Raw genomic sequence first — 140,843 nt, 5'->3', positions numbered from 1 at the left:
TAGTAAGAGAAATCTTTCAGGATTCAACAAAAGTTAAGGGCACAATATAAACGATGATAGATATGAATCATAGGTCGAGTATAAGTAAAGTTAATAAATTATAAAAAATAAAAAAAAAAATTTATGTCAGGAAGGATAATGGTACGGTAAAGTGTTCATGCAGATGATATCTTATAGGTAGAGCACAATTGTGCTAGGAGATAATGAAATTTGGAGAGAAAAACCAAGAAACATAGGTTAAACATTATTATATGGACAATCGAGCGTAGTTGAATATAAGAGGGTTATATAAGGAACGGAGACTGAGTCAAGGAGACCGAGTTATTTGAGATTTTGATAGGCACCAATTCATATACAATTTCCTGATATGAGAATGACAGTAAGTGCATACCTAGTGTTAAGTATGAAAGGACGATCAGAGTAATGACAGGAGTTAAATTGAGTTAGCTACTAAGGCTTGCGACTGTTTTAAACTATGAGCTAGATGAAGTACTATTTATGGATGAGTTTCAATAGATGAAATTGTTGCTGATGGGTAATTTGAGGTTGAAGTTTAGAAAGCTATGGGCAGTATATATGATTATATTAAGGAGAATGAACACGTGAAGTATCTTGTTTGGAATTAAGGCATGACACATTTCCTACAGCCGTGTTAGTTCAGATGGAACTTATAGTTAAGTTGGAAAAAAGGGGATACAAGAAAAATTTTCTATGGGTAATTATAAGTGTTACATAAGGTGAAGAATGTGCTGGTAGGAGTAAATCATAGGGTTAGAATTCTCGAAGTAATAGAACTAGTAATCAAGATAAGACTAAGAAATAAAATGAAAGTTAAAGTTGATGATGGGATGGACCTCCTTGAAGGAAAAAGGTGTAAGGGTGAAATAGGACTAAAATTAAGGAATAAGTACAGCAGGTTGAAAAGATATCAACAATACCAAAAAATAGGAAAAGGGAAGTAGATAAGATGGAAAGGACAGAAAAAGAGCTCGATAGAGCCAGTTATAATGATGAGGATAAGGAGGAATAGGTATGCTAGGAACACACTAAGAGACGTTTAAAACATGTTATTATGAGATGATAGATTAAAGGAGTAGTAGAGCCTCGATCTGAGTGCTAATGTGTCAGAAGTAGGCCACATACTAAGAAGCTATAGGAAGAAGTCTAGATATTTATATTCCAGAGAAGGAGTGAGAATTGATAAGTCGCATGGATTGAGTTGTCAGAGAATATAAACACTTTTGTTACCTAGAAGGAGAGACCCAGTTTACTTTCCAATATTGATAAATGACACACTTGGCCCTTGGAGGAGACTCTACCTGACTAGTTACATAAGATTGATAGAGGTTGGTCTAAGTACCTTAGTAATGACACAAAAGAGATTAAAAAATTTGAAGTATCATGGGAGGAGAAGATTTATAGGTATTGACCACTGAAGTCATAGAAAGAGTAAAGATCTCGAACAAGATGCCTAGATTAGGTGCTACAGGAAAGCTACTCATAGGATACCATGGAATAAGGAACATAAGTTATGTCATTGGGGAAAACAGAGATTATTAAAACAAAGGAATGATGACTGAAGTCACCAAGAGACACGTTAGGGCGTAATAAAAGAGAGTTAAGCGCCAAGGTTAATTAAAGTTATCAGCTATCAAGTCGAGAGTAATAGAGTTATAATGAATACCTGAAGTGTCAGAAGAATGGTCAATGAATAGCCAAGAGATAAGAGCATCTCTAGAAAGAGATGATGACAAATAGGACATTATAGTAGAATCAGAGAACAGTAGAATGTCATATATAATATACGAAGAGTTCGAAGAATAAATGTTTTACCAATATCTGCATGGCTGGAGGAGTAATGATTGCACTTATTTCGATAATATTCTTTTCCATATCTCTTGTTTATTCGAAAATTCGAGGACGAATTTTTCTTAAGGGGGGAAGAATGTAACAACCCAGAAAAATAAAAAAAATAAAAAAAAAAATTTCAAAAACGGGAGGAGGAAACCCCCCCCCCCCCCCCATTTCTCTTCTTTTCCTCTCCTTCCCTTTCTTCTTCTTCTTCCTTTCTCCGGTGACCGGCCGGCGACGTCCCAAGCAGCTCCCCACCGGCCGGCGATCCTCCGGCGACGTCCAGGACCACGGCAGCGGCAAGAGAGGAAGAGGAGAGAAAATGCGCGCCACGATGGGCAGCGGCTTTCCGGCGCGATTCCGGCTTCGTCCGACGTCCGATCGAGGCGATTCCGGTGGCGTTGGAAAGCTTGTTCCGAGAGCTTTCTTTTGATACCAATTTTGAAGCAAATGGAGGTCGGATGAGTGAGATATGGAGGAGAGAAGTTTCGGGTTTTTCAAGCTTTTTCATCAGATCTACAACGATCCAACCGTTGGATCGACGATCCGAGACCACATATGGACTGAGGAAGAGGAGAGGAACATGGTGGTATGATCAGATTCGGCAAATGTCGCCGGCGACCGGCGGCCGGCCACCGTGCGCGGTGGTGCCGGCGGTGGCCCGGTGAGCTATGGAGATGGTTCAACTTCCAGAGGCTTCCTCATAAATTTTTGGAATTTTTGAGACACAGATAAACTTCGGGTAAGACAATTTTTATTATTTCTCTGTCTGTGGAGCATAAATACAGTGTTTCTTAAACAGGAAAAATTGGAGAAAAATTCTAAGAAAAATATATGATGAAAGTAAAATTATTTGGAGATATTCTATGGTGTTAGTTGAATTTTTGGGTGATCGTAGAATATTTTTGAGAAATATGGATGGATTTTAGTTAGATTTTTAGCATATAGGCATATAAGATTGTTTGAAATTAAGATGTTTAAATTTTATATGATTGGTTGAAGCTTGAGGATGGACGTTTAAATATGTGAATATTAGATTGGGTTGAATTAATAATATGTTAGCTGTTGGAAACTTATGGAATTGAGTAAAATTCTTGAATAAAATATTCATGGGTGACTAGAAAATTACAATTCATTTTGCAATAGCCTTATAATATTATTAAGGACCGCGGGGCAAAATTTTAGAATTTTTAGAGCTTGTTTGAGTGGATTTTTGAAAAATGTCAATTATAGGGACTAAAACGTAATTTTTAAGATTTTGAGTATTATCTGATTTGGAGGGCCCAGGAGGGGCCATGTGACATTGATGAGATGTGATTGTGAAAATTGAGAATCTAGAAGTGTTATTTGAGCCTTTTTGCAGGTTGGGTAGGTCCCAGGTATAGGGGAGACTCTGCCGGATTTTCGGCATGAATTAGGCTGTCTATTGCCTCTTTAGAGTTTTATCTTAACTTAGTACTAATAAATTTATAATTTAATTATTAGGTGATCGAGGTCACTATTTTTACGCATCCAGACCACAATAGTCATCGATTGTCTTGTGAGTAGAATATTAATTTTAATTGTAATTTCGATATTATTATATGTTCAAGCATGCCCATGCATCACTTATATGCATATATTTATGTAGTTAAACTCTAGGCACGATTTATGTTGCATTCATAACTGTTGATGTGCCATGGATGTTGTTGTGGTAATTTGGAGCAGTGTGCGTGCGTTGGCGTGCGTGTGATGTGGTGTGGACTATGGATAGGACGGGGTAGTCACGGCTTGAGTAATTCGCTGGGACCCGATCCTTCGAGGGGTAGTCACGGCTTGAGTAATTCGCTGGGACCCTCGATTTGGTTATTAAGTGGAAGTCCGAGCTTGAGTAATTCACGGCACCAAAGTTGGATTTAAGAGAGTGTATAGGATCGGCTCCCATATGTTATGATTGATACTACAGGTGTGTGAGTGCTCCAAATTACCTTTTGATGTTATGATGTGAAAATATTGTTTATGTTGCATTTCACTCTCTGTGGTGCATTAGTTTGAGATAGTTATAGAGATTATGGTTAAAATTGATATTTTACTCTTTGAGTCGACGCTCACTCTGTTCAATATTTTCCAGCCACGGGAGGAGTTATTTTCTGAGAACAACCTGTTTTCTTCCTCGCAGGTTTAACATCAATTATTTAATTGTTTTACTATCTTTTTCTAAATTTAAAATCTAGAACTCCGCATGTGTTAGAAATAGTGTGGACCTTGGTAGAGGTTGTGTTAATTTAAATTTTTAAGATTAATAAATGAAGATTTATATGGTATTTAAACAGTTTGTAAGTGAGGTAACAGGGTTGAGCTGGGCTCCCCTGATTTTAGTTTCTGAAAATTTCTGGGCTAAGTTGGCCCGAAATGAAATTATAACAGTTTGATTTAAATTATTTTATATGCATATTGGGCCTAAATTGTGGGCCTGGTTATGGATTTGAGGAATAGTTATGTCACAACCCAACCTATGGGCCGGACCGGCACTAGGACCTGGGCCAGCCTAAAGCCCCCGAGGCCCGTAGTAAGCCTAACTATTCATTAATCCAACTCTAAGGCCCATTTGGGCCCAATATCAAGAAATCAACCGGACGAAGTCCGGCTATAAAGTGGACCTTTCAACGGGGAGTTTTTGGCTCACCCGACCTGTAAACAAAATATATCATCAATTGGGGAGCTCAGCTCACCCTCCACATACTCATCAGCATAAAGATAAATGGGAGCTCAGCTCCCTCATCCAATCCATCAAACAGGCATATCATTATTTTTACAGGTCCACATAACAATTATATTACAGACCCGAATCATTTAAATATTTCTAACACATGTGGAAAATCTAGGAGTAAATAAAATTACACAAATATTGAATAATAACCTGCGAAGAAGAAAAGCAGGTTAACCACAATAAAATCTTCCTGTAGCCTGAAAAAATATTGAACAGGAGTGAGCGTTCGACTTAGAGAGTAAAATATCAATTTTAACCATAATCTATATAACTATCTAAAACTAATGCACCCTGTAGAGTGAAATGCAACATCAACAACATTTTCACATTATAACATCAAAAAGGTAATTTGGAGCACTCACGCACCCTGTAGCATCAATCATAACATATGGAGCCGATCCCTATACGACTCTCTTAAATCCAACTCGTGCCACAAGAACTCAAGCCGACTTTCGCTAATAAACCAAATCGAGGGTCCCATAAGAACTCAAGCCGTGACTACCCCTCGAAGGATCGGGTCCCAGCGAAGAACTCAAGCCGTGACTACCCGTCCTATCCATAGTCCACACCACATCACACGCACGCCAACGCACGCACACTGCTCCAAATTACCACAACAACATCATGGCACTTTAACAGTTATCAATGCATCATAAATCGTGCCTAGAGTTTAACTACATAAATATATGCATATAAGTGATGCATGGGCAGGCTGAACATATAATAATATCGAAATTACAATTAAAATTAATATTTTACTCACAGACTTGACGGTGATCACTGAGGCGGCTGGGCGGAGGAAGAAGGCTGTCCCGGCTCACCTGACAATTTTTATTACAATCATTTAATAAATTTGACTCAATACAAACAAAGAAAAGACCAAATACGTCCTAAGTCGTGCCGAAAATCCGGCAGAGTCTCCCCTATACCTAGGACCTACCCAACCTGCAAAAGGGCTCAAAACACACTTCTATATTCACAATCCATATGTCCACAACTCAATCCCATCACACAGCCCCTCCTGGGCCCATCAAATCAATCATCCATCACAATATGTAAAATTTCAATTTAGTCCTTATAATTGACCATATTTGCAAAAATTGCCCAAATCAGCTCTAAAAATTCTAAAATTTTGCCCCGCGGTCCTTAGCAATATTACTAAGCTATTGCAAAAAGAATCATAATTTTCTAAGCTACCACGAATATTTTATGGATTTTTAATCCTATTTAAGCATTAGAAAATTACGAAAAAGCAAGGTTCGGGTTTACCTTTGCCGATTCCGACTTCGGGAACGCGCTCGGGACGTCTGACAATGGTGGGGTAGCCAAAACCTCGATCCAATTCGGAGACTTTTCCAGAGTCGGTCCATGCGACGGAAATTCACAGATCCGGACAACTGTCGAATTTTCGCGAATTGAAGATACCTACACGAAGCCCAATAATAATATATAAAAAATCAGGGGTGTTACATTCTTCCCCCCTTACAGAAAATTCGTCCTCGAATTTTACACAAGGCAGAATAAAGTACATGATCACACATTGAACAGATAAGAGTACTTGCTACGCATGTCCCGTTCTGACTCCCAGGTGCACTCTTCCACTGACTGACTCCTCCACAAAACCTTAACCATAGGGATCTGTTTTGATCTTAGCTGTCTCACTCGGTAGTCCACTATGGCTACAGGTTGCTCCTTAAAGGTCAAGTTCTCTTTTAGCTCTATTACATCCTGCCGTAGTACATGGAGAGGATCTAGGATGTACTTCCTGAGCAGGGAGATGTGAAATACGGGATGAACGTGAGAAAGGTTGGGTGGTAGTTCCAACCGGTAGGCAACTGCTCCAACTCTATCAGTAACCTCAAAAGGTCCAATATACCGAGGTGCCAACTTGCCCTTCTTTCCAAATATCATGACTCCCTTCATTGGAGAAACCTTCAGGAATACATAGTCGCCCACTGCAAACTCCACATCCCTCCGTCTGGGGTCTGCATAACTCTTTTGCCTACTGAAAGCTGTTTTCAATCGTTCCCTGATTAAAGGAACTATCTCTGAAGTGTACTACACTAGGTCTACATCATGCACCCTCGCTTCTCCCATTTCTGTCCAACACAGAGGAGACCTACACTTTCTTCCATATAGTGCCTCATAGGGTGCTACTCCTATGCTGGAATGGTAACTGTTGTTGTAGGCAAACTCCACCAAAGTTAGTTGATCATCCCATTGACCTCCAAAACCCAAGACACTCGTGCGAAGCATGTCTTCCAGTGTTTGGATTGTCCTTTCACCGTCCGTCTGCGAGGTGGAAAGCCGTCGAAGTTCAATCAGATGCCAAGTGCCTCTGCAACTTTCTCCAAAAGCAGAAGTGAAGGGCCCTCTGCCGGATATTATGGAAGCTGGAACTCCATGCAATCTGACGATTTCTCGAATGTAGAGACGGGAGTACTGTTCAAGAGAATATGTAGTCTTTACAGGCAAGAAGTGAGCTGATTTGGTTAAGCGGTCTACAATTACCCATATCGAATCATACCCTCGCGTGGTACGAGGCAACCCAGTCACAAAATCCATAGTGATCATTTCCCACTTCCATTCTGGGATAGGGAGCTCTTGCAGCTTCCCTGACGGTCTCTGATGTTCAAACTTCACCTTCTGACAAGTCAAGCACTTGGACACAAAGTCTGCTATGTCTCTCTTCATGCCATTCCACCAGTAGCTATCTTTTACATCATGATACATCTTGGTGGAACTTGGGTGGACATTGTACAGTGTATAGTGTGCCTCTCGCATGATTTCATCTCTGAGATTGTCCACATCGGGCACACATATCCTAGAACCTTGCACTAGGGCACCATCATTGGCAAATCCAAACTCACCACCTTCATCTTGCAGTACTCTTTCTATGATCTTCATTAATTGTTTGTCTTTTTGTTGTGAAACTCTAACTCTATCTCTCAAGTCCGCCTCACCAAAAATGAGCCAACAAGACCCCCTCATCTGAAAGATCTAGGATTAAACCTTGATCCATCAACTCATGTACTTCCTGAATCAACAGTCTCTTCTCTGCTGAAATATGCGCCAAACTGCCAGAAGATTTTCTGCTTAAAGCATCTGCTACTACATTGGTCTTCCCAGGGTAGTACTGGATGGTGCAATCATAGTCTTCCAGAAGCTCCATCCATCTCCTCTGTCTCAAGTTTAAATCCCTCTGTTGGAAGATGTACTTCAAACTCTTATGGTTGGTGTATATCTGGCACACTTCACCATACAGGTAGTGTCTCCAGATTTTTAGTGCAAAGACTACAGCCGCCATTTCCAAATCATGGGTGGGATAGTTCTGCTCATGCCTCTTCAGCTGCCTTGAAGCATAAGCCACTACTTTTCTATTCCGCATCAAAACACACCCTAGGCCAACTCTGGAGGCGTCACAGTACACGGTGTATCCTTCACCGCTCATAGGTAGTGTTAACACAGGGGCAGTGGTTAGACACTCCTTATCCTCATCATTATAACTGACTCTATCGAGCTCTCTTCCTGTCCTTTGCATCTTTTCCACTTCCCTTTTCCTATTTTTGGTATTGTTGGTATCTTTTCAACCTGCTGTACTTATTCCTTAATTTTAGTCCTATCTCATCCTTACACCTTTTCCTTCAAAGATGTCTATCCCATCATCAACTTTAACTTTCTTTTTATTTCTTAGTCTTATCTTGAATACTAGTTTCATTACTTCAAGAATTCTAACCCTATGATTTACTCCTACCAGCACATTCTTCACCTTATGTAACACTTATAATTACCCATAGAAAATTTTTCTTGTATCCCCTTTTTTTCCACTTAACTATCGTAACATTATCATTCCCTATCACCTTAGTAGGAAATTGCTTATCCTGGATGAATATGAGCCCCATAAACTATAAGTTCCATATAAACTAACACGACTGTAGGAAATATGTGTCATGCCTTAATTCCAAACAAGATACTTCACGTGTTCATTCTCCTTAATATAATCATATATACTGCCCATAGCTTTCTAAACTTCAACCTCAAATTACCCATCAGCAACAATTTCATCTATTGAATCTCATCCATAAATAGTACTTCCTCCAGCTCATAGTTTAAAACAGTTGCAAGCCTTAGTAGCTAACTCAATTTAACTCCTATCATTACTCTGTTCGTCCTTTCATACTTAATACTAGGTATGCACTTACTGTCATTCTCATATCAGGAAATTATGTATGAATTTGTGCCTACTAAACTCTCAATAACTAGGTCTCCTTGACTCAGTTTCTGTTCCTTATATAACCTTCTAGAACCAAAAGCACAAGCTAAACTTGAAAAGAAAGAAAATATCCTTTTATATTCAACTACACCCGATTGTCATATTATAACATTTCACCTAAGTTTCTTGGTCTTTCTCTCCAAATTTCATCATCTCCTAGCACAATTATGCTCTACCTATAAGGTATCATCTGCATGAACCCTTTACCGTACCATTTTCCTTCTTGACATAATATTTTATAATGTATTAACTTTACTTATACTCGACCTATGATTCATATCTATCATCGTTTTTATTGTGCCCTTAACTTTTGTTGATTCCTGAAAGATTTCTCTCACTAATAAATTCTTCCAACACTAATTCCACCCTTATCTAGGGTCATTAATTTGATCCTTGAACTTTCTAGTGATTTATAACAATCCAGACTTGTCACTTTTCGTTCTACCCCTACTATTGTCCTGTCGTTATTGCTTCACTACAAAGTGATTCTGTTGATCACACTAAAAATGTTTGAATGACATTCATAACGAACCTCTAACTACCTTCTCACTATCTCAAAAGTCTAACCTAAAACCTATGTGTCATTATCTATCATTCTTTTCCTCTCATCATACCTATTTGATCCCTTAGACTGACTTTTATTCAACTTACTGCTTACTAACTTCTCTTTCTCTACCTATTTAGGTAGTCCGCAATACCATCGCACACCTTCTAACATTTACTCATTATTATTGTATTCCATACCTCCATCAGTTTTCTCACTAATGTGGTCCCATTTTGGGTTTTCCATCCTTGTCATTCTCCTTGCCAAGAATAACACTTAGCCTATCCTATATCTTAACTTTGTTCCTTTTATTATGCGCTCTTTAGGTTGTCATTTCATTTATTTCCTTTGTCTTACCCAAAATAGAACTTGACTATTCTATCCCTGGTTCCATTCTTCTTCCTAACATAATAGCTGTACTTGCTAACTATATCTTTCAGAGTCTCTATCGCGTTATCATATGTCTGTGCTACTCAGATTTGGTCCTTTGACCACTCTAGCTAGTACTTCCACTAGCATTTAGATTATATTGCATCTGCAATCAATTGCCCAAACTTTCATTCTGCACTTTCTTTATCCATTGGCCTTCATGATTTATCTTCGCTAATTTATTACTCTTAACACTATTATAATTAGATTATACTATTGTTTTGAATAATTTGAAATTAGAAAGGAACTCAAGAAATTACTGATCATACTTTTATTGTATTATCTCTATTCTTATACTTTAGCTTAAATAATACCCTTACTAACTCCAGAACTTATTCTTCAGTAATTTTATTTATTATTATTTTTATTAGTATTATTATTATTATTTTCCATGTTTACTCAATTCCAAAACTTAAGATTTGGGCACCCAAACCCGTCATCCAATTCAAAGGATTTACATCCATCGTGATCGATTATATATGATTCCTATAATGGAACTTGTATCCTCTCCAGGATACCCGAGCCAACTACTCTCTACCACACTCTACAGTCCCATCTGGGACACTATTCCATAAGTCATCATTATCAGTAATAACCTTCGATCCATTCTGAAAAGATAGCACTATATCCTAACTTGCTGCAACAAAGGTACTACATCTACCACCTTGCCAGAACCATGTCAAGTTAATGACTCTTTTATCATATCATAGCTCTATAAATCATCAATTCATAGTTTCGACCTTCTCTAGGTAGTAGAGTTGTACTTTATTCCATACTGATACACACAAGGTATACTATTCTCACTCTATAAGTGTCACCTTTACTTTGCAACTAGTCCGAAACCTCTGGTCTGATGACAACTCTTGATGTAACTCTAGCTCATGCTGGGGTAACTGAGTCACTGACTCTAGTTATCACCCAACTGTGACCTTTCAATATTCTAACTCTAGACTCTTAGCCAGGAGTTCCCAACTCCTCTGTAAATATATAACTCTATTCTGGCATAACTGTACCAAAACAGAAGCCATCTCAAACACCCTCATTATGGAGCACCTCGGGGATGCACGCAGCTCTACACAATAATCTCATGTCGGTAGTGTAATCTGCAGCTTACAGAGTAGACATCAAGAACATTGTATAGTTACTACGATACGTCCTGACAGACTAGGTCTCCTAATTTCTTATCTCTCCTGAATCTTCTATTATCACAAACTTATTCTGACTGGGTCATCTACTGATGACTGCCAGTAGTGGTATCCTCATCCTTATCTAGGGGAATTGTACTTTTAAGACTCACTTTTATGTACTCGTGCCTTATACGAAATGGGCACACCATTTAAACCCATACTGACAAAAATATAACATTTCTTGGAGTACGTATCCTCATGATAGACCTCACATGTCTACTAACTCTTTTTCACATTTCTGTGTACTCCACGAAAATCAAGACACTAACTGAGGTAATCTTATATTTACCGAGGTATAACGTAGAATCTACAAACAAAAAATTACAAGAAAAGACGAAACAGAATCCTATACTCCGCATGTGACTCCTAGTAGACTCTTCCCAACACTTAGATAATTTTTCCCTATGAATCTGGAGCCTAAGCTCTGATATCACATTTTTCACAACCCAACCTATGGGCCGGACCGGCAGTAGGACCTGGGCCAGCCTAAAGCCCCCGAGGCCCGTAGTAAGCCTAACTATTCATTAATCCAACTCTAAGGCCCATTTGGGCCCAATATCAAGAAATCAACCGGACGAAGTCCGGCTATAAAGTGGACCTTTCAACCAGGAGTTTTTGGCTCACCCGACCTGTAAACAAAATATATCATCAATTGGGGAGCTCAGCTCACCCTCCACATACTCATCAGCATAAAGATAAATGGGAGCTCAGCTCCCTCATCCAATCCATCAAACAGGCATATCATTATTTTTACAGGTCCACATAACAATTATATTACAGACCCGAATCATTTAAATATTTCTAACACATGCGGAAAATCTAGGAGTAAATAAAATTACACAAATATTGAATAACAACCTGCGAAGAAGAAAAGCAGGTTAACCACAATAAAATCTTCCTGTAGCCTGAAAAAATATTGAACAGGAGTGAGCGTTCGACTTAGAGAGTAAAATATCAATTTTAACCATAATCTCTATAACTATCTAAAACTAATGCACCCTGTAGAGTGAAATACAACATCAACAATATTTTCACATTATAACATCAAAAAGGTAATTTGGAGCACTCACGCACCCTGTAGCATCAATCATAACATATGGGAGCTGATCCCCTATACAGCTCTCTTAAATCCAACCTGGTGCCAGCGAAGAACTCAAGCCGGACTTTCGCTTAATAAACCAAATCGAGGGTCCCAGCGAAGAACTCAAGCCGTGACTACCCCTCGAAGGATCGGGTCCCAGCGAAGAACTCAAGCCGTGACTACCCGTCCTATCCATAGTCCACACCACATCACACGCACGCCAACGCACGCTGCTTGCTCCAAATTACCACAATAACATCATGGCACTTTAACAGTTATCAATGCATCATAAATCGTGCCTAGAGTTTAACTACATAAATATATGCATATAAGTGATGCATGGGCAGGCTGAACATATAATAATATCGAAATTACAATTAAAATTAATATTTTACTCACAGACTTGACGGTGATCACTGAGGCGGCTGGGCGGAGGAAGAAGGCTGTCCCGGCTCACCTGACAATTTTTATTACAATCATTTAATAAATTTGACTCAATACAAACAAAGAAAAGACCAAATACGTCCTAAGTCGTGCCGAAAATCCGGCAGAGTCTCCCCTATACCTAGGACCTACCCAACCTGCAAAAGGGCTCAAAACACACTTCTATATTCACAATCCATATGTCCACAACTCAATCCCATCACACAGCCCCTCCTGGGCCCATCAAATCAATCATCCATCACAATATGTAAAATTTCAATTTAGTCCTTATAATTGACCATATTTGCAAAAATTGCCCAAATCAGCTCTAAAAATTCTAAAATTTTGCCCCGCGGTCCTTAGCAATATTACTAAGCTATTGCAAAAAGAATCATAATTTTCTAAGCTACCACGAATATTTTATGGATTTTTAATCCTATTTAAGCACTAGAAAATTACGAAAAAGCAAGGTTCGGGTTTACCTTTGCCGATTCCGACTTCGGGAACGCGCTCGGGACGTCTGACAATGGTGGGGTAGCCAAAACCTCGATCCAATTCGGAGACTTTTCCGGTAGCTGGTCTGTCTGGACGGAAATTCACAGATCCGGACAACTGTCGAATTTTCGCGAATTGAAGATACCTACACGAAGCCCAATAATAATATATAAAAAATCAGGGGTGTTACAAGTTAGGCTTACTACGGGCCTCGGGGGCTTTAAGCTGGCCCAGGTCCTAGTGCTGGTCCGGCCCATAGGTTGGGTTGTGAAATTGACTGGTGATTTTGTGAGCAATATTACATTAAGGAACAAAATTTCATTAAAGATAATATATAAATGTCCTTTATATTCTTAATTATCAAATAAATTTATTCATGTGTATTTTATACGAAACAACTATTGCATTTCATTTATTCACAAAACTTAATCACTTTAAAGTAATATAATAAATCAAAATAATAATAATAATAGTAGCTAGCAGTAAGTTTGAAAAATAGAAAAGTTAGGTGTTACAAATATCTCACGTTTTTACTTGATTATATTGATAATTTAATTGTTTTACATTTTTAAATTTGCTCGATTGTTTTTTTTATTATTTATTACATTTTATTTTTTAAATTCATTTTGTTTATGTTTATAATAATAGGCTGTTTTTGAAATCTTTTCTGTTTTGTGCATAATTATAGACTAGTATAAAAGATACAATGTAAATTTATAATTATTGAGAAGTATAAAAAAAAATTTAATTTTAGAAAAATAAATTTAAGACCTCAAAAAAAAAAAAGAAGAATAAGATGCAGATCATACATTAGAAAATTATTTGACATTTTATTATTATATCATTATTATTATTTCTTGAATATTATCATAATATTTAAGATTTAATTTTTTAGCATAATTATTATCATAGATATTACAGGTAAAATATTTCTAATAATATATAGTGTTTTTTAAAAACAATTATAATACAAAAATATTATATTGTTACATTTTTAATGAAGGAATATTTAGAAGAAAATAACTAATAATTATTTAAGAAATAAAATTAAATTTATTTTAATAGGATATAATTATTCAAAATCTTAATAAAAAAATTAATATAATTACTTAAAATTTTATCATTAACAAAATTTTATAGTATGATTTTAAAATATAATTTTGAAATAAAAAATATTTTAAAAAAATATTAAATTATATTATTAAAATAAAAAAGAAATAAATAATATGCAGACATAATAACTGGTTAGTTTTTATTATTTTTCGCTTGCACTCATTCATTAACACAACACAACTCCTACGCCTATTTATAATAATGGATGTAACTCAACTAATTTCCACAATCTTAAGTCAGTTTTTTAAAGGCTTAATTAATGAAAACATTTTTTACGCAACTTCATAATTGTAATCAATTTTTTGAAATCTTGTTTAATATAAATCCAAAACTTTATAATTAAATTTAAGATGTGGCTTTATTATTACATGTACTGCAAGTTTGGATGGGCTACGTTGCCATTTTGATTCTTAAAAATAATTAAGGTTACCAAATCTGGATTTGAAAATCAAATCGGTGACCAACCCTATTGTATGCAATATAATTAAACCTAATTAGATTTGATTTTTATAGTAATTCATGATACTAATGCGAATTTAATTGAAACAAATGATTATACGATCTCTCAAATATGGACAGCAAAATAAAATTCAATTATATCTGGCTCAAGAGAATAAGAAGTTATTTTGTCCCCCGTAAACAAAGTACATGAACAGCTGCTAATATACTATAAATGGAAATAATTTCACCATTTCATTGCTGAAGTTATTTTATCCCCCATAAACAGAGTCTATGAACATGGTCCTATATCTTTTCCATGGTCATTCTTTTCACAGGCAAAGGACGAAATGGAGTGGGAATCAAGTTAAGGTCTAATTTTCTCTTAACTGCAAGACCAAAAGCCTCACCCATGTCAAGATCTTGTTGTTGAGCTTCACCAGGAAGTTTCCACTTAAAATGGTACAATAGTTGTGCAAGACTAAGCTCAATATTAGCCATAGCCATGCTTATACCAGGACACATTCTCTTTCCAGCACCAAATGGGATAAGTTCAAAATTGGTGCCCTTCATATCAACTGAGCTATTAAGAAATCTCTCTGGGTAAAATCTTTCTGGATCAGTCCATGAATTAGGATCTCTTCCAATCGCCCATGCATTGATAAGTACTCTACTTTTAGGATATATATCATACCCATTAAGCTTAGTTCTCTCACAACATTCCCTAGGAATCAATGCAAGCGGAGGATGTAATCTCAAGGTTTCTTTGATCACCAACTTCAGGTATTTTAATTCATGAAGCTTTGCTTCATCTACGTCTCCCTTATCACTGAAAATATCTCTCACTTCTACTTGTGCTCTTTTCATGACCAAAGGGTTCTTCATCATTTCTGATAATGCCCATTCTGTAGTTACTGAAGATGTGTCACTTGCAGCGCCAAACATTTCCTGCAACAGGATTTTCAACTTGAGTGTATTTTTATACAATTTCCATGCAAAATGATTAAAAGGGTATACCACACTAACCAGAATGATAGCTTTGATGTTGTCGTTGGTCAAGGGGAATTCAAGGCCCTGCATATCCAGAAGAACATCTAGTATATTCTCAGCTTCAATCTCTGACGCAGCTGCCTTGTTGGCTTTATGTTCATCTATGATTTCTTCAAGAATCTCGTCTACCTCTCGATGAATCCTGCGGAGTTTAGAGTTCATCCCACTGATCACATGAAGCAATTTATAGGAGGGAAACAGATCGACCACACTGAAACCTCCTGCTGCAGCAATGGCGTCCGTGATAAGTTCAATAATTTGTTCCTGTCTTTTGAATTTCTTTCCTATGGATGTTTTTGCAATGATGCTATTAGTTAAGGACAAGAGCGTCCTGCTAAGATTTATTGGGGATCCGGCTTTGGAATAGATAAATTTGATGAAATTCGAAACCTCCTCTTCCCTGACTGATTTGAATGATTGCACGCGCTTGGAACTGAGCAGCTCCAGAATGGCAATTTTTTTCATTTGTCTCCAGTAGTCTCCATAAGGAGCAAATATGATGTCTGTACGATTATAAAGCATGATATCCGCAGCAAGGAGAGAGGGTCTTTCAATGAATTGGAGTTCGTGGGTTTTCAAGACTAGTTTTGCTGTTTCTGCAGAGGAAATGACTACTGCGGGAACCTGGCCAAGCTGGAGACTCATAACAGGTCCATAAGTTTTGGCCAAGTCTGTAAGGCGGTGATGGGGTTGACCGCCAGCCAGCTGGTGAATGTTACCAATGAAAGGTAACCTCCAGGGTCCTGGAGCGTTGGTGATTATAGATTTCTTCCGTATCTTGAACACCATCAATACAAAGAGTAGGAAGGCTACAAGGACTGGAAAAGAGAGGATTTGCTGCTCCATGGTCGGGGCTCAGGATATTAAGCTTGGTGAAGGAGTGGAGGACCTAATTATTAGACACAGCAGCAATCATTCTCGCCACTTTAAAAATCATGCGGAAGGTAGATGCAATTCAGTTAGATTGTATCATTTCTGAAAACAATTTTGTTACTATAATATTTAGCTAGGGTGTTCGATTTCAGTTCAGCTCGGGATTTGTCTAGAAATTGAAATTTCAAAATTTCGGTATGATTTCGGTTCGGTTTTTTATTGTTTTGGTTTCAATTTAGCATAGTTCCCGGTTCTTCGATTTCGATTCAGTTGGATACGATTTCAGTTCAGTTCTCGATTTTTTAAATAATTTTATATAATTATTTCCTTTAAAAGTCATACTTGAATTAGCATTTAAGTTTTGAATTAAGTTATTAATGCATAATATATCATATAATATATCTTTTAACTATATCTAAATTATATAATTTTTAATTATAAGGTGCATATATAACTTAAGATTAAATATATAATATAATATAATAATATATTATATAATATATATTTTAACTATTTATTAATTATATAATATTTAATTATAAAATCAAATATAATTAAGAATTAATATATATATATATATATATATATATTAATATAAGATAATAGTATATTTATAATTAAGAATGATAAGAAAAGTTAATGTATTTATAATTAAAGTTATTAAAAAAATATAAAAAATAAAATAAAATATTAAATTATATTTAGTTCATAATTATATATATATACATAAATATATATAATTATATTAAAAATATATAATATATATAAAAAATAAATATATATATATATATATATAAATTATATTTTTAATTTAATTTGGATACAATTTAAACTGAATTCTTAATAAAAAATTAAAGCGTCCTGCTAAGATTTATTGGGGATCCGGCTTTGGAATAGATAAATTTGATGAAATTCGAAACCTCCTCTTCCCTGACTGATTTGAATGATTGCACGCGCTTGGAACTGAGCAGCTCCAGAATGGCAATTTTTTTCATTTGTCTCCAGTATCCTCCATAAGGAGCAAATATGATGTCTGTACGATTATAAAGCATGATATCCGCAGCAAGGAGAGAGGGTCTTTCAATGAATTGGAGTTCGTGGGTTTTCAAGACTAGTTTTGCTGTTTCTGCAGAGGAAATGACTACTGCGGGAACCTGGCCAAGCTGGAGACTCATAACAGGTCCATAAGTTTTGGCCAAGTCTGTAAGGCGGTGATGGGGTTGACCGCCAGCCAGCTGGTGAATGTTACCAATGAAAGGTAACCTCCAGGGTCCTGGAGCGTTGGTGATTATAGATTTCTTCCGTATCTTGAACACCATCAATACAAAGAGTAGGAAGGCTACAAGGACTGGAAAAGAGAGGATTTGCTGCTCCATGGTCGGGGCTCAGGATATTAAGCTTGGTGAAGGAGTGGAGGACCTAATTATTAGACACAGCAGCAATCATTCTCGCCACTTTAAAAATCATGCGGAAGGTAGATGCAATTCAGTTAGATTGTATCATTTCTGAAAACAATTTTGTTACTATAATATTTAGCTAGGGTGTTCGATTTTAGTTCAGCTCGGAGTTTGTCTAGAAATTGAAATTTTAAAATTTCAGTATGATTTCGGTTCGATTTTTTATTGTTTTGGTTTCAATTTAGCATAGTTCCCGGTTCTTCGATTTCGATTCAGTTGGATACCATTTCAGTTCAGTTCTCGATTTTTAAAATAATTTTATATAATTATTTCCTTTAAAAGTCATATTTGAATTAGCATTTAAGTTTTGAATTAAGTTATTAATACATAATATATCATATAATATATCTTTTAATTATATTTAAATTATATAATTTTTAATTATAAGGTGCATATATAACTTAAGATTAAATATATAATATAATATAATAATATATTATATAATATATATTTTAACTATTTATTAATCATATAATATTTAATTATAAAATTAAATATAATTAAAAATTAATATATATATATATATTAATATAAGATAATAGTATATTTATAATTAAGAATGACAAGAAAAGTTAATATATTTATAATTAAAATTATAAAAAAAATATAAAAAATAAAATATAATATTAAATTATATTTAGTTCATAATTATATATATATACATAAATATATATAATTATATTAAAAATATATAATATATATAAAAAATAAATATATATATATATATAAATTATATTTTTAATTTAATTTTGATACAATTTGATTAAAATTGAATTAAAATATTAAAATAAATTTAATTAAATATAATTTTTATCAATTATTCTTGAATTTGATTCGATTTTCTAGAAATCGTGCACAGCCGGACATTTAGCTTATGTTTATGTTGAAAACATAGTTATAATAATCTATTTAATGAGTTTAGGTGTTAGGTTGCAGTTATGCTGTCTAATCCTGTCAATCAATATGACATTAGAAATTATTTTTTTTTCCTTTCTCTCTTATAATATTTAGAAAAACAAATTATAAAGTCAAAATATTATATTTTATAAAATCTTATTTTTAATAGGATGCCACATAAGTCAATTAATCAATTATTTCTCATATCACCATCTTAACTTTTCCTTCACGGGAAAAGTTTGGTTGAGATGGATCGATTCATTGTCAGTGTCAAGATTCATGCCATCCATCTTCACGAGTCCAACTAAAGACGAAATTAAACAGCAAGGTTTATATAATTTAATATTAAAATTAATAAGCTTCTCTATCTCTCACTTTTGATGGTAAACTCTAAAATAGGATAATTTGGTGATTATGTAACAAGAGAGATTCTAGAATTATCAACAACTATTAATGTGACATTCACCTAGTTTGATTTGATATAATAACTGAAAATATTTTACTTATCTAGCTCTTGCCAAATTCAAATTACATAATGTTCTTCCAATTACGGATATTCAAATTACTATGGCCTGCTATGGCCTTTGGCTTCTCCACAACCCATAATAGATGAAGGACAAGAGCGTCCTGCTAAGATTTATTGGGGATCCGGCTTTGGAATGGATAAATTTGATGAAATTCGAAACCTCCTCTTCCCTGACTGATTTGAATGATTGCACACGCTTGGAACTGAGCAGCTCCAGAATAGCAATTTTTTTCATTTGTCTCCAGTAGTCTCCATAAGGAGCAAATATGATGTTTGTACGATTATAAAGCAGGATATCCGCAGCAAGGAGAGAGGGCCTTTCTATGAATTGGAGTTCGTGGGTTTTCAAGACTAGTTTTGTTGTTTCTGCAGAGGAAATGACTACTGCGGGAACCTGGCCAAGCTGGAGACTCATAACAGGTCCATAAGTTTTGGCCAAGTCCGTAAGGCGGTGATGGGGATGACCGCCAGCCAGCTAGTGAATGTTACTGTTAGAATTATGACTCAAAATCTTAATGGGATTTGGAGAAAGATCTTCTCCTAATTTGAGTGGGAGAACTCTTATTATTATTCATAAATTGGGTAGGACTCATAATCAGATAAGATTTGAGGAAATTAGCACTATAAATAGGAGAATGATGAAAAAAATTATTTGGCTTTTGTCCATTGAAGAGAATGATTTTCAGTCCATGGACTGAGGCTGTCACCCATTGTAGAGAGGGGCTTTGTCAACTGCTGAGGATTTAGCTCTGCCAATTGATGAGAGACATTTGCCCATTGCAGTGGAGAGAGCTTTTGGTCTAAGGTGGAGTAAGGACATAGAATTCAAGAGGAAGGGATTCTTGTCCATTGGTGAGAGGGCTCTTGCCCATATAGTTGAAGGCACCCTTTGTGGTGTAGTGTTATAATAGTAAATATATTAGGTTATGTCTAGAGGAGACTGAAAGTGATAACTAATATTTTTACTATGAGCAGTTTGATATTATATGGGTTCTCTTGGGTGTAATTGGGTGGATGGGTAATATAGCTATGAATGATGATTTATTTATTTATTGATAGTGGAAGATGGCATGCCCTTGGATGTAGCCTTATGTTGAGAGGGTGAACCACATAAATATTGATGTTTTGTGTGTTTACTTTATTTATTTACAGTTTACATGCTTTCGCAGTGCATAACAAATTAGTATTAGAGCATGAGAATGATCTTGGTGAGTTTGGTTAAAGGTGAAGCTATTGTGATATGTGGAAAGTTGCACATGCAACAATGATGATGCAAGTTCAAGGTGATGGAGAGATAAAATTTAGGTGAAGCTCTTGATGCAAAATCAAGATGGTTGATGACATGAAGATTTTTTGAAGAATAAAGCAAGTTACACCCAAGATGAAGATTAAAGAATTGATGATTTGAAGGGTTCAAGTTCAAGTATGGAGATTTGATGTTTTGGTGAAACCCAAGAATTTGAGGTATGCAATGGTTAATAAATTTTGAGTCAAAGTATATATTGTTAGAATTATGACTCAAAATTCTAATGGGATTTTGTAACGCCTTCACTTTAGGTAGTTCATACATTCTACTGTTCTGATGACTAACGTCTGTTCGGACAGTTAGGATGTCTGGAACTATACTCAAACTAGAATGAGGAGGTATAAATTGACTGAATAAAGGTCAAGAAAAATTAAGAAAAAATAAAAGAAATGAATTGCAAATGAGTTAAACGAGCCAAGGTCACAGCGATGAGTGACTGTACAGGGAAGCGACTGTGAAGACAGTTGCTGACCCAGACCCACGAGGAACCCTAGAGATATAATTTTTGGGACTCTAATGAATAGTTATTGAGGTCTAAATGACATTAGAAATGCCAAAGAAAATTCAGAAAAATTTATTTATCGGTAAAAACAAAAAATAATCCGGTGAGGGGTGGCCACGGTCCGGTTTTGAACCGGAACCGAACCGAAACCAGTTCGGTCAAAATCGGACCAAAACTGGTCAAAACCGGAACCGGCTTCGAACCGGACCAAAACCGTCTTTCTACGGTTTGGTTCAGGTTCATATTTTTTAAGAACCGTGAACCGGCGGTTTCGAATCGGATTGAACCGATGATTTCAAATCGGATTCAACCGGCGATTTAAATATAAAAAAATTTAATAAATATGTTAACTCACTCCTAATTCATTTATATATATCATTAATTCTCTACACAATTATTCTCTGCATTTTCTTCAATTCTTAATATTTTTTCAATTTTTCTCAAATTCTCTAAATAATTATTTTCTACATTCATTTTAATTTCCAATACTCTCTCAATTTTCCTACTTTATTATTTTATATACTTACTGAAATTTTCAATACTATCTCAATTACTTTGTTATTACTTTAAATCCTCAATAAAATTTCCAATACCCTCTATTTTAATTTTTTTTTCTCTTTTATACTTTTTAATTATCAATTATTATATAATTTAAAAAAAAAGGCAAGTAATAGAACTAGAAATTTTTATTCCTCTAAATCCCAAAGGGATATTTAGGCAAAATTAAGTTCATACACTTTTTGCTAATTTCTTTAAAAAAAAATTAATTCCATCTCTAATTTTTTAATCAGGTTCAAGTCTTTATTTATTAAATTTTTCTTAAAGATAAATTATTTTCTTTCTTTTTTTTTCTTATTTTATTTTGATTGAAAGATTTCTAAGAAAAATTAAAATATTTTTACAAATATAACTTAAATTTTAAATCAATAAAATTTTTCTCTAATTTTTTTTGTCTAAGCTACCCTTAAACCATCTCTAAACCACTTCCAAACCGTCCTCCAAACTGTCTTGAACCGTTCTTTTTCAAACCGCCCTTCAAACCGTTTTAAACCGGGGCTCAAACTGGAATCTGCGGTTTGGGAACCGTCTTCTAAACCATCCCCTAGCGGTTTGATTCAGGTTCATGATTTCATTAAACCTAAACCGGCGGTTCAGGAACCGTAACCGGCGGTTCCTGAACCATGGCCATCTCTCACCTAATGAAGGACATTTTGGTCATTTCAACTCCACAGTTGAATTTTGACCTAAATGTCAATTAAAATGAGAGAGATTAAAATACATAAAATAAATTTGAAAGAATTTTTAATGAAAATTTAAAATGAAATAAGTGATTGAAAGAAGAAAAATAAAAGAAATAAGAAATTAAGTTTAATTATGATATAAACATGATGTCATGATGATCAAATTAAAAATTATGATCAATAATAATTAGACAAGCTATTAAATATGGGGACAAATTTATTTAAAAGACCAAAAGTGGTCTTCTTCCTCCTTTGTTCTTCTTGGCCGATTCTCTTGCCTCATCCCTTTCTACCATTAACAACTTCCTTTTAGCTCAATTTCTCTTGAATTCTCACCCCAAAATTCCTAAGTCCCAACATTAAACCTTGATTATTTACCTTGGTAAAGAATTTGGGAGCAAAAAGGGGAGGAAAATTTGAAGTTTGAGAAGCTTGGAATTAGTCACAAGTGAGGTTAGTGCAAGATTTATCTTCCCTCTCTTCTTTAATCATGCTAAACATGTTAGAAGGAGTTGGAATTGTATGAAATTGAAAGAAAATGATGAGTAATTGAAAGACCAATTTTCGGCCAGCCATGGTTGAAGGAGAGATTTAAAGGTATAATTGTATGAGAACATGAATTATAACTTAGACAAGATGAATTGCATGAGTTATATGTTGATTGGCATAAGGTAATGTGAGATTATGATTTTGAGGTTAAGGTTTTGACCCAAAAATTAGAGTTTTGTGAATTGATGCCTAATTAACTTTTTTGAGACCAATTGTTGACTATTTAAAGTGCCATGAATGTGAATTAAAGTTTGAAAGTTGGGTGGAGTTAAGAAATTTGGAGTGTTGTTTTCATGCAGGAATTCTGGACCTTGAGTCTAGTGTACTTTTATGGCCATAAGTAGAGCTATATTGCTCCAATTGGTGTAAGGCTAATTGGACATGAAACCTATGACAATTTGCCACATTTTTTCCTGAAGAAACCATGTCCAAAAATAGTACCTAACCTAGCCTAAATTTGACTTGAATCCGGGTAACCCTAATCTGGACTTGGAAAAATGACCAAATGAACAGTAAATGTTCAAATGGCCATAACTCACACTAGGAAGGTCAGAATGACCTGATTCTTGAACCATTAGAAAGTTTAGACATAGGAACCCAGATCTGCCTCTAACCAAGTCAAATTGTTAGCATAAGTTAGATCAACAAAACTGTCCAGAACCAATTTGCTCAGAATTTGTTAAACTTAGGCTCATCCGACCAGTTTGGCAAAAATGCCATAACTTGGTCTACAAAATTGAAAAAGCAATGAAATCAGTGCCAAAAGTTTTATAAGACATAGATCTACAATATTGATGTTTTGACCAGAACCCAGAACCTAAGGGAACTAAGTCAAATTGTTAGCACAATTTAGTACACCAAATCCTGGAATTTGCCGTAACTACCACCTGACCCCAGAACAGAATTTATACCATAACTTTCACTAGGAAATCCCAAATGGGATGAGCCAAACTGTTCTGGAAACCTAAGAGATAGGGCTTCAACTTTGATTCAGAAAATTTTCTCAAAATTTGAGTGTAAGAACCCTAAAATGAGAGTCAAAGCCATTAATCTGAACTTGGAATCCTGTAGACACAGGGCACCTGAGTCTAGGCCAGTTAATTTGCTATAATTAATTCTACAAGACCTGAAAAATTGAAATTTAAAATTTTGAGTAATCATAAGACATAGGGTAACAACTTCTATGAAGAACATTAGGCTTAAAAGTGGATATAACATGTCCAAATAATTAGGAAAAAATTGATTATAGAATCTGCCTGGTTCTGGAACTTGAGTGAGTTAAGGAACCAATTTTGGTTATTTGACCATAACTTGAGTTCTAAAACTCCAAATGACATGATTTAAAAAAGAAAACAAAGACAAGAAATAGAGAGACAACTTCCATGAAGGAAGTGTAGTTAAACAGTTGCCACATCTTGGCCAATTTGCTAGGAGAAAATAAGACACCAAATCTGGACCTAAAGAAAGGTTCAATATATTATTTGATACATGACATGTAAATTACCTAAATAAATTGCTAAATGTATAAGCTACATGAAAATGAAGGGGGAACCTATTTTTCCACTATAAATTAACATGAAACTACTATAAAGCACAAATAGTGCATGACATGAAATGATAAGATCATAAGTAATTAATAATACTAATTTACCCAAAGTATATCTAGACTTATTTATATAGCATGGATCAATTGGTATACCAATTAGGGACTACAGATTGCAGTACTGCCCTCAGAAATAATCATTGATAGACAATATATGTCCGATATGATTGTTCTACAGGCTTTATGCCTGCCCGCTGGCTTTGTGCCTGACATGATAGATGTATACACGTTAGACATATGAATATTTAACTAGTATACTCCAGTATATCCAGTCTTTATAGTTTGTTATAGGTTAATTGGGAACAGATATCAGTAATAAACCTTAAATTTTAAATAATTATATGAAGAGATCACAAATATGAGTAATAAGACTTAATATGAAATAAATGAACAGAAAAGATCTTAATTAACTTAATTGCTTCCAAAAGACTGTAAATTCATATAATTGTATATTTCTTTATAATGTTATATGCAGGATAATTATTTCAATTATTTCGATATTTTTATTTCAATTTATACACCACTAAACAATATGCTTAGAGCGTTGATTCTTATCACGTGTAGGTACTGGAGAGCAGTAGCAGCAATAGTAGCGCTTATGTCACAACCCAAACTATGGGCTGGATCGGCACTAAGACCTGAGCCAGCCTAAAGCCCTCGAGGCCTGTAGTAAGCCTAAGTATTCCTCAACCCAACTTTAAGGCCCATTTGGGCCCAATTTCAAGAATTCAACCGGACAGAGTCCGACCATAAAATGGACCATTCAACGGGGAGTTTTTGACCCGCCCGACCTGTAAACACAATATATAATAAATTGGGGAGCTCAACTCACCCTCCACATAATCAAAATATCATAACTCAAATGGGAGCTCAGCTTTCTCATCCAATCCCATCATGCATACAGTTAATAATTTAGAAGGTCCAACATAACTTTTATAATACAGGTCCAAAATAAAAATAAGTGCTTCTAACACATGCGGAGTCTAAAATTTAACTCAATTGTACAAAATACATTAAATACTATTAATGGACCTGTGAAGAAGAAGAGTAGGTTAGCCACAATAAATAATCCTCCTGTAGCCTGAAAAAATAGATGAACAGGAGTGAGCATTCAACTCAGAGAGTAAAATACCAATTTTAACCATAATCTCTATAGTTATCTAAAGCTAATGCACCCTGTGGAGTGAAAATGCAACATAGTCATAATTTTCATATCATAACAGCAAAAAGGCAATTTGGAGCACTCACACACCCAACACTGTCAAGCAATACATAAATGGGAGCTGATCCCCTATACAGCCCTCTTAATCTAACCTATACACAAATGGGTCATTGCATATGCTTCTCGTCAGTTGAAAAGGCACGAGCAGAATTATCCAACTCATGATTTGGAAATGGCTGCAGTAATTTTTGCTTTAAAAATCTGGAGGCACTATCTGTATGGTGAGACTTGTGAAATCTTCACTGACCACAAAAGTCTCAAATACATTTTTGACCAACGTGATCTTAATCTTAGGCAAAGGAGATGGGTAGAATTGCTGAAAGATTATGATTGCACCATACAGTATCACCCTGGAAAAGCTAATGTAGTGGCTGATGCTCTAAGCAGGAAGTCTTATGGTAGTTTAGTCCATATATCTACCAAGATGAGGCCTCTGATTGGTGAATTACATGGGTTGCTAGATCAGGGAGTAGAGTTTGAAATCATAGCTAGATCATTCTTAGCACATTTTCAAGTTAGGCCTATATTGATTGATAGAATTAAGGCTGTTCAAAAGAGGGACTCTCAGCTATGTGTGATTATAGATAGTATTCATCAAGGCCAAGCTCAAAGGTTCATGTTAAATGATGATGGAGTTCTTCATTATGGCACTAGACTTTGTGTCCCCAATGTTGATGAGTTGAGAAGAGAAATCATGGAGGAGGCACACCATTCTGCTTACACAGTACACCCAGGTTCAACTAAGATGTGCCGTGATTTAAGGGAGCATTATTGGTGGGGTGGCATGAAGAGGGATATTGCAGACTTTATTGCTAAATGTTTGACTTGTCAGCAGGTTAAAGCAGAACATCAGAGACCATCTGGGTTACTTCAGCCATTGCCTATTCCCGAGTGGAAGTGGGAGCATATTGCCATGGACTTTATTGTGGGTTTACCTAGTACACGAGGTGGTTACAATGCAATCTGGGTGATAGTGGACAGATTGACAAAATCTGCTCATTTCTTTCCTGTGAAGACTACATATGACTTTGCTAAACTTGCACAGTTGTATATAAACAAGATTGTTAGTCTTCATGGAGTTCCAGTTTCCATTGTCTCTGATCGTGGTACTCAGTTTACTTCTCGATTTTGGAAGAAATTCCAAGAAGCTTTAGGAACACGAGTAGACTTTAGTATTGCTTTTCACCCTCAGACGGATGGACAGTCAGAAAGGACCATACAGTCATTAGAGGACATGCTTCGTGCATGCGTTATGGATTTTGGTGGCTGTTGGGATCATCATTTGCCTTTAGTGGAGTTTGCTTATAATAACAGTTATCAGGCAAGTATAGAGATGGCTCCATATGAGGCATTATATGGTCAAAAGTGTAGGTCACCGGTTTATTAGGATGAAGTTGGAGAACGAAGGCTTACTAGACCAGAGTTGATACAATTAACTTTAGAGAAGGTTCGACTAATTCGTGATCGACTTTTGACTGCTCAAAGTCGACAGAGAAGTTATGCCGACCCTAAGCGTAAAGATATAAAATTTATGATTGGTGATCATGTATTTCTGAGAGTTTCCCCTATGAAAGGAATCATGAGGTTTGGGAAGAAAGGGAAGCTTAGCCCTCGTTTTGTTGGTCCATTTGAAATTTTGGAGAGAATTGGAGCAGTTGCTTACCGTTTAGCCCTTCCACCTGGTTTTGCACATGTACATCCAGTTTTCCATATTTCTATGCTTAGGAAGTATGTACCAGATCCATCTCATGTTTTACAACCTCAAACCATGCAATTTAGGGATGATATGTCATATGAGGAGCAACCAGTAAAGATTTTAGATCGACAAATTAGGAAACTCCGATCTAAGGAAGTGGCTTTGATCAAAGTCTTGTGGCATAATCACTCAAGTAGTGAGGCCACATGGGAGGCAGAATCTGAAATGCGAGCCAAATATCCTCACTTATTTGATTCTTCAGGTTAGAATTTTGTCTATTCAAATTCGGGGACCGAATTTTTTTAAGGGGGGAAGTATGTGGAAACCCATATATATTTATTATTTATTATTATTTTATTTTAATTAGCTAACAATAATTTAATATATTTATAAAAATATATATATATATATATATATTATTTTTGAAATTAAATATATATCTGCAATATGAACAACCCAGTTCAATAATAACTCTTATCCCATTATACACCTAATAGAACTCTTGAAATATATATATCTTCTACTAAACTTTGCTCTCAAAACCTGTTTGCCACCTCCTTTTTCTATCAAATACTTTCAACAGGTATTTTCATTATCTTTTAAATTATTATTATATATGTACATGTATATAAATATAAATATAAATATAAAAATTTACTATTTATAATCTGATGTGCACAGAGAATCCTTAAATTTTTAATTTCTCTATTCATCATCTTCGATTCTATTTTCAAGGTAAAAATTCTTATTCCTTATTCAATAATGGGTGAATCTAATTTTATTTTCTTTTCTTGATCTGTTACAACTACTCTATAAATTTATTTTTTTTATAATTGATATTGAATTGGGTTGATCATAATTATTATTAGACAATAATTGATTGTTATATATATATATATATATATTATATTTTATTATTATTTAATATATTTTTTTTCTCTTTTTCTTTCTTATATTTTGGGTGTGTAGGAGATTTGAATATTCAATCAATCAGTTGAAATTGTCTCTCTTCCATTGAAAATAACTATTGTCTTGAAAGTTCCAGGTGAGTGATAATTATAGTACATGACACCGTTTTAGTCCCTTTTAAAATTTCTTAGCATTAAGTTTGTTATTAAATGAAATTTTAAATCAATATTTTAACAATTATTTTATATGTGATTTTCTACAGTTTTATTTTATTATTGAATTTTATTTCGATTTTGATTAAATAATTGATTTTGTCAACTATCTTTGCATTAGACCCATTAGGATTCCTGGAACAGGCCTTTAATGTATTTATATTGATTGATATTTGACTATAAAATTTATCGATGTGTTACTAAATTGATTTGAGATTGATTTGATTTTATTGACTCTCTAAAAACTATTGAAATACACTATTGGAATTGCACTATCAGTTATTATTTGCTATCTGAAATTTTTTATTGATTTTGATTGATTTGTACAAATTGATTTTCTATTTTGAATTGGTACCTGTGCCCGATCTGTTTTACATTATCCGCCCCGCCGTGTGGACTATCACGGTATTAGGTTGCATTGTCGAGTCATGCATCATTGCAGTTTATAGTTTGCATTAGTATCATATGCATTGATATCTGTGAAGGAGGAGGAAGGTATCTAATATCTGGTAGCGCGTTTACCATCTGACCTTTGGTGATGTGGGGTATCATCACCCTGGTGCACTGTACCATAAAATTTTTATTGAATGAATTTATTTTATATATATGTTTTATGAAATTATTTTATTAATGATTTTGACAGCATGAGCATGATTTTATTGAATAAAAAATTTATTATGAAATTAATCAAGTGTCTGCCTATTTCTATTCCGTTGTGTGCTATAATTATTATTCACTGAGCGTCTAGCTCAAACCACGTTTTCTCTGTCTGTTATCTGTTTCAAATCAGTAGAATTCTGCAGCTGATCCAAATATTCAGTCCATTTTCTGGAGAGGGACAACTTTGATTTGTTCTCATGGTATGCCTGAATTCGTATTTTCTCGGGCTAATAATTAGTTTGGTTTATTGAACAGTTTAAGTTTTTATTGAAATCTGTAGAAACTCCGCAGTTTACTTATGGGATATTTATGATGTTTATTCAGCATTTTGTTTATTTGGATTTTATCTATTTTTGGGATTAGTAAGTGACAATATATTCATTCAAGATACTCTGATAAGGCTTGCATGATTTAAGAATACTTAAATTATGCGCCGGTCAAGATTCATAATTTTGGGTCGTGACAGGCCCTCTGTCAGATATTATGGAAGCAGAAACTCCGTGCAATCTGACTATTTCTCGAACATAGAGCCGGGCATACTATGCAACAGAATATGTGATTTTCACAGGCAAGAAATGAGCTGATTTGGTCAGACGATCTACAATTACCCATATCGAATCATATCCCCACGTAGTACGAGGTAACCTAGTTACAAAATCCATAGTAATCATTTCCCACTTCCATTCGGGGATAGGGAGCTCTTACAGCTTCCCTGATAGCCTTTGGTGTTCAAACTTCACCTTCTAATAAGTCAAGCACTTGGACACAAAGTCTGCTTTGTCTCTCTTCATACCATTCCACCAGTAGCTATCTTTCACATCATGGTACATCTTGATGGAGCCTGGGTGGACATTGTACAGTGTATAGTGTGCCTCTCGCATGATTTCTTTTCTGAGATTGTCCACGTTGGGCACACATATCCTGGAACCTTGCATAAGGGCGCCATCATTGGCAAACCCAAACTCACAATTTCGCCCTGCTGTACTCTTTCTATGATTTTCATCAATTGTTGGTCTCTGTGTTGGGAAACTCTGACTCTGTCTCGCAGGTCTAGTCTCACTGAAAAATGGGCCAACAATACCCCCTCATCTGAAAGATCTAAGATAAGACCTTAATCCATTAGCTCATATACTTCCTGAATCAACGGTCTCTTTTCTGCTGATATGTGCGCCAAGCTGCCAGAAGATTTTCTACTCAAAGCATCTACTACTACATTGGCCTTCCCAGGATGGTACTGAATGGTACAATCATAGTCATTTAGAAGCTTCATCCATCTCCTCTGTCTTAAATTTAAATCCCTCTGTTGAAAGATATACTTCAAACTCTTGTGGTCAGTGTATATCTCGCACACTTCACCATACAGGTAGTGTCTCTAGATCTTTGGTGCAAAGACTACAGCCACCATTTCCACATCATGTGTGGGGTAGTTCTGCTCATGCCTCTTTAGCTGCCTTGAAGCATAAGCCACTACTTTTCCATTCTGTATCAAAACACACCCTAAGCCAACTCTGGAGGCATCACAGTGCACGGTATATCCTTCACCACTCATCGGTAATGTCAACACAGGGGCGGTAGTTAGACATTCCTTAAGCTTCTGGAAGCTCTACTCACAATCATGTATCCAAATGAATGGAACATTCTTCTGAGTTAACTTAGTTAGGGGAGCTGCTATCCTGGAGAAATCCTGCACAAAATGCCTATAGTAGCCGGCTAGGCCCAGAAAACTTCGCACCTCAGTGACTGTGTAGGCCTAAGCCAATCAGTTACAGCCTTAATTTTCTTAGGATCCACTTGAATGCCTTCACTAGAAATCACGTGTCCCAAGAATGAGATGCTTCCTAGCCAAAATTCACATTTTGAAAATTTGGCATATAGCTGGTGCTCCCTCAAAGTTTGCAACACCATTCTCAGATGCCACACATGTTCTTCCTCTGTCCGAGAGTATACCAAAATGTCATCTATGAATACGATGATAGAACGGTCTGGGAACAGCCTGAACACCCTATTCATCAAGTCCATGAAGGCCGCTGGTGCATTAGTGACTCCAAAAGACATCACTAGGAACTCATAATGACCATATCTAGTCCTGAACGCTGTCTTTGATATGTCCCCCTCCCTGATCCTCAACTGATGGTAGCCTGATCATAGGTCTATTTTAGAAAAGAATCTAGCCCCTTAGAGCTGATCAAACAGATCATCGATCCGAGGAAGTGGATACTTGTTCTTCATAGTCACTTTGTTCAGCTGTCTATAATCAATACACAACCTCAAGGACCCATATTTCTTTCTCACAAATAGAATAAGAGCGCCTCAGGGTGAAGTGCTCGGACGTATAAAACCCTTGTCCAAAAGCTCCTGTAGTTGCTCCTTTAGCTCTTTCAATTCTGTTGGTGCCATCCTGTAAGGCGGCATTGATATGGGGTTTGTACCCAGCACAATATCAATGCAGAACTCTATTTCCCTCCCTGATGGCAACCTTGGAAGCTCCTCAGGGAAGATATCCATGAATTCTCTGATAATAGGAACATTTTCCTTGTTAACACCTTCTACAGATGTATCTCTCACCAATGTCAAATACCCTTGACATCCACGCCTCAACATTTTTCTAGCACTAATTGCTTACACCAAATTATATGGAGCCACGCTCCTGTCACCATAAAAGCTAAACTCTTCCACACCAGGTATGTAGAAATACACATTTTTGTTCCTGCAGTCTAAAGTGGCATAATGAGTTGCCAACAAATTCATTCACAAAATTACATCGAAATTCATTACTGGTATAGGAACCAAGTCTACTGGGAGGATCCTTCTATCCACTACTACTGGGCTACCTGGAAAAACCACGTCCATACTTATGTTGTCACTAAGCAGGGTAGCTATGGACAAAGAGCATTCTAAAGTTGTAGGATTCCTACTCAATCTCATGGCAAAAACTAGAGAGACAAATGAGTGCTTAGCGCCCGGATCTATCAAAACACGAGCCTCATAGGAACAGACTAGAAGAATACCTACCACAACTGCATTGGAAGCCTGAGTATCCTGGTGGATCAAGGTAAAAACCTGAGCTTGACCCCTACCCTGCATTGCAGAACCCTGAAATTGACTTCTACCTACTGACCTACCTCCAAATCCATGTACTCCTTGTCCTCAGTCTTGTTGGCCACTGAACTGACTGCCTGCCATGCTGGAAGCAGCAGGATACAACTAACGAGAAACATTTGCAACAGAACCCTATGACCCCATCTGTTGCTCGCTAAACACTGGACATTCTCTAGCAAAGTGAGCCTACTGGTCACACCGGAAACATACTCCTGAACCCATCATACAAGGTCCTAAATGTCCTCTTCCACACTGTGTGCAAGGTGCTAAGGAGGATCCTAAACCAGACCCAGAACTGCTGTAACCTAAACTGTGACCACTGCTGGATCCATACCCTGGTCTGAATCCTCGATATTTGTGTTTAAAACCACCTTTCTTGTTGCTTCTACCTCTTCCTCTGTAATGACTTTGGCCGCTACTATCCGTGGTACCCGTGTAGGGAACACCTGAATAACCCTCTGCTTTATTCTTCTTTGCTCTTCCACTGTCATCTCTTGTATAGCTAATCTCAATCTGTCGGGCTCGATCAACTACCATATCAAAAGACTGATCATACATCATGGCCAGGTTTGCATATCTCTTGTCCAGCCCTTTTAGGAACCTCTTTACCTTCATACTTTCTATAGCCACTGCTGTAGGGGCATACCTGCTCAGTTCCAGAAATTCTGTAGCATATTCATCTACAGATCTGCCATTCTGCCTTAAGGCCTCAAAGGCCCACTGCTTTTGATCTCTAAAATTTTCTGGCACAAACCTGTTGATACACAGTTCCACAAATTGAGTCCAAGACAAACCTTCAATCCGAGGTAATATGTAGCCATTCATCCATTGCCTAGGCACAGGCCCCATGACATGCTGCACACACTTTATAAGCCTCCTATTAGTCAACTGCAACCCCATCCCTGCCTGTTTGCAGGAATCCAAAAACCGATAAACATCATCTGACACATTATAAGTACCAGGCACCAACTTCTTAAAATTAATTATTTGTTTGTAAGGTTCCCTTCTTGGTGCGGTGGATTGCTGCTATTGGGGAAGGTGGACCATATACTATGCCATTATATCAATGGTTCTCTGCAATCTGGCTAAGGTAGCTACCATTGGGTCCATGGGACCCTGGGCCATAAAAGACTGTTCCTGAACTGGTGGCGACTGCTCTTCTACTTGAGCAGCTTTAGGCCTCCTACCCGCCTCTTTGGGGCAAGCTCCTCATCCTATGCCGACACCTCATCAGGCATATCCGGTTCTGATGCAGTGGTAGCTCTTATGCTTCTATGCATTTTCCTAAAATTCAACAGCATTAGCCACAAAAATTGAAAACGGCATATTACACAGCTCTATATACTCATATTTACACACAATTATACAAAGCATAAACTAGAAGCAAAGATGACAATGCAAGGATGAATATGGACCCTATTATCCGCATCTGACTCCTATTAGACTCTTATCAATATTTTAGACATATATTCCCTATGAATCTGGAGCCTAAGCTCTGATATCACATTTGTCATGACCCAACCTATGGGCCGGACCGGCACTAGGACCTGGGCCAGCTTAAAGCCCCTGAGGCCTATAGTAAGCCTAACTATTCCTCAACCCAACTTTAAGGCCCATTTGGGCCCAATTTGAAAAATTCAACTATACAAAATCCGACCATAAAATGGACCATTCAACGGGGAGTTTTTAACTCGCCAAACCTATAAACACAATACATAATAAATTAGGGAGCTCAGCTTACCCTCCACATAATCAAAATGTCATAACTCAAATGGGAGCTCAGCTCTCTCATCCAATCCCATCATGCATACAGTTAATAATTTTACAGGTCTAACATAACTTTTATAATACAGGCCCAAAATAAAAATAAGTGCTTCTAACACATGCGGAGTCTAAAATTTAACTCAATTGTACAAAATACATTAAATTCTATTAACGGACCTGTGAAGAAGAAGAGCAGGTTAGCCACAATAAATAATCCTCCTGTAGCCTAGAAAAATAGATGAACAGGAGTGAGTGTTCGACTCAGAGAGTAAAATACCAATTTTAACCATAATCTCTATAGCTATTTAAAGCTGATTTCCCCTGTGGAGTGAAATGCAACATCATTATAATTTTCATATCATAATAGCAAAAAAGGCAATTTGGAGCACTCACACACCCAACACTGTCAAGCAATACATATATGGGAGCTGATCCCCTATACAGCCCTCTTAATCTAACCTCTGCCAGCGAGTGTCTATTAAACCGGACTTTTACTTAATAAATAAAATGTGGGGTCCCAGCGAGTGTCTCTCAAGCTGTGTCTACCTCGAAGGACCGGGTCCCAGCGAGTGTCTCTTAAGCTGTGTCTACCCATCCTGTCCATATCCAATACCATACCACACGCACGCCACGCACACACACTGCTCCAAATTACCACAAACAACATTCATGGCACTTCAACAATTATGAATGCAATATAAAATGTACCTAGTATTTAACTACATAGATACATATTTATAAGTGATGCATGGGTACGCTTGAACATATAATAATATCAAAATTACAATTAAAATTAATATTTTACTCACAGACTTAAATTGAGGTCATTGTGGCAGTTGGGCGGAGGAGGAAGGTTGTCCCGGCTCATCTGATAATTTTATTACAATTATTTAATACATTTGACTCAATATAAACTAAGAAAAGACCAAAGATGTCCTAAGTCGTGCCGAAAATCTTGCAGAGTCTCCCCTGTACCTAGGACCTACCCAACCTGCAAAAGAGCTCAAAATGCACTTCTATATCCACAAATCACACATCCACAACTCAATCACATCACATAGCCCCTCCTGGGCCCATCCAAACAGTCAACAATCACAATGTGAAAAATTACAATTTAGTCCTTATAATTAACCCTTTTTGCAAAAACTATCCAAATGAACTCTAAAAATTCTAAAACTTTGCCCCGTGGTCCATAGCATTATTATTAAGCTAATGCAAAAGGAATTATAATTTTCTAAGCTACCACGAATATTTTATAGATTTTAATCGAATTCAAGCACTAGATAATTAAGAAAAAGTAAGGTTCGGGTTTACCTATACAGATTCTGACCCCAGGAACGCTCTCGGGACGTCTGACATCGGTGGGGTAGCCAAAATTTTGACCCAATTTCGAGACTTTTTCGGTAGTTTGTCTGCCGGGCCCGAAATTTACAGACCCGGGCAACCGTTGAATTTTCGTGAATTGAAGGTATCTACACGAAGGCCACAACATAGGGGTTAGGAAAAAATTTTACGAAATTTTCTAAGCTCATTTAGTGCTCTGAAAAATACTACGAAGTTTCGCAGGACCCACCGAAAAACTATATCGGAAATGAAATTGGTATTGCCGCGAAACTCTCGATGAGTGGAGCACTCCAGTGCTCTCGGTTTTCTCGTCTAAAACTTTTTGGACAAAAATTGGATAAACCGCTCGATGGATTTTGGTATTCTTGGTGTTTATGAAAAGCTTTTGAGGTGTAAATGGGTTTTGACACAAGACCCGATTCGATCGGTGGCCGAATCGGCCGAATTTTGGTCGGGAAGGCGAAACAGCATGCGCGCACTGGGTGGGCTTTGCGCCACATTTCCTGCGGCCTGGAGGCTTTTCGGCGGCAGGAGAGAGGCAGGGGAGGTGCGCCGGAGTGTGGGGGAGGGCTGGGTGGCGGCTACCCGACGAGGGGCGGAGGGAGGAGAGAGAAAATGGAAGAGAGAGAGGAGAGAGTTGCGCGACGCAGGAGGAGAAAAGAAAAAGGGAAGGCCCGGTTTGATTCGACAGGTCCGATCCGATCCGGTTCGATTTAGCCGGTTTGATTCAAGATATCCGAAATTGAATTTTTACTCTGCTTTGGGACCGAAAACGAGGCCCAAAAATTTTGAAAAAATTTTTAGAAAACTCAGAAAAATTTATAGAATCCAAATATATTTTTAGTTTTGCCACGTGATCTTTAAATTAATTTTTAAAAATCATCAAAGTTTTATATTTTCAAAAAATCGAACCCGATTTCTAGAATCTGAAAAATTTCAAATAATTTTCTAAAATTTAAATATAAATAATTATCTATAAAATAATAAATTTAAAAATTATGGGTGTTACAGCTTAGACCGGACTTGGACCTGATCTGCTACAGTGGGTTGTCACCTCATCAGTTATTTTTTGTAGGGCTCATGTACATACTAGATTTTACATTTTGGTATTGTATATAATTAAATGATGTAAATAATTTTTGAATTGTATATAAATTGTAAATATTGTACTTGACTCTATATGAATGAAATGAGTTATTTTATTTTCTTAAAAATTTATATGAGCATGATAAATGATATGATGACTGAATAGATGAAAAGAATATAAATTATTTTAACAGGTAACAAGAAACTCGCCATGCACTGATAGAACAGAGGGGACTCTGTCTGGGTCTCCGTAAAAATGAAATGAAATAAAAAAAAATTTTACACGTAAGATAATATAATTGAATTAATATTGTACACGATAAGATAGGATAGGGTGCTCCGGCACCGAATGTAGCACACCTTGCTCGGCTATACTGTAGACGGGTGAGGAGTGTCATAGATTTGGAAAAAGATCTTTTCCTAATTTGAGTGGGAAAAATACTCCTCAATAGGATTGAGGAATATTTATTATAATGAGTAGAACTCTTATTTTAATGTTATTCCTAAATTGAGTAGTACTCCTAATCAGATAAAGATTGAGGGAATTAACACTATAAATAGGAGAATGATGAAAAAGGTTATTTGGCTTTTGCCTATTAAAGAGAATAGTTTTCAGCCTATGGACTGAGGCTGTAACCCGTTGTAGAGAAGGGCTTTACCAACTGCTGAAGATTTGGCTCTGCCCATTGATGAGGGGCACTTGCCCATTGCAGTGGAGAGAGCCTTCGGCCTAAGGTGGAGTAAGGACATAGAATTCAAGAAGAAGGGATTCTTGTCCAATGAGAGGGCTCTTGCCCATATAGTTGAAAGCACCCTTTGTGGTGTAGTGTTGTAATAGTAAATATATTAGGTTATGTCTAGAGGAGACTGAGAGGGACTAACTAATATATTTACTATGAGTAGTTTGATATTATATGGGTTTTCTTTGGTGTAATTGGGTGGATATATAATATAACTTTGAGCTTGTAATGATGATTTATTTATTTATTGATAGTGAAAGATGGCATGCCCGTGGATGTAGCCCTATATTGAGAGGGTGAACCACGTAAATATTGATATTTTGTGTGTTTGCTTTGTTTCTTTACCGTTTATACACTTCCACGGTGCACAACAGTTACCGTAACCTCCAGGGTCCTGGAACGTTGGTGATTATAGATTTCTTCCATATCTTGAACACAATCGATACAAAGAGTAGGAAGGCTATAAGGACTGGAAAAGAGGGGATTTGCTGCTCCATGGATGGGACTCAGGATATTAAGCTTGGTGAAGGAGTGGAGGACCTAATTATTAGACACAGCAGCAATCATTCTCACTACTTTAAAAATCATGCGGAAGGTAGATGCAATTCAGTTAGATTGTATTATTTCTGAAAACAATTTTATTACTATAGTATTTAGCTTATGTTTATCTCTGAAAACAATTTTATAATAATATATTCAATCATTTTAGGTATTAGGTTGCAGTTGTGCTGTCTAATCCTGTAAGTCAATATGACATTAGAAATAATATTTCTTTTTTTTTCTCTTTTTTCTTTCTCCCCTATAATATTTAGAAAACAAATTATATATGTTCAAGTTGAAATATTATATTTTATAAAATCTTATTTGTAATAGGATGCCACGTAAGTCAATTAATTAATTATTTCTCATATCACCATCTCAACTTTTCCTTCACGGGAAAATTTTGGTTGAAATGGATCGATTCATTGTAAGTGTCAAGATTCATGCCATCCATCTTCACAAGTCCAACAAAAGACGAAATTAAACAGCAAGGTTTATATAATTTAATATTAAGATTGATAAGCTTCTCTATCTCTCACTTTTGATGGTAAACTCTAAGATAGGATAATTTGGTAATTATGTAACAAGAGAGATTCTAGAATTATTAATAGAGAGATTCTAGAATTATTAATAACTATTAAGTATAGCATTCATCTAGTCTGATTTGATCTAATAGCTTAAAATATATTACTTATCTAGCTCTTGCCAGATTCAAGTTTCACTCCCTCAATCGTGAATTAAATTGTTAAAACACAGCCAATGTAATAAATTACATAATGTTCTTCCAATTACGGATATTCAAATTACTATGGCCTGGGCCTGTTATAGCTTTTGGTTTCTCCACAACCCATAATAGATGAAGGCAAGTTCCCCACCTTTTCTATCCCTTCTTCAAATACTACTGCCATACCCATATAAAAATGAGACTCGACATGGCAATGAAAAGCCCAAACGCCTGGATTATTAGCTTGAAACCTTAAAGCAGTCCATCCATAAGGATGAAGAGGCACTGTGTTCTTCATGATTGGATTTACAAGATTGTACTTTTTCCCATCGCTGGACATATTATATTTACCCATCCCATATCCCAGCACCCAAAACTCATGCCCATGAAGATGCCAAGGATGTGTCTCGCTATTGTTCACAGTCATGGTATTAGCATTTTGTAGTATAATGTCTACTGTTGAATTGAACCGTAGCCTGTATATGCGGTTGCTGGAAGTAGCATTAACATTTTTGGCAACTCTGTATATATCATAACTTGCAAAATCATATCCATCAGGAGGTGGGTTTTGATCGAACGCATCGGTTAAATTCTCTTTTAGAGCAATAAGATATGGGGTAGTTGGGAAAGTGAGAGAGAGATTGTTTAAAGCCCATTTATAGTAACCATCAATCTTGTTTTGTGTGTTGAGAAGAACAATCGCTCTGTCTGAAGTGAGGGGAGGGGTGTCAATAAAACCTTGGCGAGCCTTTAAGGCAATACTCTGAGCCAACCTTGAAGTGGTATCATTCCAAAGAGGCCCTGTGGTTGGAACTGTTGGAGGTGGCTTTTGAGGATGGTTTGGGTAGTAATTGAAAATGGCTAAACCAGTTGGTGTTGCAGGTTTGCGACTGACCACATTTATAGTGATCCAATAGTTTCTTGAAGGGTCTTGATTGGCTTTGACTAACACAGAGTACGTCTCACCAGAATAGATGTAGAGGTTTCGTACCACAAATGGTTCCACATAGCTTCCATCTGCTTCTACAACAGTTATATCATGGCCCTGTATAAGAATATTAATAATCAAAATCATGATTGATAATGGATGAATTAACATATAATACAAGTTACCTCAATTTCAAAACTAAGAGCAGATAGGGCAGTTAAACTACCAATCCTTAATCGATACGTTTTTCCTGGAACAACAGTAAGCACATGAGGAGAACATTGAGGATTTGTTGCATTGCAGGCTCCGGGAGTAGTCAATAGAGAGCAGTTGTATTTTCCTTTTCCATTTATAAGAAGTGACTGGAGTGCATATACAGCAGAAGAAAGAGGTATATAATTTGCCATAAAACCAGCATCATTTACAACAAAAACAGAATAATTTTTACCTGTGGCTCGCCAACGAAAACAAAGGGAATGGAAGATAGGCCAGTGGCTTGTTCATCACTGCTCTTGTGATACCAATCATTCAAGATTATGTTTCGATCATAATCATAGGAGAACGGTTCGGAAACCCCATTAGGAAGCAATACGATGATGGTTCCATATAACCCAGCTTCTCTTTGCATTCCATAATGTCCATGGTATGTGTATGTTCCTGCCTGCAAAATTAGTAAAAACAAAGTCTATAAAATGAATCCTGAAGGGTGAAAAGGAACAAGAAGAAGATCTTGACTTGTTTCACATGTTCAAAACTACAGGAACTTACTCTATCCACAACAAATTTATAAATCAATTTTTCTCCTGGTTGAATGGGACATTGAGTGAACCCTCCTGTACCATCACTCCATGGAGTTCCAATCTATGGTCACAACTCATATTTAAAATGCATTAGTTTTCACGAATATGGAAAAAGAAAAAAGAAAGAAAGATATCATAAATATAGTATACCTGACGGATCCCATGCCAGTGAATTGCAACATTCTCAGTTAACAGATTATTTTGAAGCTTAACTATAATCGTATCACCTTGCTGTGCCAAGATTGTTGGTCCTGGTGTTCTTCCATTAATGGTAATAGCCAGTTTCTTGTAGCAATCAGGAGACTTGTACTCGTAGTTAACCTCCCAATCGTAGTGGCGAGTTCTAGCTTCAACCGTTGAGAAGCTGATAAAAGAAATCAAGTGACAGAAAGCAAGAAACCTCACCAAATATCCTATGCATTGCATAGGCTCAATCATTTTCAAGATATTCAAGAACTTGAGAATGCTCACTTATTCTTCCGTAACTTCAGCAGGCAGGCAAACCCAATTACAATTTTTGTACTGTTAGCGAATGAAGTTATGAGGTGAACTTGTCCTGGATCAAGAAAGGCACAGGTCAATAGGAATACATGCTGATCACGTTGGTTCATGCTCTAAAGTCCAGTATATTTGAAGTTTCTTTAAAGGAATATTACCCTCCAAATAATCCAAAGTTGCCTGCAGAAAGCAGGAAGTCCACAACCTGAAAATGGGTTGCGAAGATGACATTAACAGCTTAAATAATCAGCAGGCATAAGAAGGTTCTTTTAGGCTATAAAATAGTAAAAGCAGACAAAGGCCTGGTCTTCAATTGTCAATTTTTCTTCACACATCTTGAAAGTTAAAGCTCTTTGAAAATACCACCAAATTTTCTAACCTATCTACACCCTATTATGTATTAAAATTTTTTAATGGCCTCAACCTTGAATTTATCAAATTGTCCTATGGTAAAAAAGTGTATCATTTATATTTAAAAGATGGCATCTTTAATTAGATTACAATTGAAATATTGAATTTTTTTTTAATAAGTGAGAAAATGGGATTTTTTAAAAAAGAAATTGCATTTCTTTAATATTTTCAAAGAGCATTGAGTCGACTTATTTAAATGAATGCTTATTACTTCTTTACATATATATAAAAGTAGCATTGACTCTAACTTAGGCTTAAGTTGTTCATTAGAAAGGTGCGTGCTAGTCCTTCCTGTTGCGCATATAACCAATCTTCTCTTTTCTTTGGTCTTGCGAAGCAATCTTTTCAGTCTCAACTTCAAGTGAAAGTGAGATTAATCCCACGGCAGTTAAGATTAGGAGTAGCAACTTCATTATCCAACTGCAAAACAAAACAATGGTTAAATATATGTTTTGAGTCCAAACAGAAAGACATTGAATAAGATAAATTAAAGGCGAAGATTCTTGCCAAATGGCATTGATATTATCTTCAATATTATATGAGGCTCTGTCTGAAGTTCAAATCTCTAAAATTAAAAAAAAAATAAAAATTACAAGAGATTCTGAAACACCGGTTACAGCAATTAAAAGTAGCAATTGTGCGAATGAAAGCCAAGAGCTTTACAACTTGGTACAAATTAATGCAGAGCCAATACCAAACCAACAAACGAGAAGCAGAAAGAGTTTATTAGATGAAATGCTTGAAATCACAGAAATGCTTGAACTCTCATTAATGACTGAATATCAATATAAAAAGTTGAACTTTGATAATCTTTTTTTTGAAATACAAAAAAATCATTATAATATTATTATTACGTATTAAAACAAATTTTTTCAGTTCCAAAATGAAATGTTGAATAATTCACAATGAAGCTTCATAAAATAAAAATTATGAGGCATATGCTTTATGTCAATTTATCATGCAACTTCCAAATAGGAAACGACAGTATGAACAAATGGGATCAATATTGAATTTCCGTCAGGTTCCCATTCAATGCCTTGTATTTTATTTAACGCGTCAGCAATAAACATCACCGCTCCAATTCACTGTTCAATGAGATGACTTCTATAGAATAGTGATACTTGCCAGAAAGGCACCTAGGAAAGAAAAAGGAGGTTTTAACTCCTAACCATCAAAAGGCTCTGAAGGCAAAAGGCTTGAGGCTTAATTCAATTCATCGTGAACACTTCAGAAAGTGAAAACGGCTAGAAAAACAAACCCATACAACTGGATTACTAAGCAACAACATTCCAATATCAATTCATTCAACTCGAGCAATTCATCCTCGAAGATGCTCAAGAGAAAACATTTATTTACTCAAATCTACAGCCTAAGATCAGAGGAGCTCTGTACTATAATTCTAGTCCACTGTCCGCTCTGGCTGTGAAACCAGCCATATACCAAACCTAAAGTTGCGCAAAAAGGGGAAATGAGAAACTCAGCTCATGCATCATCAAGAGCAAGGACTCCAGGAAGAGTTTTCCCCTCGAGAAGCTCTAAGCTGGCACCACCTCCAGTCGATATGTGACTCATCTTATCAGCAAGCCCAACCTTCTCCACGGCAGCAACTGAGTCACCACCTCCAATGATGGTTGTCACACCCTTGCCACTGAGCTCTGCAAGCTTCTTGGCAATTGCCTGCAAAAAGAAAAGATAATTTCAAGTTCATTGCTAAAAACAGCGCTATAATCTCATGTTCAACAGTTCAAAATAAAATGGATACCTCAGTTCCCACAGCGAACTTATCAAACTCAAAGACACCCATTGGTCCATTCCAAATAATTGTTTTGGTAGTATCTAACGCTTCACAGAAAGTCTTGATAGCATCAGGTCCAACATCCAAACCCATCCAACCATCTGGTATTGCGGATGCTGGCACCACCTGCAAAAACATCACACTGAACTTTCTGAACATATTGCGTACTTGAACTAGATGAGAAATCACTCAAACGGCCAGGCAAAAGCATACCTTGCTGTTGGCATCAGCTGCAAACTTGTCAGCAATCACCACATCAGTGGGCAGCAGTAAAGATACTCCCTTACCCTTGGCCTTTTCAATAAGGGAAGTAGCAAGATCAAGCTTGTCTTCCTCCACAAGGGATGACCCAACTGAATGCCCTTGTGCCTTGTAAAAAGTAAATATCATTCCTCCACCCAATATGAGGATGTCAACCTTCTCCAAGAGTGATTCTATCACTCCAATCTTGGTCGATACCTTTGAGCCACCAACAATTGCAGCAAATGGCTTCTTTGGATTTGCCACAGCTCCAACAAGATAGTCAAGTTCCTAATAGCAAAAAGCACATCAGCATTCGTTCACTAAAGCACACTTCAAATAAAATAAATTAATGAACAGGCATCTAACATACCTTCTGCATAAGAAAACCAGCAACAGAAGGTTTCAAGTATTTGGCCACACCTTCTGTCGATGCATGGGCTCTATGAGCAGTGCCAAATGCATCATTCACGTATACATCTGCCAGAGAAGCTAGTTTCTTGGAAAATTCAGGATCATTCTTTTCCTCCTCCTTGTGGAACCTCACATTCTCAAGGAGCAAGACACCTCCTTCTGAGAGCTCAGCCACCAGTTTCTCAACTTCCTCACCAATACAGTCATTAGCTATCTTAACCTATTATAGAGGAATAAGAAAAACTAAGCAACTAAAACAGTCCAAAAAAAGACGGGAATAGAGAGAGAAGAAGAGGAGATGAGGGGGGAAGATATATATATATATATATATATATATATATATATACAAACCTGTACTCCAAGAAGTTCAGATAGCCTGGATACAAGAGGCTTCAAGCTGTACTTAGGTGTAACACCCTTTGGACGTCCCTGGAAACCACAATGAGAGAAAATAATTACACAAGTGCTCGTTTTCAAAAATTGGCACGGAGAAAAAAATCACACCATATCATATGCAACAAACATATGATTGAAAGGCATGCACATACTTTCATGCTAGTAAGCAAACCATCACACCATATCATGGGTCATGTTCATATTAAAAAGCTATCAACTTACTCATCCACTCAGATAAACAACAGTAAATGTTTCTTTGGCCTGTCACACTTCAGTATTTTTACCCATCCTTGACTCTTAATCCTTGTACAACAGTCTTGGCTTTTTTATATCAAACATGCACATTTTTGCCAAAGAAAAATTAATGCTCAATTTTCAAAATGATGATGAATATTCCATAAAAGTAGATTGCAGAGGTGATGTATGATCTTTTCTTTTTACGATATCTATCACAAACATATATCTATAAGGCGTAACATCAAGAGAAAACAAGAATCCCATAACCTAGTAGACAGAAAATTCACTCATGGCAGAAAAAGACAAAATGATGATGCACATTATAACCAAACAAAGAGACTGATAACTCTGCGATTCCAAGTTCCAAGACAAGCTCTCAATGGGAAGGTCAAGACAGTTGAGCACTATCCCATCCACATTAATTTTGTGATGCTCTCGTCTCTTCAACCCTAAAAACACAGGATTGGTAATGTGGTAATGCCATCCCAATTACTATCACAATTTACACCAAAGAAAAAAAAATTATGCGTGTCTAAGAATGTACGTAGCATCTCCCAGTAATCAAATATGATATAAAACATGCCTCAAATCCATTTTCGAAGCCACATTATTCTAATTCACAAATAATAGCACGAAGAAAAAACTATTGCCAAAAAAATTAAAGCTCAACAAGTAACCAACCACGGTAGATCTAAAAGCTAATTACATAAACAAGCAGAGAGCTGATCAAATGGGCAAATAGGTAATGCCGAAAAATAAAGCCGAGAACTTGACAATAATACGTGAAAAATGTCAAATTCACAGTAAAAGTAATCACAAGCACCACATCCAGTTAAAATTTTTATGTATATCCAAACAAGCTACCAAAAAGTAAATCAAAACAGTATCAAATATGAGAACAAAATGCAAATCTGTTTACATGCGCATGATTCAGGCAAATCCTGTAAGCTACATCAAAAAAATCGAACAGCCTGTTTGTAAGATATCAGAATAAAAAAAGCAGACGCAACTAACAGAAGCATTGAAACAACACAAAAATGAAGGATCGGGCAAATGAGCAATAACCAATAAACATCGCTAGAATCTGCTGGGTAGGAATAAGTGATTTAAAGGAAGAGATCAATCCACAAAATATTCCAATCAGAAACCAGAAACATAAGGGGTAAAAAGCTGTAAATCAGGGCATTGCAAGTATATACCAAGTGGGTGCAAAGAATAACTTTGGAGCCATGATCAATCAAGTACTTAATGGTGGGGACAGCAGCTCGGATCCTGGTATCATCAGTAATATTGAAGTTATCATCCAAAGGGACGTTGAGATCCACCCTCACAAACACCCTCTTCCCCTTCAAATCTGCTTCCTTTAGACTGCTAACGCTCTTCTTTGTAGCCATATCTCAACGCCACAACAATCTCTGCAGATTAAAAAAAAAAAAAAAAAAAAGCAGAAAAATAAATGAGTAAAGCAAATTTACAAACAAATCAGTGTATTTAGTAGTGCGAGAAAGGAGCATACAACGAGAAACAAGTTAAGATTAAGGACAGTTTCTAGGTAAAATGAAGAGAAGACAATGGATAAAAAGGAGGTTGTTTTAGAAAGGATATATAGAGAGTGAAGAGGGTGGGTTTGTTGGGTCTGGATCGCAAAAGCATCGGATTAGTGGTTTTTCTTGGGGTACACACTGAATGGGTTGGTTTTGTCTCTGTGGTCCAAACTAAACCCTTGGGCTAGCAGTTGACGGTTTTTCATTCTCAGAAACAGATACTACAACACATTCCCTCCGTCCACTCAAGCAATTTTTTTTTTTTATGCATAAAAAGTATTAAATAAATAAATATATTTTTTAATTTATGTAAAAATAGAATTAAGTTTATTTTTTAGGGCTGATGGAGTAAAATTTTGTGTATATATATAAATATATAAGAGAAAGTAAGAAGAATTCTTCTAGAAACCACCAACGAGCATAAGCTTCAAACTTAGCCTTCCGATTTAGAATCTTCAATTGCGTCCAGTTTCATCATTACGAACTTGGTTTGTGACTTTTTTTTTTTTGGCCTTTATCAGTTTAATTTTCAATAGTTTTATAAATTTATAGGAAAAACAAAAGATTTGAAATTTAAAATATTACAATTAGTTATGCGATTATGATTGAGTTAATTGGAAAATATAATTTATAAATCATGTGATATTAAATTTTATATTTTAATAAAAATAAAATTATAAATAAAAATATTCTTATGGCACTAAAAAATAAAAACATTTTGATAAAAGCATCAAATACTATTAATAAATTATAATTAATATTATTATTTAATTTTTTTTATTATTTTTAAAATAATCAAATTGACCATATAAATTTAAAAAAAAATATTTTGTTTCGATTATAATTGAATATTGCTTACTCTTAATATGGACAGCCCTTACAAGAAATTATATTTTATCAATGTGTTTTCATGTGGGTAATTTTAAGCAATTATAATAAATATTACAAATGACAAATAAAAAGAGGATAATGAAAAATCTACTTTTGAAATCCATGCTTTATTTTTTTTTTCTTTTGTTTTTTTTTTTAAAAAAAATAAATCCATGCTTTGGTATTCTTTATCAAGGCATAAGTTGACTGGTAATAAAAAGGAAAAGGCTAGTTCTGTATCCTGCTTATTATCAATGACCCGAAGGATGCTTTAATAAACAATATTTTAATCTCTCTCTCTCTCTCTCTCTCTCTCTCTCTCTCTCTCTCTCTCTCTCTCTCTCTCTCTCTCTCTCTCTCTCTCTATATATATATATATATATATATATATATATATATATATATATATATATACACCTAGAAAAAGTTGTGAAGGATTAAGAAGGAACACTCAAAGCCTCACATAAATTCTGTGGCTTAGAAACCAGGGTGATTCTATGATAAATTTTGTTTGCATCTCCCTTGAGAGGAGGGGGGAGCTGATATTATATATATATATATATATATATATATGTGTGTGTGTGTGTGTGTGTGTGTCTGTGTACTGTGTACTGTACATTTCAATTGCATAAAAATATACCCATTGTACATTTCAATTGCATAATCAAACATTTTAAGCATAACTGGCATTCTGTATTTCTGTTTATTGAAATTGCTTCAAACAGCAGACTCGCAATCAAATTTCAGAAAACAAGATATTCTTGTATTCTCAATCTGTGGATATTCAAACCTGCGCCAAAATAAAACCCATGCTGCCCTGGCTGCCATGTGTTGGATATTTCAAACAAGAAACCAAAGTACTAACTGAGAACAATTGGATGGGAAGCACCATGTATTTCAGCAGCACAATTAGAATTTATTTCGCACAGCCAGAAGCCAATATAAGGGAAAAAAAAAAAAAAAAAAACATACGAGTTTTTTCCCCTTTCATATTTACCAATTGTTAGTTCTCAATTTGATATGATATTAATCCATCGAAAATATCAAAGTAAACCTTATATTCTGGAAGTTATCAATAAAACAATGGTGAACAATTAATAAAATGAAACTTTATTTAAAACTAGGGTGGCACTCTTTGCTCATCCTTGCTGTTTGTTTCGGCAATTTTAGCATGAAGAAACAAAGGGAAAGATGGAATGTGACCTCTAGCATTGATGACAAAGAGAAAAATTTACAACATGAACTCGTATCTAGTTCTACAACAATTCTTTCTCGTTTATGAAGCACAACAAGAGCACCAAGACAGGAATGGGGAAAAAATCAGATTTAATCTTACACAGCAACTGGTGTGGCTTCGTCAAGAGCAAGAACACCAGGAAGCTCTTTGCCTTCCAACAACTCCAAACTAGCACCACCACCGGTTGATATGTGGCTCATAACATCAGCAACTCCTACTTTTTCCACAGCTGCAACAGAATCTCCACCTCCAATAATTGTTGTGACTCCCTTGCCACTAAGCTCTGCTAGCTTCTTTGCAATAGCCTGAAAGCAAAGGTGCAAATATTCATCAGCAAATGCAGGAAGTAATCCATAAATTGCACATGTTTTGACATGTACTTGAACATGGAGTCGAATTGGTTTTAGTCAGCGATTCAAAAAGTTGAAACTCACACCATCTTTTCCATTGTACGGTTACTATAAGCAAAAGAGCTAATAAGCAATTGCAGAAGTTTCAAACAGGGAAGAAATATATGTTGAAACTAATGGCCTAGGTAATTCTCCGAAGGTTAAGCCTTTAACAGACACAACACAATTATGCAGAGCAGAGACAGAAATGGCATCCAAGCTTTGGCCAATTGGAGTCCAAAAATAAGATCAGGGCAAGCGCTTTTGGCATACCTCTGTTCCAACTGCGAACTTGTCAAATTCAAACACTCCCATTGGTCCATTCCAGATGACAGTTTTGGTAGTTTCCAAAGCATCGTTGAATGTCTTCACAGATTCTGGTCCAATATCCAATCCCATCCAGCCATCAGGAATTGCTGAGGCTGGCACCAGCTGCACTGAGCAAAACAGTATTTTACTCCTACTTGCCAAGTAAATGTAGTGAATAGATTTCAGCATAGCGATAGTTGGATTTCAGTGCCTCAATTAAAATTAATCAGGATCAATCTAAGAAAAAAGCATAAAAAATAATGTCAAGGTGGGAACAATCTCTGAGGAACTTTCAAGTATGAGTTTAGACTACAAACCTTACTGTTTGCATCAGGAGCAAACTTGTCTGCAATTACCACATCAGTGGGTAACAAAAGAGACACTCCTTTTGACTTGGCCTTCTCAAGGAGTGACGTTGCCAAATCAAGCTTATCCTCCTCAACCAGAGAAGCGCCCACTGAGAGGCCTTGTGCCTTGTAAAATGTGAAAATCATTCCTCCACCCAAAAGAAGGATATCACACTTCTCAAGAAGTGATTCAATAACTCCAATCTTAGATGAGACCTTTGAACCACCTACAATGGCAGCAAATGGCCTCTTTGGATTTGAAACTGCTCCAACAAGGTAGTCCAGCTCCTAAAACAAGATAGGAAGAAAATAAATTAAAATGTGATCAGAAGTTTACAAGTAAACAAGGTAAACAAATTAAACTTAGTTTCTTAATGTGACACATGTATGTCTTGTTTACAAGTTGAACCTCAGATGCACAAAACATTGGGTGAATGGATTGGTTCTCTTCAATACAAGCCAAACTTGAATATTTCACTCACATGTTTGAATTCTGATGAGTCATCAACATTAATAATTTGGGCTTCTAAAGTATGGAAAGTGGCAATGTAAGTGTCAAAAGAAAAAAAAAAAGTATCAAGAATGAGTGTACTTGAAAGATAAGATCAATATTGACAAGTGCACCATCTGACAGACTAAAACTGTGACTAAGTCAGCACTTTAGATCATATGTCCAAAATAAGACAAGGACTGGCTCATATGCAAATCACACTCATACATAGATCACTCAAAATTTTGGTAGATTTCGAGTAAGATACAGCAAAGACCAATTAAAACACACCTTCTGCAAGAGGAACCCAGCAACTGATGGTTTTAAGAATTTCGTTACTCCTTCAGTTGAGGCATGTGCTCTGTGTGCAGTCCCAAATGCATCATTAACATAGAGATCTGCTAGGGAAGCAAGCTTCTTTGCAAATTCAGGTTCATTCTTTTCTTCCTCCTTGTAAAACCTCACATTCTCAAGAAGAAGAACGCCACCTTCAGGAAGTGAAGCCACCAATTTTTCTACTTCTGGGCCTACGCAATCATCAGCCTTCACAACCTGCTCAATTAACATAAATTGGTACTGATTTCCATTATTGCTTTATTCTTAGTGTAATTTTTTTAGAAGATATACCTGAATGCCAAGGAGTTCTGATAAACGGGGTACAAGAGGAGCCAAGCTGAATTTTGGAGTAACACCTTTTGGCCGTCCCTGGAAATCCATTAAAATTACATGTCAGATCATAAGTAAATTCCACAAGCACTTTAAAGATCACAGGCTGCCCTTTTCTTTTCCAATGTACAGCATTTGAGACACATCAGATATGCAATAATGCTGCAAACTGATATATATTGGAAATATTTCCAGAGTTCCAAATTCGTTGTAAATACAGTAGTAGTGGCAGTAGTTACTGGCACTAAATTTGAACTTGCTTTTCACACAGGACGAAGCCATTATATAACTTACTCATATATGCAGCTAAGCAGAAATGAACGAACTATAATATGAACAAAAAAACCAAAAAAGCTTTCACTGAGTTCTTACCTTTCCATCAATCAACAACCAATGATAACCAACTCATAACCTATATTGTTACAAAGCAAAAATTTTCCAAGGGTATCTAAAGAATTACTGCCAGACTTTTCAGACTCATTAAAGCAGATATGAAATTCTAATAAACCAGCACCCAAAACCAAAGAGAATTCTAGTGAATTATGAAGCTATATTTAAAATAGTATAAATCAAAGTACATAGCAACATGGATTCAATGAAAGAATGAAATCAACTAGAGAAAAAAAAGTCTAACAAGCAGTGGAAACTACCAAACTTCTCAAGGGACAAAATCACCAAAAGATGAAAAGGGGAAAACTCATAAAGCAAACCTGGAACCATGCAAAAAAAAGAGAAAATTTTCAAAACGAGACACCAAAAACCTGTGCACGTACCAAATGACTAGAAAGAATGACTTTAGCTCCATTTTGAATTAAATGTTTAATTGTGGGGACTGCAGCTCTAACTCTAGTGTCATCAGTGATTTTCTGGTTGTCATCCAAAGGCACATTCAAATCAGCCCTAACAAAGACCTTCTTCCCCTTCAAATCCGCAGCTGTCAGCTCTCCCACGCTCTTCTTCGCCATGGACACGACTGCCCTCGAGGCCTTACCGGACCCAAATGATTGAATTTTGGATGCAACATGGCGAGTGAAAAGAGGGTCAGCGGCAGCGAAGCCGAGGCGGCGAAGACTGATTGAGCGGAGGCCAGTGGAGGAAACTGGAAGAAGAGAAGCGCGGGTGGTGGAGGAGGAAGGAGTTGTGGTTTTGAGAAGGGAAAGGGTAGTGGGTGCTGTAGCAGAGGCCATTGTTAGTGGGTTATTTCGGAGGGAGAGAGAAAGAGAGAGAGAGTGAAGATGTGCGGACTTAAAAATGAAGAAGGTTACGAGGATGTGAAAATATAAAGAGGGATGATGTGGACGTGAAAAACGAAGAGAATGAATGGGCAATGTTAGCGGTGGATATCGGATTATCTCCTATCGTTGAGGAGCGGTTCAAGACAAGGGTGCAATGCTTTTGATATTTGCTACTCCTCTTGCTACGGGAAAATTATAGAGTGCACACAAAAATATAGTGTTGTTCACTCTCTTACATTTTGGTGAGCCTCCTGTAATATGTAATATGAAAAGGTAATTAAAAAAAGATAATACATTTAAGTGCACCTAATAATGTTTTGTAGCTCTACTATTTATTATTATTTTGAGGGAGAGGGAGTGCTTGCGACGATGAAATTACAATAAGTCCATTATCAACCACCCATCTGATGATGCCAGTTCAGTCCAAATCTTCAGAGCCCACTTGAAGAAGAAAGGCTTCTTGACTAATCCAAAACCTAATTTTTAACAATTGTGGTTAAAAAAAAAAAATGTAAGGATCATCCAAGCCTTGGCCCACAGAGAAACCCAAAATTAGATCAGGTCCAGCGGTTTTGGGTTTTGGCATACCTCTGTCACAACTGCAAACTTGTCAAATTCTGGTCCATTCCAGATGGCAGTTTTGGTAGTTTCGAAAACGTCGCTGAATGTCTTCATAGATTCTGGTCCAATATACAATTACAAACCCATCCAGTCATCGGGAATGGACGACGCTGGCACAAAATTGTATTTCACTCCTTACTTTCAAAGGAAATACACAGGGCATTGAATTTAAAAAATTAAAATTATTTTTTTAAATAAAAATATTATTAAAAATTAATTTAAAAAATTATTTTATTATTTTTATAATTAAAATTAATTAAATTTAATTTTTAATTATTTTTTAATTAATATATTTAAAAAAATAATTTTTTTAATAGTGATTTTAATATAATATCAAATAGGGCCTATAGTGAGTGGAGGATTTCAGCTTAGAGAAAAGCATAAAAAATTATGTTAATGCAGTAACAATCGCTAAGGAACTTTCAAGGAGGAGAAAGAGTACAAAGCCCTTGCCACATCAATTCGTACGCCCTTCACAGAAATTGTAAAACCAGATTCAGTTCTAAGAGGTCGCTTTGGGTGGGGGTCTTGAAACCTCACCATTTCCAATGGCATACCCATGGTTGAGTGTGATGGAAAATGACTCTACTAATGGTTGGGTGCTGCACTGTCATCCTTCTAAGGCTTGGTGCCGATGCCCTGATGACCAAAATGTCTAGCTTCAACTTTGTTTAAGGCCCCTGTTTGTTTACTTTCTAGATCTAATATACAGTACATAGTTCCTAATTCCTAATTTTTATGTATTTAAATATTATAATTTTAATAAAAATATATAAATATATATAATATATATTAGTAAAATTATATTTACAGTTAATATTTTTAATTTCTAATTTATTTATTAAAAATTAATTTATATTATATAATAATAAATTAAAATAAAAATAAAAAAGAAAAATCTACTGCAGGAAACTTTGTCCCACCCATTTTCTCAAAAGAAAGTTACCACCCGACGCGATCTCCATTAATTATGGCCCAAATTTATTCTATGGATAAAGCTCAAAAACCCCAGCAAGCAAAAACAGAGTCTGAAACCCTACTTTCACTTAAAAACCTTCTACGGCATGTTCTTGTTGTAGCGGGTGGGAGACTGTAGAACAAACACACCCGAAAATGAACCTTGCAGTCCCTCACAAACCGAATCCACTTCTCTATCCTTCAACACTACTGGTCCAAACTAGTCAAAATCCTATTTTTTTACAGTTTACCCCGAGGTGCAAACCCAGAGTTTCCCGACAAAAACCCATTTTTAGAATCTATTCCTCTGCTAATCCAAATGGCTCTGATGGGTTGTCTTGGCCTAGTCTGACTCGGGCTTTTCGGCTCGGCTCGGAGCGATTTTTGCTCAAACTTCGCGAGTCAGTGAACAGGGAAACTGGGTTTAATATGGACTGGGTTAATGTGAAGATGGGTGAATTTTTGGAGCTTGCTAAGGATCGGGCCAAGAAGGGTGAGGCAGAGTTGAATCGCTTTAGGACCGAGTTGTTGCCCGAGTTTGGTAATTGGAATAGGTGGGAGCGTTGGAAGGTAATCTGTCTTCTTCTTCTTCTTCTTCTTCTTCTTTTTTATCCCTTCTCTGTTGATTTTGATTTTCTTAATTCTCTGTCTGGTTTTTTGGACATAGTAGGAAAACAAAATGGCAAAAAATTTCATTCATTATGTTCTATTCTCATGCGTTATGTTCTATTCTCATGTGTTCGCACAATGGGAATTTGGCTTAATTCAGCTGAACTGTATTATCTTAGCTTACGTCAGCTATAAACTGTACGTTTCATGCAATGGATATTCTATCAGAAATGTTTCTTATTTGTGTACCTCTCAAATTGAACGGGAACAATTCTTGAATTATAAGTTGGTCTGTGGGTTTTTTTTTTTTTTTTTTTGGGCTCGTGTCTTTTATGCTTTCAAAGATATTGATTTTGAAGCGTAGCCTTAGTAAGAGTAGGTTGCTTCAAATGCAGTAACGTATACTTCTTGAGAATGGTTAAAATTTGTTCCGAGGTTGAGGCTTAAATGCTTTGTTTCTACCAATTTATGCCAAAATCACCAGAGGAGAGTGCTGCTAGATGAACTATGCAAACAAGTTTAAATAAAAAGAACAAAAAAAATTCACCTGGCAAGTTCTTAAAGGAAGTGATCATTGGTTTTGACCAAATTTCATAATCAATATATGACTATAAATACATAAACTTCGAACTAAAACTTTTTTGCCCTTTTTTTTAATTTTCTTTTATGAAACTCTGCTAATTTTGGGATTGTGTATAGGAAACCCTAAAAATAGGTGGAACATATTTTGATTTTTGTTTGTTGTCATTGCGTTGTAAACTTTGATTGGATAACTAAATCATAATGCAGTCATAGTTTGTTCTCAGGATATAAAGAATTGGGAGCCTAAACGAGTTGGTGTATTGGTTCTCTATGTTTTTTTTATGATTTTTTCTTGTCAAAGAATGTATATTGCTATTCGAGCTCCTTACTTGGATCGAGAAAGAAGAGAATTGACAGAGGCTTATATGGAGGCATTGATTCCTGAGCCATCTCCTATAAATATTAGAAGGTACGTGCATTTCTCAACTTTTTTTTTTTTAATGCATTCTTGACGAGTATGTGGGGCTCTATTTTTGATGCCAATTGAAATTTATTGTAAATTGGAGCAACTATGAGTAATTGGTATTTATTTTTTTTCCTTGACTGACTTTTGGCAAAATGATTTCCTTTTCTGGTATTAAGTAATTTTCTGAGTAAAATGTAAAAAGCTTAAGTTTGTTATACCCTAAGGTTATTCTGGTTTTTGTACAAAACTGCAAGGTTATTTAATTGGTGTCTATATGTTAGGTTGAGTAAACATAATTCTATACTTGATGTCATAGGTACTTGAATTCTTTGAAATAATTTATGCCTAAATATTCATATCCAGCTTCAAAACTCTGAAGTAATTGTGCAATTCTATCAAAGATTCTTAACACTATATTCCATTATAGAACACTGGAAAGAGTTGAAACTCAGATAATTAATTGTCTGAAGTCATTATTATTGATTAATTTGAAGAATCTGGGGTCCTGAGGACTCCCTGTAACTCTATCCATATCCACAACCGTTGAAATGTTGAGAACAAGATTAATAATACATAGGTGGGCTTAGGAGTGTCTGAAATGGGTGATTGATGGAGAATTAGACATCCAATGAAATTGATTTAGTGGGGCCATGCCATTCCATATTCCACAATGCAATTCATGTTAATCATATGACAAGATGACTTGAGTGAGAACATGAAGGCATATATAATCAACCAGAGTTTCAGACTTCTAGAACGGAGTATTAGCACATGGGTACATTGACTACTTAAACTATACCTTATGAATGCAGGTTTAAGAAGGGTATGTGGAGGAAGTTAACACCTAAAGGTTTGAAAGTGAAGAAGTTTGTTGAAGGGCCTGATGGAACACTGGTTCAAGATACTGCCTATGTTGGAGAAGATGCATGGGATGATGATCCACTGCCGCCTCAGGAGAGTGTGAAGCAGGTTATTGACGAGAATGTGAGATTAAATCCAGAAGAAAAGAAAGAATTGAAAGAAGATTTGGGCATTTCAGGTTAATATGCAATTATATGTTTGTACATGAATAATTATGATGTATACTTTGGACTATTTTCCATGCTTTTTGTTCTTTCTTTCTATACTTTTGAGTCAATTATCTGTGCAGATTGAACATAGAAGGTCCTTTCTTCACAAATCTTTAAAAACAAGTTATTGTTCTAACATTTTAGTTCAAAAGTCAAATTCATGATCACTGGTGCATAAGGGAAATGTTTATGTTGCCTCTTGGTGATGTGAATGAGAAAATGTCCACATTTTACCTTGCCTTTAATCTTTATAATTTGGGAATTAATGATAAATCTTTATAATTTGGGAATTAATGATACTGCATTAGTCAATTAACTTGGAAAATTTTTACCTATCCTTAACTTGATAGACTTTATGATATATAGGAATTGAAGCAACAATGAACTGCATGAGCTGTAAACATCTACAGATCAGCTTAGTCTTGGTATTTTGAAGTATGGCTGGATGATACTCATTAAATGAATCAAAATACCCTATTCAAGACCCCAGCATAAAATTGTCTGTGTTGAGCAACTATGAATCATGAGGAAGTTTTTGCACAAAGTTGTATTGTCAGTTTTAGCGTTTTGCTAAGCACTTCTCCCTCTGTAGCTTGGTTCAAGACCCTATTATGCTTCATATAATTTGGCAGTGTTCCATGTAGACCATAGATGGGTGGGGTTATTGCTTTTAAGTACAAAGGACAATAAAGGGTAATAAGAAGACTAAAGATAACACACTTGAAGTTGTGAAAGGATTTGATTTCTTTACATATTTATCGAGAATATGGCCCTAGATGGTATGTGGAATGGAGGGATGTGATTAACTCTTAGTTGAACCAATTTGCTGGGGGCTTTAGCTTGTATTGTTGCTGTTCACAGTGCTCTGATACTGTCTAGATATTGCCTTTTTTCACACTTGCTTGACAGGTGCAACTCAAGAAAGTAAAGGAACTTGGCGTGAAAGGCTTCAAACATGGAAAGAAATACTAAGAAATGATAAGTTAGCTGAGGAATTAGATGCTTCAAATGCCAAATATGTTGTTGAATTTGACATGAAAGAGGTTGAAAATAGTCTTCGTAAGGATTTGGTGGAAAAGGTCAGAGACACACAGGGAGCTAGGGCCTTGTGGATATCTAAGAGATGGTGGCGTTATCGTCCCAAACTTCCATATACTTATTTTCTTCAAAAGCTTGATTGCTCCGAGGTAAGTGCTTTTCTTCTTTGTTTTCTTCAGTTTTTATTGCTAGATTCATCTATTTCTTGTGTTGGAAGTTGCAGAACTTTCCATTTCTTGTGAATTACTGTAGTTTGATATGAATGCTTTTTGCAGATACACGTGTTCACATGGATGAAAAATTTTCCTTTTTATTTTTTTAAAATTTCAATCTCTACAAGATTTTGATTGAGACAGTAGAATTGAGTTAATTTTTCATAGACTGTATAGGTTAAAGATGAGACACGAGAAGGAGTCAATAGGAAGCTAGAACTTTGGAGAAGTACTCTAGAGTCAAAGGGTTTTAAGTTAAGTAGAACGAAGACAGAATACATGCATTGCAAGTTCAGTGAAGGCCAAACTGGTGATAGGGAAGGAGTTAGTTTGAATGGAGTGGCACTATCCCAAAGTAATCACTTTAAATATCTAGGCTCAGTCCTTCAAGTAGATGGGGGATGTGAGGAGGATGTTAGTCATAGGATTAAAGCCGGATGGTTGAAGTGGAGACGTGCCACGGGAGTTTTATGTGATCGTAAGATTCCCAATAAATTAAAAGGAAAATTTTAATGCTATATGGTAGTGAGTGTTAAGAGTCGTATGCATCTAAGATAAGAGTTGCAGAGATGAGAATGTTAAGATGGATGAGTGGCCATACTAGACTAGATAAAGTCCGTAATGAAAGTATTAGAGAAAAGGTAGGAGTGGTGCCAATTGAAGATAAGTTGAGAGAAGGGAGATTGAGGTGGTTTGGTCATGTGTAGACAAGTAGAGCACATTAGGCTAGAGGATAGAAAGAAAAAAAGGGGTAGACCTAAATTGACTTGGAGGAGAGTAGTACAGCATGACTTAGAAGCATTACACATTTCTGAGGATTTAACCCAAAATCGTTCAGAGTGGAAAAAGCGAATCCATATAGCCGACCCCAAATTTTTGGGATAAAGGCTTAGTTGAGTTGAGTTGAGTTGAGACTGTATAGGTTAAAATTTACTCTTTAGATGCTGGAAATTATATGGAGGCAGATGAAAATAGCCAATTGCAACAGAATTATTATTTGATATGATGAAAATGTTGTGAGGCGAGTACTGAATTTTAGCTGAATGCAAACAGAACTTTCATATTTGCAAGTTATTTAATCCTTAATAAATTGGCTGGTTCTGATGTTGTGGATATTTTCCAACAGGTTGCTGCTGTTGTTTTCACAGAGGACCTAAAAAGACTATATGTAACTATGAAAGAAGGTTTTCCATTAGAATATGTTGTAAGTCTAATGTTTGATTGTTGTTGTTGGTAGCTGATCTAGTTGTGGTCAAAGCTTATAATTGCTGCTTGCTTACATTGATAGGTTGACATTCCCCTTGATCCACACTTGTTCGAGATAATTTCAAGTTCTGGAGTTGAAGTAGATCTCCTTCAGAAGCGACAAATCCATTATTTTTTGAAAGTTGTGACTGCATTGTTGCCTGGATTACTTATACTGTGGCTTATAAGGGAGTCTGTTATGTTATTACACATCACTTCTAATCGTTTTCTTTACAAGAAGTATAATCAACTTTTTGACATGGCATATGCGGAAAATTTTATCCTGGTACTGCTATAATTCCTCTCCATGCCTCTGTTTTTTTCATGTCTTGACCAGTCTCTTATTGTCACTATGTGCTCATTTAGCCAGTTGGAGATTTTGGTGAAACAAAATCAATGTATAAGGAAGTGATACTTGGAGGCGATGTCTGGGATCTTCTTGATGAAATAATGATCTATATGGGCAATCCCATGCAATACTATGAAAAAGGGGTTAAGTTTGTTCGGGTAATTGTTAATAACTTTATTAAAGGAAAGCAGATCTCTTTTATCTATGCCTTGAATCTTTAGAGATGTAACAAAACATGAATCGGATCATGGTTATATGTGTGACAGGGTGTTCTTCTCTCGGGACCTCCTGGAACAGGGAAGACACTTTTTGCTCGGACACTTGCAAAGGAAAGTGGATTGCCTTTTGTTTTTGCTTCTGGTGCGGAGTTTACAGATAGTGAAAAAAGCGGTGCAGCAAGGATCAATGAGATGTTTTCCATTGCTAGAAGAAATGTAAGCATTCATCCATTCGTAATTTGCAGTACAAATTTTGGTGTTTTTAGTAACTATCTCTAACCTATCTATGTTTACTGACCATGATAAACAATTAGATAATTTATATCTGCCCTATTTGCAAGATATTGGATATTACGTACAACTTACTGAACTCTGGGAAGGTAAAGGTTTTAGTTGGTTACACACTCTCCATGCAGGCTCCTTCTTTTGTGTTTGTGGATGAAATTGATGCCATTGCTGGAAGACATGCAAGGAAGGACCCACGAAGAAGGGCAACATTTGAGGCTCTGATTGCGCAGCTTGATGGGGAGTGAGTAACTGTATATTATGCATCTGTTCATTTCCCTCTTGTTTTGTGGACCCTAAATTTGCTCAAAACCATGTTTCATATGAGGCTTTGATAAATTGTCATCTTGTAATTTTGGATATTCATATTGAGCTTTATTTCATATAGGAAGGAAAAAACAGGTGTAGATCGGTTTTCACTTAGACAAGCTGTGATATTCATTTGTGCCACCAATAGGCCGGATGAATTGGACCTGGAATTTGTTCGTCCTGGACGCATTGATCGTCGATTGTACATTGGCTTGCCTGATGCAAAGCAAAGAGTTCAAATTTTTGGTGTTCATAGTGCAGGAAAGCAACTTGCGGATGATGTAGATTTTGGAAAGGTAATTCTTTTTTTTTTTTTTACTGACATGTCATCAATGTTTGAAACTTCAATTAAAGTATCTTTGTCCAGATTTCTCAATTTGCCATAAAAAAAACTCTACTCATCTTGTCTTTCACATGCTGATGGCCTTGCAGGTTCATATGGCTTTGCTTGCTAATGAAAATGCACAACAAACAATATAAAGAAAATGAAAATAGCTACTAATAAAAAAGAATTTCCTTTTCATGTGTAAGAGAATTTATTCAAATGGCACCAAACTTACTGCTTTTTTTGGGCATTGGGTTCGTATTGTAATTAATTGACCACTAGGGTCTCTTCAATTCAAACCAGATTAGACTAGTTGTTCCATGTATATTTTGTCCCTGGACTGGATAAGTATATATAGATCATGCCAAGGAACTCGGATGACATTATAACAAGGAATTCTTTTGCTTACGAATTCTCCAAAAGATAGGAAGTTGATGGGCTATTCTGCGTTTTCTCTTTCCTCTCATATGGCTTATCTTTAAAAAATGTCAATTTAAAATACTGTCAGATACACTGAATACTTCCATTTGCATTTGGTATTTCTTATTTGGATTTCTATTATATGGATAATGTTCAAATGCAGCTTACTATCATCTCCTATGCTTTCTCTTGGCAGCTTGTCTTCCGTACTGTTGGCTTCTCTGGAGCAGATATTAGGAATCTTGTCAATGAAGCTGCAATCATGGCTGTAAGTTTTAGTCTTGTCACTATAATTACATCATGCCCATATGTTCAGTTCAGGGGGGAAAAACAGAAGAGATCTGCAGGTTGATATTTTATGCCCTTGACTTATCCAAATATGTCTTGAACTGCAAAGAAGTCGCAGGGGAGTCATTTTCTTCTAATCTTTCTTTCTCTTAAAGCTTAGATATGGAGTGGTGTTTTCTCTAGTCTTACCTTATTACTGTCTTTTATATTCCTTTTGTTCTTCCTCTCTCCCGTAATTCTAATTTGAAGACCCAAATTTGATGACCTAACTCTTTAGTTGCATGAATATCTATATCAGTGGCTAAAAAAGTATTTGGCATCGTACTACATCAATACCTAGCATGGTTTGGGTAGCATCCTCTTCGCTGCTACATATAACCAGCCTCAGTGTTCCCTCTGTTCTTTCTTTAAATCAAAAGAGGAGAGGATAAAATATGATAGTTGTCAATTGTCATACATTGGAGAGTTAGTGGGTATTGCACATTAAGTGTGGGACCACTGCTAGTTCTTATAGTAAGTTAGGTTCTGAATACTGCTATTAGTTTGAGGTTAAAGTGTCCTGTACTTGCTTTCTGATCACTACAGCTGTTAGACGTGTTTAAGTCATCTTGTTTCCATTGCAATTTGGAAAGATGTAGTTACTTCTTATTGCAGGTAAGGAAAGGACATTCCAGGATCTACCAGGAAGACATTGTTGATGTTTTAGATAAACAATTGCTCGAGGGCATGGGTGTACTTCTTACAGAAGAAGAACAGCAGAAATGTGAAGAAAGTGTAAGCCTGTTGTTCTTTAGTGGTTCTTATGATGCAATTTTGTCTTAAAAATTAATCATGTGCTGTTATGTTTACATATTAGGTGTCATTTGAAAAGAAGAGACTTCTGGCTGTACATGAAGCTGGTCACATATTATTATCTCACTTGTTTCCACACTTTGATTGGCATGCATTTTCTCAGCTCCTGCCTGGGGGCAAGGTGGATATTCTGATCAGGGAGCTGGATTTGTGAATTGTAATGAATATTAGATTGTAACAGTTTTATTAACAGCTTTTCCTTTCGTCACTTCCTTTTTTTCATGAGCAGGAAACTGCAATATCTGTTTTCTATCCCAGAGAAGATATGATAGACCAAGGCTATACAACCTTTGGCTACATGAAGATGCAAATGGTGGTAGCTCATGGTGGACGTTGTGCTGAACATCTTGTATTTGGTGATGACGTTACTGATGGAGGCAGTGACGACCTTGAAAAGATAACAAAGGTCAGGGTAGTACTTTGTGTAATTATTTGTACAAGATGGTTTTGGTCTATTCATGGGCCTGATAAGCTGCCCACTAATCAGAGAACCTTACTGTAGTTGATTGGCTAGGATGAAAGGAAGAAACATGAAAAGGAAAAGGATATTCAAGTAGAAGTTACATTTATATTGGATATTTTAAGTTGCCTTGAAAGATTGTTGAAGGGCATATTGGTTCAAAGTTGTGTTCCTTGTCTCACTTTAATTTGTCTTTTCAGATTGCTAGGGAGATGGTAATCAGCCCTCAAAATGCAAGTTTGGGCCTTACTGCTCTAACAAAAAGAGTTGGACTCAGAGATCGACCTGACAGCCCAGAAAGCGGGTTGATAAAGTATAAGGCATGCTCTTTATCTTTTACTGAGTTCGATGTATAATTTTGCCGTTAATTCTCATTATTTTTTATGTGACTTAATGCTCTTGCTCAACTGTTTTTGTTTTTTCTTCTCCATGATATTAGTGGGATGATCCTCATGTGATTCCTGCGAACATGACACTTGAAGTATCCGAGCTATTTACCCGAGAGTTGACAAGGGTAAAATTTTGCCTCCTGTATTACTTGTTTGAATGATATGTAGCCAGTTCACCAGGGTTTGAGAATCAAGGATCAGAAACTGGGCTGGGCCAATGTAGTCTCAGTTCATTTTCTTGCATTGTGATTAAATCTCTCCCTTGTGGCCTAAAGAAACCTGCTACATCATATATAATTAAGACAGTATCTAAGTTCCCAAGATAAATCCCTTACATGAGTTAGAGCAAAGATCATTTTGGTAGATCTTTCAAGCTTTCAGTAAATACCTTGTTAAGATAATATTTTTCATGAAGATATAATTAACTTACTAATAGTGCATTTATTAAGATTATTTACAGTTACAACTAAGTTCATATGATGCTAAGAAACACATAGAGGACTTGCTCTCACTCACACGTGCACGCTTATCTCCATATTGGTAATTACCTAATAATGTATTAATTACTTAAGATATTTAGGAGGTGAAAAGAGAATCTTTAAGAGGAATTGGTATGAACATCTATTTACAATGTCAATTTAACTTCTTGGGCAATATTTGCTCTTTCTTTGCTGAAATAGTGGGATTATATTTTTGGTCGCAGTATATCAAAGAGACAGAAGATCTTGCAATGAGAGGACTGAGGGACAATATACACATACTGGATGTGATTACAAAGGCGCTGTTGGAGAAGTCAAGAATAACTGGATTGGTATATCGATTTATATAATTCTTGTCATGGATTCTCAACAAATATTTGCTGTTTAATAAAATATAATTTTCATGACTCTTTGGTTTCTCCACCCATATTAAGTATTTTCAACATTACCTTCATCAAAATTGCCTTGTGGATGGTTTCGTTAGTTATGAAGTATTTTTTGTTCTTCTTAATTTTCTTTGGTAGTCAGCTGTCAGATTAATTTTCCTCTATAAATCTGCTGGTTTAGGCGTCAAAATGGTCATTGTCCTATCCCATAAATTATTATAATGGTCAGATGTAACTGCTAAATTTTATGTCATGATTTGATCTCAACTGCTTCCAGGAAGTTGAGGAGATAATGAAGGGGCTTTCTCCAATGATGTTTGAAGATTTTGTAAAGCCATTCCAGATAGACTTGAAAGAGGTACTTATCTTTTTATTCTGATAGCTACCATGCTTATCCTTTATTGATGGAAGGTGAAAAAGAACCTTCCCTTTGTTATCATTCATAATGACTTAAGAAGGCAGTGGCTCTTAAATGTAAACATAAAACAAAAATTTTCAACCAACTACGGAGTCCCTTTCCACTCAGACGTGCATGCGTGCCCATGTGCACTTGCACGTGGAACAATATTAAAAATTATTTTATTTAGTTAGCCTCAATCTGCTCAGGGCTGTGTCCCAACCCTAGATTTCTTCCTTCTCCCTCTAACTAGCCTGCTTGTAATCCTTAATTTGATGTTAATTATTATTTCTTTTTTTTCTTTGGGATTAAATTCTCAGGAGGGACCATTGTCTCATAATGACAAGTTGCGATATCAACCTTTAGATGTATATCCTGCCCCACTCCATCGATGTTGATGAATTTGTGATAAGAACCTTTGGATATATTTTCATCACCAGTCCATCAATGTTGAAGGTCCTAGGATTTGGACGCCATAATCTTAATCCTTTGCATGCAAATTTTGCACCAAGATTTCCGAAAAGATATTTAGGAACTGGAAAATAGGAAGCCATGCAACACAGTCTTCTTGCCAGAGTCCATTTGCCTTTCGAAAAATGATTTCCATGCAAGGAAGTTTGTAGCCAGGCTATACTCAGTTTGTTAAAGGCAACAGTGCTTCATTGGGGTTTGCCTCGAGTACTTCGACCTTGGGAAGGAAATCTCGCTTCAACAAGCATGGCTTTGAATCCTGATATGGAATCCAACAGCATGCCTTTTGCCAGTTTTGTCCCAACAATGACAATTTTGTTCTTTGTTGATTGATATTGCGGGAATATGGTAATGTTCTCAAATGTTTGCTGTCTATTGTAGCATGAATGTATAAAATCAAATCTGTACAACAGTTTCATGTGCTGAAATAGAAGGGATAGATTTCCTAAAAATATTAGAGGTTCTCTTTAAATTTTAACAGCTTGATTACAGTACTCGAACATGGTCCGTTGATCGAGTATCACCTTCAACAAAATGTAGGCCTGTGTTGATATTGTTGTTGAGAAAATCACTTTTTTAAATATATTAATTAGAGAGTGTTAAAAAATAATTAAAAATTAAATTCGGTTAATTTTAATCATAAGAATATTAAAATAATAAAATAATTTTTTTTCAACTATTTTTTTTAACAGTATTTTAAATGATATTTTTATTTAGAAAAGTAATTTCAGATTCAATGCTATACAGAGTTATAGTTGTCATAATTTATGGTGAAAAGTTTGGAGCAAGCGCCAATATGTCACATAACCCTATCTGATGATCTTCTAAGCATGTAGTCCAATGAAAATGCATATATGTGGCCACAAAACAATTTATGTTAAGAACATGAATACGCGAACCGTACATGAATAAGCGAACCATAGGATGCATTTGATAGATGTCCTGATTTTCTTGCTGATTTTAAGCTTGCTCGATGGAACCCCAACTGGTGCATCTCTGGATCTCTTTCCCACAGGCTCGAGAAAGCTTCCTGGCTGCATCTATTGGCGGTACCATTGACAAAATTACCTAGGAAAAAAAAATCATGTAAACATTTCTTTGGAAGGCTGCGTATATGTTCTCCTTGGGTACAAGTTTACTCATGCCAAGGATATCACCGTTCGCCAATGGGGCCTGAAGCAATCCCATTATGCTACTAATGCCCATCCTTTCTCTCTCTCTCTCTCTCTCTCTCTCTCTCTATTCCACTTGTTGACGACGGCTCGTTTAAACAAGTATACAACCATTATTTAAAAAAAAAAAAAGTATGCAAGTATAACCGTAATTTCATATGACAAATTAATAATACAATAATAAATTAATAGTAGTAGAAAATTAATTTTTTTAAAAAAATTAAAATTACATTTTTATCTATTTAATCACATTTTATTTAATTTATTATTTTATGTATTAATTCTACGTAAAATAATAGGATTTTAATATAATTTCTCCGGACCAACTGAAAATAGCTCCCAGGGTTGTACGAAGCAAAAGGGGGAACTCGTTCCAGGCGACTTTAACCTTCATTTTCCGTGAAAACAACGTCCAAACAAAGTTTTCTGGCGAAAACGAAAGAAAATTTTTAGTTGTGGTTGCAAAAGTTTTTCACTCTTCATCCGGCAAACAGAAATTAAATGGAACAAGAAGAAACCTTGGTTGACAAAAACTTTCCCCTCTTCTCCAATTCTTCCAAAACTCTTAAACCCCTTCAAACCACTAAAACCCTAAAACCTGACCAAAACTCCGAAACCCCCCAAATCGAGAAGGAAAAATCCACAAATCCTAATTCCAACTCTCCCAACACCACCACCACCACCACAACTTTATTTTCCGACTTGGGTCTCGCCGAATGGGCGGTCCAAACCTGCAAGGAATTGGGGATGAAAAGGCCTACACCAGTCCAAGCCCACTGCATCCCGAAGATTTTAGCGGGTCGCGACGTGCTGGGGCTGGCTCAGACTGGCAGTGGCAAGACGGCGGCGTTTGCGCTGCCGATCCTGCACCGTCTGGCGGAGGATCCATATGGGATTTTCGCGTTGGTGGTAACCCCTACTAGAGAATTGGCCTATCAGTTGGCGGAGCAATTCCGTGCTCTGGGGTCTTGCTTACACTTAAGGTGTGCGGTGGTTGTTGGGGGTATGGATATGCTGACCCAAGCCAAGACCTTAATGGGCAGGCCACATGTAGTTATCGCCACGCCTGGAAGGGTTAAGGTCTTATTGGAGGAGAATCCTGATATCCCTCCTGTCTTCTCTAGAACCAAGGTAATTAATTAACCCTTTCGTTTATTTTGTGACTCGGTATTTTATTGTTTATTGTAATTGTTTGTCATTCTGAAATGTTGTTGCAAGTTATTATTTTTGGCGACTTGAACATTAGAATAGGATAATTTTGCTAGCATACAGAGTTACTAATTTTTTTGGGCTGTGAAGGAGTTACGAATTTGATTTTATCTCATGCGTTGGTGTACGTCATCAAATTGTGCAACATAGGAAAAAAAAATTAAATGACTTTGATAACAAGGAGATTCTGCAAATATTCGCTATATAAGAAAGAACTAAGAAGCAACTTCAGCTTAGTGAACTCCCTATTTATATGAGTTCTGTTGATTTTTTCCCCCCTTTTTATCAGTTCCTCGTTTTGGATGAAGCTGATAGAGTTCTGGATGTTGGATTTCAAGAAGAATTAAGAGCAGTGTTTCATTGCTTACCAAAAAACCGGCAAACTCTATTGTTTTCTGCAACAATGACAAGTAACTTGGAAACGCTACTTGAGCTTTCTGCAAATAAGGCATATTTCTATGAGGCCTATGAAGGCTTCAAGACAGTTGACACTCTTAAACAGCAGTATGTTTTCATCCCTAAGAATGTGAAGGATGTTTATCTTGTTCACATTTTGTCTAAAATGGAAGATATGGGTATTCGATCTGCCATGATATTTGCGTCTACCTGCAGGTATATGTTTCTCAGATCTGAATTTCTTCTCATTGTTTATTCATTCTAATCCTATATTTGTAGTACTTGTTGCATTTGTGTTCTTTGCTTATTTCTTGTGTCAAAATTCATGCTAAAACATGGCATTTGTAGCTGGTACATTGGATGACAAATAACATGTTGATTTTTCTCATATGCAATCCTTTGTTTGCCATGGTAATCTCTCTAAAATGGCATCTGTTCTATAACTCAATTCAATTGGGTCTTCCATACTAGTTAAGACGCAGCTATATTATAGATCATTTATTAATCAACCTGGTTTAGGATTACATCTTCAAGAAGATATAGGCCTGCTAAATCATTTTCTAATTATTTTTTGGCTGTACATAGTAAAAAGCAAAATGGGGGAAAAAGGGGATTTCTACTACTGGGCATATAGTACTATAGAATTTTGATGGTCTGATTTGTGGTAGTAGATTGGCTTGCATTTGGAAGAAAAATTAGTTTCTGCAAACTCATTGCTTCAAGTTGTTGATATTTACTCTTTGCCCATTCATCTCTGTAATGTGGAAGCAGAACTTGTCACCTTTTGAGTTTATTACTGGAAGAGCTTGACCAGGAAGCAGCAGCATTGCATTCATACAAATCTCAGTCTCTGAGGCTTTCTGCTGTACATCGATTCAAATCTGGACAATCTTCTGTATTGATTGCGACTGATGTTGCCAGTCGTGGTTTGGACATTCCTACTGTTGATCTTGTTATCAATTATGATATTCCAAGGTGATCAGAATATCTTTGTGTTTACTTTAAAAATTTATATGAAATTGATTTTAACTGCAAGTTTTTTACAGGTATCCTAGAGATTATGTTCATCGTGTGGGCCGTACTGCTAGAGCAGGCAGAGGGGGTCTGGCTGTGAGTTTTGTTACTGAGGTAGATAGCGGAGGCTTTCAAGATAATTTTTTTTTAGACACTCAGTTGAATTTGCTTTCTGGACTGCTACTTTGGGCTTGTAGCAGAGGTGGCTATGTATCAATATCAAAGTATCTTTGAAATGATATTTTATATGACTAGATGTATGCATATCATTGTGTCTGACATTTGTTTGTCTGACTTTGCACCAGTAATAATGACAAAAGAGTAGTAAATGGATGAATAAATATTTCTATTATATTAATAATCCTCTAGAGATCTCCTTCTCTTTCTTCAGGTGCATGATTTTTCATTGGTCATTGTGTTAGTAATGCATCTTTCTTGACTGTCACGATTGTGTCTGGTGGAGCATAAAGATTGGTGTATATAGACATTTATCCAATTCTGAACTAGTGGAGAATGTTTTGTGTGCTTGTTTTTGGATGGTTATTGCTTAAATTTGTGATTTAAAATTTTCAGAATGATGTAGATCTCATTCATGAGATAGAAGCTGTTCTTGGGAAGCAACTGGTGGAATTTGAGTGTAAAGAGAAGGAAGTCCTCTCAGATATTACTAAGGTAAGATCCTTAAGGAAGCCTTGCTCTGTGTGTGTGTGTGTGTGTGTGTGTGTGTGTGTGTGTGTGCACACATTAATTCTTGGGAGTCCAAGGGTAGCGATGATGAAGTGAATGCAGCTTTTCATTCTTAGACATAACTCAGGAGTTGAGATCATGTTGTTATCTGTTTGTCTTAAATTATACTTTGCAGATATATAAAGCCAAACGGGTGGCAACAATGAAGATGATGGATGACGGCTTTGAGGAGAAAGCAAAGGAACGGAAAAGGCAAAAACTTAAAACACTAGCAGAGAAGGGATTGTTGAAGAAGAAGAGTAAAAAGAGAAAGAGAGAAAAGTCTGCAAAATAGGGAACAAGTGACATCTCTTTTGACAAACAGCCCACGATGCTTTTCCTCCAGCAGCTTTCTGAGGTTTGAAGTCGAATGAGGAAGTTTTGTTTGTCCCTCTGCTGACGAAGTGGTAGATGTCATGCCAGACTTTTCGTTCTTGGGTGGGTTTTTTTTTTTTTTCATTTTTTTAGAATATGCTACTCATCTATTTTATTAAGATATTTTTCATATCGAATTAAAAAAAAAAAAAAAAGATACAAAATGCCCAAAGTTTGGAATCTCAACGATCTATTTAGTCATTTATTACAAATTAAAATGGTGATTACTAAACTCGTTAAGTAGCAATTAACTTTTGAGCATCAAGAAATGGAATTTTGTAATGATATTGGGCCCGTCATTCATGCAGCCTATTGATTTTTAAAAATGGGATGATTCTTGTAACTTTGATTTCTATTCTCTTTGTTTATTCACAACTTTGGATTAGGAAAAAAAAAACCGAACAAACCTTTTCTGCTAGTAACAATAATTTACCAAAATAATTTATTTATTATTATTATTGTCAGGTATTAAAATATTTTATTTATTTTGAAAAAAATGAAAGAAGATAAAATTATTAATTTTTTGAGTAAATAATAAAAAATTTTAATTTCTCTTCAAACTTTTAAAAAAGTTTTTTATTAATTTGGAGTGAAAATGTGAGAGAATGAGGAAATTATAAAAATTGAAATTGCAAAAATGTTCTTGATATCATATAAATATAAAAATTACATTATAAGATATAACAATAAATTTTAATTTTAATTTTTTATTATTTTTGAATAGATAACCAACTAATATAATAAAAATATTTTTTTCTTTTATTTAATTAATTTATTTTTATTTCATAATTAGAAAGCAAAGTGCTAAGTAACAGCGGAAAACGTATCATTGATCCTACGTATTCACTGAAACCTTCGCTCCCCTCCGCCCCTTCAGTCTCAGGACTGCCGATGCCAAATGCTTTGTAGTCGTACGTGGAGTCACTGGCAATGGAATCCGCGACGTTGAAAACCTTCTTGGACGACAATACTGAGACGTCATGCATCAAGGTAATTCCGCTGCCGAACGTATCCTCCGAACTGCTTTCTCTCTTCATCCAGTATAATGCACAAATAACTTGAGGTTCGGCGCTGAATAGGCCCCGGAGGAAGCCAGGAAGGAGTACGATGCTGACTTCGTGAAGGAACTGAACAACAAGCAAACGAGAGAGTTGATATTGGCGGTTAATTATCTGGACATCAAAGAATTTGCTGGCTGTGTTTAATGAGGCCGTGGCTGATCGCATCAAAAACAAGAGTGGGAAGTACGTACGTGAGACAGTTTTTGGAGATCGAGAATGATTTCACGCCGGAAGAGGAGGCAATGCTTCTTGAGGAAAATGCTTGGGCTTTCGAGGGTGTTGATCAAGACTGAATCATTTTTCTCTTCATGTTAACTGGTTTGTCCATGGGATATGTTTAACTGCATTCCGTTATTAGTTTTGCTTAAAAAGTAATCATCAAGTAAAGGATCGAATGGTGATGGAAAATGGTTTTCTTTTGGCGTATCAATGGAGTTAAGTAATAGTTTGTTTGCCCTAGGTATATTAATAACACTAGTAACATTTATATGCTTTGATGTTGTCTATTGCTTGGTGCGTTGGACAATGTAATCACTTCAAGACTACATATTTTTTTTCCTTGAAAATAAACAAGCTCATGCATCTTGGATCCAATGGACACTCGACAAATCAATTCACATTTGCATATCATGACAAATTTGAGTCTCTGTAATGCATAAGACATCCAATCCTTTCTAGTATTCATTCAATACAAAGTCTTGAGTTTCAAGTAAGAACTACTAGAAGTGGCCAACCCCAACCCGGACAGAAATCGATCTTAAATTTATAGTTTTGAGAAATCGAAATAGAATCCTATTGCCCAATTTAATTTCAGTTTTAATTTTAATTTTAATTTAAATCAAATTTACATGTTTTATTTTTTTAAAACAAGGTAATTTTAATTCAAAATTAAACCAATCAATTTTGATTTCATAATCAGAGTCCACGCTGGTAATGGCACTATGCTCATTGGTAATTTGCCCGTGATGACTATGCTGAATTTTTCAGTGTCCATGGGGCGTGATGTTCTCCATGGAAGATGACTTGATTAAGAAGTTGGCAAATACAATTAAGATTAAATACAAATTTCTAATTCGAAGAAGGTTGATTTAACTAGTAATTTAGTGTCTTCATCAGACGTGCAGACTAATTAAGCAAGCAGAGAAAGGGACCAATGTGAGAAGCTTCATAAAAGGGGCACCAAATGTTAAAAGGTGATCAATATGCGTTCCCTAAATGTCTATCAATCAACCCAACTCACAAAGAAGACCGCGAATTACGTGATGAATTCTACATTTCTGTTAGAGGGGGAGGTAGAAAAGCCAAGAGAAAATGCAAGCAAACTCAGTCTCAGCACTGGGATGAGTTGGATTATTGGTTTTCCGCATCGCAAGCCCAGCCACCAACCCCAGAGTGTGCCTCTGATCATAAAGACTAATTGCGAGTAATGGATTATGAAGAATTAACCTTTCGTTTGGATCCTTAATTGAGTAAGGAAAAAGAGAAGAAATTAAAGAGAGAAAAATAAAGAGAAAAAAAAAAAAGAAAAATTAAATTTCTTTCCTATTGTTTGGATAGTTTGCTAAAATAGTTTGCTAAAATAGAGGAGAAATAAAATTCCACTCTTATTAAAATTACTTAATTGCCATGAATTTAAGATGTCATCGTATGATGTTAAGAGTGTATAAGTAATTTTAACAAAAATAAAGTCTAATTCTCTCCATCTCCCTCCATTTCACCCTAAATTGGAAAGAAATATTTTAGGTTCATGAAGAGAAATTGAGAAATATAATTCACCGTCATTTCTTCTTATTTCTTTCCTTTATTTGCTACCTAAACAAAGGAAATGTGAGATATCATATTTCTTTTCTTTTCTCTTCTCTTCATTTTTCCCAATCCAAACAAGGGGTAAAAGTATGCAAATTGCTGGAGAAAAAAAAAAAATGCTTTTAACATCCAATAGCTTCAAAAACAGTCAGATTCCTTTGAAGCTCTATCCATCACCAGATTAGTCAACCAAAATTTGAAAATTACAGCCATCATACTTCCCTTCTATCCAGATACCACCACAAAATTAAAGACGCACAATCATAGAGATTTGTCAAAATAAGAGGAAACACAAGCCCATACATGATCCAGCTGCCTCACATTTGACAAGCATAAACAACTCAGTTCTAGCATTACAAGAGACTAACGCTAACCCTTTCACTAAAGATACAAGATGCTACTAAAATTCATTGTCGATCACCAGCTCTATGCTGATAATCAACAGTTCACATTACCTGGCCCTTCATGAAGTATCACTTTGCTGCTGTTGAGCTTCTTGTTGCTGTGGTTGAGTCTGTGGCCACGGCATGAATGCCACAGGTGGTCGAGGCTGCTGGGCTCCATAGGCTGCTGCTTGATCAACTGGCTTTCCCATAATCATCCCTGGAGGTCCCACAGGAGGCTGTGGTGGGACATAGTAATACGGAATATCAGCAGGAGAACCAACCATAGGAATAGTAGCCTTAGTGACCCCTAATCCCTCCTCTTTTAATTCATCTCTGGGAATAATATCAACCAAGAAATCAAAAACGTCAGTCCTCGAAATGGCAGCTGCAATATCATTCTTTTGTAATGTCCTCCTCTTGTTCTCTTCTGTGTGAATCCAAGAGCGCAGAGTTAGCTCCAAGATGAACATTTCACACGCCTTAGCAAATATAACAGGAGCCTCAGCTGAAATCATTCGGACGTCTTCATCAGCTTTCATTATTTTTTTAATCCGTGCAAGCGGGAGGCTGTGATTCTTGAAGTCACTTGTTTGCTCAATTTCTTGCATTTGGTTCGCCCAGAACATTTGAAGCTGCTGCTGCTGCTGTTGCTGCTGTTGATGGTGGAAGTGCTGGGCCTGTTGGTAGGTAAGCTGATGAGGGGAATTGGAGAAAGTGGATGGTGGCTGAGTTGGGGAAGGCACAGCTATGGCAGGTGTTCCTGAAGCAATCATTGCAGCAGTTTGGTAGGGGGTAGTAGTATAGGACATCTGACCTGCACCAGCTACCACTCCCATTACAGGCTGCTGTGGTTGCTGGGAATGTTGTTGTTGTTGTGTTTGCTCTGATTGATCCATGAATTATTCTACAAGTTACTTGTACCCGTGTTTGAACTATACTCTCATCAGACTGTAAAGGATCGAAATTAATTTTAACCTGAGTTTAAAATATCTCAAACAACAACAACAACTATGCCTTAATCTCAAGGAAAGAGAAAAGAAAAGGGGTACCCTAAAACCAGCTAAAGTACCAAGAAAAACAGATATGACACCATAAATACCACAATGAGTAACTTTCACAAGCTTCTGCATCAACTCATATGAAAATGTCAAAAACAGAATTATAAGACTAGACTGGAATCAGTTATTACAGATTCATTTCATGATTGGTATCCTCTTGATGGCACAAAATAGATTTCCTCTTCAACTTTGAATAGGTAAGATGGCCAAAAGATAAGTGGTACATGATATTAAACCATAATTTCTTTATGTTGTTTGCTGTAATTGTTGAAATATTGATGAATTTAAATGTGCCAATGAATGTATTAAAAAAAATGCCATCTAAAAAGGCGTCCATTCTGTCCACAGGCCTCACAGTACAAAGAAACTGAAATTCTGTATGTTCTAAAAAAGTTAATAGGAAAAGAAGAAGAAGAAGAAGAAAAGAAGCCAGAAAATTTAAAGTTACAACCCATGAAAAATGGACCAAGGAATATTATTTTCAGATGTATGCACCTAACAGCAAAGACTAAAACTACAAACTCGCAAGGAGTACCCTTTTTTCTTTTACATTCAAGTCATGTGTTATCTTTTATTCTATCAGATCACTTACACCTTAAGGATTGTAAGGTCTTCCACCATGGAATCCTAAACATTAAAAGAGCTAAGATTTACTCTTTTAATCATAATTGTCTTACAATTTTTTTATCACTAACTCGTTAAGAATCAAACATCATCACTACTTGAAACAAAGAAAATAAAATCATGCAAGTGACCAAAATCAACAATTGGACTTATTTTATGAATTAAAAACCCTATCCACTGCTTGGTATCTAAGAAAGAACAAGAAAAAGAAAGCAAATTTGCAAGAAAAAGAAAGCAAATTTTATCTTAGCTTAAGGACACATCCGATATCTTAATAACCATAGATAATTTCACTTTCTTCTCAACTTTTCTCAACAACCAAACAGAGGATTAGATAGTACACAAAGCAGGAAAAGCAGAAAAAAAAAAAAAAGAATTTGACAGATAAAAAATAAAGTAATAAATGAAAAAAAAAATACCCATTAATTTCCAACTGAATCTAAGCCGAGAGCTCTCCAGTAGAAACCCTAAGAAAGTGAAAGAGAAAATTTTCAGAGGGAGAAAGTGAAGGTTAAAATCGAGGGACACAGGAGCTTTTGAATGTATACTTTGAAATTAGAGAGAGAAAGGGAGACTTGCGTGGGTATCTGTTCAGGCCACGTGTCGACCAGTAGAAGTTCTGACTCTTAATGGAGGCTTTTGATATTTGCACGTGGAAGATAATTACTGGAAGTCGCAATAGTGCAAAGGTGCTCAACGCAAACAGCAGCGACATAGGAGAAAAACGACAGCCTCAAGTACCGTGGTAATCTTCGTAATAAGAAGGAAGAGAGTGAGGGTGTTTTGGGAAAGGGAAGTTCTTTTTTTGTTTGTTATGTTTTACTTTGTTGGTCCCATTCCGTTGCCACCTCACGTGACAAACATGTGAAATCATTTTTGCTGAGGTGCTAATCAGGCGCGTTCGGTCACCGTCACCTGAGCTTTTTGAGTCCGATTCATAAAAACACCGGGTGGATGATTATGGCGTTAGGTGATACAGTTTCCATATAAAGAAAATAAAAAGAAACAAAAAGAGAAACCCACAAGAAAAGTTATGAGAGAGCCACCTATCTCCAATCTAGCAATGTCTCATTGTTTGTTGGCCGTCCAAGGTGACAAGCACATGACGCCAATGGGACCCACGTTCGTTGGGTTAACCGGCCCCTCCAAAATGGGTTTGTCTTTAACGCCGTCACCGGCTAAGGTACTGGACAAGTCCTCCAACTTTCTATTGCATTTGATCTTTTAATTAACAATGCTTGCTGTCGCCATTCCCACCATGTCCCTTTTGATATTCTCCAAGCACCTCCACTTTCTTTCTAAGTTTTATACTCTTCCTTTAGGTTTTCTAAGGGCAATAAGGTGCCCTTAAATTTGGCTATTAGCAAGTAATGGTGCTATTATTTCTATTTTTTCGGTTTGGGGTGGTGGTGGGGATGTCGGTTGGGGATGGGTTGGTTAGAGTTGAATTAGATCATCTGGCTTTTTTTTAATGAACTGCTAGACCACTTTGCCTGCTAATTACCCTTCACATTTTTAACATATTCTTTGTGGAAGATTCAATTAGACAAAACTTAGAATATTCTTATTCAACATAGCTAAGAGAAGGGAACGCCATATATTTTATCCTATGTGACTGATATCCAAAGTCTGATTAGCCATTTTTACTTCCCCCACCTCTCCTTCAAGAATTTGACCAATGGAAGCCTTGAATTGCTGGCTCTCCTTCCCCATGCACGAGAGTCTCAACCATGATCTTGCCATTCGAAGGTTCTGCCCTGCTTGAATGGAGCAGGAACAAGGAGAAGAGTTGGAGGAAACAATGATGAATCATGAGTTTGAACTGCTCTCTTCTTCTGATGATACCACCACCAGCACTCTTCACCTAGCTGCTTCTGAGGTCGATGATAGCTTCGTTAATGTGGATCAAGAAGACAAAGATGATAATCATCGATGCCCCCAGAAGTTCCAAAATTTATCGATCACTTTCAAGATGAGATGGAGACATTTTCCATGGTGGACAATGTTTTTGGCGATGTTCCAATGCTGTTAGGAGGAGATGAATTGGAGATAAGCATCGACTCATTTGAAGATTTTGTTGCTGTTCCAAGGTTTGAAGAGGTGAGTTATGACGTAGACCAAGGCCTTTATTTGGTGCGCTTGTTGTTGGCGTGTGCTGAGGCTGTGGGTTGTAGAGACGCACAATTGGCTTGGGTTGTAGAGACGTACAATTGGCTAACTTAATTCTTGGCCAAATTTGGGCTTCAGTTAATCCTTGGGGTGATTCCTTGCAAAGACTTTGCTATTGCTTTGCAACTGGTTTGAAGTCCAGATTGTCACTTTTTCATACCGTCAATGCCAATGGTACATTCACAAATAGGGGCATGGTTGTCTCATTCATCGCTACGGGGGAGAAAATGGAAGCCTTTCAACTCCTTTACCAAACAACTCCTCACATTGCTTTTGGTTTCATGGCTGCAAACGAATGTGTCAAGCAGCAAAAGGGAAGGACTCACTGCATGTGATTGATCTTGGAATGGATCAAACCCTTCAGTGGCCTTCGTTTATCAGAAGTCTAGCATCAACACCTGAGGGGCCACCTAGATTCCGAATCACAGGATTTAATCAATGAGCAAAATTTATTAGAGCTTGAAGCTAGCATGAACGCGCTTGTAGAGGATGCTAGTTCACTAGGCGTCTCGTTAGAGTTTAACATGATATCAGAGTCAATTACACCATCACTTTTAACTAGGGAGAATCTGAACTTGAGGGAAGGGGAGGCATTATTTGTCAATAGCATTATGCACTTGCACAATTTTGCCAAAGAGAGTAGAGGCTACTTCAAGGCAGTTCTTCAAGCAATCAAGAAACTAAATCCAACCTTGCTTACTGTAGTGGAGCAAGATGCAAACCATAATGGTCCTTTTTTTTTCTTGGGCGATTTCTTGAATCTCTTCACTACTATTCTGCCATTTTTGATTCCCCTGAGGCTAGTCTTCCAAGAAATAGCCGGCAAAGGATGAAGATAGAGAAGTCTCGCTTTGCCGAGGAGATTTGCAACATTATAGCTTATTAAGGTTCTGATAGGGTTGAGAGGCATGAAAAGGCAGACCAATGGAGAAGGCAATTAGGCAGAACAGGGTTTCAAGTAGTTGGGTTAAAGTGCATGAGCCAAGCTGGAATGATGCTCTCTGTTTATGGCTGTGAGGGATATATTCTAGCCAGTGAAAATGGTTCTCCTCCTTGGTTGGAAAGGAAGGCCTATCATGCTGGCGCCTTCATGGCAAGTGCAGAGTGTTTCTTCTTCTTCTGCCTGATGCTTGGATAGTGTCGTCATTATTACGGGTTTTGTATATTTATCTGAAATAACCAATAATTGAATTCCCGGATTTGTATAATTATATGATCCAGGACAGGATTACAACGTAGATTGTTCATGTAAGAGACCTAACTTACAGGTCAGTTCTCACACCTCTACTTGTTCCAATAGCCTTCAACTACGTGAGCAACTGTAGTCTTTGTTCATAAATTATATTGGCCTCTTTTCTGCTCCTTTTAGTTTCTTTTAAATTAGCTATAGAATTACAAGAAACTACTATAGAAGACCCCACGAAAATATTTCAACCTCATATGAGAGGTTTAAAATGTAGACGATGTTTAGCATTAGCATAGCACATTCTCAAGATAGTAATAATATGAAAGCTCACTTGCCAGCACATACAAAGTCAAACATGATAAACCAAAAGGGCAGGCGAACAACACCGTTTCAAACTGTCAAATCCAACAACAACTCGATAATTCTAGAAGAAAAACGCTATTAATATACATGTATTATATATATCAAAGAGAACTTCCATTTTAAAAACATTAATGGAAGTCAATCTCTCCCTCCTGCTAATATGATACAAGTAGATTGCTTCCTCCCTCCTGCTAATATGATACAAGTAGATTGATTCTTGAAATGACTTGATATCACAGCGGATAGCCTAGAACTACTCCTGAAGAGAGCTGGATGGAGAACAAACATCACTGTGATCAACCCCAACTAGTTTGGAATCCGAGGCATAGTTAAGTACTACTAATAATATGCCACAAGTCTGTTTGGGGTGTATAGTTTAATGAATCAACTTGTCATGGAAAAGGGGAAAGGACGAACCTTCAAATCATTACTTTGGTGTCTTGTGACCATGTCCTTTGGTTTGGTTAGCAGCTGTAGACATTATGCGCAGACGTCCAGCAATTTCTGTGAAGGAAGGCCTGGCTGCAGGATTAGGGGCCCAACACTGCTCCATCAACCTTTTCCAGTCGGGATCACAGAAATTCGGAATGGCTGGTCTCAATGTGTTATTTACAATTCCACCTGCACACAAGGAAATTGGGAGATTTAGTAAAGACACTGCACACACAAATACACAGCTAGAACCTAAAGACCAATTCTAGACTATGCGCGCAAATATTCCATGTTGCTGGAAAAGAACGACACAGATTACATAGATTAGGGCATATATGGAAGCAAGATTAGCCAATTGTTGTTAAACTAAATTCCACTCAAGATTAACTAGTTAGTAAATCAAAATACTAAACCCCAATCCCATGTGCAAAATAATTTATATTCATTTTGATACCCTATATGACTTAATAATTGATTTTTCAAGCATTGGATTATCTTGTGATACAGGCATGGACAGGAAGAAGCAAAAAAAGTAGTAGAACTGCACCTATGATTGCACCATAGTGCATGTTAGCGTATGGCTCTTCACCAGTGAGAATCTCCCATAGCACAATTCCAAAGGAAAAAACGTCAACCTAAGAATCAATGTAAAATAATAATTCAAAATAAGTTCTCAAAAGCTAGATAATTAAGATGAAATAGAATTGACAACCCTGTAAAATTAGGTTCATGCCTTTTGTCTTGCATTAAAATAGATGATGCATGCAAGAAAAACTTCCTAAAACCGACACCAGTTAGCTTACTTTTACCAAAGCCTGTTGATGAACTAGAAGAAATTAAAAAATTGAGATTCCATTAAAATTTTCGTTAACTTGATGCTAAGGAACATATTAGATGCTTCCATCCGGTCAGTGCCAAACTTCCCAAAGATTATATGAAACAATAACCTACACCAACTGGAAAATTATCTCATTTCTTGTGCCATTGCGGAAATTTAATTTGAAGACTGACACCTTTACCTTTTCTGAGACCTTGTTGCTGCCACCATTTAGCAGTTCTGGCGCCATCCATGGAAGAGTTCCCCGCACACCTCCAGAAACCAAGGTATTTCGTTTAATTTTTGACAGTCCAAAATCACCAACCTGGGGCGTCCATTCTGTTAGAATAGTTGACAAAAATGACCAGAACTTTAATAAATACCTATCAGAACTTACCTTGCATATCGGTCGCTGGGGATCTTTTAAGTTCACGAGTAAGTTGTCACATTTCAAATCAAAATGCACAATGTTCTTTGAGTGCAGATACTCCATTCCAAATGCAGCATCCATAGCTATTAGAAGCCTCTTGCGGCGATCTAGATACCTGCAAGTAAAGTGACGGGTATGTTATCCCATATTGAAAAAAATATGAGATTAAAAGAATAAATATAAGTGGTTGGATTACAAAATTGAAATAGCTAGTCATTTTGATGTGTAAAACAACTTAATTATTATATAAACCCGTATAATTAACAATGAATTAAACGTAATTTAACTAGCACTCTCTCCAAATTGTTCATGGCATCAAAGCCCGATTTGGATTGTGGGTTTCAGTCATCCATAAGGTTATATAATTAAACCAGTATTGGGTTAATAGTACCTAGTTGTCAAATGACAACCATATGATTGCACCTGAGAGGAAGTGTTGAGAATGTTATCCCACATTGGAAAAATATAAGATTGAAATGATAAATATAAGTGGTTGGGTTGTAACATTGAAATGACTTGTTATTTTGATATATAAAGCAACTTTCATTTATATAAACCCATATCATTAGCAATGAATTAAATGCAATTTTACCAATATTCTCTCCAAATTGTTCATAAAGATTGGAAGAGATAAGCATGGGAATGAGAGAAAATCAACTGTCTCATGTGAAATTGCAAATTAACAAGCCATTTGAGCATATCTAAAATGCTAAAAATACTTGTCATTGAGAGAGGAAAGATATGCCAAACTAAGTTAAAGATTCCATAAATGCATGATTTACCTATCCTTCTTGAGTAAAACATGCCTAAGAGAACCATCAACCATGAACTCTGTCACAGTAGCTAACGTCCCGCCAGGTCCATCTTGCACCACACCATAAAATGCTACTACATTTGGATGGTGAAGCTTTGAAAGAATTTCAGCTTCCCGCCAAAACTCTATAGTCTGAAAATGGCAATGAACATAGATTATTTAACATTACATTAAAAAATAGAAGATGGAAGTTAAATTTAATCACTATACTTTGAGCTGAAGACTAAGGAGACTAATATAGTTGACTCCTGGATTGGCTTTTTTATCATTGATTTATTTTATGAAAAGATGTTGAATAATTAGCTAATTAGCTTATGATTACTTTTTTTTAAAAAGTGAGCATAGGCCATTGAGAAACAGTTACCAATCTCTCTTGCTCTGATGATCGACCAGTGAAACAAATCTTCTTTAGCCTCTTAATGGCAACGTCTGATCCCCTCCATTTTCCATGATATACAGTTCCAAAAGTACCAGAACCTAGTTCTCTCAGCTCTTCGAGATCTTCATTTTTTATGATCTGCTATATGTATCCATTAAAATAAATAAAAAAAATAAATAAGCAGACCATCCTGATGTTTTACTTTAGTTGAAAGTAAATTTAGTTAATCTCAAACTACTGGATAAGGAAAACAAGAGAATACAAACATGCAAACGTAACAATGAATATGTTCAATCTTTCCCATGCCAAAGGAGGAAGTTCTAAGCATGCAAAAAAAAGGTTTCGTTTATGAGAAAGAGGGGGAAGGAGACACAAGTTTTGTATCAACTTAAATATATGCTTACATATACAAAAAGCATACCTGCAAGGTATTGATGTCAAAATCTACAAGAGATATATCAATAGGAGGCAGGCCAATGTTCCTGTTTTCTAACTTCCCACCCTAAAACATCAGTAAAGTGAACTTTAGGCAGCAGGCTAGGAAATAATTTATCAAAACATATTATAATTGAGAAAAGATACCTCATACTGTGACTCTGGAGATTTTAAGTTCTCCATCATAGCACCAAACTGAATACTTTCACTGCCCTTCATCTGGGAATGACCAAAATTCGAATGAACTGTGGATTCAGCTCCTCCCATTCCTGGTATTTTTTTGTTATTGCTGTCTTTACCAAAATTGAGCTGGGACTGGGAATACTTATGGCCCATTGAAACTCCATCTTCTGTCAAAGGTGCAAAAAGGTGAGACTTCTGATCTCCATCTTTTAATTTTGCTAGTAAAGGAGGAGTACCAAGAGGATCCTGGTCAATAAGAGAAACATCTTTCAGAACAAATTCTTCCTGTGCCAATTTCTGAAAATATGACCAGTGCTTAGGCTCATGATTTTCCATGATCACACTCATGCCAGCTCCATCTTTGTGCATTGGACTAACACCTGCCCTATCCTCAGTAAGTATCCCTCGGGAGAATATTTCAGAAAGAAAATCACGAGGAAATCTGTCATTAATATCTATACTGATGTCTGCCTGTTTTGTTGCTGAAATACCAACAGGGGGTATTACTTGAGAAATATCATTAGTTGAGCTCTCTGTCCGAGAAAATAGCTGAGAATGTCCAAGATTGTTACTAGCAAAATCCTTGCCTGTTATCTCACTCAGTTTAGGCTCTGCAAGATCAGTCACAGGATCCTTGTGGTGCACAAGAGAAGTTACTTGGGATGCAGCAGGATTTCCAGATCTAGATTCTCTGGTTTCTTCAATCGGGAGTTTTTTCTGTTTACCTGCAGTGTGATCATGGTCAGCCTTAAGCATAGCATCTCTGTTTGCAGAATCTTTATTATCCACATCATTTGCAACTGCTAGCTTGAACCCACTCTGCAAAACATCTTGAGAATCCAAAAGCGTCTTGTTCATCTGAGAAACTGCATCTGCAAACTCCTTGTACTTCTGGAGTTGGGCAAGCCCATCATTGATTTGTTGAGGATCTATATGCAATGGTTTTGCAGTTGGCATGGGGTGTTCAGTATGGAGATCCAGATTACTTTGAATAAAGTTTTCAGCAGATTCTGTAATAGACTTATGTTCGGTAATATCAGAATGAGAATGAGAAATAAGAAACAGAGAACCATGTGAATCATCAGATTTTGATAACCTATTCATCTGCTCTGCTTGTTCCCTGGGTATCCTTTCTGAATAATAAACTCTCTGTGGAGGTACAGATGGTTCATAGTAGCTAAAGTCTATCAAATTAGAAACAGAATCAGCACCACTCAGACCAAATGTACTACTAGATGGGGAACAATGATCATCTTCACATAATTTAGAAATCTGCACCTGATTAAAGGCATCTACAGAAGAAGAGACATTTTCAGATTCATGGCGCTTTCCCTCATTTTTTGAGGGCAGAGAATGGAGATCTTCTTGTGCAGCAACTGCAACTGATATTTTATTAACTGGAACAGCCTTTTCTAGGGGACGAGTTTTTTCATTGCCAACCTCATGCTGAACTGAACCATCAGGTTTCCTCTTGACTTCCTTTACTAATGTCTGTGAATTCTGCCCATGATGGCTGCCACATGAGTTTCCTCCATTCAAACCTCCTTGTTGATTCATAAGCCCCTGAAGGGAGGTTGAATAGGGAATTTCTTCAGAAGGGGAGTACTTAGAAGAATCATGGGGATAGTGTGCCAGGAATTGCTGAGCTTCTCTATGGTCCATCATTTGGCCATGATAACACTGCAGATGGGTTTCATGTGCACTGGAGAAATTCTGAAGAACTGGTTGAGCAGATTGGAAAGTGCTAGTCAAAGGTGAAGTACTGACCCCAACAGAGACAGCTGCCACGCTACTCATCTCCCCATCAATATTTAATCCATCTAGCTCACTTAAATTATTTCCCGAAGAGCCTGCCAAACCATGTACAATTGAGTTTTTTCTTGATCCCAAGTCCATGCCATTAACTGCAACTACATACTGAATCTCATAATCACCCTCCAAACTGCCCAAGTTAAACTGAGCATCCTCCAAATCACTCATGGAGAACAGAAACATTCTAAGTTTTTGTGATTCTTGTCTACCTTCAACTTCATTCCATTCCTCCATCATATTATGCAGATCCTCATCACATGAAACAGAAACCAATGCATCAAGATCCTCTCCAGGAAGCTGATATTTTATCACATGAGCTTGGTCATAAATTGCTAAAGTTTTCTGCTTAAGCTCTTCCCACGAATTTTCCTTTGATATACATATAATTCGTGTTTCACCCCCAACATACCTAAACTTTCCATCACTAGGACGGGGCAGTATTGTACCACCAAAGCTGCAGAGAACCTTTGTCTTTGTAGATGCTCTATTAGAGGCCATTGAGGAGGTAAAACCATGTACAAATTCTTGACTTTCACATTCTGATGAAGTTTGTGGCACCGAATAAACTGACCCGTGGTTGCTTCTCTCTTCATACAAAGACAAGTTTGTTCTCTCAATTTTTTTTGCACCTTTCTCAGCTAAAGGGAGCATTGAAACATCTGAAACACTTTCAGAACCTGTATGACTAGTACTTAAAATACCTTTTAGTTCCATATAACTCGGGGCATGATTAGGATCACTAAGCATACTTGGGATGAGAGGCTTCTTATGATTAACTCGATCACGCATAAATTCAAGAGCAAACTCCTCACCTGTCTGTATGGAGTAATTAAGTACAGGTTTAACTTCTGATACATTTAGGTCAGGAAGTCTCACATTAGTACTTCTGCCGCTTGTAGGATCTAGCAAGAATGCTTGAGATGCAGGATGGAATCCTTCACGTCCAGGTTCCCTGGAATTGTATTGAAATTGTTTATCTGATTGTTCCATTCCAATATTGTTTGGATTCCTCTCAATTTAAACCAACTTGATAGGGATTAACCCCAACACTGTGAAGTTTAGATGAAACATACATGCAATCAATTACAAACTTTGCCCACAGACAAAGTCAGTAACGATGAGACGTGGAGAAGATGAATGAGCCCACAAAAATGTCGAAACAGGAAACAAGCTTCAGTTGGTTCTGAGGTCAAGTTGCCCTTAAAGAGATCTCCAAGAGCTTCAGCGATCCTTAATTTGGAAAGGTGTGACAGCAATGAGAACACATGGAAGTCTAGAATCTTAAAATCATAATATGCTGCAAGTATGTCCAAATTGAGGAAGGATAAAAAAATATACAAGAAGTAAGTAAAACAATATCTAAATATGTTAAACTGTAATACATTACAGCTGTATGTGGCGTAGGGGGAGGATGCTTGCAGTCAAAAATAGATAAAACTCTAAAACGTCCAAAATATGAGCTTTAGAATCTCTTCAACCAATAACAAAGTCACACAAGCAAACCATCAAGAACCGTAAATCAATAGGCTCTTACAAAACTACTGTCTAGTAAAATTATTAGACAGTGGCAGATAACTGAAATTAAACATAAATATGATATCACCAACGGATATATGAGCTGAATATGTGTAACTTGACATGAAAATTGTGGGGTACACAAACCAAGGCAAGGGCTTTGAGTGCATAGACCAAGCACATGCAACACTTAAAAAACCACAAAAGAAGAAACTAGTTGAACGAAACATCCCTTATGCTATTGTGCCAAGCAAATAGATCATCACTTGACTTATCAGTTACTAAATCTTGCAGTTGATAGATTTTAGTGCACACCAAGCCATATTTTTACCAAATTATGGTAATTTTGCACTACAGATAACATGTGATCATGAAATGAACAACCACACCTGCCTATTCTAGACTGAGCATAAAAGCTATAGCTAAAAATTAGATCATCTATGGAGAAATAGTCAAAATTTTAACCTACAAGATCAAAAAGTAGAATAAAATGCGGATAAAGTAAAGAAAATGAAATTAATTAGTAACAAACATATACCTGAAGTGACAGACAGATTCTATATGTCGAAGCAAAAAAGGCTTCGGTTGAAGAACGATTAAGTGAGGCACCTGCAGCAACTACTTTGTCTAAAGGAGAGACTGTGCACAGTTAAGCAAAAAAAGAGATGAAATCAATCATCTGTCTATTTTCTTGCTCATTTTCCCTCACTTTCCATCTCATTGATGATTTGATTCTTTACTTTACTTCTTTGAGTTCTTTCTAATAATAATAATAATAATAAAATAAGAAAATGGTCATTCCTTTATCAGACGCTCTTTGCGCTAAATGGAATCGTCTGCTAGTGCCAGTGGTCAAGCCAGAAGGATTAATAGCGGAAGTTACGAGATTGTCTCTTTCTTTATTTTATTTACTTAAATACCACTGATTTTTTTCTATATAATTAATAATTATTTTGAGACTCATTTTGCAGCTTTTGAGTTTTGTCCAAAGAAATAATAATAGTGGTGGGCCAGCCCTTAACAACAGTATCCGGCGGAAACCAACCAAGGTGAAAATAGAAAAAAAAAAAAAAAATATATATATATATATATATATATAAGTACAACAATTATTTATTTTAAATATATTTTGAGTATATTTAATAATTTTTAAATAAATTATTTTTTATTTTAAATACAAAAACTCAAATATTAATTATAACATAATTAAAAAAATAATTAACCTATGAAAATATGAAAGCTTAAGAAGAAAAACATTCAAAGAAAAAGTTTACGTTGTCGCAGAGGGTAATAGATTAATTCTAGAAAAACTTTAACCAACCAAATGGCACTTGGATTTTTATTCAAAAATAATAATAATAAAGGCATGATGGGTGGTTACCTCGATCGAATCTGTTCCAACACCCAAAAATGGCACTTGGGGTTTTGTTTAAAAAACAAAAAATAAAGGCATGATGGACGGTTACCTCGATTGAATCTGTTCCAATACCCAAATGGATGTAATGTAAATCAAGCAGAGAGAATATATAATCCAATCTCTATAGACTTTCATTTATTTGATTTGATCAATCAACAGTTATAACCTAATAGAATAAACCACTTAGGGTAATTTATGTAGGCATCAAAAACCCCTTAGAAAATAAATAAATAAATTTAAAAAGACTATAAACCTAATATAATGAGAAAACAAAACACCACAACCAAAATAATTCAGTTCATAATTTCTTTCTCAAATAACAAAAACCCATTACAACTAAACATTATAAACCTAGTGTAATTAGGGAAAAAAAAAAAACAAAATAATTAAGTTTTTAATTTCTTCCCAAATATATGCAGTCCTAAAAATATGGACTGCCTGTGTTGCATCACATTTACTTTGATGTTTTGTTATTGTGTCCTTTGGTTTGGGCAGCAGCTGTTGACATTAATCGGCCAGCAATTTCAGTGAAGGATGGCCTGGCTGCAGGATTAGGGGCCCAACACTGCTCCATCAGCCTTTTCCATTCAGGATCACAAAAGCTTGGAATGGTTGGCCTCAATGTGTTATTTACAATTCCTCCTGCACATCAAGAAAACATTTACGAAATCATATGTAGCTGAAACTTAAGTGTACAACCAGCGAGATTACACACACACACAAAAGATGCTTATGCGTATCAAGTTTACTGTATGTTAACAAACACATGTTGCGTCACTAGCTATGCAAAATTTAGCAAAATTAGAAGCCAACTAAAAGCTGGACACCCATAATCCTTGCAGGTCGGTGCCAGGTTTTGATTTGTTTCAGCATGCAAACAACTCAGAATCAGGTTATAATCCTGGGATACAGGCTGAAAGAAGATAGGTTATAATCCTGGGATACAGGCTGAAAGAAGATAAAGAAGAGGAGAGTATCGCACCTATGATGGCACCATAGTGCATGTTGGCATATGGCTCCTCACCAGTAAGGATCTCCCACAAGACAATTCCAAAGGAGAAAACGTCCACCTAAGAATCAATAGATACATCAGTAACTAAAACTTGGGGACAGAAAAGCTGAGAGGCTAGAATTCATGGAAAATAAGAGAAATAATGATCTTTATCAACCAAGTTTCATATCAGAATGACACCTTTACCTTTTCTGAGACCTTATTGCTGCTTCCATTTAGCAGTTCTGGTGCCATCCAAGGTAGAGTTCCCCGTACACCTCCAGAAACCAGGGTATTTCGTTTAATTTTTGACAGGCCAAAGTCACCAACCTGGGGCATCCATTGAATGATTTACATAAGCTGCCAGATCTTTAATGGGATTTTCTCTTCATCCTAGTAGAAATTACCTTGCAGATTGGTCGCTGGGGATCTTTCAAGTTCACAAGTAAGTTGTCACATTTCAAATCAAAATGCACAATGTTCTTTGAGTGTAAATACTCCATTCCGAATGCAGCGTCCATAGCTATTAGCAACCGCTTCCGACGATCTAGATACCTGCAAGTTAGATGAGATAATCAAGAGAAAATGAGCAAACCAACCGCCTCCACATGAAATTGCAAACCAGCAATCCATCTGAAGAAAGCATGAAAATCCACAATTCTTTCAGTGTTTCACTTCATATTTTAGGTTGATTTTCTATAACAAAGTGTCTCATGCTGCAACAATTATCTCAACAAAATTTATAAATTTTAGAGACAAAATAATCCAAACTTCTGCACATTTTCAATTTGGCAAAACCTCTTAATTTTATCCTAATTTGTGAAATTTGTTTCAGTTTCAGCCAACTACTCAAAACTAAAGTATAATTCCTATTCCCCCCCCCCCCCCCCCCCCTCTCTCTCTCTCTCTCTCTCTCTCCTTCCACCCTTGGGGAAATCAACCATGCTACACTTACAGACTTGTTTGCTGGATTCCCATTGCTTGAAAAATCAATTCTTGATGTTTGCCACAATGCTAGGGATATTTGGCCAGCAGTGGAAATACTTAATTCCAAGTGCCCAAGGCTTAAATCTTTGAAGGTAGGAGAGTTTCATGGAGCCAGATAGGATTTGTGCTTTGCAGCAGAATGGAATAATTGTCAACCAAGAACTCCTCTGACTTGACTTAATCTGTTTTAATAGCAATCTCCCATGGCCTTGCCCATGACTTGCCTAAGTTTAAGGTCCAGGGTTGAAAGAGGATCACTGAAATAGGGATAAATAGATTGGCATCCATTCTATAAAAACAATGATTGATGCAAGAATCTATTGCTGCAAGCACCTCAATACTGCATGCTCCTCGAGGGCTCTAGAACCAATTTAAGTATCAAGACCAGGGAATGACTGCACAAAGATTTCTGTGGGAAAATGTGGAACATGTTGGAAGGATGGCTACTGGTTCAGGTGAATCTGCAAAGCTTAACCATTTCCAATCAGAAAAGACAAATAGCATGAATACCAAAACCAACTGCTGGTTTCCCAGGAGTAAAGAGGTAGAAAAGAGTGGGGGCGGCAAGTGGTGATGGACAGAGAGAGGGAGAGGAATGGTGAGGAAAGAGAAAGTGAGGAAAGGGGGAAATTTATTTTTTAAAATAAAAAGTTATTCCAATTAGTAGCAAAATATTATTTTTATTCAATTTTGATCAGTTGGCTAAAATTGAAACTAATTTCTCAAATCAGCCTAGAATTGCCAAAATTAAAAAATAAAAAATATTTAACATGAGCCAGAAGATGCCAAACTAAGGATTCAAAACTATATAAATGCAGCATTTACCTATCCTTCTTAAGTAAAACATGCCTAAGAGAACCATCAACCATGTACTCTGTCACAGTAGCTAATGTCCCTCCAGGTCCATCTTGCACCACACCATAAAATGCTACCACATTTGGATGGTGAAGCTTTGAAAGGATTTCAGCTTCCCGCCAAAACTCTAATGTCTGAGGATGGAAAATGTATATTGATTACTTGGTATCATGATAAGACAAGGGAATTGGAAGAGGTAAAAATTGAAGTTAATCTTAAGCAATGTACTTCAACTGAAGCCAAAGAAGACTAACAATATATTCTCCTTGATTGGCTTTTTATCAATGATGGCTGTGTATGATAAAATGGTTAATATTTAGCTAAGTAGCAAATAGTTATTTTTAGGAATAAAATGTGAATGCATATCAAGTTTTAAGCAATAAATACCAATCTCTCTTCCTCTGATGAGCGACCAGTGAAGCAGATCTTCTTTAGCCTCTTAATGGCAACATCTGATCCCCTCCATTTTCCATGATACACAGTCCCAAAAGTACCAGAACCCAGTTCTCTCAGCTCTTCAAGATCATCATTCTTTATGACCTGCGATGCATATCCAAATAAAAGCACTAAGTACACATCTTACTGTGGTTAAAAGCAAGATGAATTAAGCTCAAACTGCCAGATTCAAAGGCCACAAGCAAGTAGAAAGATCAACACAAACAAATGTGTATGCAAGTTTTGCATGTGTACCACAGAAGCCAAATTCCTTCTTTCTGTGCGCAAGTGTGTGTGTGTGTGTGTGTGTGTGTGTGTGTGTGTGTGTGTGTGTGTGTCATATTATGCTACTTATTTGGAAAGAAATGGTGTGCAATGGAGGGTACCAAATGGTAAGAAGATAGAAAAAAATTCTGGGAAAAACCATCAAAATATTTTGAATACCCAAAGCAGGAGTTCATGTGATATAACATGAAATAAGTAAATGCTATTATAAACATGAGGCAAGTAAGAAGTTTTGTCTCCCAAGAGTCATTGCCCCATTCACATATAAATTCTTCAGTCAAACATCTCCTTATACATAGATATACACACAATTCATATTGAATAGCATACAAATGAAATCCAGACGACATATGAGGAAAACTTAATCAAGGGAAATAAATTTAGTAATGTTACAGGATGATAAACACAAAAACAGCACATAAAGAGAATGTCCATTTCTATACTAGTAAAGCACCCATATTGTCCTTCGATAAACAGAAGGAAAAGACTCGGGAAAACATTAGTAATGCTGATAAGCAAACAAAGCTTTCTGATCAAGAAGATTTCATGAATCATAATTGCTTGCTTTGTTTTTAATCAAAGATTCCCATAATTGCTTCCTTGCCTCAGCTGATGTGAGCTCAACGAGGGAACTTGGCCAAGTTTTCTACAAAAGAAATTTACCTTTTTATCATAGGGGCTAGGGCATAAATTTTCATTGCACTTTTCATCAGTTGAATCTGGTCATTCCCACAATCCTTCAGAATTAACTTTGAAGTTCTCCAAAATGTTCAAAATCATTGTTAAAGAGACCATCATACTTTATTCAGTACCTAAGAAACTAATAATTAATTAACACCTAATTAATGCAACACAGTTATATATATTACACAAGCATTTGTGTGGAAGTTGAACTTGGCTTATACCAGCATGATGCAAATAGTTCGCTTGACATAACCAACTACTTCAGCTGTTTTCCCCCAACATGCATACTTAAACTATTCACTTGAGACTGGTTTTTTTTTTTTACAAAAAAAAAAAAAAGATTTTATAACTTGACATAAAATGAAAACATAGCTGAAGTCATATTGGTCCCATGATTTGTTTAAAAACAAAATGAGTTCACTGTCCATTTGGAAAACCATACTGCTGATATATTCACAGATTGAATTTCTCAAAGTCTACAGATAACATGACTTAAAAAGAAAAATAATGGACTCTCAAACTCCAGGAAGTAAGGATGGCTCAGGAAGAGTACTTCACTTTCTGAATTGAATCGATTGTCAATTCCTTCAATGGCTCAGTAAAATTTGAAACTTTTGTGAATTAACATTTTAAGCACACCTAAAGATGGTTTAATACAAACATGAGAGATAGGGAAGAGGGTGGGGGGTGGGTACACAACTTTGTATGAAGGTAAGGACACCTTAATATATAAAGGAACCACACCTGCACAGTATTGATGTCAAAATCTACCAGAGAAGGATCGAGGGGAGGTAGGCCGGCACTCCTATTTTCCAACTTTGCACCCTAAAAGCATTAATGAAAAGTTAAATCCAATTACCAGGCCAGGAAATGAGTTCTCAAATCAAATTATCATCAGGAGTGATACCTCATAGCATGATTCTGGTGATTTTAGGTTATCCATCATAGCATCAAATTGCAGAGTTTCACTGTTCTTCACTGGAGAATGAACAAAACCTGAAAGCATTGTAGAGTCAGCTCCTACCATTCCTGGTAAATTTTTCTTAACGTCTTCACCAAAATTGTTTTGGGAATATTCATGGTCTATCAACATTCCATCAGTTGTCAAAGTTGTAAAATGATAAGAATTCTTATCTCCTTCTTCAACTTTTGCAGGTGCAGATGGAGTACCAAGATGATCCAGGTTAGTACGAGCAGCATCTTTTTGAGCAAACCCATCCTGTGCCAACTTCTGAAAATATGACCAGCGCTTGGGCTCATGATTTTCCATGTTCACACTCACGCCAGCCCCATCTTTGTGAATTGGGTTAACAACAGATGTATCCTCAGTAGATATCCCACCAGAGAATATTTCAGAAATGAAATCACGAGGGAATCTGTCATTAATATCTATACTGATGTCTACCTGCTTTGCCACTGGAACACCAACAGGGGTTATTCGTTTTGAAACATCTTTAGTTGAGCTCTCTGTCCCAGAAAATGGCTGAGAATGTCCAAGATTGTTATTACTCGTGAAGTCCTTGCCAGTTGTCTCAACCCGTTTAGGCTCCGAAAGATTAGATGCAGGATCCTTCTGAGGCATGACAGCAGTTACTTGGCGCACAGCTGAATGCCCAGATCCAGCTTCTCCCATTTCCTCATTCAGGTTTTTCACATTATTACCTGTGGTATAATCTGTATCATAGTCACCCATGAGAACACTTTCCCTGTCCAGCACATTGTCTGAACCAGAAAGCCTTTTGTTCGTCTGAGAAACTGCTTCAGCAAACTCCTTGTACTTCTCAAGTTGGGCAAGTCCCTCATTGATGGTTTGAGTGTCTGCATATGATGGTTTTGAAGTTGATGTGGAGTTCTCGGTATGGGGAGCAAAATTACTCTGATGCAACTTTTCAACAGTTTCTGCAATTGAAGTAAGCAACTGAGAACCAAGTGAGTCATCAGATTTTGATAACCTGTTCAGCAACTCTGCTTGCTCCCGCGGTATTCTTTCTGAATAATAAACTCTCTGAGGAGGCACTGATGGTTCAGGGTAACTCAAGTCAATCAGATTGGAAGCAGAATCAGCATAGACTGGACCAAACGTACCATCAGATGTGGAACATTGATCATCTTCAGAAGATTTAGGAACCTGGACTGAATTCACAGCATCAACAGAAGAAGAGACCTTTTCAGGTTCCTGGTACCTCCCCTCATTTTTTTTGGGTGGAGAATGAAGATCTCCTTGCAATGCAACTCCAACTGGTGCTTCATCAACAGGAACAGGGTAAGTTTTTTCCACAGGACGAGTTTTCTCAGGTTCAATTTCTTGCTGAACTGAAACATCAGGTTTTCGCTTCTCCTCCTTTATTAGTATCTGAGATTTATGCAACTGAATGCTATTACCCGAATGTCCTTCATGCAAACCTCCCTGTTGATTTATAAGGCCATGGAGAGGCACTGAATGAGGAGTTTCTTCATAAGGAGAATAATTAGAAGAATTGCAATGATCGTGCGGCAGGAAATGCTGAGTTTCTCTATGATCCATCAACTGGCCATGATAAAACTGTGGATGTGGATGGGTTTCATATGCACTGGAGGAACTCTGAAGAATTGGTTGAGCAGTAAATGGCAAAGTACTGACCCCAACAGAGACAGTTGCAGCACTACTTGTCTCTCTGTCAACATTTAGTCTATCTAACTCATCTAAATTATTTCCTGAAGAGCTTGCCAAACCATGCAGGGTCGAGTTTTTCCTGGATCCCACTTCCATGCCATTAACAGCAACTACATACTGAATCTCAGAATCACCCTCCGCGCTACCCAGGCCAAATTGAGCATCGTCTAAATCACTTATGGAGAATAAAAACATTCTAAGCTTTTGTGATCCTTGCCTATCTTCAACTTCATTCCATTCCTCCATCATATTCAGCAGATCCTCATCAGATGAAACAGAAACCAAGGCATCAAGATCCTCTCCAGGAAGTTGATATTTTATCACATGCAATTGATCATAAATTGATAAAGCTTTCTGCTTAAGCTCCTGCCATGAAATTTCCCTATTAATGCGTATAATGCGTGTTTCACCTCCAACATACCTGAGCTTTCCATCACTAGGACGAGGTAGGATTTTACCACCAAAGCTGAAGAGAACTTTCATCTTTCCAGACAAGCTATCAGAGGCTCCTGAAGAGGTATAAACATGTATAGGTCCTCGACTTTCATAACCCGATGAAGTTTGAGGTACTGACCGAACTGACCCATAGTTGCTTCTCTCCTCGTGCGAAGACAAGCTTGTTCTTTCAAATTCTTTTGGACCTTTCTCCGCTATGGGAAGCATTGATATATCTGACCCACTTTCAGACCCTGTATGACTAATGCCTAAAATGCCTTTTAGTTCCATATACCCTGCAGCATAATTGGGATCACCAGCAGCACTGGGGATAAGAGGCTTCTTATGATTAACTCGGTCACGCATAAATTCAAAAGCAAACTCCTCACCTGTTATGGAATAATTATGTACAGGTTTAACCTCTGATGCATTAAGGTCAGGAAGTCTCATAATATTATTTCTGTTGCTACCAGGGTCTAGCATAAATGCTTGAGATGCGGGAGGGAAGCCCTCATGTCCAGATTCCCTGGAACTGTATTGAAATTGTTTATGCATGTCTGATTGTTCCATCACAAAGTTGTTCAGGTTTCTCTCCATTTAAATCCACCTCTTTGGCATTGACCCCAATGCCACGAAGATTATATGAAACATGAATTTGAACAGCCCATCAAGTAAATACCAAATTACAAACTTTGCCAATAGACGAGATCAAAAAACACAATGAGATGCAGAAGATGAATATGCCAAAAATACTGAAAAGGGGAGAAGCTCTCCAGGTCCAGTTACCCTTTAAGAGATCTTCAATAGCTTCAACAGCAAGTCTAAATATGTAAGGTGTGACTGCAATCAGAATTCAAAGAAGTCAAGAATCTATAAAGCTTATACTGCAGGGATGACAAAACTATTAATAGTAAGAAAACCAAGAAGTAAAGCAGAGACACATTCCAGTTGCTTGGAGTCAACAATTACTGAAAAAATTCAGTTGATTCAACTTAATCACAGAAGTCTTCAAAAATATCCCAAATAAAAGCTACAAAGTTTATTTAAGCAATAATAAAGTGGTTGCAAAGACGCCATCAGGACCCAAAAATCAAGGGGTTCCCACCACAACTACTACCTATTAAAGCTGGATTCCAGCAAGCTAAGCAATGATATGACATATGACCATCTCCTTTGACTGGATAACCAGACAGTAGAAGATGATTATCTATGGAAATCAGAAGTTCAATAAACCAACAAATATTAGATAAGAGTAAATTTTGGTCCATATCTTTTTCTTTTTCTGAGAGAGAGAACAGGAGAGAGGATCATTCAGGAAAAGCTAAGTTGCTCAGGTAGTCATTCGCAAAATTTATCGTTTCAGCACCATTATTCTATAACTATACAGATGCTACATATTATATTTGGACAATTGATATTCGATCTTCAATGGTTTCTAGCATAAAAGTGAAGACACTAACCAGAGGTAAATTATAAAATTTTGAATAATTTTGCATGAAAAATTTTGGCATGCACTGCTGATCAATATATGGCTTTTTAATACAGGCACAACTTAAGAAGAAAACCCAACAAAATAGTTTATGAAATTTATCTTCTGCTAGTTACTGCTAAATCTTACGGCTCACGCATTTTACCAAATTGAGCAGTTAGCATAAAAGAAGCAGAAAATAAAGCGCAGCCACAAACTAAAAGCAACATGAAGCCACAGATACTGATTGACCAATGCAGTTTTGAACGGCATGTCCCTTACCTCCTAATACAGAATCAAATGCATGAACACTACACCTTCTTATTCTACACTGGCATAAAAGCTGAGATCGGAGATTGAGAGATGCTCAAATTTTAACCTCTAAGATCACAATCATAAATATATATATATATAAAAAAAAAGCCCTCTATTTGTTTCCTAGCAATAGAACTACCTATACTTCACAAATCGATCAAGAAGTAAGCAAAAGAGTTGCGTATACGTGTGCATACACTTCGTTGACTTACCAGAACTAAAATAAACCACATAAGGCTCCTAAAATGAAACCCTCAATCAGAAAAATACAGTATATCTCACAGATCAATTGCAAATCAACCAAAAAAAAAAAGAAGGGAGAAATAAGAAAGAAAAAAAAAAGAAAAAAAAAAAATATATATATATATATATAACTAAATTGGTAATAAAAAATATACCTGAAATAAAGATAAGCGCTGTGTACGGAAGCTAGTATTAATTTTTGGTTCAAGAAGGATTGCGTGAACTACCGAAAGCAATTACTACATCTAAACAAGAATCACTGTTTAAGCTGAAATCACACAAAGATAAATCTACCTCTCCATTTTCCTTCCCACTTTCCCTCATTTTCCCTTAATTTCTAACTTTTCCATAACTGATTCCTCTTCTTTTTCCTTCTTCTAAACTTGTTCTGATGCCAATTTGAAAGATTTTAAGACAACATTGACTTTTCTCTCTCCATTTTTCTATTTCTAACAGGCTCTTGCTAATAAATTCTTCTGCAAATAGTCAAGGCAAAAGGCAAAGGTTAAAGTTACTAGATTGCCCTTCTGTATTCACCTTATTTACTTTGTCTAAAAATACTATTTTAATGACATTTCTGGTGGGAGGATCTGGTGTTTCTTGAACAAGAATACAAGACTGTTCTTTTTCAGAAAAAGTTTTTTTCAATAATAAAAAGTTTAAAAAAAATTAACTGTTAAAAATAAGGTCAATATTTTTATTTTTATCAATGTAATATTTTTTAATATTTAAAAAAACGTAAAGGGAAATGGATTATCATATATTCGGAAGGATATTTTAAAATTAACTAAATTAGATAGAAATCAAAATAGTTAATTTATAATTAAATTAAATTAAAACTAGTTTAAAATTGTTCAACTTCGAATTAAAATTAATTTTTTTAAGACAAAATTTAAAAATAAAAAAAAATCAATTTAATTAAGATAAAAATCCAACTAAAGTTAAAGAACTCTGCAAATTTAATTTTAATCTTTTTAAATTTTAAAAACGAATTATCAATTACGATTTGAAATCAATCTGAACCAACCTTTAATCAGATCTAACTATCGTTGCCTGTTTCTAGATAATCGGAGGACATGTTTTCCCACAAACTCACATTAATTTTATATTTTACATGAATTTTAATTTTATAAATTATTTTCAAATGCAACTAAAGTTTTTTTTTTTCAGTTTATTTTCAAAAAATATAAAAAAAAAACAATAATTACATAGAAGCTTATAATTTTGTTATTAAAGATTCAATATATTAAAAGCTTAAGAGGATTGTCACACCTATAAAGTTGATTGTGAAATTTTAACTTGAATGGAAAGATTAATCATAATTGAGTTAAGAGTGTTAATGTGATTGGGACTATCTATATTTTACTTCATATTTGGTGGCATTGGCTCTCAGTATTGTGCTTTATATATATATTCTCGACATTAGATACAAGGCAAATTTATGCTTCTAAAGATATAGCCCTTAATTAATTTCTACATTACTATCAATTTTTAACAATCTAATTAATATTATAATTTAAAATATATTCTTTATCATATTATTCCTTTTTAATTTATGTTAATAGAAAAAAATTTTATAATCAATATGAGATCATTTTTAATTTCTTAAAAAATAATTTCCCGTTAAATATTTAAAAATTTTTATTTTATTTTGATTGGACTAACAATTAAGGATGACAATGAATAGGATACCCACAAAAATTATTATACTCAAAATTGTTAATATTCTCAAAATTCGAATCCGATTAAAATTTATTATCAACTACCAAAATTAATCGTAAATCTGATTATTATCATCTGAAAAATACTTGAACTCATTTAATTTTATATGTTTTAAATAAAAATATATATATGATTATTTTTATTAGTAATTTATATTTTAAAAAGTTAATAATTTTATAAAATATTTCAATTTTATTTTACATAAAATAAAATATATAAAAATTTATAAATATTATTATAAAAATATATATTTTATATTTAATTAAATATTTATATAAACGAATTTAAATAATAAATATCTAAAATGTAAACTTGAACTCAAGTATTAAATTTTAAATTTAAATCTATCTAAAATCTGATTATGTATTACATAAACTTATCTTATTAAAATTCGATCATATCGAATATTCATAAAAATTTAATTCATTGTTATTACTACTCTCAAAAATAATTTATATTGATTTCTAAAAATATTCATTGATTCAAAGAGAAACAGACATTTTTAATTTTTGTTTTTGTTTTCTTGCTAAGTCTACTTTTCTCATTTGGCATTTTCTATTTTTCTATAATTTTTCAATTTTCTCCTTTTGCTGCCCAATTCATAGATTTTTTAGCCACGTCCTTTTGGGAGTCTAGTCCACTTCCTTTAGGGGCTGTGATCATTACGTGGGGCAAGTCCACTGTGAGTATGTGACTGTGTCCCTTTCAAATTTGGCATTTTGTTAATTAATCTAATAGTTTGTACTTAATTTGTAAATTAGCCCTTGTAAATTTAGGGCATCCAATTCATTTTATTCAATCAGAATTTTATTCTCCCAAAAATATTATAAAGTTATTTATCTTATAAATATAATTTTTTTTTTATAATCATTGTTAATTTATTAATTCTTTTTTTAGGATATTAAGTTTTATTTCTGTATGATGCTATAACTAGTAGCATAAATTTTTAAAATTTCGTTTAGAATGAATAAATGTCTTTGGCGAATTATGACAAAATGTGCATTTTCTACTCAGAAACACTTAAAAACATGTTGTCTATGGATTCCGTGAGGGAGGCGATTGAATGACAATGATTGTATAGTTGAATTTTCTCTTGTTAGAGTTTACTTAGACGCAAATTTGAAGATTTATCTGGTGGCGTATTTATGCAGCCCAATCATTCATTCCTTAGTCTTTTCTCTGTTCCATTTGCCATGGATGACCAAAAAGCGAAATTGATTAAAGGGGAAAATTTGATGTAGATGGGAAAAACGAAAAACAAAGCTCCAAGAACGATCGCGATGGGACTCGAACCCACAATCTCCCGCTCCGGAGGCGAGCGCCTTATCCATTAGGCCACGCGATCAATTGACGACTATGTTTTAAACGATAGTGAATGGAGCATATATTTCTTTATAAAACCATTTTCTTTTTCATTATACCAAAGAAATTCAAATTTGATACGATATTAGCATGGAATTTTAAATAACTAAATTTAGATGAAATTAGTATTTAATTTCAAGTATGATTTTTAATATTATCTTTATTTAATTATTTAAAAAATGCGACTTTTAGACATCCAATGTTTAAGAGGACAATCAAATATGCATGAAACAAAACAAACTATTTCTTGAAAAAAAAAAAAAAAAAGAAATAGTGAATTACACTTTCCTTAAAATGACTAAACTGTATCATAGAGATTTAGTAAACAAACCAATAAATTGATACCAGAAGACAGGTTCAATACTGAGTACTGATACTTGTCAACACAAACATTCCCCATCTCTGATCCTATTATTTGCCTAAACTGAAACTGAAAGATATGCGAAGTGCTTCAAGAAAAAATGAAAATTCCCATGTATCTTCCTGTCAGACAAACATCACCATCAACTCCAAAAAGAAAATTAGAAAATTATGCTCTTAATTTACTAGGAGCATCAAAGGGATGATGAAGTCTTGGTCTTGTATCGATACAGAATCCGCTTCTTCTTGAATGCTCCATTTTCAATTGTAATCACAATCTTTCCAGGTTCTTTATTCGTGAAAGAATTGCGAATTGTTCCATCCTGCCAAGTTATTCTCCTCCCCTTTTGCACAATTATGGTATATGAACCCTCATCAGTCGGGACAAATTCTTCCTTGTAGTTCACTTCCCAACCAGACACTGTCAGGTCCCAGATTAAGGTGTTTCCTGCCTGTTAAACATCCAACATGGATACACAACAGTATTCATAAATGGTAGATTTTCAATTCAGCTTGGAAAGAAGCATATTGTGAAAGAAAATTGAGAGTGTACCTCTGGTGCTGGGATCTCAATGGTTTCGTGCGATCCCGCCTTTACAATAGCCTCTTTTGCATCATCTTCAACTGAGAATTCAGAATCATTCTCACGTTTAAGCCCACCATACTGAACTGGAATTTGCGACGCAGCAATGTACCTGCAGTTAGACTCTGTTGTGGTTATAATAGTTTCAACCTACGTTACTAGGCAGAGATACAAAATTAGAGAGTGAATCCTTCTTACTTGAGCAGAGTGTCTGTGACCTTGGCCTGGCGAGCATAGACGAATTTGTTTTTGGTTCTTTGAGATAAGGAAGGTGAGAAGAGAGCACTGTATGGGTAATACCAGAAGGGAACATTGATGAAGATCTACAACACACAAAACATAAATGAAATGGAAGGTTTTGAGAGAAAGAATTGAAGAAATGGATGAGAAAAATCGCTTACATTTTTTGCAACAAATTCAGGATAATTATCCTGAAGAAGTTCAACTCCTTTCTTTGTTGCATTCCGGAGCTCTTTCTTCGTGGGTAAAGGAGTGTTCTTAAGATCATTAATGTGGAGTATTGCGGATGCACCACCAGGCTTGAAGTCAAGCTTTTGAATACCCTTCTCCATCAGCTGAATCCTTCTCCTCAAATATTTCTCGCGTTTCTCTTCAAATGTCTTTCCATATAGCTCATCATGGCCGAACACCGCAAAGATGTTGAAACATAATGGGTGTCCATTGCGATCATTGCCTTCCATGTAGGCCATGGGGCCAAGATCAGCCTCAATATCCTCACCCAAAATTGAATCGATCTTGTTTTCCTTTCTCCATTTGAGAATGTTTATCAACATCTCAAAAGCATCAGTGACCTTGAACTCTCTTGCCCTTAACAACTTCAATAGTACGGTATCGGTTCTAATATCTCCTTTGCTGGGCAATAATGGTACTCCCCAAAGTGCAATATCTTTGTCTATATTTTGCTCTGCTACAGCTTCTTGCTTGGTGGTTTCCTTTGCTTCTTCTCCTCTTTCAGGAATCTCTTCCTCCTTTTCCACTTTTTTATCAGTTAAGTCTTTCTTGCTTCCTATTGCAGCTATTTCTTTTTGTTCTGTGTTCGCTTGCGCGGGAGTTTCTTCTTCTTTCCCTTCATTTGATGCAGTCCCCCCTTCGCTTTCCCCTTCTAGCTGCTTTGGTTGCTCCTCCTTTTCAGAATCATCTGCTTTCTTGTCTGCTGCAGCTGATTTCTCTTTCTGATCTTTATCTTCATCTTTTGTTGATGATGTTTCCTTTTCTTGCTGTTTCTTCTCTTTAAAAATTTCATTTTTAAGGATCGCTTCTTCAATCTTGGACCTCAGCTCAGACAATGCTTTCTTTTCATACTCTTTCAAATCGGAGAGGAGGTTGCTCTCTTCCCTGAATGAAGAAATCTTTTGAATTCCACTTGGTGAAGCAGCATTCTCTTCATCTACCATCTTTTTCTCCTCAATCACTACAATATCCTTTGTTTTATGCTCATCTTGTTCCTTTGATTCACCCTTGTTCACTTCGTCTTTGGCATTCACTGTTTCCATAGCTTTCTCAGTGACAGTCTTGGATGGTTCCTCCTCTTGCTGAATTTGGACAGTGTTTTGTTCCATCTGTGGCTCTTCCAGCTTCTCTTGGGTGGCCATGATAACTTTTTGATGTAAGATGTTGTGATTCCTCTGCTCAATGTCAAGGAAAAGCACGAGAGAAAAACGGCAGAGTATGCTTAGAGCTTGACTAGAACATTAGAGAGGAAGATTACTAGCCTCTCATTTCCCCTGTTTTGCTCCTCCGTTTTCTCTCCTATATTTGGCTGGCAAATAGAAGCTCCTAAATTCAAATCTAACCACTTGCAACATATAGAACTTTCAAACCCGCCAAGATAGTCGCATTAATTTGCTACAATGCCACCAACGTTTGATTAAATGAACGACAGCTCGTATAATCTTTAAATTAACATGATGTTTTTTTACATTTAAACCAACTAGATAAGTATTACAACAAAATAGATTTATTTTTCTTGGAAAATAGATTATGGGGTGGAATTAGTTGCCTAAAAAGGGAAAATTTAACCTATGAGCATTAGCTTAGTGGTATTAAAAACATCTTGTGAGGTTCCTTGTTGCCAAAGTTCTCCCTTGTGTCTGCCAACTCTCTTTCTTTCTGCTTTAATTGCTTTGCCTTCTCAATTCTTGCATTAAGCTAAGCATCTTACTTTTCAGATTAACCGACCATAAGCTTGGCTTCATTCTACTCAAACCCTCAACTCAGAGATTGCTCCTGCTTTCCTGCAGCCTAACCAACTCTCACTAGCAGGAGAGTTTCTTAATTATACTCATGTCATGACCTAACCTATGGGTTGGACCGGCACTAGACCCTAGGTCAACCTACTAGACCCTAAGTCAACCTAAAGCCCTCGAGGCCCGTAGTAAGCGTAACTATTCCTTAACCCAATCCTAAGGCCATAAAATGGACAGAGTCTGTCCATAAAATGGACCATACAACGGTGAATTTTTGACTCACTCGACCTGTAAACACAATATATAATAATTTGGGCAGCTCAGCACACCCTCCACATACTCATAATATCATAAAATCTAATAAGAGCTCAGCTCTCTCATCCAATCCAGTCATGTATGCATTTAATGTTCTTACAAATTCAACATAATATTATATTACAGTCTCAAATTGATTAAAATACTCCTAACATATGCGGAGTCTATAATTTGATTAAATTGTACGAAACACATTAGATATTACTAATTGACTTGCGAAGAAGAAGAGCAGGTTAGTTACAGTAAGTAATCCTCTTGTAGCCTAGAAAAATAAGATGAACAGGAGTGAGCGTTCGACTCAGAGAGTAAAATACTAATTTTAACTACAATTTCTATAGCTATCTAAAGCTAATGCATCATAAGGAGTGGAATACAACATCATCATAATTTTCATACAAATCACATCATAACAGTAAAAAGGCAATTTGGAGCACTCACACACACTAATAATGTTCAAACAATACATATATGGGAGCTGATCCCCTATACAACTCTCTTAATCCAACCTCTGCCAACAAGTGTCTCTCAAGCCGGACTTTCGCTTAATAAACTAAATGCGGGGGCCAGCGAGTGTCTCTCAAGCCGTGCCTACCCCGACTTATCCATAAAGGACCAGGTCTCAGTAAGTGTCTCTCAAGCCACGTCTATCCGTCCTATCCATATCCAGTATCATACACCACACGCAGGCTAACGCATGCACACTGCTCCAAATTACCATAAACAGCAACCATGACACTTCATCAATTAAGAATGCATTATAAAACGTGCCTAGTATTTAACTATATAGATACATATTTATAAGTGATGCACGGGCATGTTTGAACATATAATAATATTGAAATTATAATTAAAATTAATATTTTACTCACAGACTTAAACCTAGGTCACTGTGGCTGCTGGGTGAAGAAGGAAGGTTGTCCCGGCTCACCTAAAAATTTTATTGCAATTATTTAATATGTTTGACTCAATGCAAGTTTGAAAAAGACCAAAGACACCCTAAGTCGTGCTTAAAATCCAGCAGAGTCTCCCCTATACCTAGGACCTACCCAACCTACAAAAGGATTTAAAATGCACTTCTATATCCACAAGTCACATATCTACAACTCAATCACATCACATGGCCCCTCTGGGCCCATCCAACAGTCAACAACCACAATTTGAAAAATTATACCCTATAATTATCTCTTTTTACAAAAACTACCCAATTGAGCTCTAAAAATTCTAAAACTTTGCTCTGCGGTCCTTAGTAATATTATTAAGCTAATGCAAAAGGAATTATATTTTTCTAACTTATCACGAATATTTTATAGATTTTTAATTGAAATTAGGCACTAGATAATTAAGAAAAATGAAGGTTCAGATTTACCTATGCCAATTTCGACCATGGAGATGCATCCCGGATGTCTGAAAACGGTGGGGTAGCCTATACTCTCAACCCGGTTCTGAAGCTTTCCCGGTAGTCTGTCTGCCTTGCCCGAAATTGCAGACCCGAACAACCGTCGAATTTTCACTAATTGAATGTACCTACGCGAAGCCCACAATACACGGGTTAGTATATAATTTTTACAAAATTTTCTAAACTCATTTAATAACGGAAAAATACTGCAAAGTCTCGCAGGACCCACCGAAAAATGGTGTCGAAAAAATTTGAAATGGGTATTCCCGGAAAGCTCTCGATGAGTGGAGCACTCCAGATTTTTGGTGGGATTTACGATTTTTGAGAAATCTAGCCCGAAAGTCAAAATGGGCTAAAACTTCCCAAACAAAAATTGGACAAACCGCTCGATGGATTTTTGTGTTCTTGGTGTTTATGGAAAGCTCTCGAGGTGTAGATGTGTTTTAGGACAAGACCAAGTCTGATTGGTGGCCGGATCGGCCAAAATCAGCCCAGGAAGTCAAAGCATCGCTCGAGCATAGGGGAGGAGTTTGGCACAATTTTTCGAAGGCTTGCCGGCGGTGGGGAAGGTCGGCGACGGCACGGGGAGGGGTGGGGGAGTGGTGGTCGGATCGGAGGGGGAGGGAGGAGAGAGAAAACCAGGGAGAGAGAGAGAGAGAGAGAGAGAGAGAGAGAGAGAGAGAGAGAGAGCATCGGGACGCGCAGGAGGAAGAAGAAAGGGCCTGTCCGATTCGATCGGTCCGATCCGATCCAGTTTGATTCGGCTGGTTAGATTCAATATGCCCGAAATTGAATTTTTACTCTGCTTTGGGATCGAAAACGAGGCCCAAAAATTCAGAAAAAAAATTCCAGAAAAGTCAAAAAAATTCGTAGAGTCTAAATATATTTTTAGTTTTGCCACGTGATCTTTAAATAAATTTTTAAAAATCATCAAATTTTTATATTTTCGAAAAATCGAACCCGATTTCAAAAATTCAAAAAATTTCAAATAATTTTTCAAAATTTAAATAAAATAAAATATTAATATCTACCCATAAAATAATTTATTTAAAAATTAGGGGTGTTACATTCTTCCCCCCTTACAGAAAATTCGTCCTCGAATTTTTTTTTTTTACACAAGGCAGAATAAAAGAACAGAATTACACATTGAACAAATAAGGATACTTGTTACGCATGTCCCGCTCTGACTCCCAGGTGCATTCTTCTATTGATTGGCTCTTCCACAACATCTTAACTATAGGGATCTGTTTCGACCTTAATTGCCTTACTTGGTAGTCCACTATAGCTAATGGCTGCTTCTCAAATGTCAAGTCTTCTTTCAACTCTACTGTATCCGGTTGTGGCACATGAGAGGGATCTGGTATGTATTTCCTGAGCATGGAGATGTGAAATACAGGATGAACATGAGAAAGATTTGGCGGTAACTCCAATCGATAGGCAACTGCTCCAACTCTATCAGTAACCTCAAAAGGTCCAATATATCGAGGTGACAACTTGCCCTTCTTTCTATATCTCATGACTCCCTTCATCGAAGAAACCTTCAGGAATATGTAATCGCCTACTGCAAACTCAACATCCCTCTGTCTGGGATCTGCATGACTTTTTTGCCTGCTGAAAGCCATTTTCAATCTTTTCCTGATTAAAGGAACTATCTCTGAAGTGTACTGCACTAGGTCTACATCATGCACCTTCGCTTCTCCCATTTCCGTCTAACACAGAGAAGACCTACACTTTCTGCCATATAGCGCCTCATGGAGTGCCATCCCGATATTAGAATAATAACTGTTGTTGTAGGCAGACTCCACCAAGGTAGCTGATCATCCCATTGACCTCCAAAATCCAAAACACACATACGAAGCATGTCTTTCAGTGTTTGAATTGTCCTTTTGGACTGCCCGTCTGTTTGAGGGTGGAAGGCGGTACTAATGTTTAACTGCGTGTCAAGTGCCTCTTGTAGCTTTCTCAAAAACCTAGAAGTGAACTGGAGCCCTCTATCAGATATTATGGAAGCAGAAACTCCATGCAATCTGACTATTTCTCTAACATAGAGCCTGGCGTATTATGCAACAGAATAGGTAGTTCTCACAGGCAAGAAATGAGCTGATTTAGTTAGACGATTTATAATTACCCATATCGAATCATATCCCTGCGTGGTACGAGGCAACCCAGTTATAAAATCCATAATGATCATTTCCCACTTTCATTTTGGGATAGGGAGCTCTTGCAGCTTCCCTGACGGCCTCTGGTATTCAAACTTCACCTTCTGACAAGTCAAGCACTTGGACACAAAGTCTGCTATGTCTCTCTTCATGCCATTCCACCAGTAGCTATCTTTCACATCATGGTACATCTTGGTGGAGCCTGGGTGGACATTGTATAATGTATAGTGTGCCTCTCGCATGATTTCATTTCTGAGATTGTTCACGTCGGGCACACATATCCTGGAACCTTGCATAAGAGCGCCATCATTGGCAAATCCAAACTCACCACCTTCACCCTGCTGTACTCTTTCTATAATCTTCATCAATTGCAAGTCTCTGTGCTGGGAAACTCTGATTCTGTCTCGCAGGTCTGGTCTCACTGAAAAATGGGCCAATAATACCCCCTCATCTGAAATATCTAGGATCAGACCTTGATCCATCAACTCATGTACTTCTTAAATTAACGGTCTCTTCTCCGCTGATATGTGTGCCAAGTTGCCAGAAGATTTTCTACTCAAAACATCTGCCACTACATTGGCCTTCTAGGGTGGTACTAGATGGTACAATCATAGTCCTTCAGAAGCTCCATCCATCTCCTCTGTCTCAAATTTAAATCCCTCTGTTGGAAGATGTACTTCAAACTTTTATGGTCAGTGTACATCTCGCACACTTCACCATATAGGTAGTGTCTCTAGATCTTTAGTGCAAAGACTACAGCCGCTATTTCCAAATCATGGGTAGGGTAGTTCTGCTCATGCCTCTTTAGTAGCTTTGAAGTATAAGCCACTACATTTCTATGCTGCATCAAAACACATCTCAAACTAACTCTGAAGGTATAACAGTACATGGTATATCCTTCACCACTCATCGGTAATGTCAACATAGGGGTTGTAGTTAGACATTCCTTAAGCTTCTGGAAGCTCTCCTCACAATCATCTATCCAAATGAATGGAACATTCTTTCGAGTTAACTTAGTTAGGGGAGCTACTATCCTGGAGAAATTCTACACAAAACGCCTATAATAGCCAGCTAGGCTCAGAAAACTTTGCACCTCAGTGACTGTTGTAGGCCTAAGCCAATCAGTTATAGCCTTAATTTTCTTAGGATCCACTTGAATGCCTTCACTAGAAACCACGTATCTCAAGAATGAGACGCTTTCTAGCTAAAATTCACATTTTGAAAATTTGGCATATAATTGGTGCTCTCTCAAAGTCTGCAACACCATCCTCAAATGCCACACATGTTCTTCCTCGATCCGAGAGTATACCAAAATGTCATCTATGAATATGATGACAAAACGGTCCAGGAATGGCCTAGACACCATTTTCATCAAGTCCATGAAGGCCGTTGGTGCATTAGTGAGTCCAAAAGATATCACCAGGAACTCATAATGATCATATCTTGTTCTTTGGAGTTGATCAAACAGATCATCGATCCGAGGAAGTGTATACTTGTTCTTCACAGTCACCTTATTCAGCTATCTATAATCAATACACAATCTCAAGGACCCATCTTTCTTTCTCACAAATAAAACAGGAGCGCCCTAGGGGGAGGTACTTGGACAGATAAAACCCTTATCCAGAAGCTCTTATAGTTGCTCCTTCAGTTCCTTTAATTCTGTTGGGGCCATCCTGTAAGGTGGCATTGATATGGGATTTGTACCCGGCAAAACGTCAATGTAGAACTCTATTTCCCTTCCTGGTGGTAACCCTGGAAGCTCCTCAAGCAAGACATCCATAAATTCTCTGACAACAGGAACATTCTCAATGTTAATACCTACTATAGATGTATCTCTCACCAATGCCAAATACCCTTGACACCCATGCCTCAACATTTTTCTAGCACTAATTACTAAAACCAAGTTATATGGAGCCACGCTCTTGTCACCATCAAAGCTAAACTCTTTCACACCAGGTATATGAAAGTACATCATTTTGTTCCTGCAGTCTAAAGTGGCATAATGAGTTGTCAGCCAATCCATTCCCAAAATTGCATCGAAATCCATTACTGGTAGAGGAACCAAGTCTGCTGGGAGGACCCTTCCATCCACTTCCACTGGGCTACCCAAAAAAACCATATCCACATCTATGTTGTCACTAAGAGGGGTAGCTACAGATAAGGGGCATTCTAAAGTTGCAGGGTTCCTACCCAATCTCATGGTAAAAACAGGGGAGACAAATGAGTATGCAGCACCTAGATCTATCAAACACGAGCCTCATAGGAACAGACTAGAAGAATACTTGCCACAACTGCATTGGAAGCCTGAGCATCCTGGTGGGTCAAGGTGAAAACCCGAGCTTGACCCCTACCTTGTATTGCAGAACCCTGAAATTGACTTCTACCTCCTGACCTGCCTCCATATCCAAGTCCTCCTTATCCTAGGCCCTGTTGGCCACTGAACTGACTTCTTGCCATGCTGAAAGTACCAGGATATAATTGACGAGGAACATTTGCAACAGAACCTTGTGACTCCATCTGTGGCTCTCTGAACACGGGACATTCTCTAGCAAAGTAACCTTGCTGGCCACACTAGAAACATACTCTTGAACCTATCATACAAGGTCCTGAATGTTCACTTCCACACTGCGTACAAGGTGCCAAGGAGGATCCCAAACGAAACTCAGAACTGCTGTAACCCGAATTGTGACCACTACTAGATCCGTACCCTGGTCTGAATTCTCGAGATCTGTGTTTAAAATCACCCTTCTTGTTGTTTCTACTCCTTCCTCTGTAGTGACTTTGGCCTCCACTATCCGTGGTACCCATGTAGGAAACACTTGTAGAACCCTCTGCTTTATTCTTCTTTGCCCTTTCACTGTCATCTCTTGTATAGCTAATTTTAATCTGTCAAGCTCGATCAATTACCACATCAAAAGACTGATCAGACATCATGGCTAGGTTTGCATACCTCCTGTCCAGCCCCTTTAGGAACCTCTTTATCTTCATACTTTCTGTAGCCACTGCTGTGGGGGCATATCTACTCAGTTCTAAAAATTCTATAGCATATTCATCTACAGATCTTTCATTCTGCCTTAAAGCCTCCAAGGCCCACTGCTTTTGATCTCTGAAGCTTGCTGGCACAAACCTGTTGATGAACAGTTCCACAAACTGGGTCTAAGATAATCCCTCAATACGAGATAGTACGTAGTCTGTCATCCACTGCCTTGGCACTGGCCCCAATACATGCTGCACACACTCTATAAGTCTCCTATCAGTCAACTGTAACTCCATCCCTGCCTGTTTGCAGAAGTCCAAAAACCGATAGGCATCATCTGACATATCATAAGTACAAGGCACCAACTTTTTGAAATTAATTATTTGTTTGTAAGGTTCCCCTCTTGGTATGGTGGGCTGCTACTGTTGTGGAGGGTGGACCATATATTGTGCCATCATATCGATGGTTCTCTGCAATCTGGCTAGAGTAGCTGCCCAGTCCATGAGACCCTGGGCCACAAAAGACTGTTCCTGAACTGGTGGCGGCTACTCTTCTACTTAAGCGACTCTAGGTCTCCTGCCCTGCCTCCTCGGGGCAGGCATCTCATCCTATGCCGACACCTCATTTGGCACATCTCATTCTAGTGTAGTGGTAGCTCTTCTACTTCTACGCATTTTCCTGAAATTCAACAACATTAGCCCATAAAAATTCAAAACAGCATATTACACAGCTCTATAGACTCATATTTACACACAATTATATAAAGCAGAAACTAGAAGCAAAGATGACAATGCAAGGACGAATGGGGACCCTATTCTCTGCATGTGACTTCTATTAGATCCTTCCCAAAACTTTTGACATATACTCCCTATGAATCTGGAGCCTAAGCTCTGGTACCACATTTGTCACGACCCAACCTATGGGCCGGACTGACACTAGGACCTAGGCCAGCCTAAAGCCCCCAAGGCCCGTAGTAAGCCTAACTATTTCTCAACCCAATCCTAAGGCCCATTTGGACCCAATTTCAAGAATTCAACCGGACAGAGTCCGGCCATAAAATAGACCATACAACGAGGAGTTTTTAATTGGCCTGACCTGTAAACACAATATATAATAATTTGAGGAGCTCAGCTCACCCTCCATATACTCATAATATCATAAAATCCAATGGAAGCTCAACTCCCTCATAAAATCCAATGGAAGCTCAGCTCCCTCATCCAATCCAGTCATGCATGCATTTAATGTTCTTACAAATTCAACAAAATATTATATTACAGTCCCAAATTGATTAAACTACTCTTAACACATACGAAGTCTATAATTTGACTAAATTGTACAAAATGCATTAGATATTACTAATTGACCTACGAAGAAAAAGAGCATGTTAGTCACAATAAGTAATCCTCCTGTAGCCTGGAAAAATAAGATGAACAGGAGTGAGCGTTCGACTCAAAGAGTAAAATATCAATTTTAACCACAATTTCTATAGCTATCTAAAGTTAATGCATCCTAAGGAGTGGAATGCAACATCATCATAATTTTCATACAAATCACATTATAATAGTAAAAAGGTAATTTGGAGCACTCACACACACCAATAATATTCAAACAGTACATATATGGGAGCTAATTCCCTATACAGTTCTCTTAATCCAACCTCTGCCAGCGAGTGTCTCTCAAGCCAGACTTTCGCTTAATAAACTAAATGCGGGGGCCAGCGAGTGTCTCTCAAGCCGTACCTACCCCGACTTATCCATAAAGGACCAGATCCCAGCGAGTGTATCTCAAGCCGCGTCTACCCGTCCTATACATATCTAATACCACACACCACACGCATACACACTGCTCCAAATTACCATAAACAACAACCATGGCACTTCATCAATTAAGAATGCATTATAAAACGTGTCTAGTGTTTAATTACATAGATACATATTTATAAGTGATGCATGGGCATACTTGAACATATAATAATATTGAAATTATAATTAAAATTAATATTTTACTCATAGACATAAACCGAGGTCACTGTGGGGCTGGGCGGAGGAGGAAGACTATCCTTGCTCACCTGATAAATTTTATTATAATTATTTAATATATTTGACTCAATACAAGTTTGAAAAAGACCAAAGACACCCTAAGTTGTGCTAAAAATCCGGTAGAGTTTCCTCTATACCTAGGACCTATCCAACCTGCAAAAGGGTTCAAAATGAACTTTTATATCCACAAGTCACACATCCACAACTCAATCACATCACATGGCCCCTCCTGGTCCATCCAACAGTCAACAATCACAATTTGAAAAATTATAATTTAATCCCTACAATTACCCCTTTTTGAAAAACTATCCAATGGAGCTTTAAAAATTCTAAAACTTTGCTCCGTGGTCCTTAGCAATATTATTAAGCTAATGCAAAAGGAATTATATTTTTCTAACTTACCACGAATATTTTATAAATTTTTAATCGAAATCAGGTACTAGATAATTAAGAAAAATGAGGATTCGGGTTTACCTATGCCAATTCTGACCCTGGAGACACGTCCGGGACGTTTGAAAACAGTGGGGTAGTCTATACTCTAAACCCAGTTATGAAGCTTTCCCAGTAGTCTGTCTGTCCAGCCTAAAATTACAGACCTGAGCAACTGTTGAATTTCCCCAAATTAATGTACCTACGTGAAGCTCACAACACGGGGGTTAGTATATAATTTTTACGAAATTTTTTAAACTCATTTAATACTCAGGAAAAATACTGTGAAGTCTTGCGGAACCCACCAAAAAATGGTGTCAGAAAAATTTGAAATGGGTATTTCCGCGAAACTCTCGATGATTGGAGTACTCCGGTACTTTCGAATTTTTGGTGGTGTTTACGGTTTTCGAGAAATCTAGCCCGAAAGTCAAAATGGGCTAAAATTTTTCGAGCAAAAATTTGATAAACTGCTCAATGAATTTTTGTGTTCTTAGTGTCTATGAAAAGCTTTCGAGGTGTAGATGTGTTTTGGCACGATTTTTCGGTGGCGGGGGACGGCTGGGGGAGGTCGGCGACTGCGGGGGGAGGTCGGCGACTGCGCGGGGAGGGGTGGGGGAGCAGTGGTCGGCGCCGAGGGAGAGGGAGGAGAGAGAAAATGAGGGAGAGAGAGAGAGAGCATCGGGACGCGCGAAAGGAAAAAGAAAAGAAGAATAAAGGGCTAGTTCTATTCTATCGGTCCGGTTCGATTCGACTGGTTCGATTCGAGATACGAGAAATTGAATTTTTACTCTATCTTGGAACCGAAAACGAGGTTCAAAAATTCTAAAAAAATTACAAAAAACTTAAAAAAATTCGTAGAGTCTAAATATATTTTTAGTTTTGCTACGTAGTCTTTAAATAAATTTTTAAAAATCATCAAATTTTTATATTTTTAAAAAATTGAAATAAAATATTAATATCTACCTATAAAATAATTAATTTAAAAATCAGGGTTGATACAACTCACAATTTCAACTTGCTAATTGGATCCACTCTATGACCTTGATTACTTCCTTTACCCAGAAAATACACTCATCTCCTTCCATGCTTGCCTTCTCATCCATTCGACTCTCGTCTCCCTCTCCCCTAACACGTTCCCATGCACCTGAAGATTTCAATACAAACCCGCGCCAAAAACGTCGAAAATTCAATGAACTTCATAGCTGCTACTACTTATCAGACTTTGCACCACCAACTTCCTACATGGCTCTAGTTTTAAATGCTTGTTCCGATAGCAATGGAATACTTGAAAGTAAGAAGAAAAATATAGAGAGGTGCACGTCAGCGCAAAGCATTGCTGCTAGGGAAACGAGATGGAAGATCACCGAAAGACTCAAACGTTGGGGAGGCTGAATCCTGGTGGGAATAAGATGAACCACAGCTGAGATGCTTCAATCTGCCTATAATTATGTCAAGTACTTGCAGGCCTAAGTTGGGATTCTTGAATTCTTGATCTAAATTCTAAACTATTTCAATGGACATTCTATTTCCATTCGCGCTTGGGTTAATTCAGTTATGAACTTGTTCATGGGACACGCGCCGTCAATGCGCCCCTGGTTTAATGTGATTTTTTTTATTTTACTTTTTGGACAGGGACGAAAGAAGCAACAGACACGAGAATCGCACATCCTTGCATCATCAGCCGCAATTCAAGAGAAACTACACTTGGAGGATAAGTGCTTGCTCCCCAGAGAGCTTGTTAGAATTTTGAAAAATCATACAGAACTTCTATCTCTGACCTCAATCTGTCAATCGCTCTACTAGAAAAATTATATTTTGGCATTTCCTAATGTCCAAATGTTACCTTGGAATTAATTAACCTTTTGTTTTCACTTGGAAAATCAACTGACGTCTAGTTTCCTTCCCGAGAAGTGCTCCCCATTTCTGTTTTAGTTTCAATAAAATCTGCCTATGCACAAGTTTCTCACAACTGAAAAATTCTACAACTTCCCGGGGAGGATGGCTATTACCATTCCTCCTGTTACTAGTCACTAGGCTTCAACCTCAATGAGTTTTAATTGCCATTCGACCGATTAATATGAGATATTCCATTTAGGTCGAAAGCACGATTCTATCTCATACAAACTCCAAAAATACAAAAATTTCCCTTAAAATCATTCATCCATGAAACTGCTCAGCAGATCAATAAAGCAAAGGAAAAGTAAATTTGCCCACCTGTAATATGACATGGATGTTACTGGTATGACACTCAAGAATCCATGCTGCAATTCCTCCCTAAAACATTCTTTAATTTCATCTTCCTCCATCAGACACCCATTTTAACGATTTGTAATTTGATGTCTGACGGTTTTTGATACAGGGCGTTACCATGATGAAATTTTCACATTGGACAGGAAGCGCAACTCAAAAATGTTGTTTAAAAAATGGCACTTAGTCATTCAACTGTTTTACGTACAAAGTCATTCAACTGTTTTACGTACAAACTCTTTTGTCACAATCAGAGAATTGCATGAGGCAGACCTCATGCCGCGTACATTGCGGCCAAGCTTCCAGATTTATGAAGTGTTAACAGGTGTATCAGGATGAGCACCCCATTCAGTCCATGATCCATCATAGACTGCAACATCTTGCTTCCCAAGTCGATGCAGACCCTGAAGACACAAGCATGAAGGTTATTTCCACACAATAAATTTTTGCACTAGAACAGAACAAGATTCACTTAATTGAGGGAACAATGCATGAAGTTTGGAAACGACAATTGCACACATACATCCAGTTGTAAAAGATATTACCATCCGTTGCCAATTTCCTATGTATTTTTTTGCTCAAGTGTGCACGAGTAGATGTGCATGCACATACATCCAGCATGACTAGCAAAAGATATTACCATTCATGCCAATCTTCCATGCATTTTTTGTTGAAATGTATGTGAGTACATATGCATGCAATCATTCATGGCACTAGAATCAGAGTCAAATTACATTCTAAAGCTGAGAGATGCATCAGTAGTACATAGAACAGTTTAAATACCAAAGCAAGTATGCAAGCAGTTACACCAGTCCCACATGAAGTAACAACAGCGCTTTCCAGAGAGATGCCTGTAGAAAGACATATTGTTAGGTCACTAAACTATCAGCAAATAACAAAAGCCCAACATTAACCCACTACTATACAATTTAGTGGAAACTAGTTACTAAAATTTAATGTTTGCAATACCAGCTCAGTCATCAAACCAAATAAGACAGAAATTAAGGATCATAGTTTCAGCTGATCTGAAATGTTGAACTCTGGGTTGTAACAAACATATATTTATTAAATATTGGATATAAAGCATACAAAATTAACTAAGTTTGTTAAACTTTGTATTTTTGCTATATAAATAAAAGCAGATGCAAAGTAACAAAATTAAGGAGTTGTTCAGTGGTGTGGCCACATGTGCGGTTATGTGTTCAAATGATTCAAATTCCATTTTTCAAAATTTGGGATTTTCCTGTTTTCAAGCTAACCCAAACTAGAATTAACCCAGTCGGGGTTAGGAAACAGTCATGAATATCAAGGAACTAGATATCAGAGCTAAAAATGTTAACTAATAATTTTCTCCTCCACCATTATTTACTTCATGTAAATCAATGGTTTTAAAAAAGCATTTCTGTGTAACACTTAACAATTATGCGATTACATCTTCCCTCAAAATCTTAACATAATAAATCCACATGCCATTCTGAAATGATACAGTCCATTTAAATGCTATAAATGGGCTAGAAAATTCAATAAGTTGTAACAGAACTGGTGCAAAAATAAAATGTTGAAAAATGGAAAAGAAATAATGTAAAAAATTGAAGGAAATGGAAGGGAAGAAAAGGTCTTCACCCCCTTGATCAAATCGTTTCTTAAGTTCATCAGCTGATAAGAGGGTCTGTGAAGCATCTAACATCTGCAAGGAAACAACAATCATAGTGATGAAGGAAAGTAAAAAAAAAAAAAGAAACTTATTGGTACATAATAACCTCAAAAAAAAAAAAAAGCCATACTCATCCCCCAAAATTCATAATCAACATAGCATAAAAGTTGTTATTTTACATGGGGAAAAGGAATGCACTTGCTGCCAGGTACATGACCGCTTCTTATTCCCTTTCGAGGCTCTGGTGCAGTTCCATCAAATCTGCAAGAAGAGTAAATCTCCATCAAATTGCTTCCTATTCTCTTCCTCTATAATTTATACCTCAAACATAATGTACCAATAGCCAAGGAACATCATCTTCAGCATGAATGGTAAATATGTCCATGAGCATAGTGAGACAGTAAAGACACAAATTATAATCGGGAAGTCTAATCCCCAGTAATGATAGCCTATGCTGCTCCTTCATAAATGCCCTCAGTTAGACTAATATATTTAATAGTTATTGCTTACCATTTCAACACTTACAACAATACTTCCCTTGGAAGCCCATCCTACAGTCTCTAAATCTATAATGACCACAATAATCTTTACTCTTTCTATATAATTTCAAACAAATTACCATGTCTGTAGCACAAGACAAGCAGGCTTTTAGTTTTAAAATGACTGAAAACTTGTAGTATTAAGATGATGCAACCACTGTCACCATGGGAAGCAAATATTAGAACGAACAAGCATGTTATTATAAAGAATACCTGGCCTTTGAGCGGGCATCTATGTGTTGGTGAGACTTTTCCTCAATGTTTTTCTTAACCTGGAAAATATCCAGAGTAAACATGTAGTCCACATATAATCAGACAGAAATTAGAAACATGCTATTACAACAATGATTATGGAACTAAACCTGCTCAAGAGTCCAAATAAGGTGTGGCTGAAACTTTGTCTGAAATGTGATTGGTCCAATCTGCAGTAGAGATACACATGAGAGTTAAATCTGAAAAGAAAATATATTTTATTCCAAAAAAAAAAGTGGCAAAGTCTCATGTCATGGTAACAATAACATCACGAGTTCATGTATGCAAAGTCTTGCACATAAATAACCACTCTAGTGCTCCTCAACCCACAGCCCAATTGCCCAGCAAGAAGGTTGAGGCTACACTAATTTGATCCTCTGCAAACTATGGAAATTTAAAAAAAAATAATAAATAAATAAATAAATAAACTTTCTTTTGTTCACTTTCATGCACACACAGACAGACTCAAGAACTAGCTTCTTTGGATTGCAATTAAACAGTTGTTCACATAAAAATATGACATATGTAAACTGTTGAATTGATTGAGCAAAGAAAACTCAAAAGAAGTTGCTGTCTAGCAATCCACGTGTTTCATTTCTTTCTGTCCAGCCATTTGGCTTGTCCTCATACCTTTTGAAAGGATTTAAAATGATTATTATGGGATGAATTGTAGATCAATGGTGTGATCAAGCACTTTAACCACCAAACCACAATCAACATTTGATTAAAAGCATATGTGACAGTAAACCCTAGGCTTTGTAGTTTACCCTATTGAATAACAGAATGTTTTACCCCTCCACAGGCCAATAAGACATAATTTATAAAAGAATGACATCTGATTTTTAACATATAAAATATAATCTGAGAACTTACTGCCTGGCCTTGATATACTTTCTCTATTGCCTCACTGGCAGCACTAGCTTTCAAGATGGCATCACCAGAAGCACTAGATTCAACATCATAACCTGATGCACGCCATCTTGGCAGGCCTCCATCTAACACCCAAACTTTGTCATGCCCAAATACTCGAAACATCCTTTTCATTTTATTAAAAAAGAAAAAGGGAAAAAAATTAGACTAGTTGCATAACCTTCACATTATGCATGGATTCTGTAAAAGTTTGACATATTTTCAATTCCACAACTCACCACCAGACACGAGCTGCACTAAAGATTCCCTTGCCATCATAAACAACCAATCCATCCTTATTCTCAATTCCAAGAGCAGAAACAGCAGCTGCAAAAGCTTCCTCAGAAGGCAACATATGTGGCAACTGATAAAATTTCACAATTCTCACATAATCAGAGAAACAAAATGCAAAGAGCCAATAATGTACATAGCATAACAATATAGATGGACCTAGCAAGAAGTTTTCACTGTTGCTCCATAAAGCAGATGACTATAAGCGTTCTGTTTGAAGCATATTCAAAACACTAGCAACAAAAAAAAGTCATGTTGCATTCATCTCAAAATTAATTAGTGAAGAATCATGCTAATAATGCCAATACTAGGGATTTTACTGGAAACCAAGGCAGAGGGAAAGAATAAGAGATGACAAGTGCATATAACAAAGAAGCATTACACAAAATTATTTCATATAACCACTTCCACAGAGAAGCAAATGCAATATTCATATGTTCATAACAAGTGACACAGAGAGTAGATCTTATCTTACATTTGTTGTTCGATCTGATATCCCATCTACATCAAAGAAAAGAGCACCAGGAATGTGAGCAACCTGTTAGAAAAAGAAGCCATTAGATGACCAGAAAAAATCAGAGACGAACTTTGAAGTGGATTTGAAAGTAAAATACGAATAACCTACAAATAGAAGGAATTTCAGGAACAGAAACAAAGTCTTTTCAATGAAAAATTACTCAAATTTGAATAAAATAATTATTCAAGACTGTTTTGATTGTTTCAAACCAATAAAATCAAAGTCAACTCAAAATAAAGCTGTAGTCAATACCTGATACTCTTGAATTGGATTCCTCTGTTCATCTGGCATGTACCAGGATGCATCCAACACCTGAATATAATAATCAGGCAGACAGAGACAAATTAGAACAGGATGTAAAAAAGGAGCAACAAAAGTTCATTTAACTAAATTAGACTTTAATAAAATGTTCAATTAGATGAAACATACTATAGATCAATAAACTATGCAAGTAACCAGAAATCGAATTTATTCAAAAGTAGATATCATATCACCATTTGGCCAAAAGATCCAAAATAGTGAATTCGATGATAAGTGGAGTCCCAGTCACCCCAATGCATGGCCTTTAGATTTCAGCACTATAAGTATAATCACAGAATTCAATATGTGCATTTTTGAATTTTATGAGTCAGGCTTGGGAACTTAAAGGGAATATAGCTGGCAGTGTTGTGGTTCATTCAGCAAACATTTGCAGGAATGGAGAGCTGAATGTGATGAACAGAAAAGGAAAACCAGAATTCATCCATGCAGTCACTCACTCCTACAATTACTAAGTAAACGCACTAGCTAAATGTTCCTAAATCCTTATAGGGCTTGAAATACATAATGTAATTTCCTTGTTGTGTAGGGTAGGACACCATTGGTGCCCATTAAAAATGTCTTTTATTCTCTTTTCTTAATAAACAGGAGAGGGAATGAGGTAGAAAACCAAAAAGGAGATAATAGATGGGCAACAGATACAACTGACTTATACTTTATAGCAAAATCTTTATGCAGATAGCCACACACTTATTAAAAAAAAAAGGCTATATTAACAAAAGCTAGTGGATTTTTCTTCCACAGACTGTCGTTTTGCAATTTCAAAAATAATTTTTTTAACTAATATGAGCCTAATAAGTCCCATAATCCTAAGAATAATAGCTTGCATAACCAATGTATCATAAAAGAAGTCACCCATCCTAAACAAACAAATGGGAGAAAAATGGAGTAACAAAACGAACATAGCAAATACTAGCAATAGAACATACCTTCATATCAGGCTCCCTGAGATTTGCATGGAGCCAATCAACCGATACAACAGGTTCATTGGTAGATAAAGATCGTGTAGAAAAATTAGCTTTTGAACCAACCATAGAGGAAGCAATGACTCGAGGAACACAATCAGACGTCTTATATGATGTATGGGAAGGACCAGCTCGCATGTGAAATGGTCTCTTCTGAGAGAAACATAAAATATACACTAAAGATCAGGAGGAAACTTGAAATGACTAGTATTGCTACAAAGATGAGTGCTATAATTATCGAGCTAATTACTTTTACCCAGCATGTTATAGAGTAAAAAATAGATAATCAATGCTGCTAAAATGTTGAAGCTTTTCAAAACAACAGATATTTTATCGATTAAGAGTGCAGTAAAAAGTGTGAAAAAAAATCTTTTAAAACTTAAACAAACAACAATAGTTGTTAAGGCAGAATCCTTTGAACATCAGAGAGGGCAGATCATATTCAGCTAACCCCCACACTCCAGTAGTTTGGAAACAAGGAAGCGGGCAATAACCCACCACCACTACTGAAGCCCACACATATATCAACAAGCATAAGTAAATGAAATATCACTAATCAAATTTGATTTAAAAAGAAAATTGAAATTGCATACAGTCTAAAGCAATCAACTTACAGAACCTATAAATTCAACACAAGTAACTAAAGGTTGATGGTAGCAAAAAGCCACAAATTTTACCAACACAATCTCTCGATGTAACTTCATCAAACAACATAAACGATACTTGAGGGCGAAATAATCAGAATCAATTCCCACAAAGCACAACCATTCAAAACAAGTAGAAAATCCAAAGTAACATGTTGAAGCTGAAAACAGAAAAAGGGTAGAAAATCCATATATCGAATCAAAAACTGGAGACAAACACAGATAAGGATTTGACAAAAAATTGAAGTACTGTGGCACTCACATTAAAGAGAGTAAAAAATTGGGTTTTGTGTGAGAAGGAGAGCGAGGAGTGAATCAAGCGGTGACCCAATAGAGTCCTGGAGAAAACGGATGATGCCATTTACTCAAATACCATAGAAAATAGATATGAGGCAATTTGGAGTGTCAGATTCTCCAAGAGAATGAAGCCAAAGGGCAATGAAATTTCTGCCTGTTTATGATGCTGATTGACGATATCAACAGCATCTTATTGCTGCTCAGTGCTAAGTGATAGCCTTGGGATTGCGTTTTACCTTCGAAACGTTTCGGGATTTCAGGCTTGTCTGGATAGCATTTATGAAACGCGCATTATTAAAATGTTTCTATTAGGCGATTTTTGAAGACGGGCCTCGAAGGCCAGGCGAGATGAGAGTAACATGCACTATTCGAAAAATTTTAGAATATTTTATTATAATTATTGATTATGATAAATTTTTATCATAATTAATAATTAGAATGTATATGTGGAGGATTGCATTGAATAAAATTATGATTCAGTTGTGATTGATTTATAATAGCACCAGGCCTCTCGACCATTTTATTAAATTTTACAGCAACTGATAGCAAAGCAAACATCACTTTATAATTTATTCTTTCCTTTCCGACACACAGACAATTAACCAAGCCAAGCAGAGGAAGGGACATATATAGGAAGCTCAGCTCAATGTATTTATTGTATATTAACTTGGTCTTGCAAAGGAAGTGGCTCCATAAACAATGCTGTAATTTTATCTTTGAGACTTGATGGGTTGGTGTAGGAATCGTCGAACCTGTAAACAACCTCTGATACTCGAGCAAGGTTAACAAAGAATTGGAGAATAGGCCTGGGTAGAGCAGTTGGCCTCATGCATTCCTCGTTGATGTCCTTCCATGCATTTCTACAAATTTTAAGAATCTCTTCCACAGCCGCCTTCTCTGTAACATCATGTTCTTTCATGTAGCACTCTACCGCTGAAGCAGCGTCTCCTCTCTTTTGCTCATCCTATATATATTTTCATGCAATGATTGATTTTATGGTGTAAATAGAATGAAATTGGAATGTATATAAGCATTTGTGTATATATATGAATACCTGGTGGGATGCTATGTCGTTCAAAAGACGCCCAATTACCTTGACAGCTTTGAGAATTTTTGGGTTACTTTGAAGCCACTTATATTCCTTGATCCCTGCAATCTTTTCCATTCCAACAAAGCCTGCCGCTGCAGCTACGCCGTAGCTGCTCGACTCACAACCATTGGGCAAATAAACATCCAATGCTGGGACGTAGCCATCATTAAACCATTGTGCCTCAACGCGGTAGGATCTCAACAAGTTTTTAAACTAATGAATTCATTTGCATAATTAAAATTAATTAATTAATTAACTAATTAATAATATCAACCAACCAAAATAAATAATTGATTAAGTTGAATATATCAATAATTTAAATCTTACTTCTTCCTTCCCGTAATAGGCACAATAAGATCTTCCTTCCATGCTCGTAATATTTTCTGTTTCCTCAAAAACATTCAATAATTCCTTGTAGAAAACTTTCATGTAATCTGGCAATTTATCAGTAGCATCAATAGTGCACCTATTTTTTTTTCAAATAAAAATATACTAGTTAGACATCCTATTTCTTCACAGACATGATAGTAAAAGATTTGGTCCATAGGTAACAAGGCGAGGAGCAAACTCACTTGCCAACTGAGTTAGCCCTTTTTTTTTTGTGTGTGCATTTTAAATGCGTGAAAATCTAAAGAAATGGCAAACCTCTCAAAAGCATCTGTGAAGGCATTGACTTCCTCCATTGTAGCATATGCATCGTACGTGTCATCAGCCAGAGATACCATTTTCAAATACTTGGCCATCGTCATCCTTGAAAGAGCAAGATGAGGCTCGAACTGATTGGAACATGCCCAGAAATAGATTTCCACAATTCTGTCTCTTGCATAGGGAAGTTTCTCTGCAAGTTTCAACTCTTTCCACCAACTAAAAAATTAATGTAGAATTGTAAAAAACATTTTACATATTTATGTGTCAAATATATCATATATAGTGCCCCTCTCTCGCTTTCTCTCAAACCGAAGTTTACCTTGCTATCTCCTTGAGCTCTTTTCTGTGCAATAATTGCACTCGATTGAAATCTAATTTTGCAAATTCGAGTAATGTTTCATTTCGAGACTCATCTTTTTCATAGAAAGAGATGTATTGCCTAGCCTCCACTCTCGGTACGCCTTTGTGAAAGGGAAGGATCAGAGCATTCTTTATAAGTTCTGCATAATGAGGGCTTGATTGCATAGCCAACGACTCCAGGTGTGACCTTGTAAATTCAAGTGCTTCATCGAGAATATCTTCTCCATGCGTACTCATAAAACTTGCTTCATACAAGCTAAGAATGCCTCTCACATCTTTGATGATGCTCTTCTTGAACTCTCCATTGCTGGCCTTGAATTTCTTGAACGCATCTAATTCATAATAATTCTTCACATCATATATATTTTAATGGGAAAACACATATAGATTTGATATTTTTATTTTTTAAATAAAATTATTATTATTACTACAATTATATCTTTGATGAGACACCTACCAGAAGTCATTTTAAATCCGTGTTGTCTCAAGACTTTAAAAAAAAGAGCAGTAGTGTAGAGATCATAATCATTATCAGCAAAAAGTTGAGGAAGACAATTAAAAAGATCAATTAACTGTTCTTCAATTTCATTCTCAAAATGATATGATAAACCAAGACGACATAACAAGTTGATCAACTCAATTTTCTTGATCGGATTATTAGCATCAGCCATGAACATGTCTTTGACCTTTTCTTTGAGCCTTTCCACCCGGCTAGTGCATGATTCATATTCCTGAAAGTAATTTGAGAATGTCTTGAAAATTCATGCAATTAAGTTTGATGCTTAAAAATAGAGGACACAAAGCACCAGAATATAAAGATTTGCTTACCGAGTCCGATATAGAAAAAGAAGTGAAGCTATGATAACCCCACACAGGAGGAGAGAACACTGAGTGAATAATGTTTGGGTCAGTATTTGGCTGTAAACGAGCTTGCACTTCCATTTTTGCCAGGACGAAAGGGATCAAGGAGAAATATATATAGTAGTAGCTTAGCTGCTTGTAATGTATCTTGCTCCCAATGCTTGGAAATTAAAGGCTTTATATAGAGACATCCCTTGGCTGCAAAATATATGAGCTCTGTTTCTTAATATTTTTTTTTCAAGTCATTGATTTTTTTTCTTTGAACCTCCAACTGTAGACCTTTCTCTACTTCTTTTTTCTGTCTTTTTGTTTCCCATACATAGAAACTTATTCTAGATTTTACTATTATCTGCTATCAGTACTTTACCTATTCAAAGTTAAAATATAGTGAAAATAAAATTACAAAACTCGCTTTTTAACTTGAAATATGAATGAATAAACGGTAAAATCATGTGTATATATACTTTCATTTATTTATTCCTTTATTTGCCAAAACATTAGCTAGTAGGTAAGTTTTAGCTGTTAAAAATTAATTTACATGTACTTTTGTTCATTGATCTTTCCTAGCAAGGGATTGCCAATTGGAGTGGCTATGTGTATGTGATCTCTAACCAATGAACTAGTGAGAAGAATAAAAAAGTAATCTCTAAATAATGAAAGAGAAAATTTAAGCAAGGCAAATCATTTTTGTTGTAAATTTTACTACGTAGGTTGATGAGTAAGAAGATCAACCTTGAGCCCCCACCATCCTCTATTTCCATCTTATCCAATAAATTAATTAGTTTTTTTTTAATTAGTTAAAAAACATATACATACACATAAAATAAAAAAGACAAACACCATTTAACAAAATTACGATAATTTTATCAAAACATATTAAGACTTACATTCTATACACTTCATCCACAACCAATATGAAATCTAAAAGACCAGGCTAACCATATGAAAGAAAATATTAATTAGTCTTTTACTTCTCTCCAAAAGTGTTTCGGTCCAAATGAAAACAATTACAACAAGGCAAAACTCTCACGCTTACGGGTTAACCACACACTCCCAACATCTGCCTCGCCTCCTTCTCCTTATTCTTTTCAGCCGTGAACAGCAGCCTCTGACTTTAATTCCAACTTCGCAGCTCTGAACAACTGAACCTGTATCATCATCGCAAGAAATTATATAATGCAATAAATAAATAAATATGCATAAATACATTTCAAAAAATTATTACTAAGCAATTTCTTTTTTTTTCTTGGAACCATCCCAATCAAAATGGAACAACAACTGTGCAAGTGGAACCATGTTATTTATTTCTTTAAGTTTTCCCTACATACACTATTATATAATAGGGAATGCAATGTCATCTCCTTCAAATACAATGAAATGAATGATGAGATTAAAAAATCGTGCACTATAACTAATGTGAAATTATTAGATAATGTAGGGCTTTTTTACAAAAAGGTGGGAAGCTAAATAAAAATTTATTAAAAGTGTGGGAAACAAAATATACCAACAAGAGGTAAAATTTATTGATTTTGAAGATAAATATGAGAAACTCTATTATGTATAGTGTCCACCATACAAAAAAATTTAAAAAATTACCATTTCTTTTGAAAAATAAAAAATAATAGTAGCGTCTAGCTGCACACATCGTCAGAGGATAATAACTATTGCTTGTATTAGTATTGTTTATTACTTAAAAATAAAACTCCATTAGATGTTTTGTCTCTAAAATTTGCCTCTTATCAAGTTTACACGAATACATCCTCCGTATCTTCATCACTTGATAATACTGACACTATGTTCGAAAATATAAATTTAAATATCAATAAATATAAAATATCTTGTGTGAAGAGTTTAATTGTTATTCTAGTATGCGAAGAGCCTAGCATATGATTAAAAAAATATGAATTTAATTTAATATTTTTAAAAGATATTAAAATTGAAAAAAATTAATTGTTAATATTAATATGAAAATGGTAGATTTAAACTTGTATGAAATTTTGTAAGAATTAAAATTATATTAAATTATAAAACATATTGTAAAATTTTAAGTATAAATTTTTTCAATATTTTTGTGAATTTAAATTATTTAATGTTGTGAGATATTTGTTGTAACTTTGAAAAATTTTGTGTAAAATAAAATTTAGATAAAGATTAGTGATATTGTGAAATTAATTTTTAATATTTTATATTAATAAAAATAAAATTTTTAATTTTTTGAAGGATATTAAAATTGGAAAAAATTAGTTGCTAATATTAGTATAAAAATTGTATATTTTGACATATATGAAATTTTATAAGCATTAAAATTATTTTAAATTATAAAAAGATATTTTAAATTTTTAAGTATAAAATTTTTTAATATTTTTGTGAATTTAAATTATTTAATGTTGTGAGATATTTATTATGATTTTATAATATTTTGTGTAAAATATAATTTAGATTAAGATTAGCTATAGTGTGAAATTGATTTTTAATATTTTATATTAATAAAAATAAAAATGGACTTTTTAATATTTTTAATGGATATTAAAATTGAGAAAAAAATAATTGTTAATATTAGGATGAAAATTATAGGTTTAACATAAATGAAATTTTATAAATATTAAAAGTATTTTAAATTATCTAATAAAAAAATATTTTTAGTATAAAAAATATTTTAAAATTATACTTAAAATTTTAAAATATTTTTTATACTAAAAATATTTTAATTTATATTTCCAAACATAGTGCCAATGTTATCAAATAATGAAGATATGGAAAATACATTCGTATAAGCTTGACAAGAGACAAAATTTAGGGACAAAAATTTGATAAAACTTTATTTTTAAAAGAAATGGTAATTTTTTCAAAATTTTTGCATGATAGTTCCATATAGTAGAGTCTCCTACCTTCCTCTTTCAAGATAATAAATTTTACCTTGTTTTAATAAACATTTTATTACTCACTCTGTTTGGTAAAATTTTATTTAACTTGTCACCTTTTGGAGAAAAGCCCGATGATATCACGAAGAGGTTGATTCGAAGATGAGCAGTCACTAAATCCAAAAATGGAGGAATGTGAGAATATGAGTTAATTATTAGGTACACTCGATACACTAAAAAATATCTTTCTCTCATAAAAAATGAGTCATTCCTATTATATAGAAAAGTTGATCCCATATAATTGTGAGAGAAGGTATATATGCACCAAGTACACCTAATAATTTATCGAGAATATGAAAAAATGTCAACAGTGATAATTTTAAAATTATTTTTTAATAAAATGAATATAAAAAATGGAAATTTTTACCTTATAAAGTGAATTAACTCTGTCGGTTCCTCTTGGTAATTTAAAAAACAAAAAAAAAAACCTCTGTCTGTTACTCTCAATTATCAATGCAGATATTTGGCACAGAGATTAATATCTGACAAATGTGGTGGTCACATGTCTGTTTGTGAGCCCACAGAGATCATCACCTGACAACTGATAACGCTATCACAGGGAATTTGCTCTTTGCCACTGAACCTTAAATTAGCAATTTTTAATGTATAAATATAATTAAGTAAGGGTATTATGCTAGTTTTCTAATAAAGTATTTAAAGTCATTGTTAGAAGAGAGTGTTGGACGCATTCCACAGGGGAGAGACTTGCTAAGTATTTGCTAACTTGGTTTAAATCTTAAAAGAAAAAGAGAAGTTAAAGCTTTAATCTGTGCATATATGAGAGGAGAGAATGTATTTTAATTAATAAATTCCCATGAAAATGTCATGTCATTACTAGGATGGAGCTTTGGATGGAAAATAGAACAAATAAGTTTGTTTAATGTGAAAATAGAATTCAATAAATTTTATGAAAAAAAAAATAAAATTTAATAACTTTTCTAAAACTATCAGAGTGATGTTAGTAATGATTACTAATATTCATCTAATAAAATATTTTTTTGTTGCGCTTATTTTTTATTTAAAAAATTAGATTAAAATATTCTTCAAATTTTAAAACTTACAATTAAATTTCCTTTAAAAAAATCAGTAAATTGAAGCTTCCAAATTTTAAATTTTTAATGAAAATATGAAAAGGAGTTCCAAATTTGAATTATTATTTTTAGAATTTAATTTTAAAAAAGAAACTTTATTTATTTTTAATGAAAAATATTACATTATTAGGATAGGCTTTAATGATTTGATTCTATTATTAATTGTAATCCAAGTCAAATTAAGAAAAGTCATATAATTTTTTTAAAGTTCATAATATATATTAATACAAGATAAATATTAAGATCTTATCCTCTTCATTTTCTTTTCTAAAAACTCCCTCAAAACAAACATGATTTTAAAGGTGTTGTTTAATAATAATTCCTCCTTCCCCCTTACTATTAATTTGCTCACTATATTAATTAATTCTTATATTTGATTTTAATAAAATTATTATTACTAAAATTAAATAGTTCAATACTTATAAAGTAAAAGGTTTATATAGTTATTTTTATAAATTATTAAGGCTGAATTCAAACTAACACTTAAAATGGTCGAAATACAAATGCTCTAATCCATTTTGATGTCAAAGAATTGCTGATATAAGAAAAATACAAAACCCTTATTATTTAAAAACCTAAAATAATAATTAAAAAAAAAGAATAATAAAAAAGATAAAAAGAATAATAAAAATAAATAAATAGAGGATGAAGATACAAATAAAAAAGAGAGAATTATTATTTAATTTTTTATTTTAATAAAATTATTTATTTGATTCTTTTATTTTCAAAAATATAATAGTTAACTTTCCGTATTTTTATTTGTTTAGTCTCTGGATAGTCTTAAAAATTTGATTTGGTTCATCAGATATTGATAAAGCTTGCACATTACTTTGACTTGTCTGGTTTGAATCAAATTAGTTTTCTGATAAAAAAAGAAAAATATAGTATTGAAAATCTATCCAATGTCATCATCTTTTAGTTTTTTTTTTTTTTATTAGAAGTCTTATTCATATAAAAGAATTAAAAATCGGGTTAAACAGAGAGAGAGAGAGAATTTTGGTGCTTGCTAAGTTTCCTGGCATCAATTTCTTCTCAGGAAAAAATTCCTCCAAAGATTCCAACTATGGAGGTAACACAGCGGCAATCCCAGGCTTCTGTTACTCCCAATCGTCAACCGTTTTCCATAACACTTTCAAACCTCCAAATACCTATTAGTAATAGTTGGTGTCATGAACCTTTTAGCTCAGCCTATTTATTCACTTTCCCGTTAACTCAATTAATTAATATACTTAAAAATAAGGAAAGAAAAGAGTTAAAATTAGTCCCGGAAGCTCATCGGACTTCGCCTGCTCCTTATTCATTTTTTGGCTCTCACTTCACACCCTTTGCTATTGCACATTTCTCCCTAGCTCCTTTTATAAGTTGTTTGTGATTTGGAATTGATTAACAAACATAAGTTCCACAGTACATTTTATTTTCTCATACATATACAAGATAAAATTTCATAAAATATGCAAGTATTTTTTTTTTCCTTGTGCTGACAGCTGCATCAATTACAATAGCACTTTTCTTTATATTCTATAGTTAATTTGAAAATAAAATAAAATAACAAAAAATTTATATGTATGAAAAAAATTATTATAAATGAAATTATCTTATTTATAGAAAAAAAAATAAATTCCACTTCATGAACCTAGGCATTATCAATGATCATTATTCTTTTAATAGGCAAAATGAGTTTATTAATTAAAATGGTATATGTCAATGACGATTACATTGTCAAAATCTGACAAATGGATATTAAGTTATTAACATAGATATATTAATTAATTATGGCCAATGAACTCTTGGTCTTTGTTTATATATTACAAAATGTACTATTGAATAACTATTATCCAACAAATGAATAAAATATTTATCATGCATGCATTTATAAAATAAATGAAATTATCTTATTTATAAAATAAAAATAAATTCCACTTCATGGACCTAAATGACCATTATTTTTTTTAATAGGCAAAATGACTTTATTAATTAAAATGATATATATCAATGACGATTACATTGTCAAAATCCGACAAATTGACATTAGGTAATTACCATAAATATATTAATTAATTATGGCCAATGAGCTTTTGGTATTGAATAATTATCATCCAACAAATGAATAAAATATTTATCATCATGAATCCGCCTAAGGCAAAAATGATCACATGAAAAAAATATTAAAGAATTTACTATGCCCAATGAGTTCTTAGTCTTGGTCCATGTATTAAGAATTGGCGATGAAGATATGAATAAAATATGGCATTGGATGGGAATATAATATCAAACAAACTATTATTATTATTATTATTATTTTTTCTGATGTATCATGAAACCAGCTCATGTAAAGATGACCGATCACATAAAAAACAGGACAGCTTTATCGTCTTTACAATTTTTTATTATTTTATTTATGTTTTAATCTTTCAATGTAATTAAAAAATATTAAATAATTTATTATAACTAACATGTTATTAGTACTGCAGCCTGTTTAGTATTAAATTTTAAAAATTAAAATTATTTATCTGGATAAAAATATAATTTTAAATAATTTAAATTTTTTTTTATTTTAATATTTTTATAATTAAAATTAATAAAATTTAATTTTAATTATTTTTTAATACACTTTAATTAATAGATTTTAAAAAATTAATTTTTCATACAATAATGTTAACAGCAATATCCAAGGGACCTTTACTCTATGTACCATGAACCGTCGATTTTCGTTAGCTTTCCAATAAACTAAGTAATGATATGACATAATTAGTAATTTTTAATGCATACGTCACAAGATCGGGTCGTGTAATTGTTTTGGTTCCACATGACTTGGACGTATGGAATTCCGCATCTCATTTGATACTCGATTTAAGTTTTTAAATATATTAATTAGATAATATTAAAAAATAATTTAAAATTAAATTAATAAATTTTAATTATATAAAAATATTAAAATAACAAAATCTAATTAGCTCCTGAATTTTACTGATAATGATATCAATTTCACTGTAGTGCATTAATATATATATATATATATATATAATCTCAAAATTTAGTCTAATTGATAATTTTCTTATTTTATTAACCATATGTGGTATACAAAGTTTAATGAACAAAGCATTTTTGGGCTAACATTTATGTTATCAAAATCAAATTACCTTTAAGCGATTTTAAGGATATACTCTTTCATATCATATCGCTGATACATTCAGCAATTTTAGATAACACCAAACAAATGCCTTCAAGAATTGGAATAAGTACCACAATGGCTGGGAAGAACGCCCAACAACCCGAACTTCTCAAAGTTTGCCGCCTTTCCACGGATGATCTCAATCCTTGTCTTGATATACTATTAGGGTAACTACAGATTTATACATCTTGGAATTATTGGAAATTATGTACTCCATCTTCTCATCATCAAATGAAGAACGGGCCCGGAACCAGTTGATTTATTAATCGGGTTTCTGTGCCAAAAGGAGAAATCTTGGAGAGGTAATGAACAAGGAACACAACTTGACTAAGGATTTAGGTTTAGGTTTCATGTCATTCCTGCAGTTGTAAGCTAAAGTAATGATATGCTCTCAAAAACACCAAGTAATATTAAAATTTCTAAAGAATTGGACCCCAACTAGATAGTAAAATACAATAATGCTACAAGATGAAATGACAGTAATCTTCAAAGAAAGCTTTTCAGCTCAATCTTCAGAATGCAATTTTAAACAGACAATTCCATCCCAAAAAGAACAAACAAAGGAATCATTGACAGAGATAACACCACTAAATGGAGGATGCTTATCAATATATTACTAAGAATAGCGTGACCACGCTGTACCAGTGAGCGTATATAGAGAGGAAGAAAGGGAGGTATAGGCGATTGGCGCTGATTAAGAGATGTGCAGCAGAGAGAGAGCATAAGGTTCGAGGAGATAAAACTCGGCTACCCAATAATCAACTTCACTCTAATTCCACATATTTCAAATAAATTATTTGCAATTAAAATTACTCATGATTAAGTACCTATCAACAATCGTACTACAGCACAGCATGACCACACGCAATGCTTAATTGCAAGAACATGGCTCCCTAGTCCAATAATGAAAAAAGAGAGTTGAACGTTAATCAATTTACAATTCAAGAGATAAAAACTGCAACTCTCACTGGAATTCAGCAAACTCAGAACAAGCTGCAAAAAGGCGATGCAAATTTGATTCTTCTCCACATAACTATATCCAAGCATTCAATTTTAGCAGGTGGCTGTCTTAAACTTCACATCATCTTCAGCAATAGTATTGAGTGTATTTTCCCCAAATCTTCAGTTGTGATCAGATCTTTCACTTCTTCTCATACCTAGTAAATTGAGCTCCAGCTCCCCATCCTGTTTTGAAAAGCAAATGTCTTTTGCACCCAGTCTCTTTATAAGAAATCTTTGCATTGTCGAACCAGGCTACCGTGTAGGTGGGACAGATCCAAATTAGATATATGCACAACAATGCTACTCTTTTATTCATTTTAAGTTCCACAACTCAAATTGCAGTCCACAATTTCATCGATTAGTTGCAAACATGCAGCATAAATAGTTTCTGTTTAGGCATGCTGCTCCACTGGAAGCAAATGGAAGTACCTGTGAAAGTCACTGGGGAACAGTCACTGACTCATCCTGGACATGATATATGCAAACATAGCAGCACAAAGTCAATAGAAGGAATGCACCTGAATGTTGAGATGGCCAGAAGCATTAACACTAGTTGACCTACTCGATACAAGAACTTTTTTCCCAACATTTTTAGAATCAACTCAAGACAAGGGCATCTGACACCAAACTTCCGCTCTCTCAAAAGAGGGGAAGAAAATAACACAGCTACTAGCATCATCTTCTCAACTTGGCAGTAAAATTCCAATGTTCTTCTTTGTAGAATGTATATAGCTGTATCCAGGATTCTTTTTCAAACTCCTCTCTTCCATTAAGTTTCTCATATTCCAAGCATCATTCCATGCACCAGCTGCAGCATATATGCCTGTTAAAGCAACATAGTTTGCTGAATTTTCTGGATCCATATTGAAAAGGTGTGTGGCTGCTGCTTCTCCAAGAGACATATTACCATAAATGCTGCATGCCCCTAGAATGGTACCCCATAATGACGTGCTAGGCTTAATATTCATCTTGCATATCATATTATAAGCTGCTTCCAACTGCCCTCCACGCGCCAAAAGATCAATCAGGCAAGAAAAATGCTCATCTCGTGGCAGGATATCATATTTGTTAATCATATTATGGTAGCATTCCCATCCGTCACCAGTCAATCCTGAATGACTGCAAGCAAAGAGAAGAGACAAGAATGTGATATCATTTGGCTTCAAACCTTCAAATTCCATCTTCTTGTACAGAGCAATTGCTTTGTGTCCATATCCATGCTTCCCATAGCCAGTAATCAATGAAGTCCATGAAATCACATTTTTCTCCTCCATCTCATAAAAAGCACGTGCAGCATCCTCAATTTCTCCAGATTTTGCATACATATCAATCAGAGCATTGCCCATGGCCACATCATAACTCTGTTTATATTTTAAAGCAAGGGCATGAATTTGTCTTCCCATGCTCAGGCATGCTGCGTTGGCACATATATTAAGCATAGCACAGAACGTAACATCATCTATCTCCATGTGTATCTGCTGTATTTCCTTGAAGATATCCAGGGCCTCTCCACTATAGTTACTGTTGTGTGCATATCCAGTCATAAGGGCAGTAAAAGATTTTACATCTTTCTTTAGCATGTTCTCGTATAAATCATGAGCACTTTCTATGCTTTCACATTTTGAATATGCATCAATTAATGACCCATTCAAATCAATATGGGATCCAAGCCCTAGTTGGATGATAATTCCATGAATTTGGCAGACTTTGATGAGGTCATTAGCCCTACTGGACGCCTTTAAAACACTCCCCAATGTGAAACAATCAGGGATTATACCTATTTAAATTTTAGTACTTCAAAAAGGCTAGAGAAAACTGAATGTAAAAAATAAAAAAATAAAAAAATAGCAAGATTACAAAAGAAATTTCTACACAATGTTAATCAAAACAAGAGCATTCTTATAAAAGAAAACAACAGATAACCCAAAGAGAGACTCAGTAAATTGGCATGCCGTCAAAATTCTGTTAAAGAGGAGCCATAGTGTAGGAAAGAATTTTCCTACGAGATGTTAATTGGCAGCATCCAAGGATATCCTACCCGGTTTCTTTATTACTTCATTAGTACGTTATACTTTTTCCAATGCATAAAATTTATTGGCTCTAAACAGACTCTGCCTTGTCCATATCCATTTCTTATTTATACCAAAAGAAACCGAAAGATTATCACCAAGACCACTTGGTAAATTTTGTCCATTTTTAAAAATGGTCGTAACGCCTATCAGACGTCCGTAATAAGAAATTTATGACAATGGCAAGGAAAAACCTGTCTCAAAAATATGGTGCAAGCAGATACAAATTCACGAGTATCAAATACAAAAAAGTCCATGCTCAAGAGAAATAAAAGAAGAAGACAAAGAAAAGCCATACCTTCTCCCATCATTGAATGAAACATCCGAAATGAATCATCTGCAAAACCCTGTACAGCATAACCACCAATCATTGCATTCCAGGAAACCACATCCCTCTCAGACATCGTTCCAAATAAATAGCAAGCATGCTCCATGTTTCCGCACTTGGAGTGCAGATCAATCAATGCACTTTGCACAAACAAGTTATCAAGAAACCTACTCTTCTGGATGCACCCTTGTATTTGCATCCCTCTATACAAACACCTCAAACCAGTACAAGCCCTCAAAACGCTCCCATAAGTGAAATGATTTGCTCTAACTCCCGCTCGACCCATTTCTAAAAACATTAACAATGCGTCTTGGTAATACCCATTTTGCGTATATCCAGAAATTTGAGCTGTCCATGACACCACGCTTCTTGCAGGCATTCTGTCAAAAACCTTGCGAGCACTGACAGTATCACCCCGTTTCCCATAAAATATGACCAATTTGGTGCTTATGTTCACATTTGAATCGAATCCATTCCTTATCATGTAGCTATGGACCAAAGGACCTCGTTTGAAGTCTTTCATTTCAGCGCAGCGTCGCAAGATGTTCATACACTGTGAGTAGCCTAACTGATTTGGCCTGATATGTTTGAGATTTCCAGTTTCTGACAATGTTGCTGGGTTGCCAAGTGAATGGACGTGCTGTTTCAATAAACTGAGATGGAATCCGTTGTAGTTACACGTTTCCAGAAGAACATTTCTCATGGTCTGGTTAACGATTTTCGCGCAGAGATTTTCTGGAGGGAAAGGAAAGGAAAGGGAACCCATTTTTATCCGACGGTTTATTCAGTGGTGCACAACTCTTTGTCATTTGAGAGTGTTGCTGTTGCAACACTTAGATCGCAGCCATTCATCATAGTAGGTTTTCATTAGCTTGTTTGACGTAGACTAAATCGGTCGGTTTAATCCAGTTCCGTCTGAAAAACTGAAAAATGGAGCAGCAATTAAATTAAAATGAATGGAAATAGAAAAAAAAATCAAATCATATAAATAAAATTTTTAGAAGATTAAATCGGTTCAATTCAATTTGATTTATTGGTTTAAGTTTATTTTAAATTTATTTTTTTATTTTTTTTTTAAATTTATTTCAAGCTTAAGTTAGATATAGGGTGAGTATTCGGCTAATAGAATTAAATCAAATTAAATTTTTAATTAATTAAATTAAATTAAAATAAAAAAAAATTAAAATTAATCAAAATAAAAAATATTGGATCAATTATAATTAAATTAACAAAATATATATATATATATATTTATATTATTAACTATTTAATAAAATATTAATAAAAATACATTTATATTCTTTGTTATTTATAAAAAATAATAAATATGACTTAATATTAATAACATAATAATTATAAGTTAAATATTATTATAAAATTATAAAAATAATAATTATAAATAATATAATATTAATAAATTATAATTAATATATTAATTAATTAAAATTTGATTATTTCAGTTAGTTCAATTATCAAATTAAAAATAATCAAATCGATAACTGAAAATTAAAAATTTTTATTATTACTAATCAAAAATCGTACTAAACTGAATTTTTTCTTATCAAAATAATTGAATTTCGTCAGGTCAATTTAATTATTCAACTATAACTAAATAATACACACATCTGAGTTATACTTTCTTATTTTCTATTTTAATTTAATATTTAGCACTAATTAATAATTAATTATTTGATTTTATTAGATTTTATTGCTTTTCTTCCTAAAAAATAAAACTAAAATAAACAAACCGAATTTCTTAAGATCAAACATCAAATTAATTTAAATTATAAAAAAATTAAATTGAATTTTTAAATTAGATCAATTCAATTAATATTTTATTTTGAAATGAATTATATCCACTCCAGTAATTGATATCATCCATTCTCTTTTACTATTTATTTGCGGCAATGAAAACAAAGAGAAATTAAAAAAAAAAATTATTGTTTAAATATTAAATAAAAGAAAGAAATGAGATTTAAACAAAAATCCATTTATATAATTTATTCTAAATTTTAAATTTTAAATTTAATAAAAATTAATTTAAAATTTATAATAATTAATTTTATATAATTTATTATAATTAAATCAAAATTTATTAAAATTAATAAAATTTATAAATAAATTTTAAACTTAAAAATATATATATTTCTCCCCCTCTGTTGTATAATATTGTTATAATTTGCATTTATTCCAGATTTAGCCAAGGTTTTGGTTACATGGCTTAAACGACAGCGTTGAATGCTCCATCGTCACCGTACGGGCTTTTCCTCTTTTCATCGTCTCGTTTAATAATTATATAAATATATACCGTCTCCCCCTCCAAGAAACCTCCTACAATATTCCAGCAAGCCTAGCTTTCTTCCTGTTGAAACTACAGATTTCATCTTCGAGGTAAGCATTCAAAAACCATACCCAGAATTCTTCTACGCCAATTGTATATCTTCGCTAACCAAACGGAGATTAATAATTTTATTTATTTGGTTCTCCAGTTTAAAATGGGCGATAGTCAGTACTCATTTTCTCTTACCACTTTCAGGTACAGCATAACAAAATTTCCACTATGCGCTTTATTTTGATTCTTCATTTTGATTTCTGTGATCTGATTTTTATGGGTTTTTTCCCATTCTCCCAAATTGCAGTCCTTCTGGGAAGCTTGTTCAGATTGAACATGCCCTAACAGCAGTTGGATCGGGCCAAACATCTTTAGGAATCAAAGGTAATTTGACGCATTTCGGCTTCTTCAATGGGTTTTTTTTAATCTTAACTTTTCACTGTACTGGTTCTTTTTTTCTGTATAGATATAAATAGGTTTTGAAATTCTCTTTGCTATATATGATAATACAAGTTGTTTGAGCTACTACCTCATCGAATTTGGTTTGGTATCTCGGTATATGTTGAAGCATTTCGCTTGTAATTTATTTAAAATTTGTTGGCTGGTGGTGGTGGCAGCAAGCTTCAACCCTAGTGCAGCTGGGATAACAGTTGGTTGCTTTGGTATGAGTGAATTGGGAATTGTAGTTTGATTTGATAACATAACTAAAACATGCTATGATTTATTAATGAATTGGTATTTGCATAGTTATAAGTACTTAACTCTTCCAAGTGACTTAACGAATTCCTCCAAATTGGTTATTATTGGTGCTTTTCTTTTGTTGTTACTGACATGTAATCATCTGGTGTTTGCAGCTGCTAATGGTGTTGTCATTGCAACAGAGAAGAAGCTACCATCTATTTTAGTTGATGAAACATCGGTCAGAGACATTTCTTCTTTATTCTTTCACAAATCACAACCATTTTCCTGTTTATTGTTTCACTGCCACTTTCTTATCCTTTTTTTTTTTTTTAAAATTATTTGTGGCAGGTTCAAAAGATTCAGATACTAACACCTAACATTGGAGTTGTTTATAGGTTCGATTTCTGATGCACACTTGAATAGTTTCAAGCTAAGTTATTTTACATTAGCAGTGTCTAATTGTTTAGGATTTGCAAAATTTATATTTCTAGGTATTTATCTTTCTGGAGAATCTGAACTAGGGTCCAACATAATCATTTTTTGGTGCTCTTTGGTTGGTGGACTTTATGGAATTAGATGCAGGATTTTCTTTTGTGGGGTCTTATTGGAGGCACTAGGTCACCCCTTTTCATGACATCTCATTATATGAATTTGCTATGTTGGCTTGATTTCCTTTTATCTGCCCAATATTGATAATTCTTTTCCCCCTTTGTTTCCTCATTGCTGTATGATGTAGTCTTAATTCAATCTTCACTTGTTTTTGCAGTGGAATGGGTCCTGATTTTCGAGTTTTGGTTCGAAAAAGCAGGAAGCAGGCAGAGCAATATCACCGACTATACAAAGTACTCCTTCAACATTCTTAATTTTTGTCCAATTTATTGTCCTTAAAAAGCTTAGTCATTCTTTAGCCTAATCCTTAATTTTCACCTGATGCTACTATTATGCAATTTGATGTGATGAATTGATGATACCATGCTTCAGGAACCTATCCCTGTTACACAACTTGTAAGGGAAACTGCTGCTGTCATGCAGGAGTTCACTCAGTCTGGGTAATTATCACTTTTTTGTTTCATGTCTTTATCCCTACTTTTTTTGGTAAGAATAAAGTTGACTAACTTCTGTTCACTCTTGTCTGAAATGGCCCTACTTTTTGCATGAATTTACATCCTTTTTGTTACCTGCTTATGTTTGGAGAAAGCAAAGAGATTTATTCAATGAACTAGGCAGTTTGTTAACTTTTGTACATTCTACTGGATAACGACCCTTTTTGTCCCACTGATTTCTTCCTTTTGTTCTGGTAGTGGTGTCAGGCCTTTCGGTGTATCACTGCTGGTTGCAGGGTATGATGACAAAGGTCCACAATTATATCAGGTATCTCCATTTCTCCTGTTTGGATTTGCAACTTTGTGTTCATGATATTAAATTTCAAGCTGATAGAGAGACATTTTCTGGCCATGGTGGAAATACATTCCCAATGTGATATAAGATATATTGTTTGTACTTGGCTGCTTGTGCTGTTTGAATGTCATTGTTTGCATGGAGAACAACATAATCACAAGTACTAGGAGTTCAGTGGCTGTCAATCACCCTATAGTAATGTACATTATGTGGAGAATAAAAAAAAAAAAAAAAATTGGATTGCTTTGCTCTAAAACCAGAAATGCCTGATTTAGGTCAAGCTAACACTGTTTGGAAATACAGTCTCCAGCATTTCTTCTCTCTAATAGACCTTACTGCCATGAATATCTGCCTCAAAAAGCTGGCATTTTGATTTGATTGATTTCCTGTATGTCACATTTTGCTGTAGGTGGACCCATCAGGTTCATATTTCTCTTGGAAAGCTTCAGCTATGGGGAAAAATGTTTCTAATGCAAAGACATTTCTTGAGAAGAGGTCTGCTTAATTGAATTGTTGGTTGTATTTAAATAATATAACTTTTAGCTACTTTGTAATAGTTGTTGTTTGAAGCCATGATTGAATTTTGATGATGAATTATTGGTTATTCGTGTCTTTCTTCTAGCTCTATACATTGCGCAGCCGTAGGAGGGCCAAAAAATGAATAAATTTTTAGGCTTATACTCATTTACTTTCAGTTTGAGATTGCATTGTGATTTGAGTTTTTATATAATACTGGCCATCACTTTGTTTCTTTCATTTAGGTATACCGATGATATGGAGCTTGATGATGCGGTTCATACAGCAATATTAACATTAAAAGAAGGGTAGCCCTATAACTTTTCTGATATTCCAGTAGAGTTGGTTCTGTTTTAGTATTTAAAAGTAATCTTGAATGAATTGTTGTCTTCATCTTTTTCCTCTTGCATAAATATATGCTCTTTACTCTTTACTATGTTTATTTGTAACGTTTTATCTCACCTGGATGCAAATTTGTTGTCTACAATGGAATTTGTGGATTGAAATGGAAAAAAGAAAATGTAGTGTCACAGCAGCATACATAAAGTCTGTTCTTAAAATTGAATAGAATGGAGATAAGGGATCTTTGGAGCCCACTCCAAATGTTTTGGGCTGTAATCCCTGGTTGAGTCGGGTATAAAGCTTCTAAACTATCAAAGTGGGTTGGCACTGAATAGTTCATTGTATTTTCTTGTGTTTCTGGAGCATATAGCTTGACTGGCAACTTCTAGTTTATAGCATGCGTCTGATGTGATTGCATAATGACTTTTATGTTCTAGCACGATTTGTGTCTGGTGAAGGAACATTCTATAACATTTTTCCCTGCATCTTTTGTAGGTTTGAAGGACAAATCTCAGGCAAAAACATTGAGATTGGCATAATTGGCGCAGACAAAAAATTCAGGCAAGTAGCTTCTTATATAACTTTATTTAATATTCAAAATCTTTAAAGAAAGGGAGAGACATTTGGCGGCTAATGTGCTTTCTGTGCGCCCTTTTTTTTTTTTTTTTTTGCAGGGTACTAACCTCAGCTGAAATTGATGATTACTTGGCTGAAGTGGAGTAGCTTGTTTCTGTTCTGCTGCAACTTGAAAGATTATCAATTTCACTTTCCCAAAGATAGAAATTTCTGACATTGGTTCTTAACAGAACTTCAACTTTTGATGAAGCACTCACAGACTTTTATTTTGCTTAGCAGTTGTTATTTTTCCTTTTTTCCATCAATGAAAACTTAGCGGACATGATTGTATTGGCGTTTCTTGCTTCACATTAATAACAAAATTCCTTTGCCTGCATGCTTTACTTATTTTATCACGTCTCAAGATATTTTTTTTAATATATGGTATGTAAAATACTTTATGAGTGAACAAAAGTTGATTTGTAAAATGTTGTTGAAATTTTGAACAAGAGATTTTATTTTTCAATTTAATAAAATTATTTAAACGTGTATGCCCGCAATAGGAGAGTTTTTTTCCTTGGCAATTTTTCCCCCCTTTTAATGAGCAACATTAGCTTCAGAAGTTACTTTCGAATTATAATTGGCTTCCCAAGTCCCAAAATATAGAATTATGATGATCTTTTTGCAGCTGCTGTGTATTCAGTCATGATATTAAGCCATTATTTTACGTTTTGAATGAGTACTAATTTCTACAAATTATCAGGAATTTATAAAAATTTCAAGCATATTCATAGTTCACAAAATCATGCCCTTTGACTAATGATATTTTGTTGCAAGATTATATATAATCTCGAGTATACAAGACTTTGGAATCTCGCCGGACAAGAAAAATGAAGAATATTTTATTAATTCATATAAAAAGAAATTTACTTCGTCACCAAATTTGATGCATCCTTCCCTATAATCAGAGTCAATCCAATTCATAAAAATTTAGAGCTCTAATTAAGTGTATATATTATTTTCATTTGTGATTAATTTCTTAAATCAACTTATTCATTGGTACTACCGATATATAAATACAGATAAAATAAGGATATTTTAAAGCAATAAATATAGTAATATTACTTTTTTTTTCCCCATTTATTAAGCCGCATGCTGGATGAAGTTGTATGATAAATGAAGTTGTAAATAAAAGAAAACTTAATTTGGTTTCTTAAGGTGGAAATATAAATTATTTCTATTTGGGGATGGTTAATAATGGTTTAAATACGTGATTAAAGAAATATGAATATAACAAGGCCTGTGGGCTTCCCTTTTAGGCCTGATTTCATTAACACTTACATTTGAAGTATTTAATTATCAAATATTTTCTAATATTAATACTATCCCTCGTTAATTATGCTAAATGGAAGTCTACATAATAAATTATGATCAATGTGCAGTGCTGCAGGGTGTTTGAACTTAATGATGATGTGAAAAAAATAGTTAATAGGAAGAAGATTTATTTTTTTTTATTTTTTTATTTTTTAAATAAGTCCACGAATAGGCAATGAAAGATTAGGCGGTCGGGTTTTGAGGCTTTGAAAGATGCAATTTTGGTTTTGTCTGAGAATGAATCATTGAACTATACACTTGGTTATTTCATTAAGACCCTCCTTTTGAACATTAAGATTGACTTTCATCAATTGATCATAAACATATTCATGTTTGCATCAATATTTTGACTTCTGCTAAAACATTTTATTTTTGAATAAAATCAAGTGGGAACATATACAAATAAGTTAGAAGAAAGTAAGCATTTCATGATCTGAAGAATCAAGCTAATTAGCCAGTGTTGGTGTGGCCATCTGATGTGTGATGACATGACATGTACATATATATATATATATATATACACTACTCCATTAAAATTCAAGGTTTTTGGTTGAATTCTCAAGTAAGGTAGGCTGACAAACTAACCCATTAAATGCCATATCTACCAGGGTAGAAATTTAATGGTCTAAATTTTAATTTGTTGTGTTCACATTCTTGTCAGAGTTGAAAGCTAGTACAAGAATAATAAATCAGAGTTTGTTAAGTCAACATGCTGCTCTCTAGTCATTCACCGTTTAATTGATGGATCATTAATTTGAAACTATAAATATCTCTTTCACCGCGCAAAATTGACAATCTATCTCAAGCTTGGGAGCAAATTATGACCGTAAGTTTGATTAATTTGTTCTACCAATACACTGGACCCAGTCCTCCTCCCTTCCATTTCCTTGTTATGATTCATCCTGGTTGTTGTGGGTTATTAAACTTTTTCGTCTTGTTCTTTTCATTTTTCTTTTTAAGGTTAGGTAAGTTGTGTTTGTCATTTCATCAAATGCTTTACTAATAACTAGGCTTCCACTTCCTGGTTAATATTT

General features: G+C 35.5%; 15 protein-coding genes, 1 non-coding gene and 2 pseudogenes across 27 annotated transcripts; 5 read left to right on the top strand and 13 right to left on the bottom strand.

Annotated features, from left to right (window-relative positions):
* Positions 1–14,757: 14,757 nt before the first annotated feature.
* LOC110643147 (cytochrome P450 726A27-like) lies at positions 14,758–16,623 on the bottom strand. The gene is made up of 2 exons (XM_058132890.1): positions 15,610–16,623; positions 14,758–15,531 (listed from the first exon to the last, which is right to left on the bottom strand). The coding sequence occupies exons 1-2, from the start codon at positions 16,477–16,479 to the stop codon at positions 14,890–14,892; spliced, it is 1,512 nt and encodes a 503-aa protein (XP_057988873.1). The 5' UTR covers positions 16,480–16,623; the 3' UTR covers positions 14,758–14,889.
* A 734-nt stretch (positions 16,624–17,357) lies between these two features.
* On the bottom strand, positions 17,358–17,882 carry LOC131172240 (cytochrome P450 726A27-like). Its single transcript, XM_058133197.1, has one exon. The coding sequence runs from the start codon at positions 17,880–17,882 to the stop codon at positions 17,358–17,360; it is 525 nt and encodes a 174-aa protein (XP_057989180.1).
* Positions 17,883–38,575: 20,693 nt separating this feature from the next.
* Positions 38,576–42,250, bottom strand: LOC110643145 (L-ascorbate oxidase). 2 transcript variants are annotated; one of them, XM_021795402.2, is made up of 8 exons: positions 41,444–42,250; positions 40,968–41,014; positions 40,783–40,867; positions 40,462–40,675; positions 40,280–40,372; positions 39,960–40,172; positions 39,697–39,873; positions 38,576–39,628 (listed from the first exon to the last, which is right to left on the bottom strand). In XM_021795402.2, coding segments are annotated over exons 1-8 (1,794 nt in total). In that variant the 5' UTR covers positions 41,446–42,250; the 3' UTR covers positions 38,576–38,665. The 2 variants fall into 2 exon arrangements, with proteins under 2 accessions (XP_021651094.2, XP_057988872.1); XM_058132889.1 differs by having other exon boundaries at positions 40,462–40,867; positions 41,469–42,250.
* Positions 42,251–42,465: 215 nt separating this feature from the next.
* On the bottom strand, positions 42,466–46,047 carry LOC110643146 (phosphoglycerate kinase, cytosolic). Its single transcript, XM_021795403.2, has 7 exons — positions 45,819–46,047; positions 45,502–45,717; positions 44,021–44,098; positions 43,629–43,889; positions 43,229–43,546; positions 42,983–43,141; positions 42,466–42,897 (listed from the first exon to the last, which is right to left on the bottom strand). The coding sequence occupies exons 2-7, from the start codon at positions 45,694–45,696 to the stop codon at positions 42,703–42,705; spliced, it is 1,206 nt and encodes a 401-aa protein (XP_021651095.2). The 5' UTR covers positions 45,697–45,717; positions 45,819–46,047; the 3' UTR covers positions 42,466–42,702.
* Positions 46,048–47,803: 1,756 nt separating this feature from the next.
* Positions 47,804–51,655, bottom strand: LOC110643159 (phosphoglycerate kinase, chloroplastic). The gene is made up of 6 exons (XM_058132888.1): positions 50,928–51,655; positions 50,116–50,193; positions 49,780–50,040; positions 48,969–49,286; positions 48,616–48,774; positions 47,804–48,258 (listed from the first exon to the last, which is right to left on the bottom strand). The coding sequence occupies exons 1-6, from the start codon at positions 51,339–51,341 to the stop codon at positions 48,049–48,051; spliced, it is 1,440 nt and encodes a 479-aa protein (XP_057988871.1). The 5' UTR covers positions 51,342–51,655; the 3' UTR covers positions 47,804–48,048.
* A 1,319-nt stretch (positions 51,656–52,974) lies between these two features.
* On the top strand, positions 52,975–64,209 carry LOC110643152 (ATP-dependent zinc metalloprotease FTSH 12, chloroplastic). 2 transcript variants are annotated; one of them, XM_021795409.2, is made up of 19 exons: positions 52,975–53,537; positions 54,383–54,567; positions 55,377–55,603; positions 56,544–56,821; positions 58,011–58,088; positions 58,173–58,415; positions 58,496–58,636; positions 58,745–58,912; positions 59,113–59,225; positions 59,370–59,586; positions 60,232–60,303; positions 60,978–61,097; positions 61,180–61,296; positions 61,405–61,581; positions 61,836–61,955; positions 62,075–62,149; positions 62,728–62,835; positions 63,167–63,247; positions 63,607–64,209. In XM_021795409.2, the coding sequence occupies exons 1-19, from the start codon at positions 53,124–53,126 to the stop codon at positions 63,682–63,684; spliced, it is 3,012 nt and encodes a 1,003-aa protein (XP_021651101.2). In that variant the 5' UTR covers positions 52,975–53,123; the 3' UTR covers positions 63,685–64,209. The 2 variants fall into 2 exon arrangements, with proteins under 2 accessions (XP_021651101.2, XP_057988870.1); XM_058132887.1 differs by having other exon boundaries at positions 59,038–59,225.
* Positions 64,210–65,240: 1,031 nt separating this feature from the next.
* Positions 65,241–68,835, top strand: LOC110643163 (DEAD-box ATP-dependent RNA helicase 36). The gene is made up of 6 exons (XM_021795429.2): positions 65,241–66,060; positions 66,428–66,750; positions 67,306–67,509; positions 67,581–67,662; positions 68,122–68,220; positions 68,411–68,835. Exons 1-6 carry the CDS (start codon positions 65,431–65,433, stop codon positions 68,567–68,569), a joined length of 1,497 nt encoding a protein of 498 aa, XP_021651121.2. The 5' UTR covers positions 65,241–65,430; the 3' UTR covers positions 68,570–68,835.
* A 31-nt stretch (positions 68,836–68,866) lies between these two features.
* Positions 68,867–70,308, top strand: LOC110643164 (SKP1-like protein 14; annotated as a pseudogene).
* Positions 70,309–71,669: 1,361 nt separating this feature from the next.
* Positions 71,670–74,162, bottom strand: LOC110643154 (nuclear transcription factor Y subunit C-2). Its single transcript, XM_021795419.2, has 2 exons — positions 74,004–74,162; positions 71,670–72,850 (listed from the first exon to the last, which is right to left on the bottom strand). The coding sequence occupies exon 2, from the start codon at positions 72,796–72,798 to the stop codon at positions 71,980–71,982; it is 819 nt and encodes a 272-aa protein (XP_021651111.1). The 5' UTR covers positions 72,799–72,850; positions 74,004–74,162; the 3' UTR covers positions 71,670–71,979.
* Positions 74,163–74,389: 227 nt separating this feature from the next.
* On the top strand, positions 74,390–77,115 carry LOC110643155 (GRAS family protein RAD1-like; annotated as a pseudogene).
* Positions 77,116–77,248: 133 nt separating this feature from the next.
* Positions 77,249–84,938, bottom strand: LOC110643153 (uncharacterized). Of its 7 annotated transcripts, XM_058132886.1 has the most exons (11): positions 84,658–84,938; positions 83,678–83,901; positions 80,757–83,556; positions 80,596–80,676; positions 80,160–80,312; positions 79,764–79,927; positions 78,949–79,096; positions 78,754–78,876; positions 78,282–78,369; positions 77,720–77,923; positions 77,249–77,571 (listed from the first exon to the last, which is right to left on the bottom strand). In XM_058132886.1, coding segments are annotated over exons 2-10 (3,753 nt in total). In that variant the 5' UTR covers positions 83,680–83,901; positions 84,658–84,938; the 3' UTR covers positions 77,249–77,571; positions 77,720–77,729. The 7 variants fall into 7 exon arrangements, with proteins under 7 accessions (XP_057988869.1, XP_021651106.1, XP_021651107.1 ...); XM_021795414.2 differs by having other exon boundaries at positions 78,754–79,096; positions 80,160–80,315; positions 83,678–83,834; positions 84,658–84,930; XM_021795415.2 differs by having other exon boundaries at positions 80,160–80,315; positions 80,757–83,834; positions 84,658–84,928.
* Positions 84,939–85,828: 890 nt separating this feature from the next.
* Positions 85,829–95,343, bottom strand: LOC110643162 (uncharacterized). Of its 2 annotated transcripts, XM_021795427.2 has the most exons (10): positions 95,043–95,343; positions 93,251–93,701; positions 90,681–93,157; positions 90,518–90,598; positions 88,757–88,909; positions 88,340–88,503; positions 86,935–87,082; positions 86,735–86,857; positions 86,519–86,606; positions 85,829–86,178 (listed from the first exon to the last, which is right to left on the bottom strand). In XM_021795427.2, the coding sequence occupies exons 2-10, from the start codon at positions 93,456–93,458 to the stop codon at positions 85,991–85,993; spliced, it is 3,630 nt and encodes a 1,209-aa protein (XP_021651119.2). In that variant the 5' UTR covers positions 93,459–93,701; positions 95,043–95,343; the 3' UTR covers positions 85,829–85,990. The 2 variants fall into 2 exon arrangements, with proteins under 2 accessions (XP_021651119.2, XP_021651118.2); XM_021795426.2 differs by having other exon boundaries at positions 90,681–93,701.
* Positions 95,344–97,881: 2,538 nt separating this feature from the next.
* On the bottom strand, positions 97,882–97,954 carry TRNAR-CCG (transfer RNA arginine (anticodon CCG)). The gene has a single exon. It is a non-coding gene; the product is annotated as a tRNA-Arg (tRNA).
* A 338-nt stretch (positions 97,955–98,292) lies between these two features.
* LOC110643167 (patellin-4-like) lies at positions 98,293–100,753 on the bottom strand. The gene is made up of 4 exons (XM_021795432.2): positions 99,316–100,753; positions 99,113–99,237; positions 98,885–99,026; positions 98,293–98,783 (listed from the first exon to the last, which is right to left on the bottom strand). Exons 1-4 carry the CDS (start codon positions 100,525–100,527, stop codon positions 98,526–98,528), a joined length of 1,737 nt encoding a protein of 578 aa, XP_021651124.2. The 5' UTR covers positions 100,528–100,753; the 3' UTR covers positions 98,293–98,525.
* Positions 100,754–112,848: 12,095 nt separating this feature from the next.
* On the bottom strand, positions 112,849–119,322 carry LOC110643158 (thiosulfate/3-mercaptopyruvate sulfurtransferase 1, mitochondrial). 2 transcript variants are annotated; one of them, XM_021795423.2, is made up of 12 exons: positions 119,035–119,322; positions 118,093–118,278; positions 117,098–117,157; positions 116,804–116,866; positions 116,277–116,401; positions 116,002–116,164; positions 115,239–115,298; positions 115,090–115,148; positions 114,517–114,598; positions 114,307–114,370; positions 113,467–113,534; positions 112,849–113,087 (listed from the first exon to the last, which is right to left on the bottom strand). In XM_021795423.2, exons 1-12 carry the CDS (start codon positions 119,131–119,133, stop codon positions 112,992–112,994), a joined length of 1,125 nt encoding a protein of 374 aa, XP_021651115.1. In that variant the 5' UTR covers positions 119,134–119,322; the 3' UTR covers positions 112,849–112,991. The 2 variants fall into 2 exon arrangements, with proteins under 2 accessions (XP_021651115.1, XP_021651114.1); XM_021795422.2 differs by having other exon boundaries at positions 118,093–118,281; positions 119,035–119,320.
* A 233-nt stretch (positions 119,323–119,555) lies between these two features.
* On the bottom strand, positions 119,556–122,192 carry LOC110643161 (probable terpene synthase 6). The gene is made up of 7 exons (XM_021795425.2): positions 121,996–122,192; positions 121,625–121,898; positions 121,127–121,499; positions 120,805–121,023; positions 120,487–120,625; positions 120,124–120,372; positions 119,556–120,033 (listed from the first exon to the last, which is right to left on the bottom strand). The coding sequence occupies exons 1-7, from the start codon at positions 122,107–122,109 to the stop codon at positions 119,722–119,724; spliced, it is 1,680 nt and encodes a 559-aa protein (XP_021651117.2). The 5' UTR covers positions 122,110–122,192; the 3' UTR covers positions 119,556–119,721.
* Positions 122,193–129,994: 7,802 nt separating this feature from the next.
* Positions 129,995–133,462, bottom strand: LOC110643166 (pentatricopeptide repeat-containing protein At3g20730). 2 transcript variants are annotated; one of them, XR_002492576.2, is made up of 3 exons: positions 132,582–133,462; positions 130,733–131,991; positions 129,995–130,643 (listed from the first exon to the last, which is right to left on the bottom strand). XR_002492576.2 is itself a non-coding variant. In XM_021795431.2 (2 exons), exons 1-2 carry the CDS (start codon positions 133,375–133,377, stop codon positions 130,898–130,900), a joined length of 1,890 nt encoding a protein of 629 aa, XP_021651123.2. In that variant the 5' UTR covers positions 133,378–133,462; the 3' UTR covers positions 129,995–130,897. The 2 variants fall into 2 exon arrangements, 1 of the variants encoding a protein (XP_021651123.2); XM_021795431.2 differs by having other exon boundaries at positions 129,995–131,991.
* Positions 133,463–134,870: 1,408 nt separating this feature from the next.
* Positions 134,871–138,832, top strand: LOC131171991 (proteasome subunit alpha type-2-A-like). Its single transcript, XM_058132884.1, has 12 exons — positions 134,871–135,002; positions 135,101–135,147; positions 135,251–135,327; positions 135,798–135,862; positions 135,973–136,019; positions 136,391–136,466; positions 136,606–136,673; positions 136,926–136,995; positions 137,432–137,517; positions 137,784–137,846; positions 138,376–138,441; positions 138,555–138,832. Exons 2-12 carry the CDS (start codon positions 135,107–135,109, stop codon positions 138,601–138,603), a joined length of 708 nt encoding a protein of 235 aa, XP_057988867.1. The 5' UTR covers positions 134,871–135,002; positions 135,101–135,106; the 3' UTR covers positions 138,604–138,832.
* Positions 138,833–140,843: the final 2,011 nt, after the last annotated feature.

The sequence above is a fragment of the Hevea brasiliensis genome, chromosome 13 (assembly GCF_030052815.1).
Source record: "Hevea brasiliensis isolate MT/VB/25A 57/8 chromosome 13, ASM3005281v1, whole genome shotgun sequence".
Classification (NCBI taxonomy): domain Eukaryota; kingdom Viridiplantae; phylum Streptophyta; class Magnoliopsida; order Malpighiales; family Euphorbiaceae; genus Hevea; species Hevea brasiliensis.
Note: the sequence above shows the minus strand (reverse complement) of the source record. Positions and strands in the feature narration are given on the sequence as shown.

Coding starts and splice junctions, on each gene's coding strand:
- LOC110643147 (XM_058132890.1), bottom strand. CDS start 16,479: ATGGAGCAGCAAATCCTCTCTTTTCCAGTCCTTGTAGCCTTCCTACTC. Junction 15,532..15,609: donor ACATCAAAGCTATCATTCTG/GTTAGTGTGGTA, acceptor ATCCTGTTGCAG/GAAATGTTTGGCGCTGCAAG.
- LOC131172240 (XM_058133197.1), bottom strand. CDS start 17,882: ATGGAGCAGCAAATCCTCTCTTTTCCAGTCCTTGTAGCCTTCCTACTC.
- LOC110643145 (XM_021795402.2), bottom strand. Junction 40,173..40,279: donor ATAAATTTGTTGTGGATAGA/GTAAGTTCCTGT, acceptor CTAATTTTGCAG/GCAGGAACATACACATACCA. Junction 39,629..39,696: donor CTCTTAGTTTTGAAATTGAG/GTAACTTGTATT, acceptor ATTCTTATACAG/GGCCATGATATAACTGTTGT.
- LOC110643146 (XM_021795403.2), bottom strand. CDS start 45,696: ATGGCTACAAAGAAGAGCGTTAGCAGTCTAAAGGAAGCAGATTTGAAG. Junction 43,142..43,228: donor CAGCTGATGCCAACAGCAAG/GTATGCTTTTGC, acceptor ATGTTTTTGCAG/GTGGTGCCAGCATCCGCAAT. Junction 42,898..42,982: donor AGTTCGCTGTGGGAACTGAG/GTATCCATTTTA, acceptor TTCTTTTTGCAG/GCAATTGCCAAGAAGCTTGC.
- LOC110643159 (XM_058132888.1), bottom strand. CDS start 51,341: ATGGCCTCTGCTACAGCACCCACTACCCTTTCCCTTCTCAAAACCACA. Junction 48,775..48,968: donor CTCCTGATGCAAACAGTAAG/GTTTGTAGTCTA, acceptor TGCTCAGTGCAG/CTGGTGCCAGCCTCAGCAAT. Junction 48,259..48,615: donor AGTTCGCAGTTGGAACAGAG/GTATGCCAAAAG, acceptor CTTTGCTTTCAG/GCTATTGCAAAGAAGCTAGC.
- LOC110643152 (XM_058132887.1), top strand. CDS start 53,124: ATGAACCTTGCAGTCCCTCACAAACCGAATCCACTTCTCTATCCTTCA. Junction 54,568..55,376: donor TCTCCTATAAATATTAGAAG/GTACGTGCATTT, acceptor TTATGAATGCAG/GTTTAAGAAGGGTATGTGGA. Junction 62,836..63,166: donor AGTCAAGAATAACTGGATTG/GTATATCGATTT, acceptor AACTGCTTCCAG/GAAGTTGAGGAGATAATGAA.
- LOC110643163 (XM_021795429.2), top strand. CDS start 65,431: ATGGAACAAGAAGAAACCTTGGTTGACAAAAACTTTCCCCTCTTCTCC. Junction 66,061..66,427: donor CTGTCTTCTCTAGAACCAAG/GTAATTAATTAA, acceptor CCTTTTTATCAG/TTCCTCGTTTTGGATGAAGC. Junction 67,510..67,580: donor ATCAATTATGATATTCCAAG/GTGATCAGAATA, acceptor AGTTTTTTACAG/GTATCCTAGAGATTATGTTC.
- LOC110643154 (XM_021795419.2), bottom strand. CDS start 72,798: ATGGATCAATCAGAGCAAACACAACAACAACAACATTCCCAGCAACCA.
- LOC110643153 (XM_021795411.2), bottom strand. CDS start 83,594: ATGGAACAATCAGATAAACAATTTCAATACAATTCCAGGGAACCTGGA. Junction 80,316..80,595: donor TTGACATCAATACCTTGCAG/GTATGCTTTTTG, acceptor GGATACATATAG/CAGATCATAAAAAATGAAGA. Junction 79,097..79,763: donor GTTTTACTCAAGAAGGATAG/GTAAATCATGCA, acceptor CTTTACTTGCAG/GTATCTAGATCGCCGCAAGA.
- LOC110643162 (XM_021795426.2), bottom strand. CDS start 93,458: ATGGAGAGAAACCTGAACAACTTTGTGATGGAACAATCAGACATGCAT. Junction 88,910..90,517: donor TTGACATCAATACTGTGCAG/GTGTGGTTCCTT, acceptor TATGCATCGCAG/GTCATAAAGAATGATGATCT. Junction 86,607..86,734: donor GCAATAAGGTCTCAGAAAAG/GTAAAGGTGTCA, acceptor ATTGATTCTTAG/GTGGACGTTTTCTCCTTTGG.
- LOC110643167 (XM_021795432.2), bottom strand. CDS start 100,527: ATGGCCACCCAAGAGAAGCTGGAAGAGCCACAGATGGAACAAAACACT. Junction 99,238..99,315: donor CTGAATTTGTTGCAAAAAAT/GTAAGCGATTTT, acceptor TGTGTGTTGTAG/ATCTTCATCAATGTTCCCTT. Junction 99,027..99,112: donor GTCACAGACACTCTGCTCAA/GTAAGAAGGATT, acceptor GTCTAACTGCAG/GTACATTGCTGCGTCGCAAA.
- LOC110643158 (XM_021795422.2), bottom strand. CDS start 119,133: ATGGCATCATCCGTTTTCTCCAGGACTCTATTGGGTCACCGCTTGATT. Junction 116,867..117,097: donor ATCCAATTCAAGAGTATCAG/GTATTGACTACA, acceptor TTTTTCTAACAG/GTTGCTCACATTCCTGGTGC. Junction 116,402..116,803: donor TATCAGATCGAACAACAAAT/GTAAGATAAGAT, acceptor AAATTTTATCAG/TTGCCACATATGTTGCCTTC.
- LOC110643161 (XM_021795425.2), bottom strand. CDS start 122,109: ATGGAAGTGCAAGCTCGTTTACAGCCAAATACTGACCCAAACATTATT. Junction 121,899..121,995: donor CTTTTTCTATATCGGACTCG/GTAAGCAAATCT, acceptor AATTACTTTCAG/GAATATGAATCATGCACTAG. Junction 121,500..121,624: donor CGGATTTAAAATGACTTCTG/GTAGGTGTCTCA, acceptor ATTATGAATTAG/ATGCGTTCAAGAAATTCAAG.
- LOC110643166 (XM_021795431.2), bottom strand. CDS start 133,377: ATGGGTTCCCTTTCCTTTCCTTTCCCTCCAGAAAATCTCTGCGCGAAA. Junction 131,992..132,581: donor TCATTCAATGATGGGAGAAG/GTATGGCTTTTC, acceptor AAATTTAAATAG/GTATAATCCCTGATTGTTTC.
- LOC131171991 (XM_058132884.1), top strand. CDS start 135,107: ATGGGCGATAGTCAGTACTCATTTTCTCTTACCACTTTCAG. Junction 137,518..137,783: donor AAGACATTTCTTGAGAAGAG/GTCTGCTTAATT, acceptor TCTTTCATTTAG/GTATACCGATGATATGGAGC. Junction 138,442..138,554: donor GGCGCAGACAAAAAATTCAG/GCAAGTAGCTTC, acceptor TTTTTTTTGCAG/GGTACTAACCTCAGCTGAAA.